Genomic DNA, 111853 nt, shown 5'->3' on the forward strand with positions numbered 1-111853 from the left:
TCTGATTCCTTAGGTCAGATACAGGCATCATAACATCCAGTGAATAAGCTGGAAGTGAAGATGCATCAAAATTTTCAGGGGAAAAAAAAAATCATCATTCTCAAAGTGTCTGAAGTTAGATTGAACAGTGAAGGCTGTATCGATGAGCTGATTCACTGTTTGCGGAATTCAGTCAAAAGTCCTGTATTTTGCTAAACTATCCTCAAAACGGTCGAGGCTATTTTAACAAGTTAATATAGTCCACATTGCATCCTCAATGAGCATTAAAAAAAAAATCCCAAGGAAGAATCTAATATCAAGTAGTACTTCTTTAGGTTCACTGACTGCAGCAGTCCTTAGGTCAGGCTGGTGCCCTACACTTGAGCCCGACTGAACAGTGACAGAACAACATCTCGTTGCTATTACCACTGATAACTCAGTGCTTATCACAATTTATTTCAATACAGCAATGCTTGTCCTCTAGTGACAAGCAAGGACCTTCTTGCGCTAAGCATTGCAAAAAGGAAACAAAAAAGTGACTATGCCTGCAGCAGATAGTGTAATTGAAGGTAAACTCCTGTCAGGTGTTTTCTATATTGCTGCATAATTGCTTATTACTGACTGACCATTAAAAAGACAACACTGTTAAAATTAAGAAGGGGGCATGGTGTTGCTGATCAAGGGTATACAAAAATTGTTCTAAAGCTTTTGTGTAGTTTTCTATAGTTGAAGTGTGGGGTATGAAGATGAAATGATTCAAAATCGTTATTGAGATGTAATAGGAAATAACCTGTCAGGAAAGAAAGGATGAGAAAAGTTAGGGCAGTCGATACAAACAATAGGTTTTGCTATACTAATGAACCTAGTTTCGTTTTCTTTAGTGTCCCAATTTTTCATATTATTTTCCTAAAAAGGTAAAGAAAGTTCTTAATCTTGCTCGGAAGATGAATGCAGTGGATCATAGAGATGAGAACCTGATATTTGAGCTGGATTATATTATATGATAGAGAAACTTTTTGAGTTCTCAGAGATGGATATCCAGAAACTGGTACGTGAAACTCTGTGAACTACTGCAATCCAATGAGCAGTAAGAATAGATAATGCATTATTTTGCCTAACTGTACATGACCTGATGCACTTAAATCTTGCTTTTTCCATAGCAAGCAAATAAGGTTCTCGTTCCTTTTGTTAATGGATGTAGCTGTTTTTATGGAAGACTTTGCCTTTAGTTAAATCCGCTTGGAAGAATGGACCGAAAGACTCTTCCCTACTAAGCTTGCACTGCTTTGGATTTTGTATTTTAAGATTATGGGGAAGATGCATACAAGAAGCTTTTCAGTACGTCTTACAATTTAGAATATTTTATTTGGAGATGATCTATACTTTGCAATAGTCGAAACAGTTTTAGAAATGACTGAATTGTACTTAATAGGCTTAAAGCAGTCATGTAAGCACAATGATGAAGTTTTGTATTTCAGACAGTGAAATTAATTAAGGGCAAGAGTCAGGAAAAAAAGATTTCTGAAGTCTTAGCTCTGAGAACTCAGCTTGAGTCATGGGGAGAGCTCTGATTTTGAGTGTTAGGTACATTCCTCATGAAAAATCAGGCTCTGTGAAGATGTCTCAAAGCGTACTCAAATGCTGCTCTCCAAAATATTCACTAGGTATCCTGAAGTAACAAGGAATGAAGGATGAAATATACTGGAGCTGGCCATCTAAATTTCATTGAACTTTCCTAGGACTTGGGAATCCTACTACGTCATATGAAATCCCAGTGTATGGTTAGGAGCCATACTAATTTTTATATTGTGGGATAATTTATATGACTTTTATGGACTCTTAAGTTGGGATCCAGAAAAAATACTTTATACCCAGGTGGATTGGTGTACTTAATTTCATCGAAGTTTTATCTGTTATCATTTGATATTACAGATATATTGCAAACTTTTATTTTTAAAACATATGAATGCAAACTACAATTGCAAAAAATTAAGAGATGCTCTTTGAATCTAAAGCCTTCCTACATTAAGGAGATTTACAACAATTCATATTAAACTTGCTCAGACACATTTTTGTTAAGATAGTGCTTTAAATACTAGAAACTATGTTAGGGCTCCAGAAATTCCTAAGAATATGCAATGTTTTTGCAGCCGTTTCCTCAACGTAGAGAAGGTTACAGTATTCTAAGAGTTCTCTTATTCTGATCAATGACAAAACTAATTTATTTTCATTGAAGCAGGGACAGGGTACAGTATAATGGACCAATCTTGCATTTATTCAAATGTGTGTTTTACTATTTGAACCACTGGGACAATAAGCAAGTACGAGTACTTCCAAGATTGAGTCCATTCAAACTGAAGTGTTTCTCCATTCAGGGAATATTTTTAAGTGTTGCCATTGATAGCCTGGAACCCAGAAAATGTCTAAGCCAATGAACAGCAGAGAGCCTCTGGCACATGTGTACTTCACCATCTTCCCTCTGCTTGGATAGTGCTTATGAACCTTAAGTAAGGATTCACCTTTCCAATGAAAACACAGATTGAAGAATTATTCCTTCTGACCTTTCATCGTAGGAAGCTTCACTGAGTAATTACATCCTTCAAACACTAAAGTATACTTTTGCTGTCATTTTAAGATAGCTTGTAAAAATACAGATATGTGAAGCTAGACCTAACACCTGCAATAGGAAACACAGCCACGACAATCCTTGTGCCTGTAGATCTATTACTGATAATTCCTCTTACAATATTGTTTGTTCAGAAATGGTGAAAAAAATCTTCTTTTAAATTATTGTAATAATAAAAATCTATTTTTGTAAAGATATGTTTCTTCTTTGTTTTAAACAAGACTTTTTCCAGAAGCAAAGAGATTTATATGCTATCCAAGATGTGCCTTCTGTTGTGAACTATTAAAAGCATCACTGCAAAATAAGCAGAGCAAACAGAGTTGCCTCAGATAAAACGCTGCATTCCTAGTATGCATTCTAGCCTATCTATCAATATATTAGAACTCATCAAACACTATCAAAATACCAAGCGAGTTTCAAAATACACTTCAAGTTTCCAAATGTCAGCTTAGTTCTCTTCTTTTCTAGCTGCTCCTGAGGTCGTGCCCGTTATTTACTGCTGTGTCCAGCCAGAGGTCTGTCATGAGTTGTAACAGATAAAAGCTTGTGTTACTAAAATAAATTACAGAACTTTCTGTTAGATCTTTCCTCTTAGACTCAGATATCACCAGCATCCCCTAGTCTGGCCAGACGCAACAGTCTGGTTCTATGAGTAACCTCTTGTTTCACCTTACTAAGGGTATCAGAATTTGGGCAGCTATGAAAAAATGTTATATTTAAGTGGAAGTAAAATATTACCATACCAATTTATAAAATAGATAAGGAAAGTCAAGTAACTATTTTTATAGTATATCACAGAGCAATTTAGTCTGGGGATAGAAATATTACAGGACTATTTTACAGTTATTTTTTTTCTAAATACAAGGTATGCTTTTCAAAATTCAGAAGGGCCTTCCTTCTTTCTGCCCTACGCTAGATTCCTCAACCTGACGTGTAAATTCAGTCAAACAGTCCTCCAGGACGGACTCCTTTCCTGAAAATACAGTTGTTAATTCCGCCCTAACCATAACTTCAAAGCAGAAAGTAACTGTTCCCTTCAACCTACTCTGTTTTTTGGCAGTGCCTATCTTACATATTCAAGCTAAACACTCGATTTAAAAGACCAGGTCCATGCTATAAATCCTTCCTGATATAATACTTCAAAGAATCACAATCCTAACTGACGTTTTTATACCAACAGAAAGAGACTTTATATTTCATTTAGGAAGGTAGGAAAGTCACAGTGGAATAAAGTCTTTTGCCGATACAAACTGCAGCTCTATTGCAGATTTTGCTAGTACAGCGATATCAAGCAAGTTCAGCTAGACTTGGCCTTATTAGAGGGAAAAGACAGGCATGTATAAAAGATATAGCATACCTTCTAAATGAATAGGAGATAACCTACAGTCACTCCATGTCAGAGTTATAAATGTAAAAACATCAGGATACACTCAAATCAGGTCTTAGAGGTAATTTTAAATGGCACTAGTTACCACAATTTAAAAACAAAGATCATTTTTTTCTGCCTTTGTTCACCCCATACGTGGTACTTAAAGTAGTCTGCACAGTTCAGATGTAAGCTCCTGAACTCTCGTGAGCAATATTATATGTATATTCAGAGGCAAGACAAAGGCAGGTAGCACATTGAGCTTTTCTGTGGGAGCAGGTTTTACTACTAGATTGAACACTTTGCATAGGAGCACTCCAGCCTTAAAAGAATCTATCTTCACACTCTACTTCACAGCATAGGCAACATTCTTCTGATTACCATTTAGGAAGAAAACATGCTTTCTCTTTGCTAATGGAAACTGCTTCAGCGTCTTTCCCTACTATACCACCATTAAAAACCTTCTGTGCTAAAAAGGAAGGATGGGCTGATCGAAAAGCAATAAAAGTTTGGGATTCCTCCTCCTCTTACTCTTATTTTTAAATCGCACTGGAAGCCGCAGGCGGTACAAAGACAACCTTTCCTTTTTCCTCCCCAGGAAATAATAGTTGAAAAAGCATGCAAATTCTCTAGGTAGCTAAGGCAATCCTGTGTAAATGAAACTATTCCTTTGGATGTTTAAGGAACCTTAGCCTAAATCTTAATTGTGGAGAAGGGAAAAGAGGTATGGGAAATAGCCACATATATCAGCTTGACACATACTTAAAATACAGGATGGCTAAGAAGAGCTGTAGCTTTCACCTACCTACGAATATTAAGGTTTTCTACAGATTAAGAATGCCTGAACACACTGTTTTGGTTCTCTTCTGCTCTTTTTACAGTTTCGGGGCCATTTATCTTCTGCCAGCGCTCTCTTCTCCTCCCTCAGAGAATTTACAACAACAAAACGACCCATGAAGTTTCTCACTGTATAAAACCAAAATAGGCCACTTAAAATTCTCACTTTAAATAGAATATGTTGTTTAACAGTTAACTTTTAAAATTGTTTAAAAGAAAACACATTTTTTCCCCTAAGGAACTGTATAATTTTGGATAAACTCCATTAACTCTGCACAATATAGACAACTCTGAATAGCTGAAGCATTTTAAGTATTGGAAAATGGGGTGAAAGAAAAGCAGCAATGATTTCCCAGATTAATAATATGTTTATTAATAATGTTTAAGAATGACAGTTTCAGGAAGTTCAATTTATTAAGTGTCCACATAAATCCATTTGGTTTTTTTTTTTTATACTCCAAAATACCCAACTTTTACAATTTCAAGTTTCAGTGCTTTGAGCTAAAAACCAGGAGCATACAATTGTGAATTCCTCCAACATATTCAATTTATAGATTTGCAAAGTCAGAAGGAATACTTTGCAAAGCCAGAAGGAATACTAGGATTATCAAAGTTTGACCTCCTGTATAACATAGGTTTTGGGCTTCCCTGATTTAACTACTGTTTCAGTTCAGTAATCAGGGCATTTTCTTTAAGAAAAACAGCAATGCAGCCATTTCACAGAACACAACCAACAAAATTAGCAAGCAGCCATACTACTTCTTGAGTTTCTTTTGAGCAGCCTTCTTCTTGACCATTTGTAACCTTTTCATAGCATTGAGCTGAGATTCCTGAGAAGTCGGGCCTTTTAGGGAGGTTGACTGATTACCAGTATCTGTTGTGGTTTTGCTTGTGCTGCCCCCACTGTTACCTGCAGTCCCACTGTTGCCATTCCCACTGCTCACCTGGCTGCTGGTGCTCGGCGCAGTACTGCTGGGACTAGGAAGACCTACTTTGCTGACATTGTCACTGCTTACCGAACGGCTAAGAGTGGTTTTCCCCAGTGTCAGAGGTGGAGGAGGTTTCAGTTGAACAGGGCTTGTGCTGTTGTTGGCAGAAGCTATTTTTGACCCTAGTCCTGTTTTGGAAGTTGCCAACCCTGACAAACCCACAGGTTTCTGGTTATTTGAAGAAGCTGCAGGTTTCCCACTGGTGCTCTGTGCTGTTGATCCCAGTTTGGCAGTTGATGGGTTGGCAGAGGAGGTTTTGGCTGCAAAAGCAGCCCATCCTGTAAGGCCACTGGTTGCTGAAGAGGAAACACTTGTACTGGCTGAGTTTCCCGAAGTTGCTGCTGAGGTCTGAAATAAATAAAGCATTCTTATTATAGTAGCATCTATTTGTGTAACACATCACAGCAGGAATAGGTTGAGCCTCTGTTTCAGTTCCCAGGAACACCCAATGGACAATATTTCATCACTGGTCACTACAGTTAAAAGTATTAACAAGAAAAGGAAAGGATGCCAGGTGCAGCCAACTTTTAATTTCCCAGCCACATAAAACCAATATTGCCTTTTCTTCCCTTTCTTCTATACAGCTAGCAGGCTATCATATGGCACTCCGATCCCCTCATAAACTCTAAAAGATGGTTTAACTGAAGTGCTACAAAAAGCCCAAATTTGTGAAGTATATAAAAGGGAGGCAAGAAACCACCTTTTATTGTTTACTGTTGTTACCTGGTGTCACTTTTTAACAAGATGACAGATGCTCAGGCAAAAATCAGACACTGAGCAATTAAGTATTGCATTTATTACGGTCTTTTAGTCAAACTAGCAGTGTCTAAACTTTTTCCTTCCTTCCCTCCTCTTGGTTCATAGCAGCCTGTACCATACATACAATGTAAAAAAATAAAAAAGTCACTGGACTTCTTTCCTGCAGTCTTCCCATGCAGGTACTGCAAAAAACAAAACTTTCTGCAAACAGCTTTCCTTGTCTGCAAAGTGCTATACACATTAACTGCAGTTCCCATACCTTAAACTGTGTAATCCCCAGTTTTCAGATGGGGATAATACACACATTGAATTATTAAACCAGAGTTATATCAAACAGTGGAGTCAAATGGAAATCAGACCCCTCTATTCAAGTAATACCCCTTCTATAATATATCCAGACAGTTTCTAAACAGTAAAGATGATGGATGAAATCGGGCCTCACTCTTACAACACATTTAGGCACATAAAATAACTCTGTGGAGGTGAATAAAGTTATTCACAAGTGTAAACGCTTCAGCAATAGCCATCATATTATTCACGATGGTTTGCATCCAAGCAGAGCAACAGCAAACATAACTTTGAGCAATGAATAACAGCTTTGATTCTGAGCTAAAGGTGTGTTTTCCTAGGAAAGGGTCTTGCTTTGTTAGACTACTACCCTGCTTCTGGTTTAGCACCTTTGAGCAGCTTGTGACATGTTTATTAAATAACTGGAGAAACAGAAACATGAGGCAACATATATAAGAAGCAGCCATGTCCTAAATTAGGCCTCACAGAGTCAGCTAGAGTTTCCCTATTATCATGAGAAGCCTTCAATCAAAATATGCCTATATAACTTTACCACAGAGAGCAAATCATAGTCCCAACCCCCCTGCCACAGGCAGGGACACTTTTCAGTAGATGAGGTTGCTCAAAGCCTCATTCAACCTGGCCTTGAACAATTCCAGGGAGGGAGCATTCACAACTTCTCTAGGCAACCTGTTCTGGTATCTCACCACCCTCATACTAAAGAATTTCTTCCTAATACCTAATCTAAATCTATCCTCTTTCAGTTTAAAACCATTACCCCCATACCCTATCACTACACTGCCTGACAAAGAGTTCCTCCCCATCTTGCCTGTAGGCCCCCTTTAAGTACTAGAAAGCTGCTATAAGGTCTCCCCAGAGCCTTCTCTTCTCCAGGCTGAAAAACCCCAGTTCTCTCAGCCTGTCCTCATAGGAGAGGTGCTCCAGCCCTTGGATCATCTTTGTGGTCCTCTTCTGGACCCGCTCGAGCAGGTTCATGTCTTTCTTATGTAGAGGGCCCCAGAGCTGGATGCAGTACTCCAGGTGGGGTCTCACCAGAGCAGAGTAGAGGAGGAGAATCACTTCCCTCGACCTGCTGGCCACACTTCTTTTGATGCAGCCCAGGATACAGTTGGCTTTCTGGGCTGCTAGCAGACATTTATGAGGATTTCTACTTGTATAAAATATAATTAAAAAAAAATAATATCTGTAGACTAAATTCTGTTCTCTCCCTTGTAACATAAAAGAAACCAGTGAAGAGCTGGATGCTTTAGGGACTTATAGTTGAATTGAGGGTTTTTTCCCCACTCTTTTATGTTAATCCAAAACCACTATGCCATGGTACTACTCAGTACCCATAGTATAGCAAAATATTTTCATGCACGTGTCTTGTAAGAAAAGATTGGTCTGACTGAAAAAATGATAACCCATGCAGCAAAATGTAAACTCTTCCTCTGGAAAATTTAAACCACATTACCTTGACTTCTGTTCTCTTGAATGCTAGAAAAGTTGGTGGGGTCTCAGGTTTTAACTTTATTTCTGGCTTCTTGACCAATGGGTCTTTCACAGCTGGTGCAACTGAAACCACTGCAGGAGCTGGTTTTTGAGGTGGTTTTTGTGTCTTCTGTGCCTGTATAAGTGGTAGGAAAAAAAACCCCAAATTAGTTATGGGCCCCATAACATTGATTGTTTTGACTGTTCCCTGGGCCTTCACAGAAATAAGGCAAAGACAGGCGAACTTGAGGAAGACAGCGGCATAATTCAGCAGTACTGGGATGCAGGCTGTAAGAATCTGCTAAGAAGCAGCAGGTAAAATGGTAGAATTTATGCTGAAACATAAAAAGGAAAGGGCATATTGAAGGCAAACACTGAATGGGTGCAATTGCTATCCTATGCAAAACCAGACCTCAAGCAAACACTCCTCTGAGTTCAAAAGCCTGATGATCATCAGAATAATAATGCATTTCAGTCAGTGACGACAACTCCTAGATCAGGATCTTACATTGCCACCTCCTCTTGTTTCTTACTAGAGGCATTTCAATAGATAACAATTTGCTAAGTTATTGTACAACAGTTCCAAAACAGAACACAATATCTGCTCTATAAAAGGGTTTGATTTTAAAAGGTCAGAACTAAAGTCATGTGAACTAATGGTTAATGTTTCATGCACCCAAAGATGCCTTCTTACTCTGATCTTTGTTTCTCATAAAGAGATGAGTGAAATTTCTGTGGGATCAGGAATAATTAGTCTGTTAGGTCAAGAAATTAACATGCAGATCAATCAAAATAAGGGGATTTTTTTTCCTGGAATGTGCTACCCTCAGCTTATTGTTGAGCTTGAGAACACTCAACACAAGATCTGGACCAAAATTTGCAGTCTTGTCTTACAGGAAAACATCCATTCATGTCCTAAGCTGAGAAGAAAATGGAAACTCTAGGGCTATTTGGCAGACACATACTAAAAAGTGAGTATCACCTGAAATAGAAAAAACCACACCTTTTCAACTGCTGCTTACCAAGTAGGAAATAATCCTATTTCATTCTTATTCACTCAACTTCTGCTTTTTAAAAAGCTTTGTTTAAAAAGCACATTACAGAATACTCTTTGAGATGCTACATTAAAAAACACAGCTGCAGCAAGGGAAGCACTGCTGAGAAAAATGGTTCTCCAACATACTTGCAAAGATTTCTGCAAACCATAAAATACTCTCATGTATTAGAAATAGCCTGCTGTATTCAAATAGTGCTCATATGAAACAAAAAATTGACTCCTACCATTCTCTTCATCTGCCTGGTACAGCGGGCACAATACCATACAAGTCGAGGATCATTCACTTCCTTGTCTGTCACCTGAGGTTTATGGCAATCCTGGTGGTAGAGATTATGGCACTCCTGACACTCCACTAGCTGATTCCCAGAAGTAACTGTCATTTGCCTGCAGAGCAAATAGTTAAGAACAGATTATGAGAGAAAGCCCTTAAAGGATTATCAATTGTTGGAAATTTTGCAAGGCTTAAGATAAAAACTAAAAATATTTTTGCTTTCACATATATTTTCTACCTGCGGCAAATGAAATGTATTCCTTTTCCTCTTGAAGGAGTTCTTACCAACAAATATTTTAGAAATTTTTTATTTTTTTAAAGGTAATTTCTTTCAAGAAAGTCTAAAACTTATCTAGAAATTCCAAAGCTATTAAACACGTGTATATGACACTTTTGATTTCCCTGTTTGATTTTTATATTAGAAATGTAAGTCTCACCTGCTTTGCTTCACCTCGGCATTTACGGATACCTCACTGTATACCAATTATTACTTCCTCATTATATTGGCATATGAAGGCCTAGTCTACATTTGGATAATTTTTCTGTAAGCTGTAGAGCAATACAGTTCATGAACAAATTATTTCCAATGACAAGCCTGTAAGAGTGCTTTCTGCTACAGGATTTAAATCATCCAAGCTGTATACTACTTTAAAAATGTTTTATTAGCCATCCTTTTGGTCCCTACTACACAAACAGACACTTGGAATTTGAGATAATACCAGAACCATGGAAAGATGGAATAGAAAGGATTAACTGTGCAGTCCTGCCTGGACGCAAACGTGTAAGCTGGTGATGAGGACTTAATTTTGCGTGGGCCTCTGGTGAAAGTAATCACGCTATATAAATGACAAATTAGTGATATACACATGACTGGGAGTATGTCTGTGAATTAGCCAAATACCATTTTCCTAATGATTTCTTCTTTCAGATGACAAATCAGGTTATTTAATTGCTAAGCTGCTTTTGCTCATATCCCCGAGGAGCAGGTATCCAGGTAACCATGGAAACTCTATTTGTAGATGGGTGGGGAAAGGTAATACCTTATTTCTTTATATAACAGGAAAATGAAGTCTGAAGGTATTGTCCATATGGAGACGAGAACATTTTCTAAGAAGTATTTTTCTTTTAAATGGGCTATGTAAGAACAGAGGGAGAAATCTTTCTGAAATTCCAGGGCCCATTATTTTAGATGCAGGACACTTCAAAACCTGTTTTGTTTGTTTTTCCTAAATAAACTGGGTCAGTACAAAGCAGTGATGTTTCAACCTCATGTCTCAAGGGAGGAGACTCACCCTATTTTAAAAGTTACAAAGAACAATCCCAGACCGATTAAAAAAACATGAACTCTTCATGCCCAGAAACAAGTTAAACTGGAGTTATTTTTAAATGGTATGACAACCAAGAAAAAAACGTAATGATTTTTTTTACCTTCAGAAAACAAACAAACAAAAAAGGACTCATAAAAAATAAGGTTGTTCTTTCAAAACCAGGCTTTTTTAAAGACTTTTTTTTTTTGTGAGACAGAGCTCACCATCATCTGCAAATTGCATGTAGAATTTCTTCTTCATATAACTAAGAAGCCATATAACTGGTGAGTCTTGCTTTTCTAAGATCTGCAGGTATTGCAGAGGGTGAAGTTATTTTAATAGTCCTTCTCTCCCTACGCCTAACTTGGTATAAAAGAACAAGAAGAAAAACACCACAGGCATCAACATTCAATACTCCTAACTACTACGAAAATACATTGGACACTGGGCAAATCTTGAAGAAATGCTGAATGTCTCTACTTTAGTTTTTACATCTATAAAAAAGGAACAGTTAATATTCAAACGCACTCTTTTGCATTTGTGAACCCACACCTGGGTTCTTGTTAACTTGTTTTCTTAAGCAATACAAATATAAACCCTTTGGCAATACAAATATAAACCCTTTGGCTACGAACCCCACCTACTCTGCAAGTGGACATGATGTTTTCATTCACAATTGATTGATTAATTGATTGAGTTATTAAAAGATGTCATTTTCTCAATACTATTCATACTTGAATTATTTTATAGAGTATGCAGTGCTTTTGTATTTCATATGTTATTATATCAGCTCAAGATGGCCAACCCCAAAAAGGGCCCACATGTTGAAAGGTGAGCAGTAAATAGTGGAATACTGTCTAACCAATGTGTTGGATTCAGAAAGTCTGAAGCATGAGTACTCTGAAAAACACCTTGTCCAGCTTGAGATGGAGATCAAGAACCACATGACATCAGTTCCAGCAGATTTTATGTAAAATGAAAACAAGTCCTAAGCATTGGGTGACTGTTTCCATCGCCTCTCTCATGGTCTGTTTCTTTCCCTGCTGTGTTTCTCCCTCCCTCTGGTATCAGCTTAATGACAGCTATTTTAGTTATAGACTCATAGAATGGTTTAGGTTGGAAGGGACCTTAAAGATCACCTAGTTCCAACCCCCCTGCCATGGGCAGGGACACCTCCCACTAGACCAGGCTGCTCAAAGCCCCATCCAGCCTGGCCTTGAACACTTCCAGGGATGGGGCATCCACAACTTCCCTGGGCAACCCGTTCCAGTGCCTCACCACCCTCATAGTGAAAAATTTCTTCCTGATATCCAATCTAAATCTACCCTCTTCCAGTTTAAAAATGTTACCCCTCATCCTATCACTACACGCCCTTGTAAAAAGTCCCTCTCCAGCTTTCTTGTAGGCCCCCTTTAGGTACTGCTTGCCACGTGGACATTGAGACATTGACCGCAACTCTTTGAGTGCAACCATCCAGCCAGTTCCTTATCTACCGAGTGGTCCATCCATCAAATCTGCATGTCTCCAATTTAGAGACCAGGATGTCATGCAGGACAGTGTCAAATGCTTTGCATAAGTCCAAGTAGATGATGTCAGTTGTTCTCCCCTTAGCCATCAACGCTGTTAGTTAGCTAAGATAGACACACCTTTTGCAAGAGCACTAAGAATTTGTGCCTTCATCAGCCAGATTAAAAACCGATTGTGGAACAGCTAACGGAACCACATACCTGGCCTATCCTTTTCAAAGCAAAGTCTTGGCCACAGTAGGCACAGTAGTTGCATTTTCCTTCCTTACTTTTTTTATTTTGCAGGCATTTCTCAGTTTGCCTGTATGTTTCTCATTTGCCACGAAGATGCAGAATTAATAATCCACAGCAGCTCAAGACTGTCTAAACAAAACTTTTCTTTATGTCTTCCTGCCAAAGAAGTTAATATCATACTGTTTTTAGTAGCATTTTAACATACCGCTGAACAGGGCTTTGCCCCTTTAGGAGACAGCAAAAACCAGAATTTGCAGGAAGAAAGGTAAAATTGAAATTTTTATTTCATACTTCAAATGTTTTAACTTCTGTTAACTGTTCTTCCTTTTTCCATGACTATAATAAAAATTTAAGCACTTGAGCTTACACGTGGGAATAATGTGACATGAAATCTCATCAGTCCACAATTGATTAACAGTATAATTAGCTGTAACAATGGAAATTTATCCTCCATGGACTGGCGACGCCTCCTTATCTGCACAACAGGAGTGACCATGGAAATGACCAAAGAACAAAGTTATAAAGCACAGTTTCCCAACTGAATTAGGCTGAGCTAAAATATATACTGCTACCAAAAGGCCAGTCCCACCTTCCTTTGTCCTGGCTCTACATCCCTGCATCCACACACGTGCCACCATAAGCATTTACACTCACTAAGTTGCCTGAAATCTAAACCTACTGAAACACCCAAGTGGAGACCTGATCCAGAAGCTGATTCAACTGATCACAAGCCTATGTGGGCAATACACCTCCTAAACAGGACAGGGAAGGAGGTACAACTGGGAGAGCCAAACTGTTCCTTCTGGCAGCAGTAGGGGCTTACAGGGATATAAATCACTTGTGAAACCAAATCCTGATTTGAGTGATTTGATCCCAGGATGGATATCCAAGAGCATTTTATACTTGTGTTAACACTAAATGTATTGTTAGTAAATGTTACCAAGATCCAATTTTTGAGCCCTTATTGAAAAGCAAAAAGAACATGTCTTGACTGTACGATATATTTAAACTGTTAACTGAAAAAAACGTGGTTATGTGTAAACTGATGTCAAATAATCAGGAAAAGAGGAACAACGCATACAGATCTCATAATAACGCCACTAAAAGAATGTTTTCAGAAGAGAACTGGTTTTCTTTTTTTTAATGCTCATCATTAGTCGTTAATATTTTATCTTGTTTTCCAATAATTAACAATTAGTATTGGTCATGACAGGTTTTGCATCTTGTCTAGTTTTATTATTTTTCACTTGACCTTTCCTGAAGAAATGCTGGTTGTCTCATTAAAGGTTCCATTTTCAAGAAACCATTCTTATTCATGAAAGATCCTTAAATTTATTATTAATTTTGGAGATGTGCTTAAGTGATTTCCAGAATAAAAGCTACAGGAAGCATTAACTCAAAAGTACACAGAAAAAAACAAAGGCAACTACACAATTGCAATGAAGCAACGTGGACTTACCTGCAAACAACACAGGCTAATCCCATTTCCATAGCAAAGTCATCAGCACTGGTTTCCTCAAAGCTAGATAAATCAGGCATGGATAAATCCTTGCTTGTCTGAACCGTAATAGGAGAGGAACGAGCCTCTTGCTTCTCTAGTCTGGGCTTCTTTGGTGTATCAGCTCCTTCAGCGGTATCCCCTTTTATCTATGACACACACACACGCACAGAATGGGAAAACATAAAAAGCTAATGGATATTATTAAAAGGAGAAAATGACTGGAACAATTAGGTTAGCAATATAAGAAGGTGTACTTTACATAGCATGCATACAACTTATTTTCCTTAGATATGTGTTTTCTTCAAAATATTTATGAACTAGAATCTTAAGTCCACTTTTTGTACTTCAAAATACTGGAAAAAGCTTTGGGAATCCCACATTTCGGATTGATACATTTTAGTAACCTCTTATTATCAGGATAATTGAAACATAGAATCATAGAATGGTTTGGGTTGGAAGGCATCTTTAAAGGTCATCTAGTGCAACCCCTCTGCAATGGGCAGAGAAAATATTCACAGAGTAATTATAACAAGACTTTCACTGGATTGCCCAAATGGCAACATGATTGGATGCAGCACACAGGCTATGCCCAACTAGATGAGCTGACTTACACAGGTTAAAAAGGAGAGCTTTTGTCTAAAACATCTTCAAGTCTATTAACCGAATTATTTCATTAGAGAGCAACAATCACTTACTTTATCAGCAGATCTCTTTTCTGTTTCTTTTTTCACCTTTTCTGATGCAGTGGGCTTGCCATTGTTGTTGCCAGAAGGCAAACTAGAAGAAGCTTTAGGCTCTTGCTTACTGGAAATAGGTTTGGTAACAGATACTTTCGGTTGCTCTACTTCCTAAAACCAGAAACAAACATTGAAGGCAAACACTACGACCCTACACTTGAGTTACTTCCTAGTTTACAATTAGTTAGGTAACAGGTTAGGTAAATAACATGTCATACAGCATTGATCACCTATATATACACTTTTTTTTTTTTTAACATTTCTTAAATATTTTCATATCACATCAACAAATTAGTGGTTTAAGCTGAAGTCAATTATTAAAACCTCCACTTATCACTCACCTTCCAGAGGAAAAGGTCCTCTTTTTCCAAAGACACATCCTCTTTGGAACATTAATTAAAAAAGAAAACTTTTCTGCTTTTAAAATTCAAAGAGATAATGAACACAAATTTTCAGATAGTTCTGAGGACAAAATCAATATAAGCTGAAAACATAAGTTGACATCTGATGTCACCAGCTTCATTCCCTCATTGAGGAAAATATTGACCTCTGCTTAATCTCAGTCCATATTCACCTATCAGATTAATAAATTTAGATCTCAACAGAAATCAATAGTTCTTATTAATGATGCATTAGTGTCAGCAATGGATAATAAGCGAGTCCATAAATGAGTGATTAATCACAGCAATGTGCATGAGCAAGGTACCCCCCCACCCAGCTTGCTAAGAAGAGAGTAATTCTCTGCTGTGTACTGGGATAGGTCTTGAGCCCTGAGTTTCAGCTCCCCCAAGTTTGCTGACTTTTTGTTGCATCCAGAGTCAGAAATGGATTTCCTCATCTGCCTGACTGTGGTAATCCTGCGCTCCTTACTCTGTTCTTGGATTTTATGGTCAACCACAAATTAATCCAGCAGCCTGAGAATGCAAATAAAGGAATCTTTGTACTTTTTCAATTTCTGAGCTTTGCAGTCCAGCTGACACTGCAGGCACACTGAAAAGAGGGCAGCAAAAGATTTCTTCCTCTGGTCTGAGCCCCAGTGTCACCTGAGGGCAAGTGACTACCAGCTGACCTGTTATTAGAATTGTCTTCCCAAACCCCTTTGTACTATCATTCGGCTCCCTGCTTCCTCTTTAAACTACAAACCAATGCTTCTTTGAGCTCTGACGCAGAGGGCTCCTGAGAGTTTTGAGACTTGTGTTAGACGGAAGTGCAGTTTAGGTTTCACAGAGTTAACAATCTGAATAGAAAGGACATTACAAGCATCATGTATATGGTAGCAGTAATAGTGCCTTTTAGTTATTCAGAACCACGTACACGTGGAAATGAAACATTACTAATATATCAGCATACGGACCATCATTAGAACATACCAGGCTGACTTCTAGGCTTCCTAGGGGAGAACTACCTCATTATCCATATGGCGATACATAGCAATATGAGGATGTCCCCACTTGGTTATTTCCATACACTAATCTCAGATTCATATATCCTCCCTAGCAGGTGGTTAGCAATTTTCAGTAGATGGAAAATAATGTTTGTCCATTGGAAGGTGATGGTTTCAGCCTGCAAATCATTTCTGCTTCGAACCATTTGATGCTTTTCATTCTCATATGACTTCATCAACAGAATTTCAAGAAAAGAGATCCAGATTTATGACTAAATAGCTAGTTTTGTTTCATATTTCTCTGTGGCAAAAATCACGTGCATTTTAGAGACCTTTCAGCTCTGATTGTAACTGGATAAATCCATAATTTTAGGTTAATTTTAAATAGCATGTATGATAGCTTACTAACAAAAATGTCAAAACCAACATAAAAAGTACTATTACAAAGTCATGACACTTGCAATATACTGTTGGGTAACTCTTTTACAGGTCTTGGTACGTCAACAAGATAAAGCGACTTTTTTTTTCATTAACTTCAATTAATCAAATGGATTACGTTGCATAAAAGAGAAATGAGGAATATGAACATTCCATAATTACTTATTCTTTTTCCTCAATTTCTGATTCTCTTTTAACTTTTCAGCTATAAAAGATGAATTAGGAATAGCAGGAGCTTTAAAAAGTCATACAAAAATGACCCATGCTCTTTAATACTAATACCTTCTGAGACGGACGATAGCTTGAGTCAGTCCCTCTGGCCAAAGACTCATCAAGAAGCGCTTTCAGTTTTTCAGCAGAGTCCTTACTCTTTGAATGCAAGAAGCCCAGGGCTTTCAAAAAAATAGGATCGAGCTCCAAGTTCACTGTAGCAGCCATAGCGGTGTCTTTGGAGAAGAAAAGAAAAGCAAAAAAGAAAAACAACGACAACTTTATTCACATGGAGCATAACTTAAACAGCACGTGGCTAACTATCCCACAGAAGATTTTAAATTTTTTTTGTAAAATTAAATTATATTAAATCACAGCAAGGATGATATGTGAATTAATTATCATCATTAGAAGATGACCGATTGTGATCTTCAGAATCTGGCTTTACAGCTGAAATGATGTAAAATTAATTCTTTGGCACATTTGATGTTCAGAAACTAAACTCATCATACTTGCATAAATGGAACAAATATTCCATATTCTTGTTACTCCATACATACAGAATATTGAAAAGTATGCAAAGTAAGTGTAAATGTCAAGAAAAGCAATTACTACTCCTCTTCTTAACATTATTTGTACATACAGTGATTTCTATCTCATTGTGTATCTAGGAATAAGAAAGAAAAATCCCTACTTGTAGAAAAATTAACTTTTGAAACTTCGAAAAGCACAGCTCATTGTAATATACAAAATGAGATATAAACCAGCTAGTATAGAATTTTATATATATTAAAAATCTGAAAAAATATATTGTCGATTTTTAAATTTAGCTGAAACAGTGAGAAAAATTAGTCAGATTGTGATTTATCCAAGTCTCCTTGTGACAGCCTAGATTTTTATGTCAAGTAATGACTATCCAGAGCTCTAAGATGCCATAGTGTCAATGTAAACGGAATAAAGTGAGGAAATGGGTAGAATGGGTTTGAAAAAATATGTTTGCTTCATAGTAAGACATTTCTGCACTCTGGAGCCCACTCTGTTAATTTAACAAAAACTGTAAGGAATTGCATTTACAACAGAAATTGTCCCTACAAAGACAGCTATCTCTCTAACTTAATCAGTAATTAACAATTGATAATTTAAGTAATAACATGGGAAGGGAAGCTTCCTGCTCTTTTCCAAAATAGATGAGAAGCAGTATTGTTAATAATCCCTTCAAATCTCATTTGAAACACATCAGGACATGTTTTTTTTTTAATACAGTAATCTAGAAGACATTCTTGAAAAGGCTTTCAGCAGTTCTGCTCAAAAGCACTGCCTGGACAGCTTTTTCAGCTGGAGCTTCCAAGGTTTTGTCTGATGAATTCCTTTTGATATTCAAGGCAGTGAACTTTTACCTCTCTGGCCAAAACATCAGCAGTGGCAGCCTGTTCCCTCAATACTTGCCTAGAAGTCTCCAGGAACCTTTATCTCATGCTGAGCTTTCACGAGACACCAGAGAATCGCTCGACTAAAATCATCAAGGAGTTCGACATCCAGTAGACTTCACAGGGTTTTTATCAATGGACCCAGCAGAGAGTTAAGAATCCTCTTCAAGAGCCTCTTCTCTCTTCCTTAATCTTTGCTACTTGTCAAATCATTTTTTGGTGGCCACAGAACTTCTGTTAGTAAGTACTACACACCAGTTACTCTGCTTTTTCACTGATCAAGCAGAGACTGCGGTGCAAGCCCCATCCCGACAATTCAGTCTCTCTCTGATGTTTACAAAAAGTGAATTCAATGCATGTGGAAATCACATACCCTCTTTTTTTATGCATCTACCTCTGATAATTTTTCAGGCTGTTCCTGAGTTCTGTGGATAGGTTATCTCTTCCATTTCTTTGTTCTGTGAATATGCCTTCCAAGTTTCAGTACCATATAGTCTTAAATTAGGACTTCGCTAAACCCTCTGTTGAATGAAAACAGTAGAATTAAAACACTAATTTCAGAAATTTTTAATAGTTCCCTGTTAAAAAAAAATCCTTTAAGTTCTTTTCTGAGGCTTCTAGGAGTATATACTTGTGTATGTGAGGAAGAGGTAGCCTCAACAGTCATTAGCTGCCAATTCAGGATGCCTGGAGTATTCAGAGAACAAGTGTAAGAATACTAATTCTGTTTTCATCTTTCTGAAGGTAACACTTCCCAGATTTTTTTCTGGCTCTAGCTTTTTAAAGACATCTATTGCAAAGGAACTGTTAAAATCCAAATTTCAAAAGGGTTCTCTGTATTTATTCTTTCATTTGCATATGAAATTGCAGCAATTCTTTCTCTGCTCTCAAGGGTAAATTACAATGTCATAGGCTAGTACAGTTATAACTAACATATCACAAGAAATTTCTCATGAGAAGGGAGGGCACTGGGCTTATTAAACAGTTCAAGTACGCTCAGTTGAGGCATATAGTTTCAAATAAAAAAAAAAATCTATTTGTAAGTTAAAGAAGGTAAGGATATTTAATAGAAAAATGAACACAATAGCTGTCTTAAAAATAGCATTATCTGGAAATAGTAAATTGATTAATATGCTCTCCTTACTGGATCACAATAACACAACTGTCAAACAGGCTAATACCACTAATTGGCCTGCTCCAAAAGGCAAATTATTGCCTTTGGTAGTGGCCTTTTCAGATTAGAACAGTGGTTTGATACTTACAAACCTAAGATCCAATTACATTCATTCATGTTTTCATTCATAAACTGCTCCTCTGGTGGTGAAGTCGGCATATAGCAATTTGACAGCCAAGGAGCAAGAATAGTACAATGTTTTAACAATGATGCCATAGGTTATTCTGTGTGAGAGCACTCCTTGACTTCCTTGTTGAAGTGCAATCTTTGTATAGAAAGTAATGCAAATGTTGTTTAGGAAGAAAAAATAGGGGATAAAAGTGAATATGACACCGCCTTTGTGTAGCAGTTTGATAACGCAGCTGTGAGATTAGAGGGCTGTGTTATAATCCTTGAACCCAGAGCAGAACTAGTTTTGCACAAAGCAGTATCTGAAGGGAACATGCAGGCAACTCGTGGAGCAGGGACAGGAACTCAGGCGCACCCTTTTGCGACTAAGCATTAACACATTAGCCTAGTTCTAAAAGCACCTTTCTTAACTTAGGTCTCTGTTTGACACTTCTTCACTATTGTATAAGAACTATTTAATAATGGATAGACAACGCCAAATATAAGGTAACAAAACTCTCTGAAGTATCTGAGATAATATTAAAAATACTACAAGGTACAATCATGGAATAACCTCACAATGAGGACTACTTTAAGTGGTTTAAATCGCTATGGGGGAAAAGAAAGGTTAATTTCCGGGTTGTTATTCTTAAAAAACCTAAGAATTTTTTAAGTCTCTCATTTCTTGAGCGTACTGTTGTCTTTTGCCAAATACATACAAGCGTAATTGAGCGCTATACATAATCTGCAGTCTTCCAATTTAATAGACTTATTAGATTTCCAGGGTGTAAGAGCCCCCTTCTTCTCATTTATTTGCCCGCTATTATTTTGCATGTCTACACATGTATTATCTAGTTCATCATAACTTTCAGTTAAATGGATCTACTTACAGTACATTTTCAGATATGGTCATATTTTCATCCGTCTGTTTCTGAACTCCTACATCTATTATTTTCTGAGATAGGTGTACAATTGAAGATATTTTTTCAAGAAAGTGCACAGCTTCAATTTATATTGCAATGCTATTATCAAACCCTTTCTTTATAAACTCACCAATACTTTTACTTTTCACTGACACTGATGATTAAAAGGACTTTCACTCACATATATTTTTCAGCTACCTTCAACATCTTCAGGAATCAATTTAAAACACAGTAACGTTAATCAACAGCACGAAATTCCTTCCAATGCACTACACTGTGTTCATCAATAATTAATTTCACTTACTACCAGAATATCAATTCACCTTCTTTTTTTTGCCCTTTGGATTCTTAGGTTCCGCAGGATTTTCTCTCTTCCTGACTAATCTAATAACTGTGATAGTGGCAGATTTTGCTTATTTACCAATAACGCCTTTTCCAGCTCACTTTCAGATTTAATTAAAGTCTTAATAAAGTAGATCAAGGAAAGTCTTAAAAGCAGGAAAATCTGAACTTCGATTTTCAGTTTTTGTTTTAGTATTTTAATCAGGACTTGATTCACTACAACATAATTTCTCCCTTGAGGGATATTCCAGAACTCACACACTTTAGTAGTCCAGACAACTGTATTAATCAGAACAATTGTATTAATCAGTTCTCATTTATTTTGACATCTTTTCCAAAGAATTTTAGAAGACTGGAGTAAAATCTTCTGCTATGGAGTTCCTAGTACTGGTATCCTTCATTTTACATTCTATTCTACAGCATATTTTATACTGTACTTTTAAATTAGTATTTCAATCAATATCACAGTAACCTGTTTATCCGTAATTCCTAATATTACACTATTGCCCTACATTTGTTGTTTTCTACTCCTTACGAACAGTACATTATTTAAGAATGACAGAATCATTCCCTGCAAGGGACCCCAAGTGGTCACCCTGTGCCACCTCCTGCTCAAAGCAAAGTCAACATTGAATTCAAAGCAGCTTGCCCAGGACTTTGTCCAGCTGGGTCTTGAAAACCTCCGAAGACAGGAATGTGGTGAACCTTCTGGGCAACCTGTTCCAACACTTAACTGTCCTCATTTCCTTACTTCAAACTGGAACCGTCCCCGTTCCAACTTTTGCTGTCTCTCGTTCATCTGCAATGCATCTGAGAAGAAAGACTGGCTTCATCTTCTCAACAATCTCCTCTTAGGTATATAAAGGCTTCCATTAGGTCCCCCTAAGATCACAGCAGATGACATCCCACACTCTCCTTTCATCTTTAGATCTAGTTATTTTGTCATAGAGCACAAGCCAGTTGGTCAGGTATGACTTATCCTTGGTAGAGCCCAAGCTGGCTATCCTCAGTCACCACCTTATCATGCCTACAAATGGCTTGCTCCATGATAATGCTTCCACAGGTGGAAGCATTGAGATTGACCAGCCTCCAGTTCTCTGGATTGTCCTTCTTGCCCTTTTTGAAGATGAACGTAAGACTTGCTTTTCTTCAGTCTTTGAGGATGTCCCCCAGTCTCATAGCATTTCAAAGATGACCTAGAGTAGCTTCGGGAAGACATCGTCAGCTCTCAGCACCCTTGAATGCAGTCCAGTTTACTTGGACTTGTCAGGTAAACAAATCTCTGCTACAATCCTCTTCCACAACTTGTAGTTCCTCCTCTCTTTGAACCCTGCCTTGTGGCAAAAGGCCTGGGAGATCTTACTGGTGAAGTCTGAGGCAAAGACAACATCAACTATCTCACGCTTATCTGACTTTGTCGTCACTAAAACACTGTCTGATTTAGCAGCAGCATCGTATTTTTCCTTGTAAATCATCTTAGTTTCAAATCTAGCTTAGCTTTGGCTTTCCTAACACCATCCCCATGCACCTGGGCAATATTTCTACATTCCTCCTTTGTAGCCTGTGTCTCCACTTTCACCTGCTGAACATGTCCTTTTTGCACTGGAGCTCTGTCATGAGTTCCCTGCTTAATCAAGGCCTTTTCCTGTTACATCTGCCTACATGAATAGTTGTGTTGCCACATTTACAAAAAACATTTATTGAAGTAAACTGAAGATAATTATACCTATGCAACTGAGATTTGCCAACCTCTACTACCACCAAGCTTCAATACTCTGCAAAAACGGACTTGAAGAAGCTGTTTAAACAGACGCCACTGCTCATTGGTTTGTCACTGGTAAACTGATTATATCTCCATTATTGTTTCCACCTTTCCCTAATTCAATGCCTACCAAAATTTACCAGGTTTACAAATTCTCTAGATATCATCCTCCTAGGGATTTCTCAGCGGCAGAAACAAATTTTAGTCAAAACTAAATGTCTGAATTAGTTACACCAAAGCCACGACCAGATCCTTTGCAACACACTTGCTGCAAGTTTCTCCCTGACATTTCCTTTAAGAATGAAGAAAAGGCCTCTTATCTGAAAGCCACTCTTTAAAGACAAAATACTTCAGAGAATAAGATGCCACCACCTTTTAATCCAAAAACATCCTATACTGTGGTTGAAACTTATACGCCGTGTATTACGGACACACCACCTCCATTTGGTTTGTTTCTCCCTAATTGCAGCCGGTCCCTATTGCGACAGAGGAGCTGAACCTCCCCTGTTCACCGCAGCGCAGCCAAACGCCGGGGCCCAGCGCCTCCTACACGCCTCAGGGCCACGAGTGGAAACTGACGGACACGCTGCCCCGAGGAAGAGCCCGCCGGGGCCGCGGGGACACTCCCGCACCCGTTACCTCCTTGGCCCGGTTTTCTCAAGACCGCGGCACCAGGCGCGCCCGTGTGCCAGGAGGGACCGTCCCTCCAGACGCCGGGCAGGAGGGGCGCCGGCACCCACAGGGACAACGCGGCCGACGCCTCCCCCCCGGCTCCACCCGGGCTCTCCTCGCTCCACAGGGGGAGACGGGGGGGGGTAACGGCTGCCGAGGGTAACGGCCGCCAAGCGTGCGTGCAGGCTCCCCTCTTCCTCCTCCCAAAACCCCCTCTTCCCGGCACCCGGCGAATTCGCGTCTAGCCGCCCGCGGTGCTCTTACCGGAGAGAAGAAGGGTATGGGGGACCAGCCGCCGCTCGCCGCCCGGAGCCGAGTCCGCCGCCGCGCCGGTTCCCCCGGCGCAACCAGGGCCCCAACGCTGCCGTTCCGGGCGCGAGCCCCGCGCTCTGTGGGCGGAGCGGGGCGGGTCCCGCGCGCAGGAAGGGGCGGAGTCGGGGCGGAAGCGGCCGGGCCGGGAGAGCGGAGCGGGCGGGGCGGGGTAAGCAGCGGTTGGCGCCTGCCTCGTGCGCGCGGGGGACGGAGCCGTTGGCGGGGGACGGAGCCTTTGGGGGGCGGGCTGTTACCGGGCTGCGGCCGCTGAGGGGGGCAGCCCCGGGGTTCCCCCCGGGCGGAGGGTCTCGGCGCCCCTGAGCGAGCCCTGGGGAGCCCCAGTTGTCTGCTTCCTGCCCGCCCGGGGTGCGGACGGCGGCCTCTGTCCGCTGCGCCGTTAGTTCTCTGGGCGGTGAAGCAGGGTTGGCTGGAAGCTCCCTGTTGGCGGGGTTTTGTGGGTGAAGAGCGGTAGTAGTTGATGGCGGGAAACGCGCTTGTAACCTTCGTGTGTTTCATCTGACGCTTGGTGACTTATGGCTAAGCTTTTTGAGGAAAAAAAAAAAATAAAAGGTTTCAGTGTTGACTGCCATATCCGGATTTTCTGGGCTGACAAACTGCTGAGAGAAACTTGGAGTGGAGGTTTCATGTAGTAGGTCCCCAAAGGAATTTTAACGGAGTGGTATTATTTTCTGCAATAACTGAATTTTAATATGCTGTCTCTCTAAAGTTTGACTTCTGTTCTTTGCAGCCTGTGTCATACTTTCTTGAACCATAAACAGCTTTTCTTTATTGATACGCCTGTCTGATATTCTGGTTTGAAGCTCTTCATGAAGAGCTTGTATGCTTCTCTTGCTTCTCTTTGGGTTCCCTTGAAGATGCAATGGTAGCCTTAAACTCATACAGTAAATTAATTGTCTGGACGGAACTATATATAACTCCAGTCTCCAAAGTTACCTGCCTTAAAGCACAAATATTACTTTGTGCTAAGTTAAATATTTGATGGAGGACAACTATGTTTTTAAATGACTTACTATGTCGAACAATTCTCAGATGTTAATGTGTATATTTAACAAAAGTTCTGTTTTACCATGTAATAGTCAACAAATAAATCAGGTGTTTTTCAGGCGCTAAAAGGAAGAGGCTATTTACGTACTTACTTATTTTTAATTTTTTAGTTTTTCATTTTCCTGGGAAACATTTTTGAAAAAAACAACCATTTTCTTTATTACACGGTTAACACAGTCCTCAGTGAAACCATTTTAACTGTTTTTTAGTGCATGTTGAAAGGGAATACGAAATGGTAACAAACAGTGCCATTAGTGAAAATTATACTTGCTTAATGTTTATTATTTTTAAATAGCCAAGGTGATTTTTATAGCAAAGGTAGACAACATTATTTATCTCATCTTTAAGTTGCAAATCCTGTGATGTTCATTACTTCTCCCTTTCCCTCTTTCAACAGTGGCTACTGTAAAATAAGGCCAGTATAGAATAAAAAAACATCTCTTCCCACAGAATTTATAGTCTCATTAGGGAAAGAAAAGTGCTGGGAAAAATATAATGAGTAAATAATGCATTGTAGGTTTTGCTAGTTCTGTGTTCATGTTTTGTTTTATTGTGTGTGTCTGTGGCTGCTTTTGTCTTAGTAAGCTGCCAAGGGACTAATAAATTTATTGCATTTAATGGAAGAGTAGTAGTTATGTGAAAATACTTAGGTGAGAGTGGGCAACCAGGTAGGCTATTAAGCCTTTCAAATGAAAGGCTGTGCATAAATCCACGAGGAAGATGTACTCCGCAGGGCCAAAATAGTGTGTAAAGCCAGCTACCTTAGAAACAAAAATTATAGGAAACAAGACTTTATAAATGTTTTGCTTAGAGACAAGATGTTAGGAGGAATGCTCTGAAGTAAAAAATGGGAGAGGGATGGGATATGGTAGTGCAAGAGTGTACAGTTCAGTTGGAGTGACTGTGCAAGAAGGCCTTCTTACAGGAAGCAATTTAAGGAAACACAGGTAAAGTCACTTATAAACAGAACTCCTGGACAGATTGATTTTGGTTTCTTTTCTGTGAGAGACTTGGGAATAAAAGTAGCCTGACTAGTTTTACAAGGTGTTCATAGACTGGATTTAAAAAAACCCCACAACCAACCAAACAAAACCCTAAAGGAAAATGTCTGATTTCTAGGGTTGCTGTAGGACAGACTTCCTGTGTGATGTCGAGCTAAAAATTCTTTTTGTGCTTCAGCTTTTTCACACGTATAATGGGAATACAGGAAACTTCCACTTTGCAAGGCTTTTGCGAGGAAAGTCTATGAGACGTTCAGTTATTGTTGTGATGAGAGGACACTGAAGTTTTTACAGTAACTAGCAATATAAATAAATCCAGACTGAATGCTTTGCTACTGTATTGAAATAAATATGTAATGAGTTGCAGAAGCCCATTTTGTTAAAAATACTTGTTAAAGTTTTTGTGGGAATTAAAGTATTAGAGTAATTCTGTTGATGTTGAAAAGCTCAATGCAAAAAGCAGAGTGGGGCTTTCCATTGCTTGCTCTCTTCACCTAGTAGTCTGAAAAAGTCTGTCTTCCTGGTCTGAAAAGTATATAACTTTAAACATCCCCATAGTTATTGTTTCCTGTAGTTTTCCAGTTTGATTAAAAATTGCTAACTTCTCTCTAAACAAGTGGAATAGCAACATTTAAATTCACGCAAAAAGTAAGAGAAAAATAGTAGTTAACAACATGTCAGATCAATAATTTTTGGTATATGGTTGCAGTAAAGGAAGAAGATTCAGTGCTTCCAGTTGTGAAGAAATATTACGGTGATCTAGTCACAGAAGAGGTAATAGAGATCTGTGGCATGCACAGAGAGTTGAATTGCCAGTGTGAACTAGGACAAACTTCAACGCTTGGGCTTTCTGACAGTGGTAGTGAATGCGGTTGTTGTGGTTTAGCCATGTATATGGCAAAGCTTGTGTAGAGGACAAAAGTCTTGTTTCTTGTATTAGCTAATGTGCATTTTATTGATCTCTAAGATATCCGTTATAATGTTTTAATAATGCTGCTCTCATCTTAGTAATTCTAGAAACAAACGTTGAATGAAGAACGAGGAAAACCTTTTGTTTGAATGGTTACCCTGTAATTCAAGATATGGGCCCTCTGAATGTAGCAGGTGGCTTTATGTTGGTCACTATCTCTCTGAGGCTGAAAAAGAAAATTTCCTAGATAAACTTTTGAGGTAGTTGATGAATGATCTTTTTGTGGCGAAGAGGTTTTTGATGTCTAGGGGAGTAAGAGCAAGAGAAACCTGCTGGATTAGTCTAAATCTTCTAACTTCAAATATGAATAAAAAGAATTCTTAAGTTACCATGGTAGGCATGTTATTTGGCAATTGCACAGTCTGTATGAAAGTTCTGTATGAGTTCAGAAGTTACTCTTTCCATGTAAGTGCTTTATGAAAAACAAAAGCGTAGAACTTTTAGCAGTGCTTTCTAAAGTTGGTAGAGAGACACACCTGTGTCTAGAAGTCAGAAAATGGGAGAAGGGGATTTACAAAAGATTTTCTCAGCAATTGACCTCAGGCCACTTTTTTTTCCTTCTTCTTCATGTAGTAGGAAGTTCTAAATAGGTTGAAATTTCTTCTGCATTTATCCCATGCATTGTGAGCTCTGTAGTTGCAATGAAACTAAATCTCTAATAGAGACTTACTTTATTTGGAACATCATTTGGCTGTTCAACTTGCATATCTATGAACAAAATACACTCAATTGCTATGTTTTGGCCTTCTGAAATCTCTTATGTGGAATACAAATAGATTAAAAAGCAAACCCCCCTTAAACTTTTGACTGTTTTAAAGGAGGATGGAAAAAAAAGTCCTTTGCTCCCTGATGATCTAGTATATTAAGAATTAACTTAGGAACAACTTATAGCTGATCAAGTTGCAAAAAGTAACTTAGAAGTATAAACCAAAACAGTGGCCTTCATTCCTTTAGAATTCTGAAAAATGTTGTCTTCTGCTGATCAGCTTTTAAGGGTGTTCACTTGGTAGCTGTTTTAACATGAGCACTGTTAATTGCCTAACCCTTGGTCACCAACAGAAATATCAGCTAATAAGCTTATCTGTTCTTCTTTGAGAATAGTACCTTCGTGTTAATAATTTGTATTTTCAGTTGGGTGAAATAAAGTGATGAATTCAATGTGAGTATTGGAAGGAGATGGAGGAGCAAACCTGAGCAAATTGACAAGTGAATCTTAACCTTCATGGAATCAGTAGTTAGAGTCTTAAAAATACTTGGTTTGGTGTTTGAGCCTGAATTATCATGAATGTAAAGATACATAATTTAACGTGTTTGTTTGGGCTTCCTTGGAATTTAGATGCAAGTTCTGTGGCAACTGTAAAGGAGGCGTGTCCCTGGACCACCACACTGGGCATAGCAAAGGAGGAGAGAAACAGCTGGAAGATGCAAACAGGAGCTTCAAGTGCAACATTTCTTTTGTTTTCCTGCTGAGTGAAGCTCATCTTTTCATCCCTTGAAGGTTAGCTGCAGAAACAGAAAAGTATTATTGTACTAAATGGACCCTAATTAAGAATCGAATTTGTTCCACTCCACACAGTAAGTTTGCTAACCCAGATCTAAATTGACCATATCAGTAGCAGAACAGGGAAGCCAATTTCAGTGTTGTAGCACTGCAAATTTGAGAAAAGAAAGGAACTTTGGTACAAAAAGTAATAATAGTATAGTACACAAGAAGAATTTAGGACTATATTTGAAAACAATGGGACAGTACATTGTAAAGATACCTTCAGGTCAGGTATCATGAGGGGGCCTTTAGTCGAGATCGATCTGATTGCCTGTATGAACCAAAATGAATAACTATCATATAAATGATTTGTTTCTCAGGGTCTGTAAATCATTTGTGTATGTAAGTACCTATTCTCAGATTTAAAACCCAGTTTTGTGAAATGTGCAATGTTCTTAACTCTCCCTAAAAATCAAAGAAATGAGACATTTGTGTTTTTGTGATGAGAACTGGAGTTACCTCCTTCTCTGGAGTTTGTTCTGCTAAGTGTAAGGTATTAGTTGCTTGCAGTTTTTTCAGAAATTAGCAATTTACAGTTTGTTTTTATTTGGTTCAGAACTACTAACTGGAATGATTAATTGTTACTGTATTGATACTGTTGCTGTTTATGTGATTCCTTAAAAAGGAAGGTCTCGTAATATTGACCATAATTTTCATTTTTGGATTTTCCCTTACTCCTCCCTTGTAGGGAGGGTCTGCTTAGCCGAAACAGCTGCCTTAGCTTAACCTTTCTCCTTCCCCCTCACCTTGATGTGAGAATTCTTCTCTAAAATTTTTTATAAGTACTTTTTTTTTTTTAAACAAATCTGAATAGCTAATGAATGTTTTATGAATGAGTGGTACTTAAAATTTTTTGCTTTTTGGGATAAATGTAACTGCAGCATGTGTGCAAAACCTAGCTACAGGAGAATCTAGCTATTGGAAAACTTATTAAAAATAACTGCTTATCCAACTAGAAGAAAATGTAGAAATAGCTTTTTTTATATATCAGAAAATTCAACAGCAGGTATTGCAACTTCACTGTGAGCCCTGAGATTCCTGTCAATGAGCAATAAAAGCTCTGTTTTTATTTCGGAGTTAATATAGCTATCTCTGTTTGAGCCACTAAGCTTCAAATTATACTGAGCATTTGAGCATTATGCTTACCTCTGTAGGCCTGTTCACTGGTTCTTTGCACTTCATGGAGGTAAAGCGTACAATTCTGTGGAGAGTTACTGGAGAAGTTTTTTTGTCCTTTGGGGCTTATGAGTAGATAGTGACAGGCAGGCAGTGGAAGACTGCTAGCCACAGAGTACAGTAACTTGTGTTGTACTGGACAGTCTTAAGTGAGAACCCCTCTCATAGGCTAAGTTTATTTTAAGCACTACCAAGCTTGTGTGAGGTGGCTTTACTTGAGGAAGCAGAATACAAGAAAGAACCAAATCGGAGTTTGAACTGACTCTGAGGAGAAGGTATAACAAGTCATGGGACTAGAGGGTACTATGCTGATTCAGCATGTGATACCAAGACTAGTTGATGTTATCTAGGTCTGAGCCACTGTCAAGTAATTTCCTGGGCTCCCTGTCAACTCCAGTTGCATATTTCTACCATGTCCTTTGCATGGGCACTTTTGCGGCTACATGCTGAACGACATTAATTTATTGCCCTGGCTGAGGGGGAAGAAAAGTCTTGGCCCTTCCTTCTCCCTTTCCCCAAAATAACTTGTTCTCAATTCTGCAAACTCTTCTGGTTTTACAGCATGAGCACAGCGCTGCTGTGTAAGTAGATCACGAGTGTCTCTGTTTCTGTGTTCTTTCTGTCTTTGTTCATTTAGGTTTGGAAAAATAATTCAGTCTCTCTGTCATAGTTAACCATGTTGCAGCTGAGTAGTGGTAAATTGCTCTATGTTACAACAAATTGACCTTTGAAGAAGTTAGTAACCACCCTCAAGCTGTTTGGCCCAGCTGTCTCCCAGAGGTTCTCTCTTAAAGGCATTTAGAAGAACAGACCTTTCCTGAGTGTACCTTTGCTTCAGTGCAAAATCCAGAGCTTTACCTAAAATGGTGGAGAGAAGTAACTTTAAGTTATGATACTGTGGACTAAATGAAGTGGGTTGCATGCATATTCCCATTTTCTGACCCTGTCAAGAGAATGGAGTGGGTAGCTCTGGACAACATCTGCTTATCCTGCTTTAGCAAGATCCTAGTATTGGTTTATCCGGTTGGTGTGACTTCTGTATGTAGTAGTAGTATACCTGAGGATAAGAGTAGTTGAATTTGTCCAGACGAATTTCAAGTCAAATTTCAAACTTCAAGGAGACAGGTGAATTAATAGGATAGCGTCAGCTGTGGCATTTACTGGGTTGAATACAGAGCAGACCAGTAATCAACAAGTCATTATTTCCAATCAGTTGCTGTCTCTGCGACTGACTGATGGCTGCTATCTATTACTCATTGCTACTGGGTAGAAGTAATTTTGTTCAACAGATTGGAGGAGGATTCACATTGACGGAGTTCACCCTTTTGTCTAGCAGTTTTCATAGCAGGACATTTTTGTAATTTTAATCAGTAGCCTGATTAAGTAGTATGTCTATTTGGGCATCTTTCAAGTATTTCTTTTTTATTTTTAGTCTATTTTTAGTGCTTCAGAGCTGCTACTCTGGATGAAAATGGGCAAAGGGTGGTGTACCTATTGAGAGTGTGGTGAAAAGGTTTATGTTTTACTTGTGCAGTCCTGAGTGATGGATTTGGAACAATTTCTAAGAACAGGTGATTAACAGATTGAAACAACAGAATAATATACTTTGTAAATAGAAACCTCTTCAGAATTTACTGAAATATTTAGCAGTTCTATACAGTGTGGTAATGACAAAAGAAGCTGATTATGTCCAGGTCAACCAGAAAATAAAAATAAAAAATTCAGCAGTGGAGTGACTTGTAAGGTGAATGTGTATGTCCGAGTGGCTAGAGTGGCCAGGAAAAGATGCTCTATGGGTTCCCATGGAAAATAAAAACAACCCAAATGCATATGAGGGTACTACTTAATATTGAGAGAAGTACTATAGTCAAGGATATGAGTTTAGCTGCTAGTAACCGTGGATTTAGCAGGTAAGACTAACTCTTCTTGACTAATCTCCTCAACAGTATTCTCACTGTGGAATTTCTTCCACAGAGCTGTACTTACCATGTTGAATTTGTCTCAGCTTACGTGCTATCAAGACTTATACAAATAAAATAGATTTTAGGAAAGTAGCTATTTCAATATGTATTCTTTGTGTGGCAGGTGTATTAATTGAAGAAAAGCAGCAGTACTATTATGCTGATCCACAGTTGTTCTGAGACAAAGTCATGTAATATAATGGTTTAAAAATGCTTCACTATAACAATCATTATGATCTTTACTTAATGTCAGGTGGACTTGATTTTATTCTTCCACTGCCTTTTTTTGGACAATTGATTTGGCTCAGTGATAGATGTTATAAAATAGTAAATTTGATATACACATCTGTATGAAAAAAAAAATCCAATAATCTAGATATATCATATGAAAACCTTTTTTACTTTTTAAATAATTACATCATATTCATGTAACTGTACAGAGACCTTATTAATCCAGACAGTTATTTGAAAGACTGGTGCTGTTCCAATGTCACTTGTGCTATACTTATATATGTATATAAAAAACCATATTGTCCTTTCTTAGCAACATTCAGATTTCTTTATTATAATAAAGCTTTCTTCTTTAATGATGTTTTAAGACTGCCATCTAGTGTCTAATGGGGAATTTTATTGAGTGATGGACCAGAAAAATTATTGCATCATTGTTTTATATTAAACTGGTATGAAATAGTTTAATAGGAAAAATTTAATTTTCAACCAGGTATAAGGAAAATGAATTAAAGTTTTTAATATAATAAGAAGACATTAATTTCAGCTGTGTAACCTTTAAAGTAGTTGTGTGTTTGAGGTGTTTATGTAGCATTCTTGAAATTAACGTGTTTTTTTTCCTTTTTGTGTGTCCTCTGGACCTTCAGTTATTATCTCACCAGGCTCTATATGAATTTTTAATACAGAAACCAATATTATTTCCCATGGCCTAAATACCCTATAAATGTGACTTCTAACAGTTCTGGACAGACGAACGTGTGTGTTAGAAAACTGGCTGTTCTAGATATGTGCTCAGGAATTTATTTTTTCAATAATATAGGTTAATGTGGGAGATTATTGATTTTTTTTTTTAAAAAAAAGCCTTGCTGTAAAATCTTTATACACTAAAAAATTTAAAAGGAAATATTTTCTTTTGGTTTTGTACGTTTTGTTTAATGTCATAAATAAGCTAAAATGTAAAAAAAAAAAAAAACCAACTTCCCCAGGTCATTTCTTTATCAATGATTTGTATGTGAAGAGACACTGTATATGTGAAACCATCCTTTTTTCTCAAGAAGGGCCTGCAGTCGACTTATTCAGGCAGGATATTCTTTAATAGTATCTTAAGTTAAAATCAGTTTTAGCAGATAGTGGAAGGACTACTGTTTCAAACTCTCTTTTTTGTTCTAAATTCTGTATCCTTTTATGAATGTTGTGTTCTGATTTCTATTTCAGGAACTTTACCTCAGGAGTAAGATGAAAGATAGTGTCGCTGAAGAACATTTATATTTGGATTTTTCTCATCAGTACAGAGATAGTATCTTTCCTCTTCATACGTCTGTTTCACTGTTTTTGCTATCCTACTGTGACTGCAAATTATTCAAAGTTTTCTTAGTGCCGACCAGTGAAGATGTGGGTGCTCAGTTCGTGACAAAAAACCTCCTTGGTGATCTTGAGGTCCATTTAATCTCCAGGTGTCAGCTTCCAGTGGTTGTGCAGAGCTGCTGTTTGCCTGCTGTTGTTGTGAAAGACGGCAAGTTCTGCCGAGCTGGGCTTTCTGTTGTCTTAAGGCATATAATACAGAAAACATACGAGGCAGATCCATCTAAAAAGGATGTTTTGGAACTCTTAGGCTTTAAGAAGACCTGCTTAAAAGCCTGTGCTGAAGTGAGTGCATCTCTTTCTCTTAGATACATTAATAGGGGTTTCTATAAGCATTAAATACTCTGAAGCAGACTCTTAATATTGATGTAAACTAAGTTATTTTAGTAAGAAACTTAATTTGCTTAGAAAATGAAATTTCCTCAATGGAGAAGTATCTGTATTTTGGCATAAAGATGAAAAGTAATTCTTTTTAAAGATACTGCTTTTTAGCAGAACAAAAAGGACCATGAGATTAAAAAACTAGGTCAGATCTTTGTTTCATGTCTAGCGGTGTAGTTTCAGTAAGTTATGAAGTACAGGTCTTGCAGTTTGAAGTAAACTAAGAAATACCTAATTTATTGTTAATTTGATTTCAAGACCCCCATGTACTGTTAGTCTTCGTCATTGCCAAGGCACACTGTTGGATTATGTTTAGCTTATGCTCACCAAAATGTCCAGGGTCTTTTCAGCAGAGCTTCTACCTGGCCAGGTAGTCAGTCCCTAGCCTGTACCATTACAAGGGTTTAATCCATCCTAGGTGCAGGATGTTTTACTGAGTTTCATGTTGGTTCCTGTAAGCCCATTCTCTAGCCTGTGCAGGCCCCTGTGAATGGCAGCTCCTTCTTGGAGTTTGTTGACTGCTCTGCTCAACTCACTGTCATCCTTGGCGTGAGCGTGTTCCATCTGCCCCTCCAGGTCATTGGTAAAGATAATTAAATAGGATAGACCCCAGCATACACCCCTAAAGAGCTCCACTTCTAACTGACCTTCAGGTAAAGCATGAACCATTAACCACTACTACCCTTTGAGTTGATATTTCAGCTCATTTATCACATAGCAGTTTACTCATCTGGCAGCTCATCAATCTAGACTTGCCTTCCTCACTCCTCTCAGGAGGTTGAACTCCACTATTTCATCATTGCTACATCCATGGTTGCCATTGATTATTGTGCCTCCAATACAGTTCAACCCTGTTGGTGAGTAGCAGATCTGGGGAAGCATATCCCAGTGTTAGTCCATCTAGCACTAGCATAAAGAAATTGTCCCCAACATCCTCCAGAAACCTCTGGTTCTAATCTCTTCTTGCTGGAAAACTTGATTCCATATATCAGATGGAAAAAAGTGAGTAAACTGAATAAGAAAATACAAGAGGTTAAAAGTTTTAAAACCTTTAAGTACAGATAATAAGGAAAACAGGACAAGGATAAGAACATGAAAAAAATAAGTAATGTTTTTTCAGGTGCTGTTTGGTTAGACTAAAGTTTTTTTGATGTTGCGTGCTAAAAACCCACTAATAATATGATACATTTCTGTAAGATAAATGTGCTCAAAATCTGGTGTAATCTGGTTTTATTGCCAGCACTTGGTAGAGATGACATATAGAAATTGATCACAGCTTTGCTTCTCATGAGTTACGCAGCCACCCTAATCTAATGTCAATAATAAGGAATAAAAATATGCTATACTGGATAACTGTTCATTCTGTTATATATAAGATCTATCTTCCTAATTCTCCTATTGCAAAAGTAATACAGAATATCTGAGCTTCTAAGATTATCAAAGAATGTATTTAAAAGCTGTAATGTCTTTGCTTAAAGTGGACAAAAAGGTACCCTGGATTTTGTTTCTCGTTCTGTAGAGACATTAATTACATAAATTTGTCTGACAGGTTAGCCAGTGGACCCGACTTTGTGAGATCAGCATACCTCTGGCTGTTGAAGGATTTTTGACAGCATCTCCTGAGCACTGTCAGACTATTCCTCCTGACATTTTAAAACTTGAAAGGAAGCTTGGAGAACCTGTCCGAGTACATAATGATGATAAAATTCGAAGGCAAAAACTTCAACAACAGAAGGCAGATGCCAAGGCTGCAGTGCCTGTACTTGGTAAAGAAGCAAGAGAGGAAGGAAAAACAGTGGAAATGCATGAACATCCACTCCCAAGTTTGGAGCTGAACATAGCTTTCTCCAAGCTGCTTGTCCAGGAAGTATCAGATGCAGTCAGCCGAGAGGCCCCTCACATCAGGAGGACAAAAACCTCTGACCTTCCACTTTTGGACCACATTTTTGCAGAAGGGCTTTATTTTACCTTGGCGGATATAGTGCTTTTGCCATGCATCCATCAGTTCTTGGTAAGATGACAAGTTCTGCAAATTTTAAGTGGTGTATATGTATTTTTTTAAGAACTGGAAAGTTATAAAATGTGTTAATTTAAAATATATTGTGGTGTTTGCAATGTGAACTTAACTTGAAACAGAAGATTTGACTTTGTTTTTGTACAAATGAAAAAAGGGGATTGGTGAGATCACCAAAATTATATACATAGCATATCAATACTTAGTAAACACTGCGAACTGTTGAAATATTACACTGAAATATGTTTTGGCACCAAGTTGCCCAGAAAATTCCTCCATGAAAATACTTAAAATGGACACTTAAAGTGCATTCTAATATGCATAAAGCTATTTTCTTGCTTGAATTTAATATACTATACTTATGACCATGACTCAATAGATATTTACTAAAGTGAGACCATTTTATCCTTGAAGAATTTTTTGATATTTGGAATTTCGATTCCATCATAAATTGCAAATTTTAAGAGGAGGGAGGGTTGAGAATGGTATCATAATTTTGAAGTATTAGAAGGGATGTCCCCCATGAGAGAGTTAAAACGGACACTTAAAGTATATTGTAATATGTATAGAAAAAAAGTAGGTGAGCATGAACCTACTTTAATTTTGTTTTCAGTGTACTGGGGGGTAAGGCAAAATGAATTCCCCACCCAGTTTGTTGTACCTTTACTACATGGATATTATTTGAATTGGAATTCTTTTCAGCAAAGACTTGAAACTTCATGTAACTTTATTTTGACATGGACAGATGTGCCTAAAAGAGAACAAATACATTCTAAGAAAGTGAGAATACCTTTTAGGGAGGTAGTGAATGAGGAGAGATTCAGGGGTTATGGTGGCTTTTTAGAAGAGTGAATCTTTGACTTTCCTTACCCATACTAGACCTGAAGAGGTACCCAGGTATTGACTGGGGAGAGACTTCTAAAAGCTCATTTGTTTATGCTACTGGTATATAATTTCTTGAGATTCTCTTGAGAGAATTTCACCCCTCTTGTGGAGGAGAGCCTTAGTGACTTGGTTATTGTGTCTTTTGTGGTGGATCTCTCAGGTTGTACAACATTTACCCATGCCTGAGAAAGAGATTCCGTGTGTGGGGGGTGGTGGTTGGGTTTTTTTATAGCACTTGTCTAGTAACTGTGAGTGTCTTGCAGATTCCGTTTTACAAATATCTTAATGTCGGGATTAGTAAAATATATCAAAATATGTTTTGAGCCTAATAACGCCATGCAATTTGATTTTTATTTACTTTATTTTAACACCACCCCGCCCCCTCCCCCCCCCGCCCCAGCACCTCTTTTCTCCCTCTACCCTTTTCTCACCTCTGGAAAGAGGTAGGGCTCAGTAGTGAAAGTGAGTTGAGCTCAGCTTCAAAAACAGTTTTACACTGGGAAAAAACTTCTGTGGCAAGACTATTTGAGAATCTTGCTCAGCACAATCTGTGTACTTAGTTATATGAGGATGTATACGCAGAAAAGAAGTAAGGAAATGACAACTATGTCTTTATTTCCCATGACAATAAAATGGTACAATGAAATTGCCTACTACCAGTATTCCTGCAGTTACTCTATGAGACCGATAGCTAAGCTGGTGTCTGTTGCTAGGAAGAGCTCTGGGTGAAGTTGGTATTTGCATTTTGATTTTGCAAGTTGTTTTGCCAAATTTGCCTTATGGTGTTTGAAAACAAATGGAATTCCTGGAGAAGATGCTGACAGATAGATTCAGAGAAACAATCTCTAAAATCAAGATAATTACTAGTGAACACATATATGTGACAAATGTCCGATTTCTAACTTTTTTAATACAGATTGTGATGCTCAGTGGATTTCTGAATCATGATAGCAGTATGGGAGTCCGGAAGTGGGTTAATATGGCTACCTTTGAATTAAGATGAGTTATTTTACAGAAATGGTCATTAATTCATCTCTGCTTTGTTTTTGTTTTGCAAATCACATAATTAAGGATTAACAGCAACTTCTGCATGAATGATGCTAAACAAAAGTCGTAAGACATAATTATTTCCTACTGTTTTAAAAACTTCAGTGTATTTCAGTCTTATTTATTTTTCCAAGGCCCTTTTAAATAAGAAGAGCATAACTTTTTACAGTAATGTTTGATTTACTGGTGCTAGGCATGAGGAGATTCTTGGATCAGATGCTTAATTGATTTCAGGATGCAACTGAAATCGTTTGGTGGATGTACCCTGAGCAGCTGACGATGCTGTATTTATTTGCTTTTCATGTGTGACTCTTGAGCCTTGGTGGTCTGCAACTTAGGAACTTTATATTGCATAATACATTTGTGTTAGCTCGCACCAAGGATTGTCCTTAAAAACTGGCCTTCAGCTTCATTTTTCCTTAAATTATAAGAGCTCTGGAATAATGTTTTATTTCTGTTCTCTGGTGAATGATTGTTTTCTAAGCAATTATACTTTGATTCCTACAGTTGTCATTAAAATTGAATAACTTGCATCTGAAAGCTTCTTGTAGGCAGTGGGTTGAAACTGCTCTTGTTGATGGAAGTGACAGAGTTTAGTTCTGTATTTAAATGTTATTTATCACTTATATAACTGGACTTCCTTGATTGTGTTTAAAAAAATCATATAGTTGCGCTTCCACTTTGCTTTAAGGGTGGGAATAATAATGAAGTCTTCAATGAGCATGTGTCTGGAAAGTATCATACAATAAATATGAGGAGACTTGACTACCTGATTATAATTACAATTACCAAAAGTAAGATAATGAAGCTAAAGAGTTGTTTTTCCTTTCATTACCTTATTTAATTTCTGTTATCTTTCTGAGGTTAGCTTTGTTACACTTTCTATTAGTTGTAACTCTTTAAAATTAATATAAGAATAACAGAAGCTCTGTTCTCCATCTGGGAGAAACTGCTACTGACTTTTTAAAATACAATTTAGAACACTTGTTATCAAGTGTAACAGTGCCTCTTAGAATTGCTTTCCAAAAGACTTCTTCCTTAACTGAATTAATATATTTCTGCCTGTGTTACTATTAGGATATTGAATTAGATACTAAAATTACACAGTTCATCCTCCTTTTGCTCCTTTGGCTATTACTAATTACTTGTGATTACCCTAAGAACATTATAAACACAACATGCAAGAAAGCTGCTTGAAATTTTATGTCATTTCAAGTGTTCTATACCAATTTCTATTTCCACACTGAGGACAGATATGTGGAGGAACACTGTTTTTGCATGGCCTTTTCTGCCTTTTCCTGTAATTGCAATTTTTAATTTTCTGCTTAAAGCAGGCACAGCATCACCTCTGTGATGAGGAGGCCACCTCTGGAGATCATCTTGTCTAATCCCTGCTCAGAGCAGGGTCAGCTAGAGCTGGCTGCCCAGGGTCATGTCCAGTCAGATTTTGAGTGTCTCTGAGGATGGAGACTTCACAACCTCTCCTCCTGTAAGGGGATGATGTTCACCATTCTAAAACATTTGGGAACCTGAACAAAGATTACTTAAGTTCACTAAATGCATCCTTTTTAAAATTAGCTGGTCATCTTGTAAAAATGAGATTTAGGTATCTTTTTTTGTAATACGTGTATCGTATTCTTACTTAAGAATCTTTTTTTTTCATTTAAGGTTCTAATTTCTATTGAAGGCCACTTCATCTCACCATCATATATACTTAATTCAGAAAAGAAATGTACTAGTTACCATTTTTGTATAAAAATATGAAGTTAAAATGGCAAAGAAGTTTGAGTAAACATGTGATTTAGAAATTTTTTTTGATTCAGTGCTAGTAAAAAAAAAAAAGTCACAGATGCATTGCAAAGACTTCAATAAAGACTGGGGACAATGTATGCCTGTGCCTGTTTTGCTGTTACCACATAGTCAAAGGTATTTTAGGCTTGCAGTTGCCAGCAAAACAGCTGTCAGTGGATGAGCTTTTAAGGGCTTCAGAGTGCCTGTGGGAAAGAGGAGCATTCAGGTACCATAATGTCTTCCTTAAAGTTCAGTATTCATTGCAAATTACTGTTTTAGGTTATTTTTTTTGTGTGTGTGTGTGATTACCTACCAAAATGAATAATTCCCTTGTTAGGAAGTAACAGATAATTAAGAATATTATTTAAATTGTGTTTTCCTGTTACTGACTGAAATTATTATTAAAGTTGGTCATGTAAACCTTTTTATCCTATGAAGCAAATGGGAATTGCAGACAAAGTCTAAATGGCCAACTGGCAATTCCACCTGCAGGCCGGAGCTCTAACTAGCTGGCTTTTTGCATTACCATCATGCTAAGAGTAAGCATGCTCAGCGTGGAGCTGAGCTCGCTTCTGTAGTTCATGTCTTCTTGTAGCTTGTAGGAAGAAATTTACAGTAGCGAGTAACCTTTCCATTTTATTTTTCTAGGTTTCCAGCAAAAAACAAGGCAAAAATCTGGTAAATTTGCCTCTGATATCCGGTTGGTATCGAAGAGTTCAAGAAGTACCTGGAGTAAAGAAAGCTGCTGGCAAATGCCATATGGAGTTTCTCCAGCTTCCAGACTTGATGTCTGCTCCAGAGGAACAGCTACAAGACTTCTCTTCAGTTCCTGATGAATTAGAAGAGGAGAATGAAGACAGTCATTTTATAGGTGGTCCAAGGCCAACTATGACTAAGTTAATGGTAATTTAAGCTTTTTAATAAGTTATATTTGATAGTAATATGCGGCTTGATTTGGAATAGTTGAAATTTATTAGACTTGCAGAAGCTAAGTCTGACAGCTTTGAACAGTTTAATACCTTTTGCCCATCTTCTGTCTGATATGCATTGACTTAAAAGTGATTTTATTTTTTTGCTCTGTTCTGATATTTGATCAATTCAGGAATTGAGCAAAGATAGGACCGCTGGAAGGCCTATCAATAATTCTGAATAATCAAAGTAACTTTTTGTTTGAATTGCAATATTGTGTTCTTCTTTTAAAGATACTTATATAAAGGATGACAAAAAATGTTGCTTTTATGCTTGGCTTCATTATTCTATCGTTTGTGTTGGTTTTTTTTGCTGTTTGATTAGAGCTTTGAACATCTGGGAACCCTAATGAGTTTTGTTGAAGAAGACTCTCCATCATGCTCTATAACTCAGTATTTTTTGCATAGAGGCTGACAACGTTTCCTCAAGAAAATTAACAGGGCTTTCTTGTGAAAATGGGAGAAATACATAATTTGAATCCCATATAATGTAGAGTCAGCTGCCTGTTTGGTTTCAGTTAGGCTGAAAGTGTTGCACAGTTTGATGCCATTAAATTCACTGGGAATTTTGCTACCAACTTCAGTGGGTAAAAGATCAGGGTCTTAATTTTTTTTTTTTCCCCTTTCACATAGGAAAATGGTATTGAAGCAAAATTTTCTCCTCATCCATGCCCCAACTGGACCCTAGACTGGACCAATCTACCATCTGCAGTCAGTCCTGGAGAAGGTAAGGGTTTTTATGTATGTGTGTTTGTGTTTAACACTGCTGCCTTCTGGTGAAGCTACTTAACTGTTTCATGTCACTTCAATGTATTTCAGAGCGCTGTAAAACAGGTAAACAGTTCTAAATCTTTTAAAATTCAGTCTGTTTGGGACACGTGGTGAGATAACTTCCCTCATTTTCTGGCTACATGATGCTACTATAATCAGTATGAGTGTTATATACATGGATTGTATCTTCCAAAGCAGCAGCAGCTGATTTTATTCTGATGAAAATAATATTCATTAGCAAAGTTTGGTAGTTACATATGAGTGAGTCTTCCCTTTTGTGGCAGTGTTCCCTGCCCTGTAGGGATTGTTTGCTTTTCTGGATTGCAGGGCAGTCTGTTGCCTAGTGGCTATACTTCTACACAGAAAAAACTGATTTATCACAATGTTTGTTGTTTTCATCAGTGTTGTGAATATTAAGTACCTCTTCCACCACACAGTAGAGTTTCCTCTAAAAGGTCTTACACATAGTGCCAGACAGGAAGAAGTTAGTGGACAGTAACTCCTTTCTACAGGGAAGAAAAAGGCTTGTGTTCTTTTGTGTAAATAAGGTAACTTAGACACTTGAGTCAGTGTAGCCTCAGTGGCATAGAACTTCTGATTTAAAGAATATAGAAATATATATGTGCAATGTATAGATGTTCTTCAATGACCAATATGTGAAATTCTTCACAGAACATGTTGGGAATCACTGAAGTGCTATAGGCACTTTCAAAAAATACTGCGGGTTTTTTTATGTTTTTATTGGTTTTAAATACCTAACTCTGTGAATACAAGCATGTATTCCCATTTATGATATACAGGCTATAAAAATAAGATCAAATTTGAAGTTGGTTTCCTCTGGTTTGGATCTGGGTTTAGTTCACAAAGCCATGACAAAACCCTCATAGTTTTATATAAAGTGTCCATCCTTCTAACATGAACTGTTTTCCTCTGGTTTTGTCCTGAGGGAACTCTTTACTGGGAAGTTGCACACCCTGCTGTAATTATTGATCCTTTCTTTCCTTTAACATGGAATTAAAAAACAAAACAAAACTTGGGTTTGCATCTGTCAACATTACATCATTTTTTTCAGACTTTATGTGGTTGTTTTGGATATACTTCTTATGTTAAAAGACCTTTGTAGTCTGACTGCTGAAATGCTTGGGGGAGCTTGGGGAAATTCTGACAAAATACTGGAGCTTGTTACAGAAGTGAATAAACGTTTTTGCTTATTTCCAATGCTCAGGGTTTTGACTGTAAGTTTTAGTTCATACTTTTGTCAAGAAATCACTTTTCTTCTATTTGAAAGAAATTTTTGAAAAAGATGCATAACGTACAAAACCACATAATTAATGTATATTTGGAAATTTTGTGCCAGAAGGAGTCTCTTGGACTTGGTTTCACTGAGGGGAAAAATCAACTCCTGCTTCCTGCCTGTGTGTGTGCTTGCTCTCTTTTTTTCATGTTTGCCGAAATAGTTACTAATGACATTGATATCTGAATTCAGTTTTCAGTTCAGTTTTTAGGAAGACTTGCTAGCTCAACAAGGTGCTGAGAGATTTCACCTCCCTCCACCCAAGATCACAGTGACGCTGATGCCATTTTCTGATTTAGGGAAACTCCAAATGCTTGTGCTTTTAGTCCAGGAGCAAGAGAGTCACATATGACAAAAAAGAAATTTCCTGATCTGAGAATTGATTTTGCTTTTCAGTTGGATACATCTGCGTGCTTACCTCTGCTGTTCTAAGTGGTACTGATCGCTCTTCCCTGATTCTTTTGCTAGTACAGCCTAATTCATAATTGTTATATGAAATGAATTCTCAATATTTTATTACTGAATCCTATCTGGCGCACTAAGAAAACAGTCACTGAATCTGACAGGGTTTTAAACTGGATTTTGGTAATGCAATTCAAGCTTTCAAACAAATTACCCCTATAACTGGTAAATAAATTTCCTCTTCCTAATGTTCATAACAGTTGGGACAAAGTAGAATATGTTTCAGTTAAAACTCACTTTTTTTTTTTTATCCACAGTAAGTTTAATTTGCTGGCAAAACTTAATTTAATAGCATACATGGTATACTTTCTTCACTCTACCTCAGCTTAGGTATCTCCGAATTTGTCTTATATGTATGTGGAGGTACTAGGATAGAATTGTTCAGTCTGGGAGTCTAATTAGACCACCTTGCTGTCACAGCTATTTACTGCAGAAAAGAATTACTGATGATTGCAGTTCTAATGTATTATTTAGATTATACATTTAAGTTCATTCAGTTCTTTTGATAGGGATTATTTACTCTTGCGAAACCAAAGATTATGATAACATGATTTAAATTTCATTTGCTTAGTCATATTTCTGAAGCAGAATGAAATAGAATAGACTAGACTATATCAGTTGTAAGGGGTCTACAACAATCATCTAATCCAACTGGCTGAGCAGTCCAGCGTTGACCCAAGTTAAAGCATGTTAAGGGCATTGTCGAAATGCCCTTAAATGCTGACAGGCTTGGGGCATCGACCACCTCTCTGGGAAGCCTGTTCCGGTGTCTGACCACCCCCTTGGTAAAGAAATGCTTCCTAATGTCCAGTCTAAACCTCCCCCAGTGCAGCTTTGAACCATTCCCATGCAAAAACCTCTGTTAGCTCTAGTCCCGATGCAATTTTTTAAAAGGTATTTGACCAAAATGGACTCATGTTTATGTTTTAGATATCTTTCAGCTTCTGCCATTATGTCAATTACTTCTAAAATATTTGGCTTATAAACTTGTGTGTATCAGCCTTGAGATGTGTGAATCTGTAAGCCTTTGTGAGCATCTGGAGTGTATTTGAAATACTACAAAATATCCCAAAATGTAGTATCCTAGTGCCCTCCATAACTGTTGATATTCTAGAATATAGTAGTAGTTGTTACGAACTTTCACTTTTGGAAGGAATTTAACACAAAATATTTCATTTATTTTAAAATGTATTGTAAATGCTGGTTTCTCTTCTAGTTTACTGTATAAAAACTTGGCCAATACTTTAAGTTTCTGAGCTTGTTTCCCAAATCTATGTTTAGATCAGAAATATGTTGATATTGTCTATTAAATACAGAAGCCAAAACCCCTCAGCACTTTGTTGTTTCTTCGAAATCACATAGTGTATAAAGACTCACCCCCAAGCACACAAACCGAGTCTGTCTGGCTAACTGCATCTTTTGATATTGAAAAGTTAATTTGTGCAGAATCTCAAAAGAAATTTAGTATTTCTAAGTTATTTCAGAGGCGAATACTAGAAATGTGTATGCCATTAAAATATTTAATGAAAAATATTTAATGAAATACTTATTTGCAGTAAAATCTTCAGCTGGCAGTAGATATAACTCAGAGGTCCTAACCAAGCCTAGTGCTTGGTTGCATTGAGCTTTCCGTAGAAGTAAAGGTAGATGCGGTTGTAAATATGTACAGCTAGTAAAAGAAAAGGCTGGTAGGTCAGAATAGAGTAGCGTAGGTGGTCACAATGTGAGACTGAAGGAAAATGAGATACTTGCATCAGCAGTACAAGGACATGTCAGCACAGAAAATGTTTTAATTTTTTCCCTGACAAAGTTGTGGCTGAAGTTTTGTGAAGAGAGTCTTGTTGAAATAAGAATACTGAATGGAAATATTGTGCTACTGCTGATTAACTGTGAGGTCCAGGAAAGAGGAGGGTATATTTAATTAAATCTGTGACCAACAAAGAAATGCGACATCTTTTCTGTGGTTTCACAGTTCAAATTAGGCAGCAGTAGAAAGGACTTTTTTATCCTTCCTGGAAGTTCAGTCAACCCTGGAGTTTTCGCTTGTGTTCCTGGTCCTGTGTGTGTGAAACTGTTCCTTGTCTTCAGGTTATTTTCCTATCAGCTGCAAAGACTTTGTGGTTATCAAGACCAGTTTGACTAGTTATGATTAGAGGTACTTCCTTTAGGCTCACCCAAGGCACATTAAGGGGAGGGGGAAAGCGTGTGTATGTGGTGGCGGGGAGCGATAACTCTTGTCACTGCTTTATTATTCTGATGATATATGGGGACGTAAGTCTTTGGTACTGTCATTTTTTCATCAAGCATTGTGTTCACTGTGAAACGAAAAATGGGAGAAAGGTTATATTTTTTTAACAGGAATCTACTTTTTTCTTTAAAACAGCTTTTTATTTATTTAAGTTTTTTACCCAACTGTGAAATTCAAGAATAAGAAATAACTGACCCACAATCTCACAAACCCTCACTTCTTTTCTGATGAGTTGGAATGCTTGTTAAGCAGGAAGTACTTAAAAGAAGAAAGTGTTTTATTTGTATCTCATTCTGAAATTAGCAGCTAGACTGACAGAGTGGGCACGTAATGGTATTTTCTTTGATGGTATTTGCTGTGAACAAATTTGTACTATTCTTTCCAAAGTGTGAAACTGGTCACAGAATGAATGTAGCGTGTAGTAAACTGCATTCTGTAGGCTTGTAAGTAATGCCCTCTTCTCAAAAATATTTTTTCTTAAATGAAGGAATTGTTGTAGGTCAGAAAAGAGCTCCTTAGCTGAAATACAACTTGCTGTCAGGTGAATGTTGAAAGACCACTATAATAAAAACTGGGAGGGCATGCACAGTAGGAGACAGAGGGTTCAGTTGCAGAATCTGTCAAGAGTTTGAGGTGGAGGAAGTTAGTTCAAAAAATGTAGGCAAATAAATAAAGCTAGATCAAAATACATGAATGCATTTTACAAGTGCAGCTTGCTCTTACCAATTAATGGAAGACATGAAGCCCTTTAACTTTGTAGTTGGTCCTATTCGTAGGGTCAGTTTTTCCTAAGCAAGTGCATTTTAATGGATTTTGTGAATAAACACAACTCCCAATGAAACGTGTTATTCCTAGTAAGAAACTGACTGGGACAGGTGTTTGACTTGAGGAGGTGAAATTTTCCATGTACAAATTTGAAAAAGCCAACATGGAAAAAGAAAAGGCCTTTCATATCTTCTGTGTCCAGTGCACAGGTGTAAGAAAGGGTGTTAATCCATTGCAAGGCAATGACTACCTGAAGACAGAATGGCTCTGACCAGAGACCTGAACAGGCTGGAGAGTTGGGCAGAGAGAAACCTTATGAAATTCAATAAGGGCAAGTGTAGGGTGCTGCACCTGGGGAGGAATAACCCCATTCATTGGTACAGGTTACAGGTTGACCTGCTGGAGAGCAGCTCTGTAGAAAAAGACCTGTGAGTCCTGGTGGACAACAGGATGACCATGAGCCAGCAATGTGCCCTTGTGGCCAAGAAGGCCAGTGGCGTCCTGGGGTGCATCAAGAAGAGTGTGGCCAGCAGGTCGAGGGAGGTCATCCTCCCCCTCTACTCTGCGCTGGTGAGGCCGCACCTGGAGTACTGTGTCCAGTTCTGGGCTCGCCGGTTCAAGAAGGACAGGGAACTGCTGGAGAGGGTGCAGCAGAGAGCTACCAAGATGACTGGGGGACTGGAACATCTTATGAACTCTCTTATGAAGCAAGGCTGAGGGATTTGGATCTTTTTAGTCTGGAAAAAAGATGACTGAGGGGGGACCTTATCAACACTTATAAATACTTAAAGGGTGGGTGTCAGGAGGATGGGGCCAGGCTCTTTTCAGTGGCGCCCAGCAACAGGACGAGGTAACGGGCACAAACTTGAGCATAGCAAGTTCCACCTAAACACGAGGAGGAACTTCTTTACTTTGAGGGTGGCAGAGCACTGGAACAGGCTGCTCAGAGAGGTGGTGGAGTCTCCAACTCTGGAGACATTCAAAACCCTCCTGGACGCATTCCTGTGCAGCCTGCTCTAGGTGACCCTGCTCTGGCAGGGGGGTTGGACTAGATGATCTCCAGAGGTCCCTTCCAACTGCTATCATTCTGTGGTTCTGTGTAATTTATGCTTGCTTTGTGATCAGTAGCGAGTTGATAACCAAATTAAATTACTATATAAAACCATCACAAAGGTTAGCCTGAATAAAACGATACCTTGATTGATATTTGCCCCTTGTTTGCATTCAAGATTTTTAGAGTGCTTACCTTTTAAAATGAGACAAAATTTGGAAAGCCCAGCATCTATTGTTCAGGGATAAGGCTGTCTCTTAAACAGTTGTTAAGAAGAGATTTGTTACCTTGATTTATAAGCCACAGAATAATTCATAATATACTGTAAATGGGTTTTTTTTGGGGGGTGTGGGAATAAAGGTATATAATATTTAAAAGTTTGCCTTTATGTTGTCGTCTTTTCCTAAATAATTTATTTTAGCTGAGAACTTGATCTTCAGTGCTTTTTCTTTTTGAGAAACCTGCTTTTATTAATAGGAGTATTTTAATATATGCATGAATATAAATCTTACTAAAGGTGCCATATTCAATTATTTATGTATATACGGAGTACAGAATGTTCACACTAGAAATAGAGCTTGTCTGATTTACAGAAAGAATAGTGACATCAGGATGAAGCTCTTCTTACTGTGCCACCTTTCTTTATGTTTGGTAGTGGTGATAATTTCTTCCCAAAAGGAAATGTACTTTTGTGGGATTTGGGGATTGGGATATTGTTTTATTTGGTAAAAATATAAGTGAAGCTGTTTGAACATAATTTCTGATGACTGGTTATCTCATCGTTTGTGTATGATAAAAAATTATGAGTGAATCTAGTATGTGGCTTTGAGAATTGTCATCACAATATGTATGGACAGATGAAGAATAGAAAATTATCTTAAAATTATTTTTAAATAAATTGCTTATGAATTAAAAACACACCATTGAAACTCCAAGGCAGTAAAACTTGTTTCCCTGTAGAAGGAAGATCTTTGTGTTCCACAATTGTCACCTAGAACTAATGCTCACGTTTTCCTTGTGGCATTAATTATTTGCAAACCGGGTTTTGTTTTTAACCTACAATCCAACATAACTTAGAGTTACTGTGATAGAAATCTTTTTTTCTGGCAGAAAGAAAAATGAATTACGGAGATTTGGCTGACACTTTGTTGCCCTGGAATCGTTAAAATATTTTAGGAAGGCAAAAATGTTTTGGCAAAATTGAATCTGCTAAATAAAAATGGGGATCTCAAAAATGTTTTTATAGTTGGACAACCATTGATCTTGGAGATCCCATTTACATATATTATTCCAAAGCAATTTGGTTTCACCTCTGGGGTCAGCTCTCAAGGACTGAGTTCATTCATCATAAGCGCTTTGCAAATACTTAGTACTGTAGCAGTAATTTGCTACTCTGCATGCTCTCTCTCCATACCTACTCTCCTTTCCTTCTCTGTCCATAAACACTGATTTTGTAGGACTTTTTATAATAAACTTGCATTAGGCTTTGCGAAAGTATTTGTAAATAAAGTATGCAGAGGAATTTATTTCAATAGTTTACTTCCTCATCTGCTTTCTGTGAGGCACTGATGAGCTATGATGAGATTTTTGATTTGATCTGTCAGCTACTGAAAAGCCTGGCTTCTGAATGAGTTCCCTGTATTTGAGACATAATATTGATTTCTTGGGTTTTACCCTTAAACCAAATGACTATCAACCATTCTCTGATTTCACATGATTAGAGATTGCTAATGTTTGAATGGTTGTTGCATTTTTTTTATTTTCTTTTTTTACAACATTGAAGGAAAAAAGCATTAAATGATGTCGTTATCTCTTAACCAATTTAAAAGTTTGTGATTTTGCGCCCATGTTAAAGTTATTTGTAATTGCTAACAGAACTGACTTACATACTAGCTGTGGAATAAATGCTTCATTAGATGCAGAGTTATTTGATTTGAAGTTGCTGTCAAGATTGATTCAGTGTATCCAAGCTGCTTCTTGGATTATTTTGTGAAGATTGCTCACAGTTACTTTATTTTGTTCTGCTTTTTGTATTGGTGTTACCTTTGGAATATTTGTGACTTGAGAGGTGCTTTCTGAGGTGAGAATACATGATGCTTAAAAATCAAAGCTGTTTTAGTGAATTGATATTTTATTAAATATTTTGCTAATCAGGATGTGCAAATTATGTGTTTTACTTTAAAAGCAACAGTGTTTCTAAAATAAGATCCAGGCAGCCATTTATTCTATAAAACAAGAAGAGTTAAAAGAAACACTTTAAAGTTCTCTATTTCCCTTCCAAGCTTGTCAGAACTTTTTGAAAGACTTTGAAGATTTTTTTTTTTAATAGTTTGTAGCCTATTTCAGTATCTCAAGCATCCTGAAGCAGGAACTCATCCTTCTTCTTCAACTGATTTTTCCGTATCAGACAGCTCTTTGCCTGCAAGCCACATGGGTAACAGTCCAAGGGAAACGCAACTGAAGCTGCTTCTCATTAACCTCTTCTTAAAGTTACAGTTTCGCTGCACTCATTTAAATAAGTTTAAACCACATTTATGAATGTATTGTATTTTGCAGTTCAAGATCTGGAAAACCCATGATGGCAATGAAGCCAGGTTGTCTCATATTCTTAATAAGTACTTAAGAAGTAGATAATTTTCAGTAACAAAGAGAAAAGGAACTGCTTATGGCTTGAAAATAGGCAACATTGTTTTTTGAGGTGATAATGTAAGAAAATGGAAGCTTATTGCAATTTCACTCTTCTTTTATGTGGCTTATCTTAAAAAGAGGATTTTTGCAACACTTCAGATTTCACGTGTGACTTCTTTGGATCTTTTGACTCATAGTTTTTGATGGGACAACTTTGATGGGAGTTTGAGTGCAATTGCTAGTTTTTAGACAAAAAAAATTATGTGTAGCTTGAAATAATAAATTATGCATGCCACCATTCCAAATAACTTGTCCATGGCAATATACACTGTTCCTAATATCACTGTGCTCTCCCTCCATTTTTCTTTTGTGATTGTCTTGGTTGCCAAACTAAACAAGGGAAAGGAATGCATTATTTTATATTTCTAAGATGCTTATTTGGAGACATGAGGCAAAGCTATTATATGACTAAGTTGAATTAGTGTGTACTAACGATTTTTAGGCACAATGTTATACTGAAATGAATACTTTTTGAAAAAGGACGGTTTGTATGCCTCATGAAAACAATGCAGCCGCATTATGAGGGTACAAGTTCAGTACATTTATGTTTGCTTCAAGTCTGTTGCATTTTTTTAAGTGATGTTTGGATCTAAATGCTGAATAGTTAAAGCTGCTGAAATAGTTAAATATTTCATTCAAATGAAATAGTTAAAATCTTCAAGGAAAAAGGAACAGTTGCTAATGTATCTTACTGAAAATCACACTAGAAAGAATAATGTCAAGTTCTAACAGCTGCATTTTGATTCAGTTAGGAATTGGTGTTTGGCCTGTTCTGTAAGAAAGTGAGGATGACTGACGAACTTTCCATACAGCTGATAATGATATTGAAAAGCATCACCTTTGTTTTAGTGGTGTGCTTTATGGAATAAGTATAAACCCTCAGAGAATTACTGAAGCCTTAATCCTTCGTATATGAATATCCCCTATAATAGGAGTTCAGTTTTTCATGAAGTGTAATCCCTAGAGGTATGGTTTTACAATTCACAAGTCCTTGTTAATTGTGAGTTTTTAGGTTTCTGAGAGATTTGTTTTATAGAATACAGGATATAAAGTTCAGTGGGGGCTTTTTTTAGTCCTGTTGTGGTTTGTGTTTGTTTATGGAACGCTTCTAAAGAATTAACATTAAATGGTGCGGTTTGCCACTTGAAATGTTTTAGGGATTTATGATTTGGGAACTGAAGGCAATTCTTAATGACTTGGTTTTATAAATTCACAGTAGTCTTAGTTCTGACAGTTAAATTAAAGCATGTTCGTGATTAATTAGAGTGAACTTTTACAAAGTGTCTGCACTTGTCAGTCACTGCCTGAGCTGGCTATGTATAGGTAGAATTTGAGTGTGATCTGCCCTAGATAGAAAAAGTAGTTTTATTCGTTAGACTGTGAGGTTTTTCCCTTTTGTCTCTAAAGTTCTCACACATACGGAAGGACATAAAACCCAAAAATATTAACTCATAGATGGCTAGCAGATTTTTTTATTTTTTTAACAGGACTGTTAAATTAATTTTCCATGTCTTCCTCGGAAATCTTTCATGCATGTTAAATAGCCTGCTAAGCAACTCTGGCCTGTGTTCATTTAGACTTTCTTTCTTCTCCTGATACCACTGTAGTATACCTGTTTCTTTGCCCCTTTTTTATTTCCGTGTTCCTTGTTCATGGGATAGCAGAGCTCCGAAGTTCTATTCTTTATCTCTTAAGCCAGACGTTTAGAGAAGAAGTTTCTGCTAAGTACTCCATAGCATGGAGGTGTGGGATATTCTTTATGGATGATTACTGTGAAAAGAAAGAAGAATGATGATCCCTTCTAGCAATTTTGGTTTGGGACAATGTCCAGCAAAAATCCGGGACAGATGATTAATGTGATCCAAAAAGACATTTTCTTCTAAACATAGCTGGAAATCATCAGCAGGGGTATTTTTGGGGAAGCCACAGTGTATATAGAAATTTATCTCCTTTAGGGGTCAGTAAGGTGTACTTAAGAGTGATGCTGTGGTACAAAGTGACACTTTGTAGAGAAGAAAATGACGACACATTTCTTGCACTTTTTTGCCTGGAAACTACGTATGAGAAAGCATTGAACTACTTTTTTTTGAGTCCTGTGTATAGTGTTGCCATTTCATAATAGCTAATTCCATGTATGCCATCCAGTCTGAATTACACAGATGCTGACCATTCATGCGCTGCTGGCCCTCAGAAGGTCCTCATGGCAGCTGGCTAACTAGCTGTCCAGAAAATCTGCCTGTTTCAGAACTTCAGCAAAAACATTTTAGTATTCCAGCTGCTGTACAACTTAAATTGAACTTTTGTAGCACCAGCATTGCCTTTAAAAGAAATATTTAATGTGCTTCAGCATTCTGCTATTTCTTGCTGTAGAATGTCCTCGCTGCTTATTTGAAGATTGTACTGTAAGTTTTCTCATTAGACTTAAATCGCAACTCCATTGATGGTAGGGTGTAACCATTGTACAGCTTGTGTCCTGTAGCTGTTTCATGTGTCATCCATCCATCTGAGAGTATGGGGATTCATAATTCATATAGCTATGTAGCATAATCAACACAAGGATTTGAAGTTAGCGTTTTTTCCCTTTCTTTGCAGTATTTTTATAGGTCACTTACATCGTCGTTCTCTACACATTGTAACTGACGGCCAGATGAGTTTTAAGTTTATTAGCTCAGCTATTAAGTCAGCGTGACTGATCTCTGTATTTCTGCTACAAAGCCTAAGCAGTCCTTTCAAGCAGAGGCATCAGGAGACCTTCGTTACCTCTGCAACAGTACTTTGTCTTTTTTACTTTCTTCAAAGTGTAATGTTGAGCTGTGCAATCTGTCTTGCAAGACAAAAATGTGAACTGGTCGAGTGGAATCAGTTTTTCTTAGCCGTTTCACCAGTGTGCTGGTGAGCGTGTGACTTTTGGAGCTTAAAATCTTCACAGGCCACAGGAGGGCAGCAAAATCTGTTTGGTTAAGAAGCTGTACCTGGATGGATGGAGCTGTGCCCTGCGACTAAGGAGTCACCTAAGAGAAAGGTGCTTTTTATGTGTCAGTTCTCAGCACAATAACCTCTAATCCTAAAATTTGGGACCGTCTGTTGGAAAAGGACATTTGAAATATTTTTTTTTCCTTCAAATTAGAGTTGGTGATTTAACAGTTGACATATTCATTGTGTTGTAGTAGGACCTAAAAGCAATAACAGCAGAGTCTGTTGTGCTAGGTGCTGTATAAACACATAGCAGAGTAATGCCTTCTGCCTTGGCCTTTTTCTAGTCTAAGAAAAGAGGTAACAGCTGAGCAGCGAGTGATGGAGGGAGAAAGTTGATCAGCTCAACTTCTGCTGGTTATATATCTTTTGGGGTAAAGGAGAATGCTGGGAAAATATTTGTGAGAGGATGAGGAGCTCAAGGGAAATTTATGGAAATTTTTTCCTGGCACATATGTAACAATATGAGAAGAATTGTGCAAGTGATTTTAAAATTATTTCTTTATTGATCAATAAATGCTGCCATAGTTAAAGGGCCAACATTTTGGTAATTGAAAAAGATGGTAGCATTGAAGGCCAGGTTATGGCTGGAATTCAGAGGAAAGAGAAATAACTTATTTGATATAGTAGAAGAAAAAAGTAGGCAAATGAAAGGATGTAAAGAGGTGAATTTCAAGCAAATAACCAGTAATTTATTTTTTTTTCGTAGCAGCACTCTGAGCACATGAGAATATGTGACCCTCTTCATTACGAGGCGAGGGCAGTAGTCACAATGTGAAAGAACTGTCTCACCTATGCAAAGGTTTAGAAGTGTTCCCCAGAAACAAGTCAAAAAAGATTCTCTCTCTTGATTGAACCTCTCCCAACTTCTCTTCCTGGTATAATCTTGCTTCCAAAAAAGGAAATGTAGGCACTGAGAAATTACACAGAAGTTAAGATCAGAAGATTAACTAAACATGAGAAAGAAAGTATAGTTTCCATGCTTGGTCACAGAAAAGACTTCAACCCAGAGAATGACTGAAACTGAGCCTGAGTGTGTCTGTCTCTCCTCCTTTTGGTAACAAAATGCTGCAAACATATCAGAAGAATTTATATGTTGTTCTCACTCAACTTTATTGACATTCACTCATACTTTGTTGTGGGGATAGGTTCTTAAAAAACATTATTTGTTATTGATTTTGGGGGGAAGGATTTGCTGTAAGTTGAAATACCTCCTAGGTGATTTACATTATCTTTTTTTATAACGTTCTTTGGTGAACCCATTAGATTACTTGTAGATTATTTGTGAAAAATAATTCAAGCTGTGTTCTTAGTTCTCAGTTTCTTATTTTACTGGATTACTGAAATGCTATTAATCTCTCTTACTTAGTATTTAATTTCCTTAAGGCGTTATCTCTAAGGCTTAGATTTTTATGTCAACTCATAAATGATCATAATAAATAAAATGGAGGTTTATTTTGTGGTTATTGCACTAGACAGTTTCCTTTAGAAATGTAGGCAAACATGTTCTGAACAAGCTTACTTTGCAGTGTCAGTTTTGTGTGCTGGGGGGGGGCAGGACTGCCTCATTGTAATGTAAAAAGCATATCTCTGTTGAGGTACTGTCAAGTTTTGTGTGGCATTAGTGAATTTCTGTAAGCTCTTTATTGACATTTTGTAAGGAGTTTATGAATGACAACATATTTCATTGAAGCAATACAATAGGCTTGTGTATATAAAACATACTTTGAATGTAGTGTTTCTGCTAGAAACACGGTATTGTGTGTACTCCGTAAAGGTAAGCATTGTGCAAGTGGCTGCATATACCTTCTTTTTCCATCACCCAGTCTCCATCTGTTGCAGAATTCAGGTACAGATTTTGTTTCCAATCCATAAATCATTTGTGACAAAATATGAGATAAAGAGGAATTTTTCTGTCTTCTGAAGTTACTTATGGTTTCCATCTGCACTTTCAGTGTTTCTAGATTTCCATGTTACGAACCATGAATGCATTACTTGATTTGGATACAATTCCACCTTGGATAAGGTCGGGAGTTTCATTTTAGCTTTTCCTTGAAGTGAGTTTTTAGGCCACAGTTGTGCATTTAAAGTTCTAATCAGCAATTTCAAGGAAGAGAGCACTGCTATGTTTGAGAAAAAAACCCCAAACCTAATAGTGGTAAAATAAAAAAAAGTAAAATTATTTTGTTATGAGCGATTCATAATCTGTTCTGAGTAGTCTGATACTTTCAAAGCTTTTAATTGCACAAAGGAAAGAGCAGACTACTGTTTGTTTAGTGTTTTAGTGAAGGTGGTATTAATTATTTTGTACTTGAAATGCATCTTCTCCAGATGGTCTGGAATAGCTTCTGAAAAGTTAATTTTTGGCGCATGTCTCATGTCAAATTTCTGGCATCTTACCATAGAGATATCAAAAGGAATTCACATCCTTTAAAAATTTTTAAAGCATCGAAGAGCAAAGGCAAGTAGGAAATTCAGCCGTTTTTAGAAGTATCTTGTAAGTGTAGATGAATTGGAGAATAATCCCAATATTAAAATCAATCAAATCTAATCTGAAGCAATAAAATTTGTCCCGTGTTACTGTGAACATTAATCTAAAAATACAGAGATAACAGAGACAGACATGACGCTTTTATTTCAGTTTGTGCTAGGATATTGCTTTAAAACTTTTGCAGATCTGAGATCTGTCACCAAGTTGTTGGTCTTTGTGTTGATGTTTAAATCGCTTTTGTAAGTATTGTGAGTAGACCAGTTGAGATAGTATTCATTTAATCATTCCATCAGCATGGTCTACCTGGAATTTTCTGATTTGTCTGATCAGTGAAGTGCTATTAAATCTGCTTAAATGCTTTTGAATATCACATTTGCGGATCTTTCCTGTGTTCCTGCATTTTTAGGGACAAGAAATATGAAACAAAACAACATCCCTCCACCCCAAAGACTAAGGTACCTCTTAGCAGTATAAATTGTTCCGAGTGCTTTCATGAAGCAATGCTAAACTGGACAAAGTTCTTATCTCAGCTTTCAATTGCACTGCGTGTTTTCTGCAGTCCATCCTTTGTTAGGAACAGTATGCTGGAAAAAATAAAGATGCACTCTTAAGTGTCTCTGTTTTACACAAACACTCCTTGCTGTCCTGGACTTTGAACCTGATATTTTGAAGTCTGCACTAAAAGTTAGCTCAAGTTGTAAATTGTTCTAGGCTGTGTATGAGACATCCAAGACAGCATACGGAAACAGGCTTCCCTTCCCTGTCCTTCATCAGTTAAAGGCATTGTGAAATACTGGTGTATGTCATGACTTTTAATGAGCTAGCATTTCTTGCTGTATCGTGGATGTTTCGGTGCAAGTTCAGTGGGACTTAACTAGCCGGTATCTTTAGCAAAGAACACAGTACTGTTACTTGCAATGTGACAGGCTTACTTTGTACAAGAAATAAGGCAATTTGTAGATATAATACCTTGAATCATGCCTCATATTTCTTTTGGGGTTTATACTAATATTGGGTATATTTTGCTTTAAATTTTATTTATCTATCTGTATCATTCTTATGTTTTTTTGTATCATCAACAGAAGCTACTTGTATATGTGTTGCCTGGTCTCAAAATGCATGTTTCAATAACGTTAAGAGGAATTTGGTGTTCGTAGCTCATTTTCTCTCATACAGGGAAAAGAATGTAATGAAATCTTTGTTCATAAGTAGTAACTGCAAAGCGAACCAGGGTATCAAATACATATAGGTAAGCTTGACAAACCAGGCTTGCTGTGCAAGGTAAATTTTGTGGGCTCTAATGACAAATCTAATGTTTTTCATATTTTAAATGGATTATTTGGTCTTTTTTTGGCTTATATTCTTTAGACTTCATCAACTGTAATAGACAGAATTATTGTTTTTACTTTTAACAAGCTTCATATTACTGCTACAGATCTAAGTGTGAGTGAAATCTTTTTTTTTTTTTTTGTGGTTCTTTAGAGGTTGCGCTATCTGTGTTCCTCCGCATTCTCTTAACATGGCTCTTTCTTTTTGAGTACATTTTCAAATCATCTGGCTAGATACTTCAGTGGATTTTTAAAAAATAGTGTAAAGTAGTGTGAAGAACAGAGAGTTTTTATTTCCAAAAGCATAAGTTAACAGTTTACTTGAGGGCTGCTGTTCATTCACCAAAGATGGCTGTTCACAGGTGTTGATGTTGCTTGGTCAATGGAAGTGAATTCTTTTGATTCTGAACTCAGTAAACTTTTTCTTCTTAATGTGAGAGGGAAAGCCTAGTTTGTTCTGCAGTGAGAAGTTAAATTACTTTTTTTTGTTAGTAGTCTGCAGTGAAGAGTGGCCTCCAGACCTTGAAAAAGGCTGCTTTTATATTTAGCAAAATGGAAAAAGGGATGAAGCAACAATGCTAACACTGAAAAATATTTTAGTTATATTCACTTAGTTCTATATTCTGTTTGTTCTTGTGCTATGTATGTTCTTGAAGGCATGACTTTAAAGTGTCCCCTGTTGAAGAGAGCACTGCAATGTACTTCTACAGTATAATGCTGGAGAATAATCCAGGTAAATAAGAGAGACTGACTAAGTCCTGTCACCATGACCTTAGTCATGGGTGTCTTTGGTGTGACTTCCTTCACTTCCAGTTTGTGACTATTTGCTTATTTTGAGCTTTCTAATCATAGTAGGCATCTGTTGGTCTGCAGAATTCTAAGGCCAGGGACTTTTCTGTTTGTATTCCTGTAGTACTTAAGTTTCTCAAGAGAAGCAATGGGTTCACTGCCAGATCTCTTCACAGTACAAGTCTGATCTGAATTAGGCATTGGCATGCTACTGTATCTGTGACAAATTAGCACACAATTTGGAACTTGTGCCTAGATACTGCTATGCTAGCTATGGAAGGACACCCGAAACCTGACTTGGCTTGAAAACAGTGCTATGGATAGTCAGCATGTTATCTCAACTAAAGCTTTTCAGTACAAGTTAAATGTCAAAAAAAAAAAGGGGGGGTGAAGGTGGGGGGCGGCATAATTAGAAGTGTCATTTGAGCCCCCAGGGTGATAGCAAATCAATGCTTTGCAATATGAGGAAGCTGCATTTTTGGTCTGGCAGTAGTAGCACGCAAGCATGATTTAATAATTTGCTTAACTTCCACCTGACCTAGAATCCTTTTTTGTGCTTAATGCCGCGTGTACTCATAATTAGAGTCCTTGTCCCAGAAGAGCTTGTTGTCTGGAGAATCTGTCCCTTGTTCTTCCTAGAAGACCTGATTCTGCCACTTCCTCCATATATTGAATTGTACTTCAATTTCACTTGGTTCATTTCCAGAGTAATTTCCTAAGGAAGAAAAGATAAGGATGTAGAACTTAGCCGAGAGTTATGGGTATCTTAGTTCTAATATCAAGTCCTTCTTTACTTCCAATATTGAACGTCTGAAAGGATGTATGACCGGTCTGTTCGTTTCACCATCTCATTACTATCAAATTTGTTTCCCACAAACTCTGTGAAAACATTTTAAGCCTAACTCTGGACTAATATAAAATGTACTGTTTTGCTTCTTTGACAGTAATTCAGCAGTATAATTGGTTTTGAAATACTTTGACTGAGATCACTGCATCTCTGATCACTGTAAATCAGTAAAATAAGAAACCCAAGGTAATACTAAGGCATTTTATTTTGGGGTTTTTTTTTGGGTTTTTTTTTTTTTTTTTTTTTAAACCAAGTGTATGTATTATGGCAGCAAGTCTTTATTCTGTCTTCTGCAATCCAGGTAGTTGCAATTGTTTGCAAGACAATTACATAGATATCACTCTACACATTCAATTAATATAATCTCAGGGATGTACATTTTTAACATTTCTCATGACTGACTTCTTTTTTTCCAGAAAATCTCGATTGGATTTGGCCTAGCACTAGTTAGGGATTTAGTTTAATGTGTTTAGTCTTTCAGCATATGTTAAGACTAAAAACAAAATAAAAAATACCACAAGAAAGCATTTGTAATGTTCATCTCAATCTCTTTTCCTGTTTGCTTTGTATAATCAAATTGTTGCGTTTTTTCCCCTTGTTTATGCAGGCTCTGAAATACTTTAATTGTCTGTACCTTAAAAATCTCTTCTGATGAGTGGGTTGTTGCAGTGTAGTTGTTCCGTGGTTATTCGATTCCAACATAGCTCTTTCACAAGTTTCTACTGGAAGTAGGAACACAATTAATTCTATCCTTCTATTGTAGACATTTATGTCACTGGTGTTGCTGTGGTATCTAGTTCACGACTTCTCAGCTGATAAAATTCAGATCTGACTTGTCACTTGTGACATGGGACAACAATAATACCCACGTAATAGCCTTGGCACTGGGCTTAGCTGATGTGCCTGAGAAGGTCTGCAAGAGAAATATGAAATAGCCAGAACCTGAACTCTGCTTCTGCATTACTATACTAGCCAATCACCCATCTTTTTCTCTTCAAATAAAATTGAAACTTTAGGTATGATTTGTAGTAATGTAAGAATGAATGTATTCTAATCATGCTGGACTCTGAATGTTGTGGCTGGGCTGGAGTGTGGAATTGAAGCTCTTAGAATAGTTTTTCCTCTCCAATTTTTTCACCTTTAAGGGAAGAAGGAAGATTCAGGAAAATGTGGGCAGTCCTAGCATATTCAGTAAATGGGTTAATCTGAAATGCAAAACTCCTTAATACTGGAATTTACAGATCTATCTCTACAATAACTCATAGCCTAGGAATTTAGGCCTTGCTTGTTGAAGACACTGTGTAATCCTGATAATAATTTCAATGGTTTCCAAAATAACGAGTTGGGATTTCCAGGCCTAATGTACCTGTAATTTGGAAACTTGTTACTGATCAGTGTGGTGTTATATTAAGCAAGTAGCAAGAAATTATTTTTAGTATAAAAGTGTATTGTAAAATATTTATGACATGCTTTAAAATAATTATGTTTATGGATCAGTGTATATGGATATGTTTCATTCTTATTTTTAACAGATATAGAAATCTGTAAGCAAGTACTTTGAAAAGTCTTGTAGCCAGGGGTTTTAAGGTTATTTTTTCGTATATAATTTTTAGAATCAAGGGTTAAGAAATCTTGACTGTTGACTCTTGAACAGCTTCTGAATTTATACTTGTAGCTGATTTGGCCCTTTAGTTTAACCATAAGGTAGCTATACAGCCTTTTTATGTGTGCTAATCCTGAAATTGTTTTCATTCTTTGGTGGTTTCTGTAGCAAACTGGAAGTAAGCAAAAATAAATGTCACTGTGCTTTACGTGTAGGAAATGTGGAAACAAACTCCAAATTTTACATCCAGATCCTGTAACTTCAGACTGGTAGCTTCCAAATAAGACATTACGTTGGTTAGTCACATTAAACTTAGAGTTCTATTTTCTCTGTCACACCTCTCCAAAAACCTCTGGCACATAAAATTGTGATAACTTTTTGTTCCATACTTTTTTTCCCATGTTTGCAGGACCTCTTGTCTTGTAATAGACAGTGAGTCAGATAGTTTTGGACCTCTGTGTAAAACATTTCTTCATGGTAGTAGTTTTTGAGGGAAGTGGATGCATTTTGAGTAAATAAAGTGACTGTTTCGTGCTTTTTTAAATTAGCCATTTTTGATTCTAGTGATTTTTTTTATAAATGTATATAAATGTAAACAGTATATAAATGTAAACAGTAAAATTCTTCATTTGAGCACTTCATTGCTTGCCCATTGCTAGACCCTTATTCTTTGTAATTTATGTGAAGTAACCAGTAGCCTGCTAGACAGGTATCAGTTTTGAGGAATTTTGACAATGGAAATAAATTTTGTTCACATGGTTCCTCTCAGTTTAGCTAATTTAAAATATAAAAGCCAACATAAATTGGTATATAGTCATCTTTCAAAATTGTTAGTGTCCCTGTAATGCATTTTTTGAGCACAATCTGTCGCTGTACAATTTTTGTGAAGCATTGCCATAGTTTCTTCACTGGACTCTCATCTTTTTTTGAAAGACTAGAAATGATTTCTTAATTAAAATAATCTGTTTTGCTAAAACAAAACAAAACCCCACACAATTTGAGCTAAGACAGAACAGTTCTTAATCCTGTGTTCTATGCTATGCAAATAAACATCTGCCAAATAGATTACTTTCCATCTTATCTGCAGCACGTATTTGACATTCTGCTGCTTGTGCTTGTTACTGGATGCTTTGGCCCAGTTGTGATTCCACTTGATGTCTATTGGAATTAAAAGTTCTCTGTAACTTATTTTGGATGATGTTAAGTAAGATGTGATGCAGAAAATAAATCATACCTTCAATCAAGCTTTTTTGACATTTTGGATCTTAATTGCTTTGTAAACAAAGGTTAGATTGTTCTTTCTATATTTGTGTCCCCCATTTTTTCCTTGTTTCAGGTTAACATACGCACTTTACATCTCTGTTTGTTTTTAACTGTGACATAAAGTTTACAGCCACAGTTGATTCTCGCTTGTAGGGAGCAAGTAAAACATATGGCAGAGATTATGGATGTTGAACTCCTATTTGAGCCATAATGTCAGAAATTTTGTTTAAATATTGGTTTGTAGCTGTTGCAATGTCAAACAGTAGGGCTGAAAATCACTGCAGTAACTTTCCGCAGAACACTGGTTGGTTGTAGACTCAGCTTCACCTGGGTTTGTGTCAAATTCAAAGCATACAGGTCTATACGAACATATCTGTTCATTATTTTGTTATCAGGGAGATGAGCAGATTTTGTGCTATATGTTTTTCTGAAGGTCCTACAAGGATAAGTTAATCTCTAATCATTAGGTAATACATCTATTTCAAGGCATTTTATGAACATAGAGCTTTTTTTTTCGGAAATTGTTCATTATTTTAATAATTGCCATAGGGAAATCCCTGCTTAAAAAACAGTAGTTTCTTGAATTAGTTAAAAACATATAAGGGAACTTCCTTTTGGTTTTATGGGTTTTTTTGGGGTGGTTGGTTTTTTTTGTGTTTGGTTTTGGTTTTTTTTTTTTTTAGTAAATTAAATTTTTACAGTGACTTGTAGAACTTATTCTTCCCTACTGCAACCATGTGTGTACTTTGTTTAAATGTAGGTGTAGTCCTGTTGAGGTTGTGTAAAAACTGAGCAACAAGAGTTTCAGTAGAATGACAGCTTTAATTTTATGTTGCTTATTAAGGTAATTCAGTTAGACTTGCTACTGTACAATATATACAAAGCCAAATAAATAAATTTTAAGACTCCTACTTTATTTAGCATATTCTTTCGGTTTTGTATTGCAAATATGTTGCATAGTCAAGTGCTCCGTACTCTATTAATTTCCCATTTAATTTTGTTGTGTGTCAGAGAGGGACAGAGCATAGTGCTCAACTCTTCCTCCCCTCCCTTCCCCCCCCCCCCCCCCCAATTACTTTTCTGAAGTATTTTCAACTCAGTAATAATTAATTAATTAAAAAACAAAACCTAACCCTGTAATATTTTAGTCATTAACTCAAAACAGCTTTATGGAGAAATCAAATCTGATGGAATGTGGTCCATAGTCTGTTCATAAGACCTCTAGCGACTGCTGCATGAGTAAGATTAGAAGCATAAGTCATGGTTACATTTTTGTATAAAGTTGCAATACAAGAGAAGAAATCGGCTTCACAACATGAATTGAAATGAAATGAATTGAAAACCATCGATTACTTTGTCTTCCATCCTCAGATTTTAGTGACCGTAGACTATGTATATTGCACTTCTCTGCCAATATTCACCATTATGCAGGTGCACGTTGGAGGTTGTAGTTACTATCACAGCTCAGGTTTTCTTGGATTTTGTAATTAAAAATACCCCTTAAAATTGCCGAGTGCTCGGTTATGGATACTCACGTGTAGTCTTTTTTGTCCTATTGTAAGAAATGCTTTTCCCTGTAATTGCAATATAATTCTTTTAGTATAGAAACGCTTATTCTGGCTTCATGTCTTTTCAGTTTGGTTTATTCAAGAAATGGTTTAATCCAAATGAAATAATCCCATCAAATAGCCTCAAAATAATCCCACTGTTATACCAGAAACACCCGTTTTAAGGATTATATTTGTCTAATGGTGTTGATCTGACTGATGACACTTTTCTCTGTAAGTTAGGCTTTGTGCTATGCTGTGTCTGTATTAGTTACTGACAAAACAGTTTTATGTCTTTGGCCTTAGAAGAATTTGCTCGCAATGTCAGTACCCCTTTAGCTTGCTCCTCTTTGAATGCTTGCTTTGCGCTGTGGGTAGGTATATAAGGGTTTAAGCATCTGCAGAACTTCTGTCTCAGAAATATCCCAGGAGTTTGTATGTGCCTTGCTGTCGTAGGTAGTGTCCATTCAAAGGTGAAGGGTCCCCAGGTTCCTCAGTTCCTTTCAGCTACTTTGAGAAGCTTTGGTTTCCTTGCGACCTGCGTTACTGGGATCTTCCCTTCTCAATTCCCCACACAGTTAAAAGTCCAGAGAAATAATTCTGGCAGTACTTACGTTGTAGGTAGAATGGGATGCAGTAGGAATCTTGCAGATTTTTCTGTGCGCAGTTTGTAAATAGGAAAACTTAGGAAAATAGCATAACAAAAAAGGCGAACTGTGAAGTGATTCTGAAGTAGGCGACCACTTCAGATATTGCTCTCTTAGCTTCATATGCGCAATTTATTAGGTGAAGAGGTTTATAGCCACCAATACTTGGTGAACTATTAGGTCAGTTTCTACATCAGCATTAAATGACGATGGTACAGTAAATGTATCTGTATCACCTCCAGTACCACAACACTGTATCCACAGGTAATGTTGGTGAGGGAAGAAGATTTCCATGAGATGATTTTTTGCAGTAGAAGGGCAGTATAGCAGTTGAATGGGTTGCCCAGGGGCATGTGGTACTTGCATGCTTGGGGTTTTTTAAGACCCAGCAAGACCTGCCCAAGTCTTGATGGTAGATCTAATTGGAGCAGAAGGTTGTACCAGAATAACTCCAGAGGTCTTATCCAAAAAACCATTGCTGTGATGATTTGTTTGTTGTGCTGTTTTCTTTGTGCATTTTCCAGCTTTTGCCTCATTTGACATTATGCTGGCATATAAGGTTTGTGTCAGAGACCATTTCCTACACAGTGCCCTACAAATATTTGCCTGTTGTTTAAAGATCTTAGGTTTATGTTCTATACTACTCTTGAACTATGTCATGTTTTTACTATTTTCATCTGTTTAGTCATGTATTTTTCATTAAGGCAGCTGTTTCAATGAACTGCCTTCTGGCAATTAGTAGGAGATACACTTTCTTCTTAAGTTTCTGAAGGCAGATGTTTCTTTAGCATGAGTCTTTGTTTAGTTGACTGAGCTGATTAATTTCTGTTGGAAAAGAGTTCATAATTTTTCATTTCTGTTGGCTTCAGATCAATTTCTGAAATATTTATGGAAACTCAGCAAACTGCTTGAATTACTTCAGTCCATGCTACCCAATTTTTTTGTCTCTCTCCATCCCCTCAAAACTGCTTGTCTAATTTTGTTGAAGTATAATAAAGTATTAACAATATATTGGGGAGATGAGGGAGAGAAATGTGCTGATGTTTTCCCTTCTGCAAAGAACTCAGTGTTGACATAAAAAGCAGGAAGACACTATCGTACATTTCCTCCTCTAAAGTAATTAATACAGAGTTGTCATGCTGGAGATAAGTTTATGGATGACCTTACTGTTTAGTTAGGTGGCCTTAAGTATGCTGATAATTTATGCAGTAAACAGAAGTGACCTGTAAACTTACGCTGAAAGTACTGCTGTTTGTCCGGCAGCCAGCTGTTCAGAGCTGCTTGCCACAGAAGGACCAAATGAAATCATGTCTTTGTTTCCTAATGTTCTTTACATGTAAAGTCTAGGAGACTGAAGTACAGTACTGGGCTGATGCCCACAGTTTCATTAACTTTTTTTTTCCATTTAAATCCCAGTCTCTGTTTCAAAAGTGGTTGAAGGGATTTATGGATTTTCCTGGCTATTTGCTTGCATAAACTATGTGGGAATAATACAAAAAGCAAAAGCTGCTTAAACACAAGTAAAAGGAGCTTTTTGTTATTAGAACCATTGATAAGGCAGTAAGTGCCAATTGTGTATATCCATTGTCTTGGAAACTCAATTTTTGCCTCTACTTTGGATTTCGGGAAAATGAGTTAACCCGTGACAATCTATGCAAGCCTGAGTACTTTTATTCCTTATGGTATCAGTAAGGAATTTTGCTTTCATGTCTCTCTTTTGCTGTCTTGTCGTTTATGTTTATAGTGGAGAACTGTAGGCACAATTAGCTTTTCCAGCAGTGTTTCTGAAGTGATCTTACATTGGATTAGCCAGAATTAAAATATTTTCTATCTTTAGGCATCTTTCTGAATTGATATATCCAGATTATCTCTAGTTGATATTTTATACTTGCTCTGAAAATCTCCTAGGAATGTATTTATTTGTAAGTGCTGTATAGCATAAGCCGACACTTCTGTGTTATTTGAGAGGCATTTCCCCTTATGCATAGTCCTTCAGAAACTCACTAAAATGTGTTGAAATTTTATTACATTTTCTTTTTATAAACTTGATGTAAAATGTTATTGTCTGCATGTTGCTTATTTTTGACCCATCGTGAAAAATTTCTGTTTATGACAGGATTGTTTAACTTCACAATCTTTCTGTCATAATGTGTGCACTAAAGTAGCATTTGTTCGTGACAACTATTGCTATGAAGTATGATCCAGATGATCACACCATTATTTTTTATTTATTAAAAGGAAAAAAATAGATATTTATTTTGTTCATTTCATTGGCTTGTCTTCCACTGCATTATAATTCGCTTGTGCTGATTATAATCAATTTGTGATTTACCTGATTTAGAAGGATTTGAATGGGTGGTTTGCGTTAGTGACAGCAATGAAAAGGAGCTGTTTGAACAGGAAAAATTTGCAAAATGCCCTGATTCTGTTAGTGTGGATAGATAACATATCTATTACAGCTCTAAAAGTGGTAGGGGTACCAATGGACTATCTTTATGAATGCATTTATTATGAAACCTGTGTTTTTTTCATAATAGTAAATGCTGAAGTTTCTTAGCAAGTGGTCTGGTTTTACATAGTTACAGAGCTCCTCGAAGGCAAAGCTGAGAATGCTGAAATACTTGTTGGCTCTCACCCAAATTGGTTACCCAGAGCACCATAAACATACAGAAGGACTACTTGGCTGTGGTATGTTACCTGCAAAATTGCACAGCTAGCATTCAGTATCAGGAACTTAATTACGGCGAAAGGACTACCATCTCGGCTGCTTGTAGCTTACTCATTTTGTGTTCTTAGTGTGAGAATGCACAGGAGGGAAAAGACTATGGAAAGAGAAATGCTAATTGAAAATAACTTTTTTTAAAATCTGTCATATGTACTACTTATAACAAAATTTATTTATTATAGAGTGCAATTCTGGAGGCTATACATTATACAAATATTAATGCTGATCATCAGCATTTACAGCGGTGGACTGATAACCTGGCAGAAACAGATACTGACCTTCAGCATCAGAGACTAAAAGAGCACTTATCTAAAGCTGGTGACTCACTTGAAAACTGTATAGAAAACATCCCAGTTAACTAGATATTCGAAGGAATTAATTGTGTTTACTGTCTAAACTGCAGTTCATTTTGATGCCCCACCCAACTTTGCTAAGAAAATTAATTAGAAAAAAAAGAAATGAAAGGAAAACAGTTAAGTCGTCAAGCAGTTACTATTACTGAATTGAAACCTTATGATGGAGTCAGGTAATTCCTATATTCCCTATGAACTGTTGAATGTTTTTTCAGCCCTTTTAACTAATATGAACCACGTGGATACCAGAGATCCTCATTTAATACAGTAAAATTGATTGACTTGATTAAAATTTTCATAAACTTGAGATTCATACAGGATCAAGCTGAAAGTGCTGTGATAATTGCAGCGTAGATCAGACAAGATAGAAATCTGTAACCTTGACCTTTCTATGTGCAACTAGAAGGATTTTGTTTGGAAGTCGTATCCAGCTGTTGTGAAATTATGTGGTTATTTGCATATTAAAATGTCAATAAATTATGAATTGGTCATCAAACTTTTTGCAGTGTGAGATTTAATTTTTGTAATGACTGAAGTGCAGGATGAAATTTGATTTCATCAGAGTAAGTGGTTTGGAGGGTTTCCTCCAGCCGTTAACCTTTGTACAGTAAACAGACATGAGGTGTAAAGTTAAGCAGAAAGTACTGCTGGTTGTCCAGCAGCCAGCTGTTCAGTTGCTTGACACATAAGGGCCAAATGAATCATGTCTGTCTTTTAAGCCAGCTTTTCCTGTTTCTGAATTATTAGTTCAGGCTCTCTCACTCTTACTGATAAGCAAATCAGAGACAGAATCATCCACATTATTAATATACTTAATATTTAAAATTTTTTTGCTTATTTAAAGGCTGTGGTGGGAATTAATGCGATGATGCATATCAGAAGGTGTCTTTCCATTTTTCCTTCAGCTAGTTGTGATTCCCTACTCCTTACTGTACAGAGGCATTTAGCTCTTACCTTTTCCTTAACAATCAGTTATAGATACTCTGCATAAGGAGCTCAGAAAGGGAAATCTGCTATGTTCCTGCAGGCACTGTGAATAGGCGGCCTCTTAACTACTGAGAATTGGTCCCCTGGAGACAAGATCCTGCTCAACAGCTGTCAGCGTGAATGACAAGGGCTTCTGGCCTTGTTTGGACCTCGGCAGGGGCCCATCTCTGGTTCCTGCTGGGGAACGAGCTCTCCTGTTTCTGCAAGAGACAACCACTCCTAGCTCCTGGTGAGCACTGAATGCAGCAGGAATTCGCTGTTCCCCTTTCTCAGCAGCACAGTAGCTGTCAATCAGTATATTAGGCTTGTGAAAGGTAAAGAAACCATTTGATTCCTATTTCATTGTCAGGCAGTGACATCTTCATCTGAAGAAATTTTGCAGAAAGTGAGCAGCCCCTACCTCACAAGCCTGGATGTTGCTGAAATTTGGTATAACATTGTAGATAGGTAAAACAGCGCACCTTTTGGGGTTGGAGACCTTTTTCCATATTTAGCACAGCAGGAGTTGCTTTTCCCTTTCCTTTATTCTTCCCCAAAAGTTTTATTGTCTTTCACTGTTTAAGGTTTGTATTGGTGTGCTTTCCTCCTCACATCTTAATCAGATGTTCTGCTGTAAGTGATAGATGGGTTTGGGCACATAAGGAGTGGAAGATAAAGGCAAAAAGCAACAGAGGAGGTAAAGTGAGGACAGAAGATGTAAATTTAAAGAAACACCGCTGCTGTAAAGCTGTTACAAATCTCTCTGCTGTACTGTGTTTGCTCTGACACCTGCTCTTTGAGCAAGACATTTAGCACTCTTAGTACCTGTAACATATCCATTTGTAGACTCATAAGATAATTTAGGTTGGAAGGGACCTCAGGTGGTCATGTAGTCCAGTAGGGTAAGTTATGAGGTCCTGCAGCTGCTCATGAGTTCTGAACACGTTGACTTCTTTATGGCATCTTGACCCTAAAGAAATAAAGATAAGGGAGAAAGGTGAAGAAAAAGAGAGAGGAGTGCGAGAGAGGCAGCATATGAGTAAATGAGAAAAAGAAGGGTAAATGCGATGTGTGGTTTTTTTTTTTTTTTTTTTCCTCACCGTTCTGTCATGACACAGCGTTTGATATCTTCCTTGAAATCCCATGATCGTATAATATTGCCTGCTTTCATTTTAAAACAAAGCAATTCCCTAATCTTTGGGATTCTGGAAAAATAGCTTGAAAATATGAATCTCAAAGGCTTCAGAGTGAAAAGAAGGATGAACAGACATTGTCAGTTAGTTTAAATGTGTAATAGCTCAGAATTTTGGTACTGATCTAGTGTTTTGTGAGAGGTGCTGGTACATGATTTTTCTAAAGATTGCTGTTGTCAATATTATAATGTGAAAAACTTAGGTGAGCATGGCTCTAACAAGTACATGCTAGTGTGGATAACACTCATTAATTTTGAGTACTTATAGAGGCTTCATAATCTAGTACAAAAAAACTTAAAAATAGTGTAAATACTAGATTAGATGTGTGAAAATGATGTTAGCTGTTTGTGTCTGGATTGCTTTTTGTTGAATATTCAGAAGATGGGTTTTGAAGATGAGCAATTGGAAAAAAAAACCCAAAAATTTTTAGAAGTAGAACTTAGTTACATTCAGGGGGAGCCCAGCATTAATTTTCATTGCTTTTTACTGGCTTTTGTTGATCTTTATTTTTTTAAAGATGACTTAATCATTTTTTGCTTAAAATCCTCTAATACAAAAAAGAGAAGCAGGCCAGATTCCTGCTTAGGTTGTCAAAGGTCAGTTTTCATAGCTGTTTGACCTTTTTAGACTACACCAAAGCAGTGTATGTGAGATGAAGGTTTGGGTTTTTTTATGCCTGAAGTAATAAAGCTAGTTTGCAAAGCTTGCCTTAATAAGTAGCAGATTGTTTAGTAGGATCAGGAGGGACTCCTATTTAAAAAAGACAATAAAATGTGCTCGTGGAGTTCAGTTGTCTTTCCTGTCCTTTTTATTATTGCCCTATATCTATAGATTTTAAACCATGCATTGTAGCATTCTCTTCTCCTACTCCCTTGACTGTAGCTAAAATATCACCGCATTTGATCACAAAAGCCTTTATATAGTAAAAAATAATACATGCTCTGAGGATTTCTTTTCTGGGCTTATCTGTTGACTGAAAGTGCATGCTATACAGAATGCTAGTTTATAGTTTATATAATAGTATATAGTTTCTATGTTTGTGTTGGTTTTTTTTCTCTCTCCCACCCCCCCAAAATGCTAAGGCTGTTATTTCATATGTGTGCACATTAGTAATTTCATGAATGCTGTTAGTTGTCTTTGACTTGCCAGAAACATTCAAGTGCGCAAAGTCCAGTCTTTGCAGAATGGAGTCCGATGCATTCTGAACTGCAGAGCAGCTGTGTATTCTTCGCTGTAATGAGGCTCCGGGCAACAAATATTGGCTTTTGTCAACCCATTTGTTAGTTACAGCCTCCTTAGAGGTTAGTTAAAAAGCAAACTAACGTAAACCAACACAACTTTCCTGAAAATCTGATTATTGTTGTGATGAGGCACAAACAAACAATGAAAATATCCAGTGATCTGATAGGAAAGGGTAAATAGACTCTATGCCAAGACAACTTAATAGCAATTTTCTTCATTTGATAGGGTTGGCTACTTTTAGAAATACATGAAACTGTAGAATTGGTGTATGTACCTTTTACCTCTTTTAAAAAGTAAGCATTTATGTGCACTTTTACCAACGAGTAAAGGCACCTGGAGTGTTTCCAAACCTCATAGTTCCAGAATATATTTTGATAAACATCCACTCGGGGGGGTGGGGGCGGTGTGCCTTCCCCTGAACTGTTCACATAAATGTGGCTGCTGATTACTTCTGTTCATACAAATACACTCTGGGCAGCAGGATGTCTTTCTGTCTGCTTCAGACAGGCATATTATAATCCAAATTATTTTATAAAATGTTAACAGTAAAAATAGGAAAATGAGGTTTTCTTCATGGCAACCTGATCTATAAAACAGTGTTTTCCCTGAATCTTTAGCTCTTACTTTTGTTCTCCAAGAGTGAATGGAGAGAGAGCTTAAAAAGTGGATGAGGTGAGGTGTAGAGAACAGTAATAACAGCACAGTTTATCAGCTAATGTTGCTGGTCTTTATTACTCACTTGCTCTGTTTTGCTTGTGTCTGTGATAAAGTAAGATATTTCATTATACGATTAATGCATTAAAATTCTGACGCAGAAGTAATGAAATATTTATACAATTGGAACTAGATTTTTTTTTTTTAATTTGACACAACTCAGTTACTTTTGAAATTAAACCAGTGGGAATTTCCAGTCCCGATACAGGATGTGGTCAGACTTCTCTCTCAACGGCCCCACTTTCTTTTCTGGGTCCCCCACTTTGAGTTATACCCAAGTGTGAAAACCACAAACACAGCATTTGCTGTATTGAATTTAAGTACTGCTCAAAAAAGATAATCATCTATTTACCTGATCAAAGTTGCCTCCTTCCTTTGTTATGAAAGTGGGGTGAGAGGGAGAGGAGGACTGAGATACGCTTGCCTCTCACATACCTTTTGGGTAAGTTTGCTGTTTGATGCAGTGTGTATTTCAGACTGCGATTCAGCTGGGTCTTTACCATGACATACTTGTAGATGATACTGAGACTGGCTGGCCCATCTCCTGCTACTTCTCTCTCCTCTGGTTTGGTCATGGAATAAGAGTAGGAAACAGAAGTGGCTGAAAGCTAACAGTTCCCTTCTTGGATAGGAGGGGAAGAGAGACAGGTCAGTGCAGTGAAAGGGGGCAGCTGGAAGGTGGCCCCAGGCTGGAGAAGGGGAAGGCAGATGTTCAGCTTTCAGCATGGGCCCACACAGAGTGATTAAAGCAGCTAAAGTCAAAGAAGAATATTGTTCAAGTAACCAAGGTGACCACTGGGCCATAGCAAAGTTGCTGTCCTTGCTAATGGTATTTACTGCAAGATTTGGCAGAGTTCTTTATAAGAAGGTAGTATTATTATTTCTGATTAGTAAGAACATTTCTTTGTAAATAAATGTCAGCTGAGCTGGCATCCTTCATCTGTTTGAATTATGCTTTTTCTAGCAGTTGCATGGGAACCACTGTACAGCTATATTAATCTGACATACTATATTTAAAAAGACATCTATAGTGCAAAACCACAACAACCACCCCCAAAACAAAGAAACAAAGAACCCTCCCATGGCCCAACAGATATCAAAAATAGTGTAGCAGGAGTTAACATCATCAAAGAGAAGGAAATATGAGCTGAATATTAAGAAATAATTAGAATATGCTGAATTATAAGGAACTACAAGGGGGAAAAAACACATTGATTTCAGAAAAATGTGTTCAGCTTAGTATAAAATAATAAAACTATCTCTTTTGGCTTTTGCTTTATAGTCACTGAGTCTTTTTGCTATACTAAGATTAAATCAATATAGCAAAAAATATTCTCTACCTAAATTTCCATGAAAAGCAGACTCACATTATCATTTGAATTACTTAGATAAGGCTTATGGAAAACCTAATAATATTTGTGCTAAAACAATAGAAGTATGCAATTCTGCCATAGAAATATTCCTTCTGGAATAGGACAATGCAGGTATCGTGTGTTATATTTAAGTTTTAGTAGTTGTGTGTTCTGTTGTACTGTGTTGTGACTGTTACGACTTCAAAGTTAAATAGGGTTAAAGTCTTAGAGATGGTATTTTGGTTTTGCTTATTTAAGGAAACTTTAATCCCTTTTCAAGTTTAACTTGAGAAATATGGAAGTATGATTTGAGGAATGAAGGATTATATGAACTTGAACACTGACAAAAGGCAATATAGAAATAAAGGGCTTTTTGCCTCCTGAAAAGTTACATTTCTTTGTGCCAAAATGAAAGACCTCTAAGTGCCACAGAGCTCTGCTTGACAAGGGCTGAATTAACAGTAATGTTAGATTCATGAAGCTAAATAAAATATTTTTGTTGTGACCATTAATTAAAATGAAAATGTTTCTGAGAGTGTATGGCAATCTGTCAGTTGGGTTCTTAGGAAAGGAGCAAAGCATTTTGTGGGGACCTTTTCAGTGTATTGTAGGAAAAGGTTACATTCTTCAAGGTTTTGCCTTGTAGGGCTAAATTTGAAGCTACCTCCTCTCTTATTGTTCTTGAAGACAACAATTAGCATTGTTTACCATCACAGGGCTTGAGAAACGCGAAGTGAGCAGTAGTGGTTTTAGATGCAGAGGTTTTAGTTGAATCTATTGCCTATTTGCTGTAATGAAGGACTACTGTGCCCAGCTGTGCTAACTAACATTCTCTATGGGCTACATCACGGCTCGTTGTGTTTCCGTAATTCTAGCTACTGAGCTCAAAATATGGAAGTAGAACAGACGAAAGACCTATTGATTCAAGCTTGGTTTTCTCCATCTCTCAAGGGAATGTATAGAATCACAGAATGTGTTGGGTTGGAAGGGACCTTTAAAGGTCATGTAGTCCAACCCCCTGCAGTAAGCAGGGACGTCGTCAACTAGTTCAGGTTGCTCAGAGCCTCATCAAGCCTGGCCCTGAATGTCTCCAGGGATGGGGCCTCCACCACCTCTCTGGGCAACCTGTGCCAGTGTTTCACCACCCTCATTGTAAAGAAATTATTATTATTATTATTAATTGTTATTATTATTTGTTATTTATTGTCCGTACAGTAAGGGAAGACGAAACTTTGTTGGTAACCATGAAGAGTTAATTTTTAGGGAGTTTTTAAAGGCTATAGGCTAGTATTTTTTAAAAAGTATTTCTTATTAATTTAATACTCAGGAAGTTGACTAACCAAGTACTAAGTAGTGGATCTCTTGTTGCTGACAAAACCTGTTATCATTTTACTTTTTGATTTTTAATGACTTTAGGATATATTTGCTGACTTTGCACAGTATGAAAATTTGATGGCATTGTTCAGGAGTTGCACTTGATAATAATAAATCCCAGACCTCTTGGGAAAACCTTAGGGTTGGGGAATAAGAGCAGAGAAGTTGGAAAGGGATGTAAGAGCATTTGCATGCATGGATTTTTGTGCTGTTTGTGGCTTGACAGGTGTGGTCTCTCCTTCAGTATTGTGCAGGAAAAAGGCTCAGTTCATTTGTGCTATTGCCTGTTGAGAGACAGGAGTTGGAAACAAAATTGTTTGCCTGGTCCCTCTCATAATTATGACGATTGAAGTTGAAAGCGGATATAAGAGAGTGATACAATAGTTACCAGGGAAAAAAGCATTTACAACAAATCCCATTAAATTAATTGTGGCAGTTACTTAAGCTCAGGAAGCCTTGAATTCTTAGGGTTTTCCACCAAGAGAGCTTGCAGAGAAGCAACCCCTGTTAAAAATGAGTTACAGTATAAATAAAGCCAGCAAAGTTTAGGAGGCAAATTTTGTTGTGTTCAAACCCATTTTGGAGAACAGAGCTGACCTTTTATCCTCACAGTGTATTTCTAACTAAGGGGTTTTGTGTGCTTTGACTGTCTTGAGGAGGTTAAAAAGGCGAGTCCATACCGAATCCTGTCAAACAAAAAACTCTGTGCTTTCATCATGCTTTTGCAAAGCCCGTTTTTCTGTTTTTTAGCTGAACCTGAAATGTTACCCAGTACTGATCAGGAGTTATGTCCCTGCTTCCTTCTTGCTATTTGTGCCTCCTGCTGCTGTCCACTAGTTCTGGACCTGCAATATCACAGGAGGCAGCTTATACCACAGTTAGAAGTGTGCCTGCACTTTATAGAGATAAGCCGAGCTAATTTTAAGCTGGTAGCTTGGGTTTTAGTCAGATAGGAGCTGAATAGGTTTTTGGAAGGCTAGCTTGCCCTAAACGCTGAGCTGTCCGTGTCCAAACTGGGTTGTTTAAAGCAAGCTCAGTTTTACCTCTTAGGGCTGTGTAATCATAGTCAGATGTAGGTATTGTGTGTGGACAGCTTCTAGTGGGCTTCTAAGGAAGCTGTATGTGTTGGGAAGCCTGGACTTGCTTGGCTGCTCATTTGCTTATCAGATGAAAGAATTCAAACGTGACTCAGTTTCTTGCTGCCTCCATAAAAGGGAAAGGAATCTGGTCATTTTTTTGGAGCAACATCTATTTTATTAAGTACTTTATCAGGTAGAATTGAAATAATTGAAACAAAAACAATAAGATGTGTTGATTGATGAAAATAAATCCAAGCAGTAGCCTGTATTATGAAGATAAAAGTCCCTGTGAATTGTGCCCCTCTTGCCACAGCTGTATTTCAGGTGTGTGGGATATAGCAGACAAATATAAATTAGATTTCTTGACTCTTTTTATTTGTTACTTAGGTAACCTCCGTTAGATTAAAGCTATGTGCAGGACAACAGCTACTTTTTAAAACTCAAACAATCCTTTGTGATTGTGTGTGCATGTATGTGCATACACATACATAGACACAGAGGATGTACTTGTGTGGTTTTTAGATATAGGATTTTCTAGGTAGTAATATCACAATACCTGTCTACCTAACAAATTATATGTTTGACCTCACAAGCTGAATTTCTAGCTCAAACACCATGACAGCACTGGATTTTGCACATGCGGGAATGCCTGCATCTCCCATTGGCTTCAGGTGGAACTGTAGGCGTTGAGAATTTGAACATTAGTTTATCAAATGGAAGCATGAAAATTAGAGATGAGCTATGGAGCAGTTCACATAGATATTTGGCATGCAAGGAGTTAGGGTTTCCAAGTATAGTTTTTCATAAAAGGTTTTTCTACACACATGAGAGGGATGATTTCTTAAAATGTATTTGTATTTTTACATGATGTGGTAAAAGTTGCGTATCCACAGTCCTTGTATACATTTTTGTCATTAGAAAGCTTTATTTTCTGGGTCTCTTCTTTGTGTTAACTTTCACAAAGTGTAAAAAATGTTTGATGTGTAACAGTGGTTTTATTTTTATAAAACGTACTATTTTATACTTACAAAGCTGATAAGAAGTGAGGAGGTTGTGTTCCGTCTCTTAATTTCCATTAAGAAATAGTACACATTTTAATATGTCACCATGCAGTTTAGCCACCTAGGAATATTTTTTAAAAACGTCATTACTCTGTTTTTTTAAATGACTGTCAGTGCAATAACTGTGCAGAATGAACTCTGCACTACTTCCTCTGCCTTCTGAAAAGTGAAAAAAGTGAAAAAAACTGAAAGTTTTTCTCTTTTCTTTGCCCTGACAGTATAGAATGTAATGTCTTGAAAAGTGATTTTTTTTTTCTCATGCTACCCAGAGCAATGTTGTTATAATTTTATCTGACAAGTTTGTTGAATTTGATGGATTATTTGTAAAGTTAAATGTTATATACAGTAAAATATAACAAAATATATACAAAGTAATACATTTTCAGAATAGTGATTTAAACAATAAACTGTATAATAAATGCAATTGATGATGATGATAATTGAATTGCTTTTGTAATATCCAGGAAGCTGGATTTGATTACCGTATATTAAGTTTATATGATTCTATTCCGAAGGATACATTAACAGCAACAAGTGGAAAGTGAATTTTTAAATATGCAAAAGTTTTAGGGAAAGCTCTACCAAATACTTGTGAGTTTAGCTCAAAGGGGATTCGATGCCCAAGTGTTCCAGCCAGTTTTTAGTCTCAGCCATAAATTTCATTTGCAATGCTTTGCTGTTACCATCAATGTTGAGAACTGCCGATAACTACTTAAGCATTTTTTCTGTCATCCCCAGGAAAGATGTCTAGAGACCGGGCTCTGAGGAAGCAGCAGCAATTGAATAATTTGGTAGCAGCGGTGACAAAGCTTGCTAAGCCTGGAGATGTGATTGTGGATTTTTGCAGTGGAGGGGTAATGTATATTTTTGTTTCCATGATGCATTTTCTTTCCGCTTTCCTCTTTGCAGTTCTAGGTGGTTGCTGCCACGAAGTAAGGCAAAAGTACAAATGCTGAAATTTTATCTGCTTTCAAAGGTTCTGTCACTGGGTAGGGGTCATGTAATAGGTCAACAACAGGGAACACTGAAAACTGACTCAGATTTTGTTGTTTGTTTTTGTTTTCACAGGGCCATGTTGGAATTGTTCTTGCTCACATGATGCCGTCATGTCAGGTAATTTCTAAATAAAAAGTCCAGACAGTATGAGCTTTTGGTCTGTGATAAGCATCTCAAAAAGATGTGTATGGAGGGAGAATAAATGTGAAGACACAGTTGTCTCAGCAGGGGACTTAGATTTGAAACGTGCAAATTTTTAGCATAATCTCAACTGTGTGCAGTGCTTGCCTGAGTAAATAGAAGTTACAGGAAAATATGAAATATTTGCAAGCTGATTGATAGTGGCAAGTATTAAATACCTTCCATTGTTGTTGGGTTTCCTGCTAATTATTTTTTGGAGATCTCAGGCTCTGCCACAAGTATTTTAGAGGTTTTCTCAACTAAACTACTAAGTTTTGTGCTTGTTGGTAATGTTATACTTTGATTTCTCAATATTATTTTGCCTTACTTTCTGCTATGTATGAAATCTAGGTGGTCCTCATAGAAAATAAGGAGTTGTCTCTGATGCGTGCTAAAGACAGAAGTGATGAACTAGGTTTAAACAACATTTGGTTCATTCAAGCAAATTTGGACTATTTCAATGGCACATTTAACATTGGGGTAAGTGATTATAATTTTTCCACTTCAGAGTTTCAGTGCCTGGTTAATTATTTTTAAAACAACTGAAATATCTGAGAAAAGAAAATTCTGTATGTCCTTACAGACAGGTATTTTTGATGCTATGAGAAGCACCCTTGTTATATTAATCTGTATTAAGTTTGTTTTCTATTTATTATTTGTTGCAAATTGGCATGGCTTGTATATTACATGAATGAAGAAAGAAGTGTCTGCTCCAGTCAAACACAAAAATGCAAGAGCTGCCTGACCACGTTGAAGAAAAAATAGGGTAGATTCTTGGTTTAATCATGTTATTTTAAAGTCATTATTGTATGTACTCTGGAGAAGGTTTTGAAGATGGGAAGAGAAGACTACTGTTGCTCAAATTAAACTTGAGTACAGTACAGTGATATCAGAAATACAGTTAGGTGACAGTAAAAGCATTTTAAGATAAAGCAAACAACTCAAGACTACACAGTGCAAAACTGAGAAGGAACTATCATGACAGAGAGAATGTTATACTAAGGATATGCACGTTGTATTCATTGTGTAAAGTACACTCAAGCTGTATTTATAAAGGCAGAATGATACCTCAATTTTGTGGGGCTTATGCTGAGCACTCCTATTGCAGTCAACAGGTGGTATTCTGACAGTTAACTCTACATGAGCAGACCCAAGCAGGAATCTGAGTTCTGCAGGAGCAAAGTAGGTGATTTGAATACCGATTCAAAGTATCTGTGTTAGACCTTAGAAGGTCTACTAGAAAGTAAATGATATGTGTTCTCCAGAATTGTGTAAGCCTAGTGAAAAGTAAGGCATAAATAGTCTTTTGTAACTCTGTAAAGATTCCTGTCTTTCAGTTTTATATTCTGCTAATAGAATATGAACTTTTGCAGCAAACTCGAAGCTTTCAATGTGAGCCTGACTGTTCTTTAAATCACCCATCCAAGGGCCTGTTTTGGCTGTAGGTTGGGATGTTTAATGCTGAAAGTTTATGGTACGTGAACAGTGGTGTTTAGCTATTTGTTTGGTTTATTTAATAAAGGAAAAAAAATACAGTGCAGGAGAAAGAGGAGAGAATAAATTATTTGAGCCCAGTCCTTCCAAGTGTAAATTTCCAATTCTCTACCTTTATTTTCTGTGCTACATTGTCATACAAATCCCAGTGGATGAACTAAAGATCTATTTCAAAAAATCAGGATCTCATAAATAATTTACTGAATTCTGTGTGTGAAATGTGTAATAGTTTTCCAGTGAAATGAGTCTCCAATTTTGTGATCATAAGAGTTCCTGTCTTCATTTTTTGGGGTCTATTTTTAAGGTTAATACTAAGTTAAATATCTCCATGGAGTTTTTATTTAATAAAAAAGTGTTACATTCTCTCTTTTAAGTTTTGTGACAAGGAAAATATTGAAATATACGTCAGAAAAATTCACTTGGAAATTCTTCATTTCCAGGCCTGTGATTTCAGTTTCTTTGACTCAATTCTGTAGTCTATTCAACAGACAAACCTGGAGCTTTCCCTTTTTGGGACACCTGTATCAATCTCAACTTCATAATTAGTTTGTATCATACTGTGATTCACTCTTCAGGATTAGCTCATTAACTTGGAATTAACTTTGCTGTGCAGCCACATTTAAGATAGGAGCTGGGTGGTTTACTGACCAGTAGCACAAGCGCTTGGTGTGTTTGAAGGTAAATAATGTAAAGTTTATCTGCCTTTGTATCATTATGTCATAAACAAAGGTCTGATACAAAAATGACAATATAATATCATAATACATAGGTATGTACAAAGTTTGGCAATGAATCATTTCTAAACCCATCTTCTGAGGCTTGTAAAGCTATTCACTCATTGTATGAGTTCACCATTTTCAGTAAAACAATACAGTGTAAATATGAGAGTGGACATGATGACAGTAATTTCACTGGTTACAGTACTTGAAATTTTAAGAGGTATAGAAAAATGAACATGACAGAAGTCTTCATTTCTCTCCTTTTGGTATTAGTTTAAAACATGAATGCATTTTAGTTACCTTGATATCAAATCTGCACATTACTTCGCTATTTTCTTACCTGTTATCTGCCAGGAGTTGAAAAGATGGTTAAAAAAAAAGAAAGTATAATAGAATCATAGAATACCAAGTTGGAAGGGACCTCAAGGATCTTCTGGTCCAACCTTTCTGGCAAAAGCACGGTCTAGACAAGATGGCCCAGCACCCTGTCCAGCTGAATTTTAAAGTGTCCAATATTGGGGAATCCACCACTTCCCTGGGGAGATTATTCCAATGGGTGATTATTCTCCTTGCGAAAAATTTTCCTCTTCTGTCCAATTGTAATCTCCCGAGGAGTAACTTGTACCCATTATGCTTTCTTTTCCATGTGATTCCCTGTAAAAAGGGAGTCTCCACCTTCTTTGTAGCCACGCTTTTAAATACTGGAACATGGTGATGAGGTCTCCTCTAAGCCTTCTTTTCCCAAGGCTGAAAAAACATAGTTATCTCAGCCTTTCCTCATATGGCAGGCTTCCCTGTCCTTTGATTGTCTTTGTGTCCCTTCTCTGGACCTTGTCCAGTGACTACTTCCCTTTTGCTCCGCAAAAAAATTCTGCCCTTATGCATTGTTGGGGTAATTGAGATCAAGGTTCTGAAACCTTGTTGGGGCAATCCCAAGCACACATACAGATCAGGTGTAGAATTGAACTGAGAGGAACCCTGAGGAGAAGGACTTGGGGGTGTTGGTTGATGAGCCGGCAATGTGCGCTCACAGCCCAGAAAGCCAGCTGCATCAAAAGAAGTGTGGCCAGCAGGTCGAGGGAGGTGATTCTGCCCCTCTACTCTGCTCTGGTGAGACCCCACCTGGAGTACTGCATCCAGCTCTGGGGCCCCCAACATAAGAAGGACACGGACTTGTTGGAGTGGGTCCAGAGGAGGGCCATGAGGATGATCTGAGGGCTGGAGCACCATCTCTATGAAGACAGGCTGTGAGAGGGTTGGGGTTGTTCTGCCTGGAGAAGAGAAGGCTCCGGGGAGACCTTATATTGGTCTTACAGTAGTTAAAGAGGGGGCCTGCGGGAAAGATGGGGAGGGACTCCTTATCAGGGAGTGTAGCAATAGGACAAGGGGTAATGGTTTTAAACTGAAAGAGGGTAGATGTAGATTAGACATTAGGAAGAAATTTGTTACTGTGAGGGTGGTGAGACACTAGAACAGGTTGCTCAGAGAAGTTGTGGATGCCCCATCCCTGGAAGTGTTCAAGGCTTTGAGCAGCCTGGTCTAGTGGGAGGTGTCCCTGCCCATAGAATCATAGGGTTGGAAGGGACCTCTGGAGATCATCTAGTCCAACCCCCCTGCCAGAGCAGGGTCATCTTAGAGCAGGTTGCACAGGAACGTGTCCAGGCAGGCTTTGAACGTCTCCGGAGAAGGAGACTTCACCACCTCTCTGGGCAGCCTGTTCCAGTGCTCTGCCACCCTCGGGGTAAAGAAGTTCCTCCATGGCAGGGGGCTTGGAACTAGATGATCTCTATGGTCCCCTCCAACCCATTGTATGAAACAATGTGTTGAGTGCCAAACTTACTGGTACCTTGTAATATTTTATGTTGTAGTACAATGTCCAACCACAATAAAGGATGTCAGTCTACAGGTGAAAGCTTCCAGATATTTGCATTTAGTGTTCATTTAGATGCCAACACCCAGAGGAGTCTTTAAGATCTTAGTTGTTTTTAATACTTACATAGTACTCATAGTATCTCAGCTAATTTGTGAGAACAAGTTGAAAAGTTTAAGTTTTGGTTGAGGGAGGAGGATGTTTTTGAGTGTGTTCTTTTCTTTTTAAGATCACTAAGGTGAACCTGAGGTTTCATGAAACATTCTTTTCCCTTCACTTCCTTGCACACTTGCCTGTGTGCATTAGGCTGTTCTGGGGAGTTGTAGCGCCGGAGGAGTGATACAGGGCAGTGGTCTCACCCTGCTTTAGCTCTGTTGCTCTCTGCAGGGACCACTTTGTGTTCCTGTGTCTACAGACATATGGATTTGTGAACCGAATGCATTATCTGCATTAGTCCTCACTTTTTAATTTGTTTCAGATAGTGATTTTAATATATAGGACATCCTGAGAAAGCTTTGTCTTGAGTTTTATTTAGTTAAGTGATTTTTGACTTAACTAAATTGATTCTGAGAAACCCAAAGAAGAAATCAGTTGGTGTAAAAGTTCATATAGGTTCAGCAAAGCTACTGGCTTTACCCACTGCTGTCTTAAGGTCTCTTTTACAAACATGCAAGCAAAGCAGAGGTCTCTGTTTTCTGCTTGGGTAGATGAGGAAGTAACTATAATTATATTCCATGATAATCTAATCGCTCTGATACTAAGAATCTATTTCTGATGTTTAAAGGAGTTTTATTTTTGTTGTTAAATTCAGACGAGCAGAAAACTTTAATTGTGTAATTATGTTCTTAATAATTTTTAATGTTCTGCTTGAGACAAGAATATTTGTTAGCATCTGTATGCAGTTATAGTTCAGTTGATGATTAATGGTATGTTCAGCTGAGCTTACATCAAGCAGTCTGCAAACAAAAAAGTCTTTGTTTTAACCTATATCGGAGAGCAAAGTTTTTATCTTCCAACTGCTATACCTTGAAAAACAGCTTTGAACCCTGAAATCTGAGCTTTGCATTTTTAAACTTTTTTCCTAAATTTACAGTGAGGGAAAAGAAAAAATACAATAAAGTTTTACAAAACTGCACTGCTGCAAAAAATCAAAAACGTGCCTCAAAAAGGTCCTTAATTGAATGAAAACAGAGCAATGTTTATGCACCAGACCTAGCCTTAGAGCAACTGAGTACATGGAAGAAGGCAGAGAAAGTAATGCTTTCATTTCCCTTAGCCCATTTGGTGTCATAGGTATTGAGAGGAGAGGGCTGCTTACCTTTCCTTGCAATATAATGAGTGCAGTGGTAACTTGCCTTTTTGTAGGAGACTGTGAAGAATTGGGTGCAACCTTGTGCATTGCCCAAACACACATCAATGCTGGCAGGTAGCTGTTGTGATTGAATGACATTCTAGTTTTAGCTTAAGAGCCCATCACTAAGAAAAAGAAAAAAAAGAATAAGGAGAAAAAAGGAAAAGGAGGGCAGGTCATATTTGATTCCACCCCCCAACCCCCCTGCATTGTTTATTTTCTAAAATTTTTACTCAATACTTTACAATCAAATGCTCAAAATTTACACGTAAATGTTGTCCTTTAAATGTCACCTTCATGTATATCTGTTACTTCTGTTACTGCTAAGTTGAAATCCAGTTTTGAAATATTTCTTTGTATTTCAAAGTCCTTTTCGCTTGACGAAAACTTTTAACTAATGACCACAATAATTTTCCTTTTAATATTTTTATGGAGTTTTGTTTTTAATTTATTTGGTATCACAATGCAGCACACCTACCCTTTGAGTGCTTTTGGTGAGTGACCCTTGTTCAGTGTTGATGGTTCCCTTTTTAATGGAATGGGCCATACATTTCCCTCAGCGTAGATAGGAAGGAGAGGAAGGAGAAACTGAGGAATTAAGGACCAGACCTTTGGCATAACAACTTTCATGGCAAAAACTTCCTCATATATTTAAGTAACTCAGTCAACCAAAAAAATACTGCAGCAGCACTGCATTTAAAATATTGCTATAAAGAATTTGCTTGTTTCTTTGTTTTTTGTATTTTTAACACCCTAGGTGGCTCTGCATGCATGTGGCGTGGCAACAGACATGGTGATCGAACACTGCATCAAGGCACGGGCAGCCTTTGTCATCTCCCCTTGTTGTTATGGCTTCATTCAGAACACAGTGAAGTTTAAATATCCACGAAGGTAAACTAAAGCTAACAAGATAAGCTTTAAAATAGCAACTTAAAAAAAGGAAGAAAATACTAAAAGAGTATAGAACTAATCAATTGAAGATCATTGCAAGGATTTAGGCTAAATTGGTTCACAGTTATAATGCAGCTGTTTCCTCCTGTTTCTCTTTGCAAACCCATCCTGAAAGGGAGACAGATTGGTAATTCCTGGGTTATTTTTTGTCTGCATTTATCTATTCATAGTTCAGAAGACTTTATACCATCAACATAGTAGATACAGTATGTGGGAATCTATGTAATATGCAGACCTTTTACCTTGAAATCACAAAGTTAATAGAAAACTCATGAAAATTACTGTAAGAAGGGGAATTGACATTTTAATGTTGGAGAAAGATGTAAGCAGTCAGCTTAAAGAAAAGGGTCTGCTTTATACCATAGTTTACTGCTTGTGAAACTCTTCTGATTTATTCTCAAGCAGACAAGCTCTCCTGTATTTCAGGTCATATTTTTAATACTTTTTCAATGGCCTGTGTAGATACTTTGTTGTCTTCAAATCTGCCATGTTGGAGATATATAAATATTTTAGGGTTAAGAATTGTAATGCCTTTGATATATAAATAAAGTGGCAGAAGATAAGAGGCTAACAGCTTTCTGAGGCAGAACTAGATGGGGAAGAGGCCTTTTTTTTTCTTTTTTTTTTTTTTTTTTTTTTTTTTTTACAAAGTTGAGCTTTGCATTTTGGATGTCGAAGATGAATCAGATTTAATTCTATTAGCAATTACAACATTTAACTCTACTACAAAGTACAACACTTGCTAAAATAAGAAACTGAAACATGTTGTCTTAAAAGGAATAAACGAGTGTAAAAACATCTTATGCATCCATGTTAAATATTTTTTCATATTTTTCTATAGTATTGAAGTGTGCTGTCACAGAAGTGTGTGGAGAATAAATATTTAGAATTTGTCAATTTGATAAACTTTGCATTTAACAGTGTATTCATAGTCAATTTGATTCTTCCATCTCTTTATGTGTGTCCCTTTTTGTTTTCTCTTGTAACACAGTACAACAAGTATTCTTAAGGAAGAGGCAATAAAATTCTGTCTTCAAAAGTTAGCAGGCATGTAGCTTTCCTCTGTTGACTTGTTTTAAAATTGACTGCATACTGTTTAACTTTTGACCAGTTAGTTTTTAGGTCATGAAGACTGGAAATGCTCACTATGTTAGAAAACTTTTTGTTGCAGTAGATGCTGCAAGAATGTAAATTATGGTCTTGTGTTTGCTAAAATTATGATTCTAACATTGCAAGCCTGTATAGAAAATTATCAACCCTAGCTCGAGCTACATTTCAGGGTTTGCTTTTTCTTCATTCTTTATTTGATATGATCATAAAACATGATAGCCTGCCCATATCCCCATATTGTCTGTGTTCTATACTCAATTCCATTGTAGAGACACCATTTTGTGAAACAAAAAATATATGCATGTTTAGAGGTTGTGTACATGTAATATCAAGTATTTATGTGACAACGTGGAAATGCCAGTAAGTCTGTGTTAGCATTTATTATGATCTAAAGACAGAATTTTTGTGAATAATACAATTGGGGGAAAAAGAAAAGACAACAGCAAATATGCTTTTCCTTTCCTAGTTAACTGGAACTGTAATGGTTTCTGGGTTTTTTGAATGCCTTTCTGTAGGATACAGATACTGCTGTTTTGTTTAAAATGCGTTCAAGTATGTAATGATTGCTTCTGTTTTCCACCTCTGCTTTTTTAGATGTTAATTGATGTGGTTTATTTTTTTTTTTTCAGTCATCAGTTCAAAGAAATTTTGTCTTACAAGGTATGTAAAAGGGTTGAGGGGAGAGAGGGTTATGTGCAGGTTCTTGGGTTTCACTGTGTCTTCTTATCAAATTAAATATAAGTGGTTATCTTTTAATTGCGAGGAGCAGCATGTGTTACGTGAAATGTTCATCAGTAGTGCAGATGTCATTGTGTTGCTTTCTCTCCACCATCCATTTTTGAAGGCTTTTTTCTTTAATAAAATTAAATAGTTTTTCCACAAAATACTGTTTTTTATCATAATGTATAAGTGAGCCATTCCTATGTAAGATACTTCGACATGTATCAGTTAACAATTACAGGATAGCAATTTATTTAGATCTTAAATACAACTGTTTATACTGTGGAAATGTCTGATCATTTTTTAGGTAAAAATATTGCTTTTATAGATATTATTTTCTGATAAACATCAGATATGTACCAGAAAAATGGAAAGATTATCCTTTTTAATCCTCAACTAAGAGGGCATTTAAAAAATTCAGAAAATTTCCAGCCATCTTATATAGGGAAGTTCAGTTATCTGGTAACACACTAATCTTATCTTCATGACAGTCTGTTTTATGTACCCTTTGCTAATTCGTGTGGAAATAAATGTCCATAGATTGAGATGACAAAAGCAGCATGGTGGATTTGGACCTGCCATTATTTTTTCCCTTGATGAACATTCTTTTCAACACTTTTATGTGTTTCTAACACATAATCACAAAGAACTCATGTTTCAGTTCAGAAAAAGTTTATTTACTAACATCATATTAAAAGTAGACCTGTTGACAGTACAGAGGGAGATGGTGACAATTATAAAATCAAGGATGCCTAGATTAGGATAGTGTGTATAATCTCATTAAAAGTCAGTGAATTTTTTTCTTAATCTGTTAATCCATGGAAATTTAAATCGCAGGGTTTGTCAACGCTGTAGAAGTTCTAGCATTTTATTATTTGTGTTGCAGAGGGCACAGGGGTCAAGGACTAAAAAATATTCCTGCTCTTAATAACGTAAGAGTCTATACAAATGGTCTAGGCTGGTTGGTGCCTCAAATAATCCTAGTTATAAATAACTTCTGTTATACAGCTAGCTATATGTGTTTTTATATTTCATATTAATAAATTGTTACAGGTTATTGGCTAGTAGTCAAAGTTGCCATGTGTTAGCCAGACATCTGTGTCACCCCCCTCCAGTTCCCATTTTAAATTAATTTCTCTTATCTTTCATTTTAGTGAGATCTAAAAAGACATCCAGAAGTCTGGCAATTCCAAAACCTTTTTGATGAGAACATTATGCTGTAATTCATTAGTTTATAGCTGCAAAGAATAAGGTTATGATAGCTGTAGATTTCTACCACGATACATTTTGAGACTATTTGTCCAGACGCTCTCCCTATAGGAGAACTGGAAAGTAAAACTGAATAACTTTGCACATACAGCTCTGAAAACTTAATAAGAATTGAAGGTATGGGTGTTCTAGTAAGCAATTTAACTGTTTATGCACACACAAGGTTTGGGAAGTTTGTAATTATTATCTTCATTATTTTAGAAATGCTTTTCTTCTTATTTCTGCCAACAAGGAATGTAAAAATTTAATGATTGTGTCAGGGGGAAACGATGTAGTCATAACTTGGGGTCTAGTTTAACTTTTTGGATCATCTCTGTAGGAAGCCAAAGCGTAAGAGTCAGTCTACATTTTCAGGTTGGCAAGGCTTGCCTTGGCTCTGGTCTAGTCGGATGAGCTGAGAACCTGATGTTGCAGAGATGGGTTGTGTTGGGTGCCTGAAGGCTGGTGAGGGGTTCTGTCCTAACGTGGATCTTCTCCTGCTGCTCTGTATCACTCTCTCTCTCCCCAGGCTCCCCAGAGATAACTGCTGCATCTCTCCTAACAACAGCCACATTGCCTGTGGCTCCTCTTCTCCTCCTCCATTTTTCAGTAGTCACATCTGGGTTTAACGTTTTCAGCTCTTTAGTACTACAAAAATATTTGAACTGAACTTACTGGGCATAACATGTTTAAGTCCTAAACGTGTTATAATGTGTTCTCATTTTGCTTACATATTTCTTACGGAGCTGTGAGCTGAAAACCTTCATGTGAATGAGCTGTACTAGGGAACAAATATCCCTGCCTCAAGATACTGTAAATTTATTTAAATAAGTAACATTTGAGTATCAAGTAGTGGTAATATTTTATTTTATAATATCTAGGCAAACTTATTTGTGGTCAAGTGTCTATTAAATTTATGAATTGGTGGAGCATACTGTGGAGAAAGTTACCATCTTGATTTAGTTATGAAGATGGGATTTCATTTGGGTTTTTTGTGAAATGAAGACTTATGGATGTTTATGTCTGGAGTAAAAAAATAAAGCTGGAGTAAGTATCCTTACTTCAGGATATTGAAGGAAGTTGAAGTATCCTCAGGTGAGGTTGCTCTCTCCATCTTTAAAATCGTCATTTTATATCAGGCAAGAATTAAAAAAAAAAAAAAAAAAAAAAATTCTTTTTGATACAAGACACGTGTCTTTTTTTTTTTTTTCCAAAACTGTAGCTCTGGAAGCTTTGCTTAGCAGAGCGCTTGTTGTTTCTTATTGTTGTTTCTGTTTTCTCCCCATGACCTTATAGGACAGTTGGGAATGTTGTACAATTCTAAAATGGTTCGGATTTATTCTGTCCTGTACTTAATCTTGCAACTGTCCCAAAGAGCACAGCTGTCATCAGAATATTAATTTCATTGCTACACCTTCAGAGCTTTTTGTTCTCGCCATCTGGATAACTTGTCTCCTTGGCTTGGCTGGTCATGCTAGCATAGGCGGTGTTTTTTGAAGGCAAATGGGGATGGGGTTCTGCCTGCTTGTGTAGTGATCTAAGCAGGGAGTGAGGTGGTGGGCTGACCCTCCACTGCACCGTACCCCTGCGTGACAAGGCAGGAAGAAATCAACAGCAGCTGTTGTAGAAGCCTCTGCAGAAACTTTGAGTGGAAAAGGGATAGTTTGAAAGTGAATTGTGCTCATTTTGAGGTAGGAAACTTTCCCATTCACAGCCAGGTATTTTTTGCCTTTGGGATCAATTTTACCTTCAGGATCTTTTGGGTTGATCCTGAATGGATTTGTCAGAGCAGAGGAAATTTGATAGACAAGGCAATTCTTCTGGGATTCAAAAATCACTGGTTGGGAGAAATGTGCAGTAGTTCAAATTACCTATTTAAGAATATTTTCTTTGTCTGGATGCAGAGCTGTGGCCCCATGATGACTGTGCTAAAAGAAGGCTGTGTTGCTCATCAGTGTTGAAGGCAAAACTAATGTGCAGCATGTCTTTGAAGAATACTATCTTGAATACATTGCATCCAATTAAACTCCTGCAGAGAATTAGAGAAATTTTAGCAAGAAACAAATACTCATGAGCAGAAATGTGGTCGTGGTTACTAACACTAGATTTACATACATATTTACAAGTCAAAGCAGTATCAAAATTAGTATTTGCAGACAGATAACTTTTCTAAAAACATAGTCTTCAATATGATAATGGTTTCAATAGTTTTAAATATTTAATTAGATTTTTCTTATTTTATTTGGAAGAGGGAAATGCTACTGGACAAAATTTCTTTCCTTTTTTTTTTCTAGGAGCACATGATCCTTTGCAGATTTGCAGATCAGACAGCTGTTCAGCTTCCACCTGAACGCAGGCTAATAGGTAGGAATTTCTGCAGCTGTTGTGTAAACTATCTTAGTAATGTATTTACCTTGCTATATAAAGGAAGAGGTAGTACATTTTTGAAGAGGGCATTAAGTTACTGTCTTCATGTAATACTTGAAAAATTTTAGTTTCTTCACATTTTTCCTCTTGCTGTTCTGAACTATGGTACAGAAACTCTTTTCTTCTTTCAGAATTATCAATATGAGAGAGAGGGTTTGTAGTTTACTGATTTTTGTTGCTTCACTTTTTTTTTTCCTCTCACCATTCTCTGAAAAGAATGAGATTTTTGTAAAGTTCACTAAAGTCCTGTTATTGCCAGTTTATCTTACATTAAAAGCACAGGCTATTGGTAGTAGTGATTTTCAGTGTGCGCCCCTTGTTCTGCTTGTAATCTCTGGTGATAACTCTCTCAGAAGGGCAAACATCTAATGACAGCTGGAAATAATAAGGCTAAATTACAGAGGTTGGGCTAGCTTTGGTACAGGCAGGCTTAAGAACATACAAACCTATTTGTCCACCTCATTATTAGGATCATCATACTAATTTTAGAAAAAAAAAAAAAAAACCAGAAAGTTTTCTGTGATTTTTTTTTTTGAATAGTTAATAATATTTATAATTTGAAGACTTTGCCAAAAACAGAGTTTGGCTTACCCCTTTACCAGACCTCCCATTGTGGGGAAACTTATGTTACAGCTACAGCAGTGCATGACTCAATTTTTACCTTTCAGTAGTCAGTTTTGTTTCAAGTTTGTACTTTATTGCCTTTCTGAGGAAGAACAGCTGCCTTCTTTTGGGACATTTCCATGCAATTAATGGACAAAGTAAGTTGATCCCTAAGATTTTTGTTTCTTGGTCAGGTGTCAACGATTCTCAGGAAAAGAAATGCAAGAAACTATCAATAAGATAGTAGAAATTTCATTACTCAGAAGGACAGCAAAATACATAACACTTCAAATATTTGGAATAAGCAAAACCATTTCTTCAGTATATGCAATATTCTAGTGTTCTTGGACTTATAAAAGGGTAGAATGTGGTCCCGACTGGTATTAATGTTCTAACGGAACCTATAAAGTATCTTCCAGGTCAGAAAAGACATAAGGGGCTGGGAACTCTCCGGATATAACTGTGCATTTTGGCTTGCAAGAAACACTTTGAAAGTATATTAAAGTGGTAGAAGCAAATAATCATAATGTTTTTAGAAAGCTTCATTTGAAGAGCTCAAAGTATTTCCTACACTCACTGCACAAAAAGAAAATAATACAGATTCTGAGATAAAAGTATCTATTTTATAATAAATTTGTTAGGTCTTTTGCTAATATCACAATATTTGAAAAAAAACCAAAAAACAAAAGGGCAGTGTTCAATTAGCGGTGTAGCACCCCACATTGTGTCCTGCTGCTTACCAGGTGGACCAAAGATTGGAAAAGGACCCAAAAAAACTTTTTTGAAAGATTGTAACTTTTATCTGTTCTCTGTCTCTGAAACTGCTTTTTTTCCCCCAAATTTAAGTTTTGTGTGCTTGCTCTAACAAAAAACCCAAACATAAATCTTATTCCTCTGCCTTCCACTACATCATTGCTTTTTCTATTTTAAAGAATGTTATTTTTTCTTTTAAGTTCCATGTGATACCAGTCTGTTTCAGTGAAGATCTTTCCCATTTCAGTGTTCTGTTTCAGCTTTGAAATTGGTTTTATGGGAATCTTGTTGGGCTACTTTTAAGTTTTGCTTGCAAATAATTGAAGGTTGAATTAGATCAGTGTTAAAGCCATGGCAAGATTTTTTTTTTATTTAATTTTGTGCAATGCCTGATCAGGTATTGAGAAAACCGTAGATTTCATTTAATGAAAATATTCCTGAACAGGTGAAGACTTTTTCTTTTCTATTGTAAATGGCGGCAAAATGACTCGTTCTGCTACTTTTTCAATATTTAAGGATTGCATTGTAAACTGTATTTTAGCAATTACCACCAAATTTATGCAGCTTCAGTGAAGTGACGAATCATTTTGTTTCATTACCTGTAAGCCTCTAAAGCACAAAGTACAGCATTCTGTATATGTCTGTCATGGCTGAAACAACACATTTGTCAAAGGAGTTATCACCAATTTCTGTAGTATCTGTGAACGTAAAAATACACAGTTGAACCCAGTTCTGCTACACACAGCAATTCCCTCGTAAATGAACAAAGTTCTGTTTCTCATTTGCAATGAACATGTGTATTTTATTCGCTATATGGAGCAGGGGGACCTGAGTGCAAACATACTGAATGGTTTTGTGAACATTGCTACAGCACACCTGATTTATTCTGTCTGATCACAGAACTGCTCCATGTATTTCACACGGTCTTACTGAGAGCACCCAGGGAACCAGGCCCCAGTTGTGACAATCCCAACTCCCCCTTAGTGTGTACACTTCAAATAATAATGATATTGCCGTCAGTGGCAGGAGTGTGTACATGCCGTTTTATTCAATGAACTGCAGAAGGTGATTTTCTATGAAACTACAACTGTAGGAGAATAGTGCCACAAGAAGTAATTTACAGAGATCTATCCTGGTTGGTTATATAAACCAGTAATTTCTCCCTGCAATGTACAATTCCATACAGGACTGAGCTGGAAAGTTCTTTTTCAGGCCTAACCTTATTATCGTATCTCTAAATTGTCTCCTGCCCAATTACTACCCTTCTCAAATTCCAAGCCACTAGCAGAATGGATTCCAAACGTCACAAAGTTGGTGACGTCAAAGTAGTGAATTTTTTTCATAAATAGAGAATCCAGCTGAGAAAGGGAAAATACTTCTGGTCAACGGCTCACTGGAAAGACAGAATAGATTGGATTGAGTACTGTATTAGAGTGTGATGTGCACCAGCTGTTCTGTAACAGAAGGATACTGGGAAGCATGTTAGTGCCACCTACCTGAAACTTCTACAGGCACCTGATAGATGCATGCCAGGGCTTGTCATGGTACAGGCACTCAAGCTCTATATGTGTTCAGGGGAGAGAGGCTGGCAATTCCAGAGGGTAGTTTGGAATGCCAGCCTTGTATCCTGAGTGCTCCTGTTTCTTTCCTTCATCGAATCATAGAATCATTTAAGTTGGAAAAGGCCTTTAAGATCATAGAGTCCAACTGTTAACCTAGCGCTGCCAAGTCCACCACGAAACCATGTCCCTAAGCACCACATCTACACAAGTTTTAAACACCTCCAGGGATGGTGGCTCAACCACTTCCCTGGGCAGCTTGTTCCAATGCTTGACAACCCTTTTCTAATACAAGCCAGGATGCTATTTGCCTTCTTGGCAATCAACACCTTCAGGGCCTTTTCTGCCAGGCAGCTCTCCAGCCACTCTTCACCAAGCCTTTAGGGTTGCATGGGGTTGTTGTGACCCAAGTGCAGGACCCGGCAGATGGCCTTCTTGAACCTCATATAGTTGGCCTCAGCCTGTCCCCATCCCTCTGTAGAGCCTTCCTACCGTCAAGCAGATCAACACTTCCGCCCAACTTGGTGTCCTCTCAGACCCCAAATATGTTTAACTATACAATTCTGTCAGGAACAAGAAAAGATGTAGGATCATTGCCTTTGAGACTGAAGCAGGATTGTGCCTTGTTCGTGACTTGAGTCTGTATGACTATTAGTGATAAAACATTTCATGGACGTGCTAAATCTTTCTTGCAAGAGAGTTTCAAACTGCTGAATATACAATCAAATTCTGTATTTCAGAACATAATAATCAATTATAATGAGTAAATATGTAATGAGAAATGGCCCTGTTGTCTTGGCATGGCTGTATCATAATACAAACTTCAAAGCAGAAAAATCCCTTGAATTTATCCCTCCCATTTTTTCTGCAGGTAAACCTGAGATAAGATTAGTTTTCATTAGTAATTTAGTATCTTTGTTTATAAGCAGTTACATCCATATGTCTCAAATCAATTACAGAGGATCACTGTTTGGTTCTTGTTATTCAATAACCAGAGATTTTCAGATTTTAGGTGAAAGTACAGGAGAAAAACAGTTATGGTTATAACTGGTTATATATGGTGATGTATATAAATTCAGAGAGCTAAGTGGTAAACCAGGCATTTTTTTTTCTTCCTGTGGCTTTTACATTAATACATGGATTTTTCTGTGAGTTTTGAGAATATTTAAAAATGGTTGTGCCTATTATGTTTCTCCGTATGTAAAGAGTTAATAATCTTTCTCAAGCTCTTTGCTAAATGAGGGTTACAAGTCACAGATGTGATTTTGAACTATTAATGACTGTCTACTTGAAGTAAAACAGATTAAGATAGTTTTTTAAGTAGATTTGGAACTTATTTTTTAGATGACTTACTGATGTGTTTTCCTAACATTGTACATTGAAGTGCACGTTTCTGATGTTTCTACATTTTTAGAGTTTCCGTGCTCTCCTTTGCTCTCATTTTAGGAAAGCAGTGTATGGGGCTTGTGGATCTGGATCGGGCATGGGCTGCAGAAGAACATAACTACTCTGTCCAAGTTACATCTATGGAGCCAGAGAGTTGTTCTCCAAAGAACAATATGTTTGTGGGCATCCCTACTTAGAGTGTGAAACTTGCATTTGATTTGAAGTTGAACATAAATCTTCAGTGGATAATGACATCCAGCAGATACAGCCATAGCTGGGAACCAGACATCGTGCATCTTGAACCCATTCCGTTGGGTAAAGGAAGCAGCACAAAAAGTCTTAGAAAGTGAACTGCGTGCAGAGCATCACAAATCGTACTTGTCATTAAGCAACTTTTGGTTCTCTTACTGAGAAGTTTCTGGATCTAATGACTGTGCATGGAATTATATCCATCTGCAAAGGTTTAGAAAAACTTGGTCTCGTTGAAAGGAAGGTGATTTCCTTTTTAGTAAAGCTACCTTGGCTGCTTCAAAATTGCATTGACGTTCAAAACTGCATTTGTGCTTGTAAACAGAGCAGTTATCAGCCAAAAATGCAGATCACTAGAGGACTAGAAAAGATCAAACTTTTGGTTAGTGAAGAAGGCTGTGCAACAGGTGGTGGCTTGACTTGGCTAAAGAATTCCATTCTACTGTAGGAAGACTATTTTTAATAAATGTTCATCAGAAGACTTTGGGCATCATTCTGCATATAGAAAAATGTATTCTAACTTATCAATCTTTTTAAAAAGACTTAAAAATTATCTCTAAGCATTACACAAGAATTCTGTAACCATAATTCTGTTTAAAGAAAGCAAACCCCTATTTATCCATTGCCCAGATAACAGGAGCTAGTGATGATTTTAGTGAATTGATACCTCACTGCCTCCTCTGCTAATTGAAGTGTATTGCTTCCCATTCTTAAGAAACTTGCTGTCAGAAGATATTTTTAAGGACAGCTCACGTCTCTATATTCATCATCTTCATTGATTTTATGTTGTTTAAAACTTGAACAAAGTTGCAGTTGTGCCATTTGAAAGATCAACCACAGACATGTTACTGTAAAATGAAAATAAATGCTCTTCTGTGCTCTGATTAGTAGGCAGTTTTCTACCCTAATTTAAAGTCATTTGTTGACACTACCACAATGGAAGATAGCTTCTAATGAGATTTTTCTTTTCATCTTTATGGGTTTGATATGTTTATGAATTCTGCCATGGATTAATTTAAGTATATCTGAAGTTTGGTCAGTGTGAACATACCTTCAGTGCACATGGCAAACAGAATTACAAACAACAGATACTCGAAGAAAAAAAAAAAGGATCCTGAAATATTTTATTCTTCATGAAACGTATCTCTAAAAGATCTAAATACTTGGGTTTTTTAAATGTGAAGACTGAAGGAAGCTGCACGCTTACTTGGAAGCAGAAAGGTGAGCAAGTAGGTATGATTTCATATCTTTAGCCCGAGTTCTTCAGTAGATAATGACATGGTACTTTTTCTGCAACTTTTAATAGTTAGAGGAGTAACTGGACGTTGGAAGAATATATAACAAATACAAAAGATACAGCGATGCCAGTTGTCTCCAGGTTTTTTCTTACATACTTATTTGAATATTTGAATGAATCAATATTTGGCATGGTCCGATATTAGCTTTCAGTAGAGCAAAAATCAGTGCTGTTGCATGCTTCAGAATTTCTACAATATCTGTCTTGATAGCTCGTAATAGTTTCTGGATCTACCAGAATAGGAGAAGGAATACATTTGGGATGTGCCAAAGGGAGCATGTGTCCTGCTGAATAAAAGATAAAAATGGCTTTTTAACAGGCAAAACTGGTATGTCTTGGAAACAGAGGTGGAGAGGGAGCCTTATTTGGACGAATGTCCAAGGGGTTGTTAAGTACTTAGCACAGTCAAGAACAATAGCTAAAGTCACACAAGAATCCAAATACCAATCTCTGTTTCATTTGGGGTTTTTTTCCCATTTTTTAAAGTACCTGTTTTTATGTTAATGATGCAGTTTCCCACACGTTGTTGCTTATTTTATTTACTTAAGTAAATTACTTTATATCTGCTGCCCCACATAGAACTAGGCTTCAGAGGAAGAAAAGGTTTCTAGAAGCAAGGAAGAAAACCTGCAAAACTAGTGCTGTGTTTATACGCATCAAGGCATCCCAGTTTCCTTGGACGAGCAAAACTATAGAAAGTGAGTTTGTGACAGATTTCTTTTTCCCGAGATCAGTTATATTTTGATGGCATCTCATATTATCCGTCATCTTGATGGCTTACAGGATAGTGAGACTGCACCCCGTTTGTAATACTGCTTTGTGACTCTGTCACTATTGGCATCAATGGGCTCTGGTCTCTTTTCTTCTCAGGAGAACAGAATCTTCCTCATGTCTAAGGATGGAGTTACTTTACTATCAGTAGTAAAGCCTGAACTATGCTTGAGGTGAACTGATGTTTTGTTTATTGAAAAATGAAGAGAAGCAGGTGAAAAGTATAAAAAGGAGAAGATATTTTCAACAGCTGATAATAGCTAATTTACCACACATTAAATTGCCACTCTGTGCCATATAATTCCAGCTAGAAATGTGAGCTCAATTATATTAATTTTTAGGTATGTTAATTTGTTATATGTTTCTGTGTACATAAATGGTATGGAATGAATAGAGCCTGGAATTCCCTAAACAAGGTGACTGGACATTGTGGTCCTGTTAAGTAGACAACCGTTGTTGTTCTTCTGGCAGCTTGTTACGCAAGGAGCTAGCTTGACATCCAAGATGCAGACCTAAATACTGTTTGTGTTTCTTATGTGTCTGGCCCCACTGGGACCAGCTGAACAAAATGTTGTTCTAACGTAGTCATAATTTTCCATTGTCATAACCAGTATTCTTTTATGTTACCCTGGTAGCCAGTAATGCTGGAAAAAGTAAGTCTAGAACAGGAAACAGGTGACCAAACTGAACTCAGCTCCTCTGTGTGTTAAAGTTAGTAATCTGTTAGTACATGTATCTTTATTTTTGTTCTTTCATTTTTGTCTTTATCATGTTAATTATCTGCTTCCTCAGTCCTGTTTCAAGAGGTGTTAGTATGCTATATTTAGGCAGGGGTAGTAATAAACAAGGGATATTCCTAGTAGGTACATTGTGCCCCTAATTTTTCTGTGGCTTGATCTTAACCAAAAATATTTGTGATATTAGTATTAGCTCTGCTAAAACCAATCTATTGATTTTTTTTTTTAAATGAAAATTACATGTGTTGTCAAAATTACCCATTGATCGTTCTTACAAAAACGCTTATGAAATGATTCATTATTAGGGCTGCCATAAATTTTAGACTGATTTTTTTTCTGTTTCTGATTATTGCTTGATTTTCAGCTACCTGGTGGATCTGTCATTTGAAAAGGCAATGATAATAAGTGGAAATCTTTTTTAAATAGCTGTCTTCCTAGGTGACATGCTATGCCAGGTATTCTCATTGACAAGAACAATTCAAAAAACCTGTATGGTCAAGTATGTACGCATATAAGTTTGAGCTTTAAGTAATCTGCAGTGAAATGGCACACAGCTGATTTTATAATTGGTTTATTGTGGATATTAGTTTGGCTAAACACCATCAGCTGCAGCGATTTTCTGTCAAGATTTTGGTTTAGGATTAATTATTTACACTTTCAATGAATAGATATACATATATTTTAAAGAGCATTGAGCTAGAAAAGCATTGATAGGTAACTGAACAGCTGAAGTGTTGGTTTCGGTCTTAGTGCTTAGTTGTCAGCAGAAAGAAAAGCACAATTTTTTCCTTTAAGCCTATTCAGGTACTACTTTCAGTGGTTTTGCCTTGGAACATTTGCCTGTTATAACAAAATCTTGATGTAAAATCTCAGTCCAAGTTCCTGTGATTTTATTACTACTTTTTTTTTTTTTAAAAAAAGGGGGGGAAATCTAGGTATCATACATGTACCTGTCTATATGTCTAGTGTCAAAAATGTTACTTAGATGCCTCTCTAATAAAATGAAGAAAACAGAGCTTTCCACACTCAGGCTTGTGTTTAAACTACCTGGCTATCACGATTTCAGTTCAGTAGCTTGTCCTTAGCAAGTTAAATTAAATTCAGTTTCGAAACTTAATAATATATTAAGACTATATGCAAACAGTAACACTGAAACCAAATTAATTTTCTCTTTGCTTTTAGCTTTTGTTTACTCAGAGATTAAATGAGTAATGAAGTGTCCTGCTCTGCATTCTTCTCCTCAAAGTGAATTTAAGAAAATACCTGTATTTTCAAAATTCCCCTGATAAGCCTCATATGTAAGGAAGAGTGTTTAGGATAGTTTTATAATAAATCACTCAGGTCATCTGTGAGTGAAAGCAGAACAGTTTGTAAACTTTGTCAAGTGGTATATTCCCTAACGTATATCTCAAAATTATTTCACTTAAATGTTTGAATTTTCCACATATTTTGTTGGGTGTGTTTGGGGTTTTTTTTTTGTTTGTTTGGGTTTTTTTGTTTAAGGTGATAGTGGAAATATTCACTTTGTGGAGAGTGAGTGGTATTATTTGAGTATTCTTGTTAATTAAGTAATCACTGATTCTAGAAATTAAATTATTGACTAATTCTATGCTTTTTGCCCCTTAGACTGTATTTTACCTGATTGTTGCTGATCTTTCATAAGTTTGCACAGCATGAGCTGTGATGGAGCCCTTGGAACAGGTTTGCTAAATGGTAGTTTTACTAATATTGACTATGACTACTAATTTTAGTGCCTTTTTTTTTAAAAAAAAAAAAAAAGTTTTCTAGTGTCATTGAGAAATGTGAACCTGTTGTGTGAATTGAAATCACAGAAAGGGGTTCGGGTTGGAAGGGACCTTAAAGATCATCTAGTTCCAACCCCCCTGCCATGGGCAGGGACACCTCCCACTAGACCAGGCTGCTCAAAGCCCCATCCAGCCTGGCCTTGAACACTTCCAGGGATGGGGCATCCACAGCTTCCCTGGGCAACCTGTTCCACTGCCTCACCACCCTCATAGTAAAGAATTTCTTCCTGATATCCAATCTAAATCTACCCTCTTTCAGTTTGAAACCGTTACCCCTTGTCCTATCATTACACTCCCTGATGAACAGTCCCTCCCCATCCTTCCTGTAGGCCTCCTTTCGGTACTGGAAGGCTGCTATAAGGTCTCCCCGGAGCCTTCTCTTCTCCAGGCTGAACAACCCCAACTCTTTCAGCCTGTCTTCATAGCATAGGTGCTCCAGCCCTCTGATCATTTTCATGGCCCTCCACTGGACCGGCTCCAACAGGTCCATGTCCTTCTTGTGCTGAGGACTGCAGAGCTGGATGCAGTACTCCACTGGATGCAGTACTCCAGGTGGGGTCTCACCAGAGCAGAGCAGAGGGGCAGAATCACCTCCCTCGACCTGCTGGCCACACTTCTCCTAATGCAGCCCAGGATGTGGTTGGCTTTCTGGGCTGCAAGTGCGCATTGCCTGCTCGTGTTGAGCTTCTCGTCCACCAGCACCTCCAGGTCCTTCTCTTCAGGGCTGCTCTCAAGCCATTTTCCGCCCAGCCTGTATTTGTGCTTGGGATTGCCACGACCCAGGTGCAGAACCTTGCACTTGGCCTGGTTGAACTTCATGAAATATACCTCTCGCTGCAGCAGTTTTACTGTCACATTTCCTATGGTAAATCTGTCATTCTTCCTTGAGTGAAAGATTTCCCTTGAGCTTTAAATTAGAAGAGCACTTACTCAGGATACGTGAGGGTTGAAATCATGGCTGCTCTGAAAATGGCAAGGTCTCCATGATACTGAGGAACATAGGTTTTCATTCACTGACTTTCAAATACACAAAACATCACCTTTTAATTATTTTTGTGTACTTAGCGCCTTCGATGTTTAGACTCCATTGTTGCGGGTCTGTGACAAGTTTTAAGGGACTTTTATTTTAAAAACATCTGAGTCAGCTTCAAACGTAAATACTAATCTTTTGGGGGGTGTTAAATTGATCTTTTGAGAGGTTGAGTGAAACTGATCTAATAGAAGCTGTAATACCACTTTGGAGTTGTGACATCCTGATGAAAAGCTCTTGAACTGTTTCATATATGTGGTACTTGAACCAATGGCAGATATCTTTTGCAATCCTCTAGGTTGCTACGGTAGACATGCATGCAGCAGAATGGGAAATGGGTGTGGAATGCAGAGTTAGAACAAAAGGTACCCAGAGTGAGCCCTTTGTACTTTCTCAGAGATACATAGCTGGTGGTTGCTGAGTGGAGCAGGCATGCAAGTGAGATGGGTTACGGTGTACGTAAGTACCAAAGCGTAACAATGCAGTGATAGCCCAGAGAGCTGGACCACGTGTGCCTTATTTAATAGGAAACATGCTCACAATGGAGACTTGATACTTTTCAGCACTAAGGAAGCACTTCATCAGCAGGTTTGTAAAATTCTGTACCTGTATATGGGACAACCATATGTAAGATGTATTGCAACAGTTTTACTGTATTCACTGTGAAAATCTTGTAAAATGTTTACACTAGCCACTGATAAAAATGCATAGGTAAACCACCTGCAGAGAAGACCCATTACTGTTTCTTGCTTGTATCTGAAGGTTGAAAGATGCTGCTGATGTGGTGACATCTTGCTGATGTGATGTCATTTGTTCTCCTTTTTAGATCTGCTGTAGCTACACACTTCTGTGCCACCTATGCTTTGGTTAGATCACGGAAAGTACATTGGAGTGTAGAAATAATTTATTGATGATCGTATTACTGCTAATAGTACTTTACTATTATTATTATTTATTATTATCCCTTCTTTTCAATGGATGTCTTTTTGAGTTTGAAATCCATTCATCAACACTAGTGCTTAATATAGTGTTTGTATATTGGTGAGGATTGAGTTACATTTCATGAAGCTTAGGAAAAAATAAACCTCTGTTCTGTCTGCCTTTGGAATCAGAGTCCAATTAAGGGAGTGGTGGAGTCAGGAGAATCTTATATATATGAGAACTAAAATAATGTCAATAATTATGTTGTTAGATATGTGATCGTGAAATTGGGGTAAACTACCACTTGCTAGTTGCAAAAGGATTAGAAATACATACAGCATCCAGAAAAATGGCATTTGTGTTTCTTAGCTGTACTCATGTGCCAAAGCCAAAGACTAATTTCAGAAACAGTTTTTAGTATTTTTGTACGCTTTAATCCATTAAAAACATTAGCTCGCAGTAAAGTTCTTATACTTTTGTTAGCCCTACGTGATTGTAATTTTATCTTTCTGTTAGTGTGCTATTATAACTCCCATTTTTCTTGCTTTCTCCTCTCCCAGTGCTAGTTTTCCAACAGAGATCACACTTTGGGTATGTTGGAACAGCATTCCATGCATATTTTTAATTGTTGATATCTTTTTCTGAGCGTTAAAGTGTCAATTTAACATAACGTGGCAGTTTGTTTTATTCTAATATGTCATTGTAATTTTTAACATTTTTATTAGTATTTGGTTGCTTTTGCTGCATTTAGTGTTGTAAAATTTCATTTAACGTTAGAATTTGGAGGTTTTTGGAAGGAATGTATTTTCAAATGTATGAAGATAGAGTAAGTTACTGTACTTTAAACTATTACCAGTATAACGGTGTTGCAGCTCAAACACCTTCAATTATAGCAATATAATTCTAAGTTAGATTCAAGAGAAATGTAATTGTCCAGTCATGGACACAAGAGAGAAAGGAAAATCACCTCAATTATATGAAACTAATAAAAAGGCACATCTAAGGTAAACAATGCAACAGTAAATTCATCTGTGCCAGGGAACAAAAAATTCAAAAGTTAGCTTTCTCTTATCTCCAGCATTGTCTTGATGCCCAACTTTTGATGTATTTCTTAGTTTTAGTGTTTTTACTATGGATTTCTGTAATTTTGTTCACCCTCAAACAGTAGCACGTCAAAGGCCTCGGCATGCCTCCAGTTACAGATGTATCATTTGGGAATGATTAAGGATTGACGTGCCAGAATAATTGTTCTTAAAATGATGTTGCAAGTAAGAAAAAGAGAGGGAATTTTTGCAGTTTTAAAGCTTGCATGGGGAGGTGATACCTGTTTCTTAAGGAGGCTCCAAAATTAGATGGAAATCATAGACGTATCAGGTTGGAGGGCTTCCAAGAGGCCTTGCTCTGTGGTTTTCCTAGGGATGGAAGTGAGGGTGACCTGCATATAGTTCCCTGCGTTGTCCTTCTTGACGTAAGATTTGCCTTTCTGAAATCATTGGGGTACCTCCCCAGGCTTCACAACCTTTCGAAGACGTTAAAGAGCAGCCTCATGATGATGCCAGCCAGCTCTCCTGGTACCTCCAGATGTGTCCTATCTACTCCTATGGACTTGTATGAGTTAGAGAACAGTGTCTAATTGGGGGAAACAGCCTGTTCCTATAGTATAATGGGAAATATTAAAAGGAGAGGAAATGGGCAAGTTTTCTCGCCTATGAAAAAAACATGAACAAGACTAAAATTAACTTTTAATTTACTCGTCAAAAAAAAGAAAAGCCACACAGTAACCACTCCACTGAGAAACATCTGACTTTTATCAGATGTTTTAGCATAATATTTTCAAGACAGCCAGTGTACTTCTGGTGCAGGCATGTGGAGAGAAGCAGTGGGGTGTAAACATGGAGAGGGAAGGGTGAGCTGAATGGAGGATGGTTATTTGAGATACTCCAGCTGTGGAACTCACTCCCTCTAGCAATTTTGTTTCCCTACGCCCCCATATGTTTGTAGAGAGGTCTTTCATTTGGTATTTCCTGGACTGTGGACCATGTCTGGGTTATCTATGGCTGTTTGAATTGATAGATGTAAGAGCTGCTTTGTGTTTTTTGTGACAAGCTGACCTGCTATTTGGTTGCATTCAGTCTATATAAAAATACATATTGAAACACAAGCGTAAGGTAAAGAAAATAATGTAGGTGATTTTGATAGCTTGTATACAAAGAATCCTATTATTTTGCAAAGAAATACAAAAATGGTGGTCTGGGACAACGTAACAAACTTAGAACTTTGCGGGTGCCAATAAGTTTGCAAACCTAAAAGTAAGTGGTTGTTTTTATAATGTGCATGTTTCTTTGTGGCATCTATGTTTAGCCAGTGGAATTCCCCATAACAAACTATCACTGAGCCAGGTTTTAAACAGAGGTTTTTTAAATAAGGATAATGAAGTTACCCGTAGTTAAAATAGACGATAGGAAAGGATCATGGGGGATGGAAGCCTTGTGCTTTAGAACTTAGGCCAATAACTTTGAGCCAACTGCTGTTCATTAAAAACATTGCTTCTTTCTCAGAGACCTGTGGTATGGACCACTGTTGGCAACCAGAAGAATCAACATTCTGATTCACTGTTGCAAATCCCAGACTCCTTCCTTTTAACTGAGGTCTGCAGTGGCTGACTTCTTATTAACTTTTATTCAATTTTATTCTTCAACTACTAGAAGACTGTTGAACTGCACAGCTTCTTGTTATTAGGAGTTTTGTCCAGCTAACATTACTTTTCATGTACTTCAGCATAAACTGTTGATTTCTTTCATTAATAGATACCCATTTTCGTACCCCCGCTGTGTCACAATTCCTGATATAATACCTAGATATGGCTGTGGTTCAGTCTAAGCTTGGATGATGACATAATGGACTGGTAATAACTCCTGGTGTATTTTCTTGACGTTGCTTTCTTAAACAAAATCACATCAGCTATAGACTATGCATGCCGCCTGAGAGGCCAGTAGTTATAGTAGGTGTGTGTAATCTTGCACATTGCTTTTGCATGCTTTTAGCTAATTTTGTAGAAATAGCTAATATTTGGCACCCATGAAGGTTGTTTTTATTCATCTGGCATGTTCCCATTCAAATACCCATTTAATGCGGTCACCAACTATAGAAATAGTTAAACAATACTGTAAATGGACATGTTTTCTTTGTTGGGATGATCGCTGACACACTGAATTCTTTTCATTAAGTAATTTGACCACAAGCATCTCTTTACTTTGGAAAAAGAAGAGGAAAAAAGCTCTAGAAAGTAGATTTTTGTCTCTCAGTTTTCATATTTGCAGTGCTTACATAGGGGGATATAATTAGAATTTCAGGATAAATTACACAAAGTATTGGATGAAAATCAAGACTAAAGTAAACATTCAATTTCTCTTTTTTGCATTTGACCATTACACACAACATTTGGTTATAAATAGATACCTCATCCATGTTGGAGTAACGTTTCATGTTCAAAGTAGGATTCTGGAAAAGAAAATCCTTGAAAAGTGTTTTAAAGCAATTATGCAATTTGAAACCTTCAGTTAGTTTATGAATCTTTATTACAATTGGATTACTTTTATATACTCTGTAGTAAATACCAAAAAGCCCTCTAAAGTAAAACATGTTCCAGCTGAATAATCCTTACTAAGAGAATTTGCAACTGCAGTTGTTTTTAGCTCTTGATAATCTTAAATTAGCAGGATATCTACATGCTATTAGTATACATAATAGCTACTGTTACAAGAGTGAATACCATTGACATCTTTGCTGTCAACCTGATGGACATAAATCATCTAATTAATTTGATGTTAGCACTTACCTTGCTTGAAAGAAGTGGGAGCATTCAAGTTCGGAGGATAACACAGCACCATTCCGTGTCTACGACTCTCCTTATTCAGAATTTGCTGCTGTATGTAGAGATCACTAGAAAGTGATCTCTAGATCACTAGGAAGTATAGTTTTAAAATTTTTCAGCATAGTCAGTGTTGTGCATCTGATCTTGAAGAATGCTAGTGTCTTTCTGAAGTCATGTATTAACCATGAAAATGTAGGCATACACATGGACAAAATTGCTATGACTTAATACCTACCTTCATCTACAGAGAAGAGTCAGCGTAGTGCAGAAAGCAGTACGACAAAGTTTTTTAACTGTTGTTCTCAAGCTGTTTTTGAACAGTAACACTTTATTCCTCGGTGATCAAGTCCATTAGACTCATACCTTACATGAAGCACAGCAGGTTTTCTGTAAGTGCTGTCTGGTTCTCCTAATTGTATGTACCTTCCACACATTGAGAAAGAGTAGAAAATACTCAGTAATTTTCTGTTTTGAACCAAGAAAATCAAAGCTGAAGTTGACACTCAAGAGCCAAATACAAAGAAATTACTAAAAGCAGTAAATGCCAGGAGGTGCTAGTTTAATTCTAAGCTATACTCCAGACCCTGTTGTGCTGTTGTTGTGTGAAGAGTGAGAAAATCAGTCAGGCTTTGAGATCTAGGTGGACTCTATAGAAATTTCTGTGACCTGTCTGCTTAATGAAACACATCCCTAGTGCACACTGATGCAAGTTTTCTTTGGGGTTGCATATAACGTAGAGAGTTGCCCTACAAGTGTGCACACCTAACTTGTTATTCATGTCAGTAAAGCTATTGATGTTGAAGAAATGATTCATAAAGTACATCAACTAAAAGTTCAGTGCAGCCAGGTTTGGGTTCAAATGTTTCTTGGTTTGAATCCCAAAATCATAAGCTTCTGGGAGACATGAACCAGAGATTAGCATCTTTAATGTCATTTACAGTACAAACAAATCTGATTCTGTAAGTGGACTTTCTTTGATTCCTTCCTGATTTAACATGTTTAAAATATATTCCTTTTTTCTTACATGATCATTGCCTTTATTTTCAGTAAAAGTAGAAGTGAGTACTATGCAAGCTTGGCAGTCTAATTTTCTGATGCGCAGCTGATATTCTTTAACTGTACTCAAAGGAAAAATGACACCTCGTTTACCTGGATAGTTTCCCTCTGTCTTTAAGAGTTGAAAATTTGTCAGTTTTAAGGTCCAGCTCTTACAATATTCAGATTATTGCAAAATATTTTAGAGTAGCTCAGTCTATAGTTCTTGAAAGAAGGTAGAGTTTTATATACATGCTTTCCTGTCTGTCTTCCCCTGCTTGACCAAGCATAGTTATCAGTCATGGTATTAGAACTAAAAAGACAGGAATAAAATGTACTTTCTGAAATGTGACAGGAACCAACTTTTATCCCTTTGTCCTAGTTCCATCTGTCTGTCCATGGAACTGTTCATTAATTTTGTCATTAATTCTGTTACCTGTCAATTCTCATATTTTAAAGCTCTACAGGGCCTTTTTAAAAGCTGGACTGTTTTTCATTTGTCCTAGAACATTTTGACATGGTCTGCAAACCAGTTTTTACAATTGTCAACAGATTTGCTCCAGTCTCTTTCTTAGGTTCCCCTCTCCTTTTGTACTAGCCATTAGTACTTGTTTTCTATTCCTGAAATGTTCCCACTTTTCCTTCTGTAGAGTATCTTCATTATTGATGGAAAAGGCTTCTACTCTGCTGCTCCAAATCCATCTCAGCCAGAACTATTATATTTCTCTACCTTCAGGAGAATTCTGATTTATTTCAACAGTTCAGGCATGTATCAAATTGCATTTTAAAACAGAATCCCAAATTTATTGTCTCCTCTCAAAAGATATCCACGAAAATCCATAGAAGTCTTTAGAATTGTTATTTGGACTTACTGTTTTTGAATATACAACTTCAAGAGGAACATAGTACAAAGTAAAATTGAATGTTACTGCATTGTTTTAGCAGAATGTAGAAGAACCGGTAACTGTCTACCAAATACTGTAGATAACCCTGAAATTTCATTTCCTTTCATACTGAGCACTTAAACCCATCTTAAATCTTTTCCATCCTCGTCTCTTACAATGTATGCTGAAGACGTGAATTTCATGTGTGTTTTACTCTCTCAAATCCTACCTAATGAAAACCACAAACTAAATCTGTAATTCTGAAAGGCATTAAAAGGCTCACAAGTAGCTATCTGTGCAATAATCATACCAGTCATGTGTTTTATTTATTACTACACTTACTTCTATGAGATTTTTTTTTGTTTTGACTTAAAATATACGAAAACTTTGTTGGTATAAATCATGAGTTTCACAGAGGTCAGTTCTGGGTCCAGTTCTGTTTAACATCTTCGGTAAGGATCTGGGTGATGAGGCACAGTGTACCCTGGTGACACAAAACTGGGATATACCGTACTGATGTGCCAGAGGCTCATGTTGCCATCCAGAGGGACCTTGACAGGCTGGAGCAGTGGGCTGAATGGAACTTCATGGAGTGCAGCAAAGGCGAGTGCGAAGTCCTGCACTTGGGGAGGAACAACCCCATGCACTATATTCTGACAGCTGCCTGGCTGGAAAGCAGCTTTGCAGAAAAGAGCCTGCAGGTCCTGGGTGGATACTTAAGTTGAACATGAGCCAGCAATTTGCCCTTGCTGCAAAGGCAGCTAACGGTCTCCTGGGCTGCATTAGGAGAATGATTGCCAGCGGGTCAAGGGAGGTGATGCATCCCCTCTACTCAACAGTGGTAAGGCCATACCTGGAGTGCTGTGTCCAGTTCTGGGCTCTCCAGTACAAGAGAGATACAAAGCTACTGGAGACAGTCCAGCAAAGGGCCACTAAGGTGATTAAGGAGCTGGAGCATCTCTCCTATGAGGGAAGGCTGAGAGGTGGGACCATTTAGCCTGGAGAAGAGAAGGCTTGTTGGAATTTCACTGATGTGGAGAAATACCTGAAAGGAAGTTGTAAAGAAGATGGAGCCAGGCGCTTTTCAGTGGTATCCAGTACAAGACATGAGGCAATGGACACAAATGGGAGATTCCATGTGAACATCAGGAAACCCTTTTTCACTGGGATAATGACTGAGCACTGGCATGGGTTGCCCAGAGAGGTTGTGGAGTCTCCATCCTTGAAACTATTCAAAAGCTACCTGTACATGGTCCTGAGCAACCAGCTGTAGGTGACCGTGGTTGAGGGGGGGGGGTTGGACCAGATGACCCTCAACTATTCTGTGATTCTGTGAAACAGCAGTAGAAATAATCAGGTGTCCACGCTGTTTTAACTTCTGAAAGGTCTTTCAGAGATCTCAGTTCTGTAGAGTTGAACAGAGGAGCTGGGTCAACAATATCATAACTATATGAAAACTCTCCCTCAGAGCATCCTAGTAGGTTTTCCTGCCTGCTATAGTCCCCTTTGGTATCTCAGAAGATACTAGGGATTTCGTCTATGTAAAAAGATGGAAATTAAATAAGGAATTCAATCAATTAGACAAGCCCATTTTCCCTTGAGAATAGCAATTTAAACTCATTTATATAAAGAAATAGTTCTAGGTCAATTTATCAGCAATCAGTACCAGAGGATCCATTTCATCACACAGCTATAGCTCAGCTCAGGCAAGCAAAGTTACAGCACCTGAAACCAAATGAAACAGAGGGAAAATCAGGACCCAGAGTGATTTATTTATTTTGAGATTATTTATTCCATCTTTGCAAAAAATTGGGTAGCAATTCAGGTTCAGTATGAAAAAAGAAAATCTAAAGGATCAGGTTAAATTCATGCTTGATCGTTTCTTTCTGGAAAGTCATTGTCATAATTTATAATTTATATAGGTAGTCTGGGCAGCATACCTGTGTTAATATATGGACCTCCAACTTTTTTTGACTGATATTGGCAATGAGCCCAAGGCACGGGGAAAACCAAAGTTGCAAAAATTGCGTGATAGTCAAGGCTGATACCTTGGGCTACTGCAAATAATTTCCTTCTGGTTCTGCATCTCCCAGTGTATTTCCTGCTGTAAGAGGCGTATTTCATGAGCAGAAACAATTGAATCCATGCTGCACCACATTATTTGCTGCTTTTGTCCTATAGAAAATTCTGGTAACTTTTCAGGCTGATTTATGGCTGTATATGTTAAAATTCTTACATAGCCTAAGAAGTCCTAGCTTCCAGTCTGGGCTCATGAAAGAGAAAACTCATGTTAATTCCATAATTATTTCAGGTAATATACAAAACAGTTTGCCTGCTTGATTCAAATTGGTTTACATTAGAACTGCAGTCAAGAACATGTCTTCATGGAGATCTCTTCTGGTAACGTTGCCTGTTTCTTTTGTTAAAGCTGTTGTAGAAAGTTTGAGGTTAAGTTTGGTTTCAGCTCACGTGCTTGTGGTTTTTTGATTTTTAACAGCTTTTTTTATAGTTCTCCTCTGTATGACATATGTGACTCTTTCCTGTTTTGTTTTATTTATATTTTCTTTTAGTTACAGATAGTAATCTGGTGATTTGATTTTTGCTTTGGGTTTGTTTTTTTTTTTTTTTAAAGAATCTGTCATCAGCCTTTAATATTGTTGAACAGAAGGTTTTTATGCACTTCTTGCCCATGAAAAAGACTATTGATTCTGAGTGTTGCCGAGTATCTGTATTTTCTTGCCATATAAGTAACACTTCTTCAGTAATTTCCAATCGGGCTAAATGAGTGGAAATTGTGCCTCAGTTCTGGTCTCTTTGCTCTTACTGGCACACGAGGACATTACAAAGATTATGTGGAAAATGCTTTTATAGAGGCACAACTAAGCCAGGATACGTAGCCCTGCCTCCTTTTCACGGAACCCAGGTGGTTTGTTGTGAGGCTTTCCCAAAGGCTGACTGAACTAGAGCAGTGAATAATGAGAGCTAACTAGCTGAAAAAACATGGAGTAGATAATGATGCTAATGTGTTGTTGGAGGCATTCTGTTCAGTGCTGACAATCTGACTGCATAAAATAGTTTGACAATCATTTATTCAATAGGTTCCTAAAACTTTCTTCTCTTTCTCCCTTTTTCAGACAGCCTCAGAGGCTGTATATGCATGTTTTCCTGCTCAATCTGTGAAGGCGTTCATGATTGTTTCACTCACATGCGGAACTCATCCCAGTTCCACCCTGTTGCCTGCCTGCAAGTGGGGATCAATGCAATGTGGTTTCTGGTCGTGTCTACAAAAAAATGTCTTAAGCCCATGTTGTCCAACAGTTCTATCTCTTTCATTGCTGGCATCACCGAGAGGTGCAGGATGCGCAAGGCTGGGATTAGTGCAGGCAGTTTAGCACCGGTTTTTGGAGTTAGCTATGCTGCCTCTCACCATCCCGCTGAAGATGACTTTTACATCAGTTGCAGATTTTTCTGCATTTACTGATTGTGTTGCAAGTGAGGCCAAGTAGACTGACTCCCTGGTGAACGGGGTAATGTTAAATTTGGGGGATTATCATTCTGATCCCCTATGCAAAATACCTTTGGTACAAAAATTGACAACAGTGGACAGTTAGAAGTTAGTTTAGAAGACAAATGCAGAAGGGAATATGAAATTTTACTGGGCTTTGAAAGGTAAATTTTTGTTTATTTGTGGGGGGAAATAAATTCTCTACACTGTAATGCAATGCAGGGAACTTCAAGAAAAACACCACTCAGTTTTTAAAGAAGGATCAAGCTTATTGGAGAAAGCAAAAACCTGATGCAGAAAAAGCATTTGGAAGTTCTTGAATTAGTATTTCCAAAGCACAGTGTTTATCTGTACAGAAGGTAATTTGGTACTACAGCGTCTGATAGTTTTACCTTTTCAAGTAGGTATACTAAGAGGGAGGTGGAGTACCAAGATTGATTTAGCATATTGAATTGCTGGCTTTTCTTGATGCCTTACAGTTTTCTTATTAGCATGGGACTAACACAGATTGTTACCTAGGATGTGACGGAGATAGTATTTACGCAATAAATACTGCTTTTAACTATACCATATATAAAGTTGGTTGAAAATCAGAATTGCATAGCCTCAGAGGAAGAGTAATGACATTGAAAGTTTCATAGATAATTGGGACTTGGATTCTTTTCTTCTGTTCCATTTTGCAAGAAGTACGCATGTTACATTAGCATCACAGAGGCAGAATATGATCATGCATGCCAGTAACTACAAATTCAGTGTTTTTTGCAAACGTCACAGTGTGATTTAGTGACTTGGGGTAGCGTGGTATTTGTGGTTAACTTGCTTAGCCTCAGTGAGGGTGAAATCCTCCTTAGAAGGGAGGAAGGATGGATTTGTGGTTTAAGCTTGAAGTTGGAAAACAGGAGATCTCTTTCTGCCTTGATGACAGATTATTTGATTTGTGGGGAAAATCTTTTTCTGTTCCTTAATTTCTGCTTATGTAAACGGGAGAGTTACAAAAAGCATTGTCTGCTTCCGCTGAATAGAGGACTCAGTTCATTAATATGTTTTACTGCTGTGATTATGTGCAATTTCCAGCTACCTGTAACAATGAAGATAAATTTTAAATTTGTTTCTCTGTGATTTCTGTAATATCTGCAATATTCTGTCATCTACCATATCTGCCAAATGTCTTATCAGTATCTTTGAAAAAGCTTTCTTGGACACTTGTTCTTTTGTCCATGTTCCACTTCATTCTCTGCTTGGTAGCTGGATATGTGCTAGTCATCCATCCGAGTGCGTGATGGACAGCTGCTGGACTTTTATTGCTAATGTCTTGCTGAACATCAGGTCAGCCCACCCTATGGCTTCAACATTTACCAGACTTTCCTACTGCTTCACTAAATGTAAGGCACGAAAGTGCTTCTAGTGATACTTACAACTACTTCTCCGTCTTCTATATATTACCTTGATGCACACCCACACAGCAGTGGGGTACGGCAGACAGTTTTATGCACCTTTAACTTGTTTAGAGATCTGGTTCTTTGCCAGCTCACTTGGTAATCCTTCTGGTGGCCTGGATATGAGAACATACCTCATTAAGAAAACTCCACTGGCATTGATGAAGCGCTGCCAAAATAAATGGATTCATAAATGACTGGATGTTCAGTCCCACTGATGGGTATGGAAGTGCAATACATGATCTTTCAGTGGCTGGTTAACTGTTTTTTCAGGCTGATGTTCCAAAACAAATTGTAAAGGTAGCAGAAGTAAACCAAGAGCAGACAATCTTAATTGGAGTAGGTACCACGTCTGACCAGCACCCTAGTATTGACATAAAAGAGTGCCAAACAGGCTGCTGAGGATACTGAGTGCAGTCTGGAGAAATTAAATGATCTTACTATCATTTGTGAGTATCCATGCTTTAAAGGAGTAGCACGCGCTTTAAAGTTGCTGTGTACTTAAGTACCACTGTGCAGCATTGCATGAAAGGAATTGATTTTATGACATGTTCCTTTGGACATCAGAGGGAAAGTGTCAGGTTGTCCTAGACCTTATTTCACAGTGAAGTTCAAATGTTGCTTTTGGCACCTGTTCAGAACTTGGCTGCGGTGTAATTTGTGGGAACTTTTTTTTTTTCCTACAAGTTGGAGAGATGCAGGCAGATGCTGTTATCGGAAAGAAATCCCTGTGGTCATCACAAATAGGATTTCTCCCCTTTTGCCCATAAAATCCTGACAGTGAATTCATTCTGCACGGTCTGTGATCCCACGTCACGCATCCAAACGGGGGGAAAAAAAAAAAAAGTGATCCATCAGTCAAGAGCTGGAAATCAGCTCTACATTTCAGCAAGAATCTAATCTGAGCCAGATGATCTCCTGTCTTTCCCAAATGCCACTGTGTCATTGTCATCACTGTTTGGCGATCAGCTTCTCATGTGAATGAAGGGGACCAGGTTTGGTCCTCGGTCAGTTTTTGTATCTATCCGAGTCCTCTAAGAAGGCTTGCATGTTATCTAAGCATAGGTAATGAGCACTGTGCAGAATCATCACCTTGTAGCTTTTGCAGTTGCATTTTTCTCTGTGTCTGAAAAGTGCTGGCTGGAGGCTGACATGTGGTCCTGAAAAGATGACGAAAAGAGGGGAAGGAGCATTGGAGGGGACTTCTTCCTGCAAACTTAAGCAGAAAGTGGTAAAACCACTCTGGGAAAGGGTGTAATTTTCAAAAGCTCACTGGCACAATTTGTATCTTGTACAAAAAGTAGTTACATTTGTGTAGTGGTGCTTGAATTATCTGTGAAGTGTTTTGAAGGTGGAAAATGCTCTGTACAGAACTACCAGCTCAAATCTAAAGCCTGAAATCCTATTTGGCATCCAAATGCTCCCTGAAGGGTTCGTCTTCGTGTTACAGCACAACCCAGAAGATCTTTGTTTTCTGCATCTAAGCTGCAGCCAGACCCTTGTAAGAACAGCTGATGAGATTTACCCTTGATTTAGGCACAAATCAAAACCAATGCTGCAACATAGTCCAAGTGGTTGGCCCCATCTGTCTGTAATCACAGGGATCTCAGAGCAGATCAGACCCTAAATTGGTGACAGGCTGTTATTAAAAGTGTCCCTCAGTAAGTCCCGAGAGCTGTAGTTCATAGAAACAAAACAAAAATAACTGCTGTATTTTAACATGTTAATGTAGAGTACAGATGCAGTCGTTGCTCTTGGTAGTGGTGCTAGGATGTCGTTACATGTTGCGTGGATAATATTTAAACTTGTCACTTTTTTCTTCTGGACAAGGGCTGGGACACCTTATGTCACACATGCCAACATCTGAGAGCTATTAATAGGAGTGTGTGAGCTAGACAAGAACCCCACGTACACCTTGTAATTATTTTGGAAAGCTGTATTCAGGGAGAAGCTTGGTTGAAAAGAGAAGGCCACATCTTAGGTCCTTGGCGTTAGACAGGGACT

At 37.4% G+C, this 111853-nt stretch overlaps 2 protein-coding genes across 8 annotated transcripts; one reads left to right on the top strand and one right to left on the bottom strand.

The window, feature by feature from the left end:
* Positions 1 to 5203: 5203 nt before the first annotated feature.
* Positions 5204 to 23810, bottom strand: INTS12 (integrator complex subunit 12). Of its 3 annotated transcripts, XM_054202765.1 has the most exons (8): positions 23673 to 23801; positions 18801 to 18948; positions 17073 to 17236; positions 14927 to 15079; positions 14190 to 14377; positions 9617 to 9776; positions 8319 to 8471; positions 5204 to 6145 (listed from the first exon to the last, which is right to left on the bottom strand). In XM_054202765.1, the coding sequence occupies exons 3-8, from the start codon at positions 17226 to 17228 to the stop codon at positions 5564 to 5566; spliced, it is 1392 nt and encodes a 463-aa protein (XP_054058740.1). In that variant the 5' UTR covers positions 17229 to 17236; positions 18801 to 18948; positions 23673 to 23801; the 3' UTR covers positions 5204 to 5563. The 3 variants fall into 3 exon arrangements, with proteins under 3 accessions (XP_054058740.1, XP_054058741.1, XP_054058738.1); XM_054202766.1 differs by lacking the exon at positions 18801 to 18948 and having other exon boundaries at positions 23673 to 23810; XM_054202763.1 differs by lacking the exons at positions 18801 to 18948; positions 23673 to 23801 and adding an exon at positions 18447 to 18757.
* Positions 23811 to 23873: 63 nt separating this feature from the next.
* Positions 23874 to 93438, top strand: GSTCD (glutathione S-transferase C-terminal domain containing). 5 transcript variants are annotated; one of them, XM_054203033.1, is made up of 13 exons: positions 23874 to 23889; positions 28093 to 28254; positions 32880 to 33311; positions 34957 to 35418; positions 39793 to 40047; positions 40746 to 40839; positions 75677 to 75792; positions 76007 to 76051; positions 76466 to 76594; positions 82306 to 82439; positions 84239 to 84269; positions 87872 to 87941; positions 92366 to 93438. In XM_054203033.1, exons 3-13 carry the CDS (start codon positions 32901 to 32903, stop codon positions 92500 to 92502), a joined length of 1884 nt encoding a protein of 627 aa, XP_054059008.1. In that variant the 5' UTR covers positions 23874 to 23889; positions 28093 to 28254; positions 32880 to 32900; the 3' UTR covers positions 92503 to 93438. The 5 variants fall into 5 exon arrangements, with proteins under 5 accessions (XP_054059008.1, XP_054059006.1, XP_054059007.1 ...); XM_054203031.1 differs by lacking the exon at positions 23874 to 23889 and adding an exon at positions 24025 to 26890; XM_054203032.1 differs by lacking the exon at positions 23874 to 23889 and adding an exon at positions 24025 to 25732.
* Positions 93439 to 111853: the final 18415 nt, after the last annotated feature.

Source organism: Rissa tridactyla, chromosome 5 (assembly GCF_028500815.1).
Source record: "Rissa tridactyla isolate bRisTri1 chromosome 5, bRisTri1.patW.cur.20221130, whole genome shotgun sequence".
NCBI lineage: Eukaryota > Metazoa > Chordata > Aves > Charadriiformes > Laridae > Rissa > Rissa tridactyla.

What these genes read in the sequence shown, in the direction of transcription:
- GSTCD (XM_054203033.1), top strand. Translation starts at nt 32,901, where the DNA reads ATGAAAGATAGTGTCGCTGAAGAACATTTATATTTGGATTTTTCTCAT. An exon ending in CAACTATGACTAAGTTAATG is followed by an intron (nt 40,048 to 40,745) that starts GTAATTTAAGCT and finishes CCTTTCACATAG; the next exon opens with GAAAATGGTATTGAAGCAAA. An exon ending in TGCAGTCAGTCCTGGAGAAG is followed by an intron (nt 40,840 to 75,676) that starts GTAAGGGTTTTT and finishes TGTCATCCCCAG; the next exon opens with GAAAGATGTCTAGAGACCGG.
- INTS12 (XM_054202766.1), bottom strand. Translation starts at nt 17,228, where the DNA reads ATGGCTGCTACAGTGAACTTGGAGCTCGATCCTATTTTTTTGAAAGCC. An exon ending in GCTATCGTCCGTCTCAGAAG is followed by an intron (nt 15,080 to 17,072) that starts GTATTAGTATTA and finishes TTCTGGTTTTAG; the next exon opens with GAAGTAGAGCAACCGAAAGT. An exon ending in AAAAGAGATCTGCTGATAAA is followed by an intron (nt 14,378 to 14,926) that starts GTAAGTGATTGT and finishes TGTGTGTCATAG; the next exon opens with ATAAAAGGGGATACCGCTGA.